General features: G+C 43.3%; 1 protein-coding gene and 2 long non-coding RNA genes across 3 annotated transcripts in view; 1 reads left to right on the top strand and 2 right to left on the bottom strand.

Moving 5' to 3' along the window:
* Nucleotides 1-60908: 60908 nt before the first annotated feature.
* LOC107325011 lies at nt 60909-67026 on the bottom strand. Its single transcript, XR_001559604.2, has 4 exons — nt 65552-67026; nt 64796-64956; nt 64584-64704; nt 60909-62662 (listed from the first exon to the last, which is right to left on the bottom strand). It is a non-coding gene; the product is annotated as an uncharacterized LOC107325011 (long non-coding RNA).
* A 699-nt stretch (nt 67027-67725) lies between these two features.
* Nucleotides 67726-101898, top strand: PTCHD1 (patched domain containing 1). Its single transcript, XM_015885468.2, has 3 exons — nt 67726-68168; nt 78324-78984; nt 94635-101898. The coding sequence occupies exons 1-3, from the start codon at nt 67740-67742 to the stop codon at nt 96287-96289; spliced, it is 2745 nt and encodes a 914-aa protein (XP_015740954.1). The 5' UTR covers nt 67726-67739; the 3' UTR covers nt 96290-101898.
* A 40316-nt stretch (nt 101899-142214) lies between these two features.
* The window catches only part of LOC116652441, a 23465-nt gene continuing 21500 nt past the window's right edge, over nt 142215-144179 (bottom strand). The window contains exon 3 of the long non-coding RNA XR_004305441.1: nt 142215-142379. This is a non-coding gene — a long non-coding RNA (uncharacterized LOC116652441). The remainder of the gene's footprint in view (nt 142380-144179) is intronic.

The raw sequence follows: 144179 nt of genomic DNA on the forward strand, positions 1-144179 counted from the left end.
TCAGCCGTATTATTTAAGAAAAAAATGCTTATTGTTTTCTGAAAGAGTCATTAATTTCCCTGAAAATATTGTTTTCTACATGAGATATTCCCTCCTGTGATTCAGTAACACAGAAATAAATGCTCTGTAATTGTCCAGAGACAAACTGCCTTCTAGAAACAAACTTCCCACAACATTTCATTCAAGCAGTTGAGAGTTTAATATTAAACCAATTAAAAGCAATATACAGTTACATGAATAGGATATTAATTTCCTCCCAGAAGTGAAAATGAGTGGGTGCTTTGATTCACACAGAGAAGGCAACTCCATCAACCAGCAGCATAATCTACATTGGCTGCAGTAATAAATGAGGGATTCACAGTGCACAGCCAGACCATTGCGCTGGGTAGTTATTAATGTTCCAGACAAAGCCTCATCCACCCTGCTACAGCCCCAGGTTATACTGGGAAAATAAAGAAAGGTGATCCTCTTAAAAATAAATACATTATTTAATTATTAAAAAAATAAAATAAAATAAAAAAAAAAAACAACATTTTCCCACTTGTAGCTTATGAAATCGGTACGAATGTGAACATTACCGTGCCAGAATCCCTGCTATCTACATTGTCATTCCAAATCAGTTCTGGGTACAAGAGGCACTTCCACTGAACTGTTCTATTTGAAATACTATTTCCTATTGCAATCAAAGTGAAAATGAACGTTTCATTCACTTATGTAAAGTTTTTTGATCAAGGATTAGTCACAGGAAAGTCAGACATTGGCTAATCTGTCCATGCACAAGGATGGCATGTGATGCTACCAATACAGGCCCATAAATCAATTCAGCTGAAGTCAACTGAAAAGGTCCCTGCAGCCTGAAGCAGGACTGGGTCATCTATGGATGTGACCTAGAAAGACAGCAGACATTTCCTGTGCACCTTTGATGTGGTACCGCAGCCAAGAAGAGAAAGATAGAACAATCATTGGTTCATCACCTCCAGCAGATACAGAAATGAATAATTCCACACATCAAGAACTAACTGCACTTCAATTAGTGTGAGAAACATGTTTACAACAGATAGTAATAGAAAATACAGGGTAGCAAGGTGAAGAAGCAGTAGTGTTCATCAGAATCTCTGCCAGAGTTTCATAATTTCAATTAGTTTTTAAATGGTGTACATTCAAGGAAGCCTATTTAGAGTGCTGTATATCAACTGAACATGACACCCACAGAAGGGCTTTATTTTGAAGCTGCAAACATCTGGCCCTTATAATGCAATTTGCCTCATGTCACCAACAAGTAACTCTTTAGAAAATTTACGTTTCTCAAAACCACAGCAGCAGCTTTCCCAGCTGTTTCCAGATCTCCATACATGAAAGTCATCAAGAGCTCAAGAGTCTCCATTATCAACTTGTAAGGCTCCAACTTTCTCTAGGATCATACACTGCACCCAAGCAAGATCAGATCAGATGAGGACTTAGTGAGCTTTGTCAAAGGGAGAGAGGGAAATTCCACCAAGTCAAAGCTCCCTGAACACTCGCTAAACTTTTTCAGCCTTCCATCATGTCCTGCGGACCACTAGAATTCACCAGAAAACTCTGTTTTGCCAACCTTAATGGTCTACTACTTTTTCCCTCATGAATTAAGGACTGAACTCAATTTTTTCCATCAGCATCATCCTCCAGATGAAAACATACCACAGGAAGGTTAAAGGAGGGGCAAACATGCTTTCATTTTGGGTGGAAAAACTAAAGAACCTCTCTTTTGGTTTCTGGGCTATCAACTATTTCTTTCAATACCCAGGCAAGCAAAAAGATCATTTATAATGCTCATAAGGCCAGCTAAACAACTCATAATACACATATGAGTTTTCAGATTGTCTGCCAGCAACACCCTTTTTCAATTTTCAAAATGTATACCACAATGACTGCAGCGTAAAGTAGCTGCAATAGCCTGGGTGGAAAATTCTTATCTTTAGTTCTTCAGCGAAGTATACCTTGGGAGGTTTGAGCATCTTCAAATAAAAGCATTTTGGTTTACAGAATAATCAAATGATTATTTGATTTCTGTGATCATGATTGTAATTCATGGCTTTCCTTGCAGGCCCTACTGTGGATCTGAGAAACAAAATCTATCATCATTTGCAGTGCTTGCTCTCTCTCTCTATATATATATATTTCCTTTTTTTTTTAACTTCCGTGGATGCTGTTGCCAACAAACCACTTGTCAAAACCATTTGCATAAACAAGACAGGGAGTAAGCGTAAGTACAATCAAAGAGAAGTTCCTTTAAAATATGAATGAACGTTCACCCTGCTCCTTCACAGTTTCCAGACTCCTGGATAGTTTTAGCTCTGTTGAAAGCACTACACTGAAAGCAGCTTGCTGGCTAAAGGTGGATATTGATTCAGAGTAGTGCTCTTTCACATAATCTTGTTCTGTTAGCTTGTGAAATCATTCATCGTGATGGGGGAGGAAAGGACAGAAAATCCAAAATGGATATAAGCACTCTTAAAGAACATATCAGTAGAGATTTAAGCCCCACACTCCACCCCAAGATTTCTGGCTTCATTTTTCCTATAAGTTTCCACTCCACACAGCAAATAAAATAAAATGCCAATGTCTAACCATCTCAATGCAGATGCCCTGGGAAGTGCCAAGCACTTTTTAGCTCCCTTCACCATCCTGCAATCTTTCACTTTGCCCTGTGCCTGACTGACATTGAAAATACACCCAGCATAATTTCCCACAACAAAACTAGAAAGACAGGGTCTTGCTCAACTATCTTAGCTAATGAAAAGTTATTCATTTGATTGCAGGATGGTAATTGTTCTAGCCCTGCAGTAAATGCCATTGAAATTATTTTTACAGAACTCTTCTAATAACTAGCTATTCTTATAGAGCAATTGCTTTTAAATCTCATGAGACTAATGTGTAATACATGACTGTTCCAGTTCAGAGCTCTCAGCGCTCAGAGGACATATATCAGGTTTCAACTTGTTAATTTGTTATGGTAATCAATACCTTATTCTTTTCAACCGCAGAAACAAACTCATTTGCTCTTTTCAGTTTGATACCGGATTACAAATGATTTACATCCAGAAATACTACAAATGTCACATCACACTTCACAGCATCAGCTAGGGATTTATAACTTGCTTTTCAATGGGTTTTGAGCAGAATTTGTCTGCAAATTGCCAGATGACTGAGGTGGAGCACCAGCAGTATTTGATGATTTGGGACTAATGCTCAATGATGATCCCCATCGGTAATGACATATTCATACAAATTCACAGAAAGAAAAAAAAAAAAAAAAAAAAGAAGAAGTAGTTGATATTAAATAAGTCAGTCATTTACTTCTTGCCAGCTAGCATTCATGTGCACTACAAGTAGAACAAACAGCTGTTGGGAGCTTAGCAGGCACGTTACATCTATCATCACCTTTCACTTGTAGAGAAATGTAAGTAAATCTGATAAACAAGCCTGCTAAATAGATTTCTGTCAGCTATAAACAGGCATTTCAGTGTGTAATTTCCTGAAAGATATCCTGGGTGTTACCATAGGTTATAAAATAATATGTAACCTGAAGTTTAATCCGGAATTCAAAATAGTATCGGGAAATTCCAGCATTCTTCTCTATCTAGTTTTAATTTCACTTGACATCTCTCATGTTCTCCTTAGGCCACCATACAAATGCTTTGCATCTTTGAAGAGCACTCTTAAGACAGACGTGATGGTCCATGAATATAGATTTGTTTACAGGATTGGATTTTTGATGGTATTTCAGATATATTAATTTTTTAATATTTTAAAAGGTTACTATGACATTTCTTCCCTTAATTCTTTCCACACATTTCTCTCTCATTCCTTGGAATCTTAATTCCTTTTTGTGATTCCTCTTTGATACATTTTCAATTGCTTATTTCCTCAGCACCACAGGTTTCTTTTAAAATGTTTATTACCAGGTGCCATGGTCACACTTCAATATTTCATCTAGGTGACACTAAACTGAAGTGGCTTAGTTTATAGGCCATGAAATTTTGATGAGTCTTAGTTAATTCTGCATGAAGATCAAGAAGCCAGGGCAGCAAAAGTCATTCATGGAAAGTGCTTTCTCTGTGGAAGAACGCTTGTAAGATGAACTTGTTCCTTGATTGAAACTCTTCCTAATTACATTAACCATATTCCCCCTCTAAGCTCCCACCATTACTAAACTTGTTATTCCATTTCCTTAGGCCCGTGCACTTTCTGTCTGATGGATCCCATATGAAAATACAGCTGTATCTAACACTAGCATATTTCAGTCTGATATCTTTAAATAGACCATAGATATCAAAACATACAAACTTTTTATTTTATTAATAGTCCAAAATAGAGTGCTTTGGAATAATATCAGTCAGTACTTGTCTAATGCAAATGGCCCTCATAAAATTCTAATTCATAAATTTCACATTGCTATTTTGTTTGTGGTAAGAATTGATGCAGAACAACCTGATACATCAAAATATGGAAAGCATTTAAGAGAGTTCTACCAGCCTACACTTGGAACATGAAAAATCTCACAGGAATAAACTTTATGTTATGCCTTCAAAGTGAAATCTGATCTACATTAGAGCATGGTAAGAAGAGCTTTGCACTGTGAGAAAAATACACCTCAGACACTCCAAACCTGATTGCCTTCTATGGTGGGACAACTACCTGGGTAGATGAGGGAAGAGCAGTGGATGTTGTCTGCCAGGACTTCAGCAAGACTTGGGACGTTGTCTCCCATGATATCCTCATAGGCATGTTCAGGAAGCACAAGCTAGACAAGTGGACAATGGGGTGGTTTGACAACTGGTTGAATGGCAAGTCTCAAGAGCTGTAATCAGTGCCACTGAGTCTAATTGGAAGATTGTAGGTAGCAGTATCACCCAGAGATCACTGCTGGATTTGTTACTGTTCGCCAATGACTTGGATAAAGGGATCGAGTGCCTGTTCAGCAAGTTGGTAATGACACAAAACTGGGAAGAGTGGCTGATATCCCGGAGTGCTGTGCTGCCATTCAGAAGGATCTCCCTCACTCAGACTGCAGAGAGGAGCAGAAAGGAATCTCTTGAGATTCAATAGAGACACATACATGGCCCTTCACCTGAGGAGGAATAACCCCATGCACTAGTACCCCTGTACTGGTTTCTGGCCTGCTGAGAAAGATCTGAGGGTCCTTTTAGGTCCTTGACCACAATCCAGCAACGAGCTCTTGGGGTCAAGGCCAATGGTATCCTGGGCTGCTGGTGCACAGTGATGGGACAAGAGGCAAAGGGTACAAACTAAGCCACAAGAAGTTCTGACTGAACATGAGGAGAAAAAACTTATTTTCACAAGAGCTGATGTAATTTAATATGTTGTTTAAAGTTTTCACAGAGCCTTTATTTCGTAGTTTTTAAATCAGAAAGTTCTCAGTAGTCCTATGAGAGAAAGAAATGTCATACAACCTAAGCAATCAGTGCTGTTTTTTAAAGTAAACAGTTCATAAACAATCTCACAAGTCAAATTTAATCATGCCAACTAATCCATGAGGAAATATAGATGCTGAGTCTGTTCTGAACGAGTTTGAGCAGTATTCACATAAGTCCACCACCCACATCCTGCTTAGTCAAATCTTTTAAGCTTTCTTCACTGCTAACAGTGGTGATATCCCTTTTTTTTTTTTTTAAGACCACTTGTGTATGGCTAAATATAGAAATGACAGCCCAGAAAAAAAAAAGATGTTTTGAATCCATGTATCAGTGGTGAGATTTGCAAATACCTCAGACTCAGACTGTATCCAGAAACAGCAAAAAATCCTACAGAAAAAGAAGGTCTCCAGCCCACATCAACAACAGAAAGAGAGATCCTCAACCCTTTTTACGTCCCTTACTGCTTCTAGAAATCTACCAGCACCAAAAAATGAATTTATGAATTTCAACCTATTGCCAAAGGTCACACAAAACCACCCCAAGGTTAGAGAAGGTGAGAAATCATAGAATCATAGAATCACAAGGTTGGAAAGGACCAACAAGATCATCTAGTCCAACCATTCTCTTTTTACCATACCTACAGAAAACCACTAAACCTTATCTCCTAGCTCCCTATCCAGACGCCTCTTGAACACTGCCAGGGATGGCGACTCCACCAGCTCCCTGGGCAGCCATTCCAGTGCCTGACCACTCTCTGAGAGAAAAGGTTCCTTCTTAAGTCCAGTCTAAACCTCATCTGATACAACTTGTGGCCAATGCGCCTACTACCAAGATCTCAGATAATTTTGCCTTGTCTAACAGCTTTCAAACCCATCTGAACAGCAAATCACATTTTCAGGACTAAAAAGTTCACTTGCTTCGTGTTGGTTTTCAAGAAGGAAGCCATGGAGTTCCTGAAGTACTGAAGTATCTACCCCTAGCACAGCCACCAGGAACACAGCATGAATTTGTGGTCCATCATACCAAATGTTGAGCGATCCAAATGAATTAGTATTGATTTCTCTATATATTTGTCCCTCGCCAAGATGTAATCACTTATTAATAAGACCAGAAGTGCTATTCAAGAAGTTTTGGTTTTTTTCTCTCTCTCTCTTCTCTCTTTTCCTATTTGTCACTCTTTTTCTAACATCTCATTATCGGGTTTAATGCTTTGAGAATAAATGTATACTAAAATTGGCTACAGAAAACACAGAGTATTTCCTACAGCAAGGAATTATATCCTTACCTTCGGACAACCTCTTTCCACCTTTTCCCAAATCATGTTTCTATTAGCCTATGTGTAAGATTATTTCTGACAGATAAATAAGATCTAATTTGCACAGAATGTTCTGCACAGCACACCAGACTGTTTTTCTACCAATAGAACTATATTCTGACCTCTCAGGAACACATTATTTTTCCAGCAACTTTCCTCATACAACATTAATTTTTTAAACTAGTTATTTATTATGGAAAAAGCTACTGCTATTGCAGAGGGCTTACAAAGTCCCATAACAGTAAGGCAAAATTCAAAGCCTGTGCAATGACATGAGCTGTCAGCTCAGCGTTTAGTGGAAACGTTAAGAGACAGAGCCAAGGGTGAATCTGAGAGCATCATCTCATCTACATGTTGATAAATCATGTCTTGAAACTTCTTACCCTAACTAGCCTGGAAGAGTGATTGTGAGTTGTAAGCAATATGCCTCTCTCACTTTGTAATGTAGCTGCTAGCATGTTGTAGATACACATCCTAGAAGAGTCAAAATTTACCAGCAGCTCTTAAAGGTGGGGTGAATGTATATTGATTAGAAAAGTTACGGTGACATGATTACTAAATTTCAAAACCAGGAATGCAGCAGTCATATTCACTGCAAGAATCCGTGTAGAGACATAGGCAAGAAAACCAGATGCAAGCTCTATCAGTAATCAGGATGTCTAGTTTAAGTTCAGGACAACATTTTTTCTTCAAGAAGATCTGGAGTTAAATCTTAACTAAGAAAACATTTATTTATTTATTTATTTATTTATTGTATAAATTTCAGTATTGCTAGGATAAAACTGTGTGTAAAGATACCGGGATCGTACATTGTTAGAAAGCATAAGACTTATCTGCAAGTTTCAAATTACACAAAAGCGTCCATAAATATGATTGGACCATTTTTGATTTAAACAAAACATATCCCTAAAATTAACATCACTGAAGAGGAATAATTGTTCCAAGTCCCATACCCCTTGCATCTGTGTCATAGCTAGTATCCAGAACAGGTTAGCAAACCAAATAGTAATCTAAACTTTTTCCAGAACCTTTACATCAAGCCTTAGACAAATGCTATAAAATAGACGTAAAGTTGCATTTCAACTGAGGAAGAAGAAAGTATGCAAAAAAAGGACAAAAATTCTTTTAATGGATATTAAGAAAACAGATTAACCTAGAAGGTGGATTGAAATAAAAAAAATAGGGTTGGATGAAGGTTAGAAGATTTTTGAAATTATTTGACCAAATGCTTGCATTCAGCAGCAGAAACAGCTTGTCATGCAGTGTCAGCGGGAGGGGACACAGGGAAGTTTCACTTGAGGTCCTATTCTGAAAGGAGTCTCAGGGACAGAAATGTCTCCTTGGCTTCCGCAAAGAAATACTACGAGACAGACAGCAAGATGTAGATGTGAGGAACGTCTGAATTGATTTATTTATTCCTACTTTCATACTGTGACCTTGTTGCTAATAAATAACCAAGAACCTAGCCCTTTACTTTGCTAATTTTTCTCTGAAAGCAGGACTTAAAGTGACACAGATGATTCTTGGAAAAAAAAAAAAAGTAAAAAAGAAAAAAAAGGGACATTTTACTTCCTCTATGGAGATAATACCCCTAAGCCAAGCAGCCATTCATACAGCTTGGAGGCAGGACAACATGGGCACTTCCAGGAGCTGGGCTGTTTCCAAACACCTTCCTTTTACAAACTGATATTAAGGAACAGCAGATTTCCCTTCAGAGTATTATCTTGAGTCTCTCTTGCAAAAAGGCAGGTGGTAATAAGACAAGACATGCTCTCAGGAAATTCCATGTAATTGTGGAGTGTATAACTCTCTCTCAATATTTTTGCAAGTGAGCAGCACCCTGTTCTTATCATATCTTAGTCCATATGTCGTGTTTTTTTCCAAATCTCTTAAACTTTATGTCAACAAGATTATTAACAATTCAGCGCCAAGCCTAAATATTTTAAGGGCTGTTTTATTCTTCAGATAAAATGGCCAGCAAAGCAATTGCTCTGCATGCCTCAGGTTAGTGAGCCCAGAAGCTCTTTGCCTTCCATCTCCCCTGCTCTGAATAGAACTTCAAGAGCCTTTATTCCTACCACTGCTTTTTTATCCCTGTATAAGCAGCCCTAGCAAGGTTTACAACTTGATAGGATCAGATGGCTCCAGGCCCTCTCCTCTATATGCTGCAGCAATAAAGCTGCGTGCTTTGTACTCTACAACAGTTCAGGAGAATTTAGTGAACAGACTGTACCTGAGTTACTAATAACATATTCATGAGATACCGAGAGAGAGCCTTAAAAACTGTCAAAATCAAAGCAAAACAAAACAGAAAATCTCACAGACAGGTACATTAAATGCAGCAAAAATCCACCCTGCTAAACACTGAGCGTCTGACTTCACTTCTCCAGAACTTCAGGATAATCAGTGTTCTGTACACTCAGGTTCTTAAAGACTTGCCTGCTCCCTGTTAAGGTGGGAAATTAAGTCTGAGACGCAGCAGGAATTTGTTGCATGAGGACAAAGACTGTCTGTGCAGGACATGAAGATCTCTCTCATTTGCCTTGATGTGCAAGTGGGAATGCAAACACTAAGGCCCTTGCCAGCCTCATCAAATCAGCCTCTGATTGCAAGGTGCAATGCCGCAAGCATCATCTTTTCCTTCCCTGTATAAACACAGAGTGACAGATACATTTAGAATAGAAGGGGGAAAAGCCTACTGCAATTTAGAAACTGAACAGCTCAAACAATCCCACCTTTGGGGAGAGAGGATGAGAGCCGGAACAAAGTCACAAGCGTAAATAAACAGAGCTTACTTTAACATAAGTCCAGAAAGCACTCAGTTGTTACTTTATAAAAGCAGGAAATAGGAAGGGATGGGATAATTTTCCATTGACAAAAAAGATCTTCTCTTCTAAAGTTTTAGATGATTAACATTAATTGAAATTTTGAAAAGTCTATTTGAGCTCACATGAGGGTTTTTTGTGGTATTTTTTTTTCTTCTATGGGATCATAGAAGTGTTTGAGTTGGGGGGGACCCTTACAGGTCATCTAGTCCAACTCCTCTGATAGAAGGCTGTAATAGTTTAAGAATATTAACTACACAGAACATCTAATGGCTGTGTTATAAAATTCAGAATGGTGGGGATCTCTGTTCAATATCAAGACTTAAACTTACAGTTTTCACCACTGAAAGACAACCATGAGGTTTAAATAAGAATACCAATATAGTATTAAGTGTTTCTAAGTAGAGAGAAGAATTATTTTTCAAAAAATCATTAACGGTTGTTAAATGAACTGTTAAATTGACTAATAAAATTACAAAACTTACCGTAACTTTGAGATTTCTGATTTCAATGCTTTTTTCCATGGCTAAACCAATTCTTTATACTTTGCCTCATCCATCTGGGCCCCTGCTGGGAAATGTCATTAATGTTTCAGACCCCACTGAGCAGCAATAGTGCTACTTGCTGAATGGAAATAATTGGAAGAGGGACAGGTATTTCTAAAAGTGTTTTCAGAATTCCTTAGAGACATATGTACAAATCTGGCCAAATACTGCAGCAGGAGGGGGAATGGTGCTGCTGCTGCTTTGCTTATGGAAGGCTTGTTTCATTACTTTGTTCTGTTTTCTACCAGGCTTCCAAGGCTTAGTCAAAGGCCACAGATACAGGATTTGAATCCCAAAAGACATTCAACTCCCTGGAGAAGGAAAGCAATTGTCTAAGAAAACCATTCATTATTTATTCAGCAGCTGCACCTTTCCAGGGGAATATCCTTGATTCCACCAATGTGCCTTGGCTATCTGGTCTAACAGTCTCCTGGCCAATGTGTGTGAAAGTCAGAACTCAATATCCTTTGCCTGAGAGACAGCAACTTGGAAGGATAACATGCAACCATCAGAGGAGCAGGTACAGCCATCTGTTTGCCACTCTACCTTGATCACAGAGCCTCATTTCACCAAAGCAAGTGAACATCAACTGTTTCCAGGTAGGCTACAGTGAGATTTTAGAGTATTTAGGGTATTTTAGAGTAACTGCACCTACAAACAATCTTCCCCTGTGGCAGAAGTGGGACCATAAAATGGTTTAAGTTGGAAGGGACTCTTACAAATCATTAACTCCCCTGCAATGATCAGGGACACCTACAGCTACATCAGGTTGCTCAGAGCCCCATACAGCCTGAACTTGAATGTTTGCAGGGACAAGGCATCCACCACCTCTCTGGGAAACCTGTGCCAGTGCCTCATCATCCTTACTGTAAAAAACTTCTCCATTATATGCATTCTAAATCTCCCCTCTTTCCACCTGAACCATTTCCCCTTGTCCTATCACCACAGACCCTGAAAAAGAACCTGTCCACTTCCTTCTTATAGCCCCCCACACCCCACAGATACTGAAAGACTGCTCTCAGGTCTCCCCACATCCCTCTCTTCTCCAGGCTGAACATCCCCAGCTCTTTCAGCCCATCCTCCCAGGGACTGCATCTCTGTGTACAAAAGTGGTAAATTAGTTTAGAGGTAAGAAGTAAGCTCATAAAGCCAGTAGCACTTATATTGTTTATCACATGATATCCTGCTGACACATCAGCACCCCAAAGGTACTGGAGACTTGTTGAAAAGCAAAGAACAAATGGAAGTGTGCCCTATGGAGAGGGGAATATTTTCCAACAGGCATCTATTTGGATAATCAGCACTTGTCATTCTTATAGGGCTCTGGGAAAAAAAATAATAATAAAATAAAAAATAAAATAAAAAGAAGGAAATAAAACAGGAAAATGCAAGTTTGAAAGTCACAGGGCTTTCCAGGAGCTGAAGGAAGGCCCTGCATACAGTACAGTTTCCTTTGGTCCCTGCTTCTGAGAACAATCAGCACACCCAGTGGAGGTCACCAGTACATCAGAGTAGACCCTCTTCAGCAGGAGCCCATTTCTGACAGGCAGATGCAGCAGTAGAAGCAAAGAGACATCCTCAGCCCCAGTTCTCTCTCCCTTGTTTATCTTAGGCTATATTCTTGTTATGAGGCTGTACAAGAACATCCTCAGTCTGTTTGGCATTACCATCTGCAAGTGAATTGCAAAGTATGTGCACACATACACATACCTGCGTGCCAACCATGAAGTACAACAAAGCACAAAGAACTTACTATTAAATGATGTTGACTAAAAGGGTGGGAAAGCCTGCCCTCAGCATACAGGGACACGGAGGAGTGAGGGAACAGTGCTGTGCAACTCTCTCATGACAGCAGCAGAGAGAGGCTTGCAGAGGACACCCCAGGAGCTTACTGGCATTTTGCACTGCAGGTGGCTTTCAAATGACTCCCATGGTGGAACAGCAACACAGAGCTGTGAAGCCCACAAGCACAGTTTGTTCTGCTTCACAGAAGTTCCCTGTATAAACAGAGTTCTTTCTTTCACACATTGTCTTATTCTTTTCAAATACCATCACAGTGCAATGCAGAGGAGACTGAGTTCTGGATATTTACTTTTACCAAAACTGCTCTAATTTCTCCTGAGGTATTTCCACTGCAAACATCCCAGCTGAGTGTAGCAGCAACATCTGAAACATAAGATACCAGATATATGAAGGAGTTCAACACTTAACCTACTTGGAGGAGGTGGAGAGGGGTTCACATTTTTCATCATATTCCTGAGGGAAGTCAAAAGTTTTCCAGGTCTTATGGAGCAATGCTGCTCCCATCTTCCAGGAGCCAGAACTGAGTGCGTTCCCTATAGCCTTGAGGTACGGGGCTGTGCTCCAGCCAGAGGTCTTCTTCTCCTTGAAAACCATGGCTAGGCACATCACGTGGCATGAAGACAGAGAATGAGAGTAACTCCCAAGACCTCCATCTCTTCTTTTCCTGACAGAGGCTGGAAATGTCACTGCTCCTCCCCAGCAGGTGACTTGATCTGCTCAAGATCTGCAGAGGCAAACAGCTGGAAGGATGTAAGAGAGGAAAATATCTTCAACTGGACAATGGAGATGAACAGATGCTGGATCTTTCAAACTTAACTGGGGGGTCTTGCAGATGTCATTTGTCCAAAGTAGTAATGTATACAGCCCTTGGAAAACACAAACCTACAGAGATGCTTGCATTTGGATCTAATCTAGAGTTGGCGTTACCATGACTGATTCTATCCATTTCTCTCCTCCTCCACTTCATTCTTGTGAACATAACTCATTTTGGCAACAATTGTAGAATGGTTTGGATTGGAAGGGACCTTTAAGGCCATCTAGTTCCAACCCCCCTGCTACAGACAGGGACACCTCCCTCTAGACCAGGTTGCTCACAGCCCCATCCAGTCTGTCCCTGAACACCTCCAGGGAGGGGGCATCCACAACCTCACTAGGCAACCTGTTCCAGCATCTCACCACCCTTACAATAAAGAATTTCTTCCAAATATCTAGTCTAAAACTACCCTTTTTAAAGCCATTTTCCCTTATAAAAAGACCCTCCCCAGCTTTCCTTTAGATCCCCCTTCCGGTACTGGAAGGCTGCAATGAGGTCCCCCTGCAGCCTTCTCTTCTCCAGGCTGAAGAGCTCCAGCTCTCTCAGCCTGTCCTTGTAAAGGAGGTGCTCCAGCCCTCTGATCATCTTCATGGCCCTCCTCTGGACCCACTCCAACAGCTCCATGTATTTCTTGTTCTGGGAGCCCCAGAACTGGACGCAGTACTCCAGGTGGAGTCTCACTATAGCAGAGAAGTCATGCTTTCTTATTCTCAGCAAAGCTCACTGAAATTTTTTTAATGAATTTTCCATTCACACATTCTGCTGGAGGTAGTCTCACAGAAACCATACATCTACAGACCAAAATACAACATGACATGATAGGCTCCTGGGGATACACTTAAAGTGAACGGCTATATCCCACAGCTGGACTACGGTATTTGTTGTCTCCACCACCCTCGTCAGCCTGAAGCTTACTTTACAACCTGCATGTGTGAGCTATCCTCACTTCAACTGGACACACAAGTCAGGACACATTTCTTGGGAGCAAACAGAATGACTGCATTTCCACAACAAATGGTTTGGGGGCTCTCATCACATCACTGTAACTTCTGCATTTTAAAAGGATTATCCTGCTGTTACAGCAGCTTTAGTAACAGCGCAGAGATAAATAAAACATATATAGTCGCATATTTTGAGGGGCCGCGCTGGAAAACTCAAAGAAAACTTGGCTCAAAATAGGTGTGGATTATCTCCACTTATCTGCTGTCTTCTTTGGCTACATTTTAAAGAAAATTGAGAAAAACAAAAAACCCTCTATCAAACTGTAGAATACCGTAGGGTTTTCCTAAGGCTTTGAACTGCAGCTTCTAACAGGAGGACAAGGAGTAAAGCTGCAACAAAGTTCTAAATTGAAACATCTTCTGGTAATGAAAAGATGGCATTCTTTAAAAATTGATGCTACATGAAATATATTCGCTTTGATTCATAATCACACGTGGCAATTTTAAATGGAACACTGTGATTTCAAATTTTAATTGAAGAGTTTATGATATGTTTTTGGTCTCATATGGCTACCCCTGTGATAAATTATCCCTAGACAAAAACACAGAGAGAATTAGAATATTTCCACCTTTACAATGCAATAATCAAGAAGATCAGGACATGTTACTTCTCTACCACTGCTGGCAGGTCACAAAACAGTGACAATTACCATAACAAAATACAAGTGAAAACATGCACCAGGAAAAACACATCTCTGGGCTTTGAAATGAAAATTTCAGAATCTCCACCCATCCAACAACTTTTGAAAAGGTGACCTTTTGAAAATTCTGGAGTTTGTTCCGAAGCCAAGAGAAACTGAATTTCATGGTTAAGGTTGGGAGCAAGGAGCATTCCCTGAAAGCAGTAGCTTCCTCTTCATTGCCAGCTGAAGAGAGATGGGCCTCAGAGAGCACAAGGTTTCATAGGCCAAGAGGAGAAAGGCAAATTTTAATCCAATTACTCCTCTGTCATATGTGAAATTCAAAGACTTTTAGGCAGGCTTCAGACACTGTCAAAGCACAAAGGCAGGGGAATCCATGTTCTATTTTTCAGTGACATGCTTTGCATTTGTCCTGTAAAACAAGGTTGAAGCAGCTTCACAGCTTCTAAGAGGCACTGCCCCCACAGGCATGAGAGACATTCTCAGTCAATAGTTTGACCCTGGCAAGGATGTTAGTGAAGCAGCATATTTTATTCACAGTTGCAATGACGGATGCACACTCCTATGGTAAGAGAAAAAACGCATGCCTTGCCTTATAAATCCTTTCTCCCAACACATGTTATCAGCTGTCTTACTCGCTGGTTGAGCATCCCAGGCTCACAATCTTCTCAATGCAGTTACTAAGGAATATTTCCATATTAGGTCTGTTACCAACCTGTTGTTTTTAAGTATATCTTGTATTTCTTTATGGAGGTAGGAGGGCAATATTTTGTAAGGTTATTGCATTTGTTCTAGAGATTAAGGTTATCACATTTGTTTTGTCTTGTGCTAGAGATTATCACTATCATGCTGTCCTGTGCTAAGCCTACCCTGCAGATTTGCCTTATCTTGGATTAGTCAGAATACTCCAGTTTCTGCTTTTAAGCAAAATATTTGCCCTATCTTGTGCTAGTTTCTGCCTCAGCAACTTATTGTGAAAAGCAACCTATGCAGCCATTTTGTAAGAAGGTTATAAGTTTAGTAAGGGCCTATACTTTGATATTAGAAGCTTCTACTGTAAAAACACAATCAAACTCTCACATGGGGAAGCCAAAAACCTGATTTCCTATGGGTAACAGCATCCCAAAGAGCAGAAATAAGAGGAGATGAAGATAGTGATTTTTTTGTCCCAAGAGGAACTGAATCTCAGGGCATCCAAGAGCATGCAAAGCATCAGAAACACATTTGAATAATGCTTCTGAAATAAGAAGAATAGGAAGACAAAAAGCAAGAGTGCCAGCCCTGAGAAAGCACCAGGAAAGCAGGCCTTGCCTGTCCTAGATGCTGAGAGGGAGCAGCTCAGGCACTGGCATGGGTTACCCAGAGTGGTGGTGTCTGCCCTGTCCCTGGAGACACTCAAGGTCAGGATAGATGGAGCTCTGAGCACCTGCTGGATCTGAAGGTGTCCCTGTTCATTGCAGGGGAGTTGGACTTAATGACTCATAAGGGTTCTAACTCAAACAATTTTATGATTTTATGGCAGATACCATCTGATCTGCATGGACTAATGGCTAACAAAATAGGAAAAAAATCTAAAACACTGAAAACACAAAAGAAATGAAAACTGAGTATGGCTCAGTATTGTTTTGTTTTGGATCAGACCACACACTATTTTTGCACCATAGACTTTATGCATTTTCTTAGTGATTAATATTTAAAAGGATTGTTTGGCACTGGACATTCAGTACATGTCTTGCAAGGACTTGGCACAAAGGAGAAGTAAAGAATCAGAGATGTGCCAAAGCCTTGTCAAGGAAAAACTTACGCTCAATACTAATCAAGCTCAGCTCTGTGCCAGTCCTCCCACTCAGCATTTCATAGGAGAGCTAAGCCTTTCAGCATGAGACTGCCCATACTGCTTCAGAGACAACCAACACCTTTCACAGTCAGTTGACAAAAATGAAAGTTGGGGAGGCTGAAAACAGCAGGAAAAATATATGTAACTCACCTTCTGCTCTGCAGCAAGGATTCCTGCTGGGTGCTGAGTCCAGTTTTCATTGCTAGGGGAACTTCCAAGAGTAAAAGACTTAATTTTCAAGTCCAAGGCACTGAGAGATGAATTTCAGCATGCCCCTGCCCAGCTCATTTCGGTCTCAAGTGCTGACACCTTTGCAGCTTGATGGCAGCCACCATCCTGCTCGGCACAACTTCAGGCTGGCAGCTGCAGCAGGGACACCAGGCTCATTAATGTTGTCCCTGTACTGGTGACAGATGCAACTGTAATGCAAAGCTGTCCCCTAGCAGGGCAACTCACACATGCAGTGTAGTGACCGGCTCTGTGCACTGGGGCACCCCTGGGACAGAGACCACATGGGGTCTCAGGGACTCACAGACAAGCTTAGTCTGGTTACCAGGGGAAGGTGGCATGCTTAAGCTGTTTTCTCCTTCCCTTCTTAGAAGAACACCTGCAGATGGAAAGCATTTGGGTCCTTTTAGAGACAGTTTCTTCCAGCCATGCCATACTTAACAACCCTTCAGGCAGAGCTGCTGGAGCATGTGCTCTGCCAGGCTCTGGCTCTTCTGGCCTCAGCAGCATGCTTGGCTGCCCCAAACTCACATGTGCACCCACCTCCACTCCTGCCATTCTTCCTCACCTGCTCACCCAGGAGGGAAACCCATTTTGCAGCATCCCTCCTCCCAAGGAGCAGCATGTTCATCACCTCCTGTTAACAGAGAAGATATCTAACAGACACATACTGTTAAAACACTTCCTCTTCTCTCCCCACTTCTCTCCCAGGATCAGAGGATGACCTGCTCAAGAAAGCCCTGCAGAGCCTCATGCCCTGGCTTCATGGCGTGGAGATGCAGAGGTTAATTAGCTTGCCAGGGGGCTAAGGGAGTCCTTGTTGGAGCTACTGGTGCTGTTTGCACTCCTGTTATTTACCTGCATGGCAACAACCATTTTCTGGATGACTTGCGCCCAGGAATTAAAACATGGAGGGCTATTCACACCACCTAATTCTTGCACCTAAATTACAAGACTAGTCTCCTGAGGTGCCAAATTAAGTGCTTTGAGTCATCTCTGGAGTAATATCTCTATCTCCACTGACTGCAAAGAGACCCTAGGGATACAAGTCTCTGAATACAGGTGATAATAGCTTGCTGCTGTGTACGCCCCATTTCCTGTACAGTTTATTTAGCCTGCTTTCATTTAAGCTTAAAAATAGGATGCGTCAAAAATCTTCTGAGGATCAAAACCAATTTATCCCTGCGCCACTGCATGTGCACAGAGTTCCACTGCTGTCAGGAGCATGGCCTGAAAATATTTTTCAGGGTCTTAAAATGTTTGTTAACACCATATGCATTGTACACACAGAGGATACACACAGGGTTAAACACCTATAGGGCTGGAATTGTATCTGACTGGGAATCTGAACCAAACTCACTTGTAAAATTCTGCCACTATATTTATATTTATATGTATCACTGCACTGAGGTTGAGCATAGCAAAAAAAAAACAGAAAACAGCAGCATAGTTCTCCCAGAAGAAGACATGTTCTCCTACCTGCCACAGCACTTCCAGTGATGCGCACATCACTGTTAATATTAAAGATGCTGCATGCACAGCAAATGCTAAAATAAAAAATGGGCTGCACTGGCTCCTGTGCCACTAAAAGAATGGCAGAAAAGGCAAGCACAATTTGTGTCATTCTGGCAAACATCATTAAAAACAGAAATTTAAACTCCCAATTTCCAATTGCGAATATTACAAGGGAAAATAGGTACAGTCACTTTTTATTCTGTTGCAATCCCTTTTTTCCCTTTTCTTTTTCCTTCTCTCTCTAGTTCACATTTAGAAGTGCTCTAAAAAAGTAACACTTCCACATCATTTCTACAATGCTCATTTTCTACCAGGGAAAGTCACTGTTGTGTTCACCAAACATGACTGTCACAGCACTAGTCATCAGCTGAAAGTCAATCAATTATCTTTCCAAACTGACTGGCACAGGTTCCTTGTCCCCACATTGAGTCAATGAGCATTTTTGCAGCCAATATGCAGCAAAGGAATGTGGGGTAAAAGGGTCTCATGCTGCTGTCTGCCAGCAGTCGCACTCCCTAACTACTGGCTTCAGAGGGAAACAACTCAGAAACAAAATAAATCTGATCCCAAATGTCAGCTTGAAAAATATTAATGTTGGGGGAAAAAAACTCTTTTTCCCTCCCTGTCTCCTCCCCCTTAACCAGAGTTCGTGTACATACTCGTACACCAGAGCAACCCTTGCTGCTTCTGTTGAAGCCTGTACTAGGGACACAACATAAATTTTTCAGAGAACATTTCAGGTTCTCTTAAACCCAGAACTTCAAGGGTGAGGCCAGATCTCTGAGCTCTGGTGACACTGTTTTTCTTTCCTCTTTTGCTGGGTAGAGGGACCACAACCAGGACCCTTTACAGAAAGGTAGTGCTGGACCCCAGCTTGCAGTACTGTAGAACACTGCCTCTCCTGCTCCGGCAAGGACGGATGCAACACCATATTCAGAATTATTTCCTTCTCCATTTCTAGACGAACAGGCCAGCTGATTAGAAAAATGGTCCTCTGTTGGTGGAAGCATCAAGTGCAAGCAATGACCTTGAAGAGAAATTTTTGTTCTAAGGTAAAGACAGAACAATACAGAACTAAACAACTTTTCATCACAACTTTAATTTCAGAGTAACTTTCAGCCTTATGATCTGAGCAATAACTTACATCAAATTCCAATTCTCTCTCCCCCTTCCACCTTACATAAAAATCTTTACAAATTATTATTGTTGTTATTATTAATCACACTTTCTCCACTGGAACTGCAGCACCAAGGATTAATGAGGATGTATCCAAGCATTAATGCAGATAAATGGGATCAACCTTCCTCTGCTTTGAGTGCTTGCCTCCTTATGGCCCACTCTGGAACAAACAGGTCAAATAACAGACTTCTGTGTATTCCTACAGCACTAACCTAAAAGCCAACCTGAGCAAATATGCAGAAAGACTCTAGAGACTTTACACTATTCAGAGTAGGTGAGACAGAAACAGGAGAGGGGAAGCAGTGGGGCATGTGAGTAGGGTGTGATACCCTGAAGAAGGGAAAGGCATAGCAGTTTGTAGAGTGGGATGATTTAGGAGTTAACTGTAAGACACTTGAGGGAGGAGACAAAGAAGGCACTGACAGGGACAGTATGAAACAGAGACAATAAGAAGGACAGGAGGAGAATAGCCCATGAGTTGACGCAACTTCACAGAGGGAGCCAATGCACCTGCATAGGGCAGAAGCATCCCTCTACTGTACAAAGTCTGTACTGTTGGCTCTTCTCATTACCCTGGCTCAAGAGTCTTCAGCACTGTGTTCAACAGCAGTGCCCCATAGGGTCACTGCTGCTCCATGTACCATCTGGCCAGGAAAGTGCAGTACCATGTGTGGGACAATGTGTACCTTCCCTAGGATGCTTGATCCTTTGCTCCTAGATGCCAGGGCCACAAGAGGCCATTGGAGCTGCCAAGCTCATTTTTTGTTCAACATAAAAGCCATAGAGCATCATCCATTTGCTGCTGGAGAGCACCAGCTAACCCTTCTTTGATGGCCATTCAAAAAGTCTCTCAGATGGACTATGAAGATATCAAGGGATGGTGAATCCAGCCTTCCTTTTGGCCATTGATTCCCCTAGCTAATCCTCTTTATGGGGAGGGGGAGAAATAGCCTTTACATCTGAGCTCTTTAAAATAAGTCTGTCATCCTTCAAAATATCAAATTGAATTCCTGCAAACCAGACATTCAGTACAGTTTTGTGACAAAAGGTCTTGGGAAAAAAAAAAGGAAGAAGAAGAAGAAGAAGAAGTAAATCTGCCCATTTAGTAGACACACTCAAGCAACAACAACCAGTATAAGAAAAGGAGTGCTTATTTTGTTTTAAAAGATCATAAATCAAATCTGTCCTTAAAAATAAATGTCATCCAACAAAGCTTTTAAGAGTTTGGGCCAGCAGGATTTTCAAGGAAATAATTGCATGAAAAACAAAAACCTGCCTTACTGCTTGAACATGGCAGCAACGAAAATGCAAGCAAGAGTAACTACCAAAAGAAAAAAAAAAGAAAAAAAAAATTTTTTTACTGTTATCTGCATAACAAAGATATTTTGGAGTATGAAAAGTCAATGAAGTTGTAAAAAACATTAATATCATCATTGCAAATATTGTAAGAATAGCCACACACCTATTGACTGCTAAGACTTCTTGGATTTGCTTTCAACAGCCTTAGATTACAACAAGAACTATTCACCAATTGGTAAAAAAACAGATAGCAGTTTGGCATAGCACAGTCATTCCTCATTAACTTGTTTTCATCCACATCCAATCAAAACTGTTCTCCTACTGAAGCATTTGCTTTGCATGAGTTTAACTCTAGAATTCCCTTCTAGACATCAGGCTTGTAGTCTTCTTGACTGTCGTTAACAGTAATGCATAAATAAAATAAAGCATTACATGGCAAGAATCTATCCTGTCAGAAAAATTCCTTCTCTTCCTAGTATTGGGGGTTGAAACAGTTATTAACATTAAGCCATCAGTCAAACACCACAACCTGTAAGGGAGATGGGAGACTAGATATGAGCTGCTAACCAGAGTATGCTGAATTTGTGGCTGTGGAAAAGAAGTGCACTGTGTGTTTTTCACACGTATTTCATTGGAGGGTGTTTATAAAAAGTATTTATGACAGACAGAACCTAATTCTTACCTCCCTAAAGGGTAACGGCTATCCTGAAGAGAAAAAGAGATGTTTTCAGATTAATCACAAAGTAAATAACTATATTTTTGGCCAAGCAAAAGATAAGGATTTGCAAGAATTTGAATCATATTTGAAATTATCTTTGACTTCAAATGAAGATATCTCTAGGAAAAAAAAAAATAAAAGAAAGAAAGAAAGAAAGAAAGAAAGAAAGAAAGAAAGAAAGAAAGAAAGAAAGAAAGAAAGAAAGAAAGAAAGAAAGAAAGAANAAAAAAAAAAAAAAATGCTGTGTATTATCTTCCACCTAGAACTGAAACTGAAGTTGGCTTCTTTTACAGGAAAGGTCTCTTCCACAATACAATAAATTGTATGAATCCATTAGCAGAAATGTCAAGCTCAGCTGATAATTGTCAACTGGCTTTGCAAAAACACTGGCCATTCCACATTAAGTTTATGTAAGCGACCTAACTAGCGAAGTCCATTCTGAGATATTCGATGATTATTTGCTTAATGTAGCAGCATGCTTGCAATACAAAACTGGCTTCACAAAATGGACCATGACTTTCAGGCTCTGCAGCTTCATACTAGGCAGAGCAGTCCTCATCAGTATAGGCAAAACTGTATTATGTCTCCTCTTGGAAGAAGGACAGACCAGAGGTTTACTGATACAAAGAAAAGTCTAGGAGGTTGGCCAGCAAGCATCCCAAAGCTATGGACTTTCTGGAATGTGGAGCGGCCTGTACAAATAATCCATTTTCTAGACCAAGACCAGGGGTTTGGTAGTAAGGCTGGACAAGAAGAAAATGGCTCAGACTCTTCTTCATTTCTGACACCAAATTATCTGTGTCTGCAAGATAGTTTCAAAGTACCTGACATATGTTCCTGGCTCTGCTGAACACCATGGTGAATCTTCCAATCATCGCAGCAATTGCTGGGTTTTTTGCTTCTTCAGCTTAGAAAAACACACAGCAAGTGCCTAGGAAGGTTGTGCTAAACAACGGTGGCTGGCTGGTGAAAGAGGAGTGGGCAAAGAGTGCTGTTTTGGTTTTCTCCAACCCATTCTGCTTTTTTCTTAATACCTAAATTTATGCAAGAAACCCAGAGAAATGTATCAAACAACTCAGAGGAAGGGATGATTTTAAAATGAAATGGCATTTAGATAAAATGTTCCCAGCTTTGCTGGAAGAAAAAAAAAAAAAAAAAAAAAAAAAAAAAAAAAAAAAAAAAAAAAAAAAAAAAAAAAAAAAAAAAAAAAAAAAAAAAAANAAAAAGAAAAAGAAAAACAAAAAGAAAAAGGAAAAGAAAAAGAAAAACAAAAAGGAAAAGAAAAAGAAAAAGAAAAAGAAAAAAGAAACAGAAATCTGCTCTAATTCTGCATGATTCTAACACTGAAGTTACCCTAAGCAGTACACAGATATCCAGATGGATTTTGAGGATTTGCACGTAGGGGCGACGCTATTTCTGGAACACTCTTGGCAAATGCAAGGAGAGAGAAACCTAAAGGCTTAATCTGTTCCCCCTGGAAACCAGAGCGCTGCCCTGATGAGGAAGGACTGGGCTGCTTGTTATATAACAGCATGTATAATGGATGAGACTTTCAGGGGGTGGGTGTTCAGGTGCCAAGAACTGATGCACACAGAACCATTAGTCACTTCTGAAAAGTCTTTGGCAGGATCCCTAACTATATGGAACCAATCCACTGCTATACAGCTCGGAAGCAGGATGCTACAGACTTAATGGTCTGTTCTTGAGCAGATATACGGTTTGTTGCTGTTGAGTTACTGAGTTTGTTGATGGCTTCTTGGAGCAGAGCGGGACTGAATGAAAAAGAGAAGGTGATTCATAGAAAAATGGCTTAGTTGACCAAAATACACCTCCTCTTCTCTACGCTGCTGTCTGCCACTGTCAATTCCTTTAACAGGCAGCTTGGAAAGGTGTTCCCTTCATTCTTTTTCTATTACCTCAAAACAGCAAGAGCGTGCGCCTCTCTTCACAATGACCAGTGAAGGTCTGGAACCTTTTAGGAACAATAGGGTAAGAAGAGGGGATGAAAAATAAGTCCTGTCCCAGTTCTCCTGGAGCAATTCAAGGCGAGAGCTATTGTGGACACATCACACCAGAAGAGAAGAGGTCACAGCACTGAGCCATTAACTCATTTGTCCTCATCAGAAGTAGACACTGGTCACCAGGATAAAATGGATGTGGAATGAAAAGTTTGAAACTGGCATAGCTAACACTTCCCCCTCGGTCAGTGTCAGTCTCATCACTCTTGTCAAGTCAGCCACTTTCTAGTTGTAGTAAATACCACCACTCTTCCTTTAAATAATTATCAGAAAAGATTAAAAAGGGAATTGTCTGTTGTTTCTTCTTGCATCTCACTTTTAGAGCCATCCATGAGGCTTAGCCCCAAGACAAGAAAAAAAAAACATTCAAACATAACACGCAAGAGAAGAAAAGAGGCATAGAAGAACAGCTTCTTCAGTGACTCAGTATTTCAGCGCCATTAAACAAGACACCATCCTGGTGTATAGGCCAGAGGTATTGAGGCAATAGCATCTTTTCAGGCACCGAGACACCAACAAATGTTATGACAGACACCTCACTGAGACAAGAGGAGGCACTGGAGACACATTGGTAGGAATGCCTAAAGCAGACTGACCAGCTCCAAGCCAAAGACCTGAAGCAGGGATTTACCTGCTATGTAGAACTAAGAAGGGGGTGCACCAGGTGAGCAGAAAGCTGCCTTTGACAGTAGTGAGGTGTTTGCTTGATCCCTTCAACAACACTTCTTTTACAGTCAGCATTTTCAGCGTAAAAATATGTCCTCTTGAAATGACTCCATGGTGCCTTCATCAAGCTCTGAGGTGTCCAGCAGCAGGCGTATATTCAGCAACCCAAGCATCTGTACTCTGTGTCTCAGACCCATAAATCTTCTGTGGCAGATTCTCAGATTTCTCTTTTTTGAAGCGTTTGAACCTGTGCTGAGCTCTCAGAAGAAAGGGAAGTTTGACATGCCACAGAGAGAAGACTGAGGAGAGGGTGCAGAGGCATGTCCTGGACAAACTGATAAACAAGGATATCGTAACACCTTGTTGCTCATCCACCATGGACTTTGCAGTGCCGTTTAGACACCTGCTTCTCTGAGCACAAAAGCTACTTTCTAGATAAGTAGACCAAAACTACAGTTCAGCACCTCTCTACATACATCTGAACATACGTAGATAAAGACATTTCATCACAACACATACAGTGTGCTTTCTGTATGGCCCAACTTGCAGTCAACACAAAGATCAATTCAGCCAAACTCTTACAAAAAGACCAGCCGGTTCATTTGGCTCACACTTACCCTGTTTAAAAGAAATCTAAGGGGATTTGAAGACAGCCATGTGCACTGACACTGAGACGCAACGTTAACAAACTACAAGAGGGCTCTGGCCCACTGTCCCCAGGGTCTCTACTGCTGCACACCCTGGTGAATTCAGTGACAACATGATCAGCCCCAGGTTCTCAAACAATGCAGGTCATGCCCTGCTGTCAGACTTTACGTCTCTCTCACAGCATTTGACAGGCACGTCATTTCTCCGCAAGGCTCAGATACAACCTCAGGAACTGACAAGGGAATGAAAGCCATTTGCCTTCAGTACCAAATTGCAAATCAGGAGAACACAACAGTAGTGTTCACCTCTTGCCCAGGCAGCTAGTGATATTTTGCAACTTGAAAACTTTATCACAAGGCTTTTTACACCTGCCCAGGAAAAGAAAGTAAGAGCTTTGTTGTGGCAGGTGGAATCTGATGCACTCTGTCACAGTGACTTTATAACCTCTGCTATATGAAAACAATTCTACACCCACAGCCCACTCAACACGCCAAGAGAAATCAGGCCAATATCTCTCAGTTTCAAAAGTTTTCTGGAGCTCACTGGTAAAGCAAGTAACAGGTCAGACAGCAACAGCTGCTTCTGCTCACAGACTGCTTATTTCTGTGCACTTTTCTAGCCACCCTAAAGCACACAGGTTTGTCACCTGAAGTTCATCGATTTGTGCAAATTACTTGCCAGATGAAAGCTCACTAGGGCATGAATTGCACAATTAGTTACATGAAGCTGAGGGCAGCATGGTAACTACGTGTCTAGCTACTCCCAGGAGACAAAGAATTACTAAGATCCTTCCATAACATGCCCACCCATGAGCTCCAAAATTACACCAGCAATGCTGCTCAACAGTGTGCATTTTCTGAATGATCTATGTGTACTCTGCACCACAGACCCATGGGGAGCTTGCAGTTGTGCTCCTTGGAGCTGCTGAGCTCAGGCAGCAAAGGCATTCCCAATGCAGCCTGGCACTGCCATACAGAGCCCAAGTAAGCACATGGTGGCTGGAGCCTTCACAAGGTCAGACCAGTGGGGGCAAAGCCTAAGTGCACAGGATCTACATCAAGATCCACATAGTCATGTGCCCCTATGATTGCCACTGAGCTTCTGATATGTGTTAGTCGAAGGATCTTACATGAAATGGCCTTACAGATCTTTTCAACCAAATTCATGGTCACCAAACCTCAGGGAGGCTATCGTTTCCACCTAAACACCAGTCATACCAAACCAAAGGTAATTGGCCTCTTCATGTTGATGGTATATACTGCATGCAGACAATCAACTACCAGACAAGCCTAGGAGTGAAAATACTCCCATTTTCCCCAATTACTCATAAATCTAGCCATCCCTCTGTACCATAATACATTTTTGGAGAGCAAATTAAGAACTTCATCAATATTTTTCCACTGTCCAGAAAAGCTTTAGGAAGGTTTCCCCTACCTGTTATCAAAGAATACAGTGAAGAAAATGTCTGTGTGAACCCTCCAAAGCCAGTTCTGTCTTCTGAGTCCCAACCCCTGCTCTGGGGCCAGGCTTCTGGTGCTCAGGCTGCTGCAGGCACCTGGCTCCTAGCCCTTAGGGTGGGAATCTGGGAACACTGAAGAATAGCATACAGAGCTACTGCATGTACCCAGAAGTCACCTTGCTGGAGATAATAACCCAGGAAAGACCCTCAGAAGTGACTGGAGCCATGAAAAATATATATATATATATTTTCATATATATATATATATATGAAAAGCTCTTCTTGCAATGAAAGGCATCTTTATACCTGCAGCTGATCTAAGAGAGGGTTAAAAGGTGGCTTGATCACAATTTACAAGGGGCTCCACAGAGACACAGATGGATCTCATGCCTTTTTTCTACCAGCTGTTAAAGACCCAGCACTGGGAAGCTGAAACTAGACAGAGTCAGGTTAGAAATGAGGTGTGATTTTTTAATTGTGCAGATAATTAATTACTGAAACAGCTTACTCAGGGATATGAAGTATTCTTTACCACTTGCAGCCTTTAAATACATAATGGAATTTTTTGTAAATGAAGACATGCTAGGTCCCAAACAAGAGTTAGAGGCCTGGTGCAGGATTGATGGCCAAGCCCTTTTGCTTTGCCTCTATTGCAGAACACAAACTTAATATCCATAGTGCGTTATCCAGGTTAAAAAAGTCTCTGGAGGACATTCAGACTGTCTGAACTTACACGTCTAGACTCCCTCATGGTCAAAGAAGGCTGTGAGTCTTCTCCAAATGCAGTTTACAGCAGGGTCCATACTAATGCACTCTGAATAGCCACTTTGCACAGCTTTTTCTTAGGCTATTTGTAACCAAGCATGTCTAGACACCAGGAAACTGCAGACGAGTTCATAACTAGCAAAATGGCAAGCCACCCATATGTCACATTTGCAGGAACACATGCTATGCTCTCTTGCATCCAGAAGAAGCGCAGCCTACCCTTCCCTGCCCTCCTTGGAGGAGAATAGCAAGCTAACATTGAATCATAGAATCATAGAATCGCTGAGATTGGAAGAGATCTTACAAATCAAGTCCAACCACAACCTAACTATATAACCCTAACGACCCTTTGCTAATCATGTCCCTGAGCACCACATCCAAAAGGTTTTTAAACACATCCAGGGATGGTGACTCAACCACCTCCGTGGGGAGCCTATTCCAGTGCTTAACAACCCTTTCGGTAAATAAGTTTTTCCTGATATCCAACCTAAACTTACCCTGGTGCAACTTGATGCCACTTCCCCTCTTCCTATCACCTGTCACCAGTGGGAAGAGACCAACCCTGCTCTTGCTGTGCAAACCTTTCAGATACTGGAGGAGAGCAATAAGGTCTTCCCTCAGCCTCCTTTCCCCCTCAGTCTTTCCTCACAGGGCATATTCTCCAAGCCCTTCACAAGCCTCGTTGTCCTTCTTTGGACCTGTGCCAGTACCTCAATGTCCTTTCTGTACTGAGCTGCCCAAAACTGACCAGAATACTTGAGGTGAGGCCTCACCAGCATCAAGTAGAGGGGCAGGATGACTTCCCTAATCCTGCTCACCACACCATTCTTGATACAAGCCAGCATGTCACTGGCCTTCTTGGCCAACTGTGCACACTGCTGGCTCATATTCAGCCAACTGTCCATCAGTACTCAAAGGTCCCTTTCTACCAGGCAGCTTTCCAGCCAGTCTTTCCCAAGTCTGTAGGATTGTCTGGGGTTGTTGTGACCAAAATGCAGGACCCAACACTTGGCCCTATTGAAACTCATACAGTTTGCCTTTGCCAAACAATCTAGTCTATCCAGGTCCTTCTGTAGTGCCCTTCTTTTGTCACACAGATCAACACTCCCTCCCAACTTGGTGTTGTCTGCAAACTTACTGAGGATGCACTCAATCCCCTCATCAAGATTGTTAATAAAGATGTTAAATAGAAGCAGCTCCACTACCACATCCTGGGGTACAACATGGCAACATCACTCCTACCTGCTCCACCTGCAAGCTCACACTGGTTTACATGCTGTTGGGCTGTCACCAGGCAAGTCTCACCAAACCCACACTCTACTACTCAACCAGCTTTAGGCTGGGTTCCCCTCACTGTGGGAAAGAGTATCCACTTTACTGGCCTCAGTTGTATACTTAAACAAGAAATTACCACTTTCTAGTTGCTTCTGCTGCAGAGGAGTCGTAGAATCATAGACTAGTTTCAGTTGGAAGAGATCTTAAGGACCATTCAGATCTTATCCCCATGCCATAGACAGGGTTGACTCCCCTAGATCCAACCTGACCTTGAGCATCTTCCAGGGATAGGGCATCCACAGGCTGTCCAGAGAGTTTGTGGATGCCCCATCCGTGGAGATGTTCAAGACCAGATCAGATGGGGCCCTGGGCAGCTTGGTCTAGGACCAGATCGGAAGTTGTTTGCCCTGCCTGTTGCATGTGGGGCTGGAACTCGATGATGCTTGGGGTCCCTTCCAATTCAAGCCATTCTATGATTCTGTGATCCACAGCTTCTCTGGGCAACACATTCCAGTGTCTGCACAAAATTCACAAAGAGGATTATTTCATTCAGAGGCAGAGTTTACTAGAAATATTTGGTGAAATAGCAAGAACCAACTGCATCCCAGTTAAGCTTAGAAGGGAGAGTTCTTCCAGGTGACACTGCGGAATGTAGCCTCACATCTTCAGTGCCTTCCCCAAACCCTCCATTACTGCTTTGAGAAACAGCAATTCTGTACAGATCTTCACAGCTATTTTCACTTTTCTGTGCTTAACACTTGTTGCCAATTTCTGTTTGAAATGCAATGAATGAACCATCATCATTATGGACACATTTACAAAATACAAAACCAAAAACATAAATCCTTCTCCAAGCAAAACCCAACAGATTTAAAAATTTTTACTAAACCAGAAAGTAATTGAGGTTCATTACCACATCTCCATGAAATCTTTGTTAGCAAATCTCATCCTGAAGAGCCAATGCTTCTTAGCAGAAAGACAAAGCACTTTAGGTAACAAATCTGCAATGCGCAGTTCTACAACAAAGGCCACTGTGACTGACAGCAGGCTAATCATCTTGCTTGTACATAAAGGTTACTGCACACTCATTTGTATAATTACACATGAAGTGTTGAAAAATTAGGTGCCTGGCAATTAAAAGAATTACAGGAAAAATTTTCACTTTATTCAACCAAATCTAACACCAAGAAGAATACAGGTTCATTTGATGATATGAACCTTCACTGTTTCCCCTCTGTAGTTCTGGAAAATTGTTTCACTAGGTTATAAGCTATTTGTTTCATTGGACTTTCCCAAATATTTGTGATTTCTGCTTGATACTTGTAACATCAGCCATTGCCATGAATGTTTAGGATTGATACACCCAGCACATCATCTTGTCGTAACTGATAAGATATATATATATATATATACATATATATATATATACACACATACACCCATATACATATGTGTGCATGTATACATACATGTGCATTTCAGACACTGACATGCTACAAGATAGAAGTGCTTCCAGTAACATTTTGACAGAGATGGTGACCTTTTCCATTCCTGAATGCTATTACATTTTGACTGCTGTTGAGTGGCAGAGCTTAGATGTTACCACATGGAACAAGCAGACGTCTTTTATGTGCTGCTCCTCTGCAGTGCCTGTCTGTGAATCCAGGTAATTCTATGGATCTCGATAATTGCTCTGAAGTCAATTGCGCAAGTAAGCAGCTATGGCCATTGGGAGGACTTAGGAAAATGCAGACTAACCTCACAAAATCAAGTAAATTTGTGATGACTCACTGTCTGACACATTAGCTGTACCCATCACAAGACCAGGCTGGAAGGAGGACTTTCCTACCTCTCCATTAAGCACATATATGAGTTAGCATCACAGAGCGATGTAGTTTGATATAGGAAGTGCCTTTAGAAGAATACTCAGGAAAATACATACAATGCAACATTTGCTGACACTTTCTAATCCACTTGGCAGCATGATGCTCAAGGAGCACAGAAACGGACAACTTTCAACCATGCCCTTTAAGCAGTTTGCCTGTAGAGACAGTGCATGACTCACAAAGCAGGGCATTCTCAGCTGAGACAGCAGCTTCTGAGTCAGCTGCAAATGTCTGCTGATAAAGGTGATAGAAAGGTCAATGCAGACCAAACTTCAAGTGAAGGAGAAGCTGGTATCAGGCTGTGCTCACCACCTTGGGCAGCACACTTTGTCTGGAGGTGCTGCAAGACGTCCTCCTGGTGCTGCCACTAATCACTGACATGGTGTGTGCATTTTGGACTGCTTTATTAGGCTTTGTGGATGCATCCTTCCAAAAACAAGCTTCTCTGGAAAAATAAAATGACACACAGGGCACTACCACAATTAAACTCTCCAACAGTAATTTACTTAACTGCTATCTGCAGTAGCACTGAAAAGAAGATCCCAGAAAAATCTTCACTACTACTCTTCATATTTGGGTTGTTCCTGTCATTGCAAAAAGCTACTTTTGCTCAGCTTGGCCTATTACTTTCCTAGGTTTACTTGCAGAGATCAAGGGTGCTATAGACAATCAGGGCAGATGCTCCAGAGCTTTCAGATGTCAGCAGTCCCCAGCTGATTGCAGTATAGTCCTTGAGTCATCTTGCAGAGATTTAGGAAGATGGGAGTTCCCTGAAGCATAGGATATTGTCATCACCCAGCACGATCAGACACTGTGCTGAGAGGTTTTTATTTTTTTCTCCAACAAATGGGACTTTGTGACTCTGAGAGGACGCAGAGGCTCACAGCCTTCTGTGAAACTGATGGGTGGGCAGATCTGCCCATCTGGTCTTGGCTCCCCTTCAGTCAGGCATCCTGAGCTCCATAAATTGATGTCCTCGTGCAGATGACAAAGGCACTCTGGTCATCCCATCCATCAGGAGTCCTCCCCTGGGTCTGGAAGGTTCCTCCCCATCTCAGGGCAAGGGAGTCTCCAGATCTCAAACTGAGAGACACTCATAACCCATTCTATTGCAGATAACAAAGCCAGAGTAAGAGTGGGAGAAAGGAGGAGGTTTTGCTGCTCAGAGATCAGACTTCTGAACACCACAGGGGGCAAGCACAGCCGGAAAGGAGAAACCTGACTGTTTCTGATTCATTGGGTTTTCTGATCCTTAACAGTATTTGATGATACATAAAGCTATTTCACAGTTCCTCAGTGCCATTACTCATGTGTTTGCAACCCACAACCATGGGGAATAATACATTTTGCTTGCCCATGCATCAGGATAGCTCATGAAAGCAAAGTGAATTCGATTCTCGAGCACTCCATCCAGAAGGCACAGCTTTAACTGTCTGTCACCCCCCTTCCAACACACACTGCAACAGAGGGCTTCTTTCTACAAAGCAACATCAGCACATCAAGTGAAGTGAATAAAAGCAAGGGGGAATGCCTCTGGCTCTGTGTGGTTTTTAAAATACTGGTTTTACTTCAGAGCCTGGAGAAAGCACAGTGCCAGGGAGAGTCTGGGGGGAGCAGAACCAAGGCATTACCTTGGAGGGGGCTTAGCACTCCCTCTCTCTCTTGCTATTTTCACTGACGTTAGCTAAGCTAGGTCAAGTCACACATTTCAGTGGGTTCTCTCTGCAGTTTATCAGTTGTTTCAATGGGATGAGAATCCAGAAGGTACTACTGCAAACTGTAACACTATGCATGTTTTGAGCCTGTGCCTTACGTGTAAGAAGTGCAGCAGAAGAAAATTTACTGCATCAGAAATTAGGTCTTGTATCTTCTTGATTGTGCATCTGAGTCTTTTTCTATGGCCATGCAGTAAAAATTGGAAGTTTTGTTCTCACACACCTCTTAAGTAGCATTGAGGGTTCACCCCGGTATCCAACACTGCATTCTGGTTTATCTCAGCAGGCAGCTCAGCATCACACAGTGTTTGCTCACTCCCCACAGTAGGATGGGGGGGAGAGTGTAGGTTGAGATAAAAGCAGTTTAATAGAACAGAATAATAGTATTTATAAAAGATGTAAAAAACAGGTGATGCACAATTCAAATGCTCACTGATCAGTGCCTAGCTAGTCCTCAAGTAGCAGCAGTCCTCTCCACCTGCCCCCCCTCCCCCCGTTTCATTGCTCAGCATGACACCATATGGTACAGGATACCCCTTTGGTCATTTGGGTTCAGCTGTCCTGGTTCTGTCCCCTCCTGGCTCTTTGTGCACCCCCAGGCCCTCACTGGCAGGGAAACACAAGAAGATGAAAAAGACCTTGGCTCTGTGTAAGCACTGTTCAGCAATAACTAGAACATTGATGTGTTATCATTCTTCTCTTTCTCTGGGGGTTGGAATTTGATGATCTTTGGGGTCCCTTCCAACCCAGGCCAGTCTATGATTATTCACCTCGTAAATCCCAAACATATCTTACTCCTAAGACCCCCAGATGGTTCTTTCTGTCCAACCAAGCCTTCAAATTCCACCCCCCACCACCCTTCCAGGAAAGGTCTTTTAGGTACACACAAGGTTTAGAGAATTATTTGTCCCCACACATTCTTTTCCTTTTTTCCTCCTCTGAATTCCTGTAATTTTCCCCTGAACTCCATCCCACAAATCTCATCTATGCTTGAGATTCTGAAAATCCCATTTTTCCCATGAAAAATCCCATTGTTCAATACATAACATCAACAGAAGAGAACAGTGATTCCCACTCTGCTTCAAATGCTTTTCTTTACTCTTTCCCACAGCCAGTTAAACTTCGAATCTTGGGGATCTTTCTGTCAATATCTCTGCTGCAGGGAATCTGTACAAGAGAATACTCAAAGGTGCTAATACAATCAGAAAAGTACTGTGCAAGCTCTGGGCCTCAGAGACAGTGCTCAGTATTTGCATTGCCGTTTCAAGAAGATTTTTCAAATCATAGACCTTGAAATATACTATTTGCAAATAAAACTGTTTTCTGCCATCCTGGGAATAGGGGTCAAGAGAAAAGCTAATGGCGGCCTTGCAAATTATACACACAAAATAAACATCCCTCACATGCAAAGCTGTTCTCAAGAGATCATTTCATTAACAGATGCACAGTCTGAATTTCTCGGTCCTGATTTCCAGACAGGAACCCAAACAGCCACCATGAGTCATGCAGGCTTCTCAAACTTCTGTTGTCATCAGCGAATCTCAGCAGCCTGAGAGGGGTATTTGGAGGACTCCACACACTGCTTCTGACATACCACTTTACCTCACACATTTCACCTTGTTTCTCCTTCAAAGGCCAGAACAGTGAGACCATTCAGTCTAACAACACTGTGGCTTCTTTCCGTTACAGCAGGAGGAAGGAGGGCTGAGTAGGAACTCCTGGTGTCATTTAAGGGGAAGCATCTGGGATCCTAGTCTGAAAGCACCATATGAAGTAACCAGCAACTTCATCTAAGCTCTAATGCCACACCAGCTGAGAGCCACTACTCTGGCATGACAGGTATGAGAGCTGCTCCAAAAGTAATGCCTCCTATTTTATTATGCTGGCCCACAACATATGAGGCAGATGTCCGTGCTATGGCAGTAGAGGTTGAACCTTCCCACCAATATCCTATTACATTTTGTTGCTATGTGACAAGTGGCAGCAGAGGGGCACTCTGACACAGTGCCATCTGACATGGAAGTGCATATGAAAAGTAGATGTGTCACTGAATTCACTCGTGGAGAAAATGGCACCCACTGACATCCACTGACACTTGCTGAATGTTTATGGACAACACCACAGTATTTATGGACATTAACACAGAGAGGGTAGTGTGTTACAGCAACAGTAGGTCACTCCTGCTGGTACAAGTTTTTACACGTGTGTTGTACAGGGTCGTATTCATCACTGGCAAAAGTGCATAGCTCATGGTGCTGGCTGTGTCGAAAAAATAGTGGAAGGCTTAAAATGGTTCTGACATGGAAGGTGATTACAAGGAACACCTTAAGAAAAGCTGCTCAGTAAAAGAGAAAGCTTCCTCAATTGAAATCAAACCCACAGTTACTTCAGAGACCAAAATAGCTGTTAAGCCCAAACTTTATCACCAGGCTTTACTCTCTGACCACCCTACTAACATCCTTTCCTTTAATTCAGTAAAAGAGATAGCAAAAATAAAATTAAAGTTAAGCTATTGTAATGAGGGCCTGGAAAAGACCATAGTTTCATTGTGCCACAAGCGCTAATGGCCCATTTTGTAGAAATGGGCACATTGCCCCATGGAGCAATAAGCTCAGTGGCTTTCTAGTCATTACTGCAACTCAGCTCCTCAGCAAAATAGCAATGATCCATAGATACATCCTCCATACAGGCATGAAAATTAGACTGTGGAGCTTTTAGTCCCCCTTTCTCACTCTCTAGTTCACAGAAGCCACACAAGCAAAGTGTACAGAGATCTGATTCCTCCTTCAAGATGCTTTACACCACTCACTTCTACCAAGGCAGTCCTAAATCACCCTTCTGAGAGGGCAGGTATCAAGCCTATAATTTTCCTATCATCCAGCAGGGTTTGCTGACCTTCCTCAGATTAGCTCCTCCAGGGTTCATCTGAACAACAGGGGCAGCAATTTAGACAGGCAAAGGCCTCTGACTCACAGCTACCTGCCACTGGCATGGTGGTGATGCAGAACAGGATGAGGAGGAGAAGAGGAATGGGGTCCATTCCAGGATGTAATGCCTTACTGTCCCTCTGCCCATGTGCTCTTAAAGTTGTAACATTAATGTACCTATCCTGAAAACACATATATTCAAGTGCCAAACCAGGCACTACAAGGACTTTCTTTTCAACAGCTCTGAATCCCACACCAGTCTTCCATGGCAGGCCAGTGTTTACCACTCGACTTGTCATTACAGGTGGCGGCAGTAAATCACAGTAAGCAGTCAGAAAAGTAAGAGCTGAAGGAAGAAAAGGCAAATAAGGTAGCAATATGGGGACAGTATGTTTTCACTCATGAGAAATGTCTGGCTGCAAATCTCCCAAGTAGCTTTAAGTAAGAGATGCTTGGTATCTTCACCTTGGGAGCGTACTCAACACAATCCTGCAGCCTTTGTTAGTATATATTATTCCAGTGACTTCCCATCATTTCTTGGAAGACAGAATCAGGCCCACAAGCTGCATCTGTCAGTGCTCAAGCTTCATTACATAGAATAGGATCCAAAGAGGCATCTCAATTAATCACACTCATGTATTAGTAAGTAATTCATTAATTCAATAAATTGCTCCAGGCCATAGCATAATCAGTCATGTCATAGATTATAACACAATCACAAACCAAAGTGTTAAACATGGGCCTATCCTTGCTGATCCATCATCTGTAGTTATCGTTCATGGCAGAACAGGTATACTTCATATACTTTAAGACAGGTGGCATGGAAAATTAATCATCTTAATTGTGCAGATTTCCTCTATCAGATCTGCTGATTGAGTAATATAAAATCTAAGCTGCATAAAATTCAGGAGCAGGCCAACTCAAGGAAATAAACATTGTCAAGATCTGCTCACTGATAGCCAGTAAATGCTCCTCTTGATAAATGGGGAGTTACATGCACAGTAACAAGTAATTCCTCATCTCCTAACCCTCAGGCACTGGATGGAAAGGTGCTGCAGGGACTGAGAGCAGCCACAGCCACAGCTGAGCAAAGTTCTACTGCACTGCCAACAGGATATCCCACTTACCTTCATCGCCCTCATTTCTATTGTCTGTTCCCACATAGGTGATTCTAATCAATAGGTTTCACTCATTTAGCCCAACCCTCATAGTGATGACTTCATGACAAAGAGGAAGCTCTACATCAAGGAGCATGAAGAATAGAGCTGAAAGGGACCTTAGCCCCCAGTGTCCAATTAACCACATCTAACTTGGTGTTAACAGGTGCCCATCTATTTTCTTCTTATAGATCTCCAATAGTATCATCCTCAGGAAATGTATTCTAGTCCTTTATTTCGGCTATGCTTAGAAACTTTTTCTTGTTGTCTTCCTACAAGTTAAGTTCATTACTATTTGTCACGTCTATTGCTCACTTTGAAATACAGGCTGCTCCCTTGCTTTCCATACCAGCCTTCTCTGTGTTTGAAGCTTGCTGCCCGCTTCCCAATAGTTTCTCTTCTATGCTCATGATTCAAACTGTGGGATATTTTTAGCTGCATTTCCCTTTCCTAAACAGGAAAAAAATAATTGGATAGAACAAGACTTCCTATAGATTTAAACTGGTGTCATCAAGTTGGTTAAGACAGGCAATTAACTTTTAAATTAAGTTAAAACTAGAAGGAAAAGGGAGAGGGGAAAAGAGAAAGCTTTAAAAAAATTGCTGAACACAACAGAAAAAAAAAAAAAGAAAAAAAAGAACTCATTCCTATTGATAGACCATTTCATTTTATGCTATTTTTAATCGAGGAGATGAAATTTAAGCTACAATGCAAGCAAGAATATATTTGCTGATTTCTCCTTTTTCTGCAAGTGAATTAAGTTATGAGTTACATAGCATAGTCACAAAAGGACATAAGAAGATACATTTGTGAGCAGAAATTGAAAGAGCCATATGAAAATTGCAAAATTAACTGTTCAGACAGAAAACAAGGGGGGGGCTCATTTTCTCCACAAAAAGTTTTCTCACCATTTGATCATTTGTACTTAGCTGAATAGCACTTAGTTGCCCAAAATCGCAGGTTGTACTTACGGGCCATGTTATTACCTGCAAGGATGTGTGTTACTGTTCTCCTTTGCTTAGTTTTAAGAGCACAAGTGCCATCCAGTCAGAAATAAGAGACATAAATGAACAACTGATCCATTGTGATGGGGCTCACAAGGTACATTCATAGTGCAAATCAGTTTGCGTCATCTATCCATTACGAGGTGCACAGTTCTTTACATAACTAAAGCCATTACATTTACAGATTAAATAATCACACCTCTGGTGTGCCAGGTCCCACATGGTTAGGATTAATGTTTAATCGCATAGTTTACAGCTACAACAATTGGCCTTGCTCTCAGAAGTGTGTCTGCGTGCTCCACCTGCTCATAAATCAATTCCAGGCCTTTTGTGGTCCTTCATAACAAGAGATGCTTTAAGTTGTCAGAAGCAGCACGGGAGTACCGAAGTCCTAATCCTGGGAAGTGCTGCATACTGCCCATGAGCTGTAGAGAAACTCCTGCTGCTGCTGAAAGCTTTCAGCAAGATGGGAGACTTAGCTCTCTGCAAGACTGAGTCTTTCTCAAAAAGGAAAAGGTCACAAGGACAATTATTTTGATGTGTTAGGTTGTGTATGAACTCAATAGATATTAGATGCTTTCCTGCCCCTGCATCACTGTTTTCTTCAAACTGAGAGCCAGTACACTAAGGGTAAGATTCATCACAAGAATGTGTCTACAATTCTAGTCTAAACTCAGCAGGTTTTGTCCCTGTGTAGTCAACTGAGATAGATGGGCATACTCTAGAGGGCAACACATTCTGCCCTGAAACAGATGATGGAAATACATGAAATAACTCCTGCTTTAGGATGCACACCTAGCTTTGCCATGGTTTAGATTTAGTAATGAAAAATTTCTGTGAAAATGAAAATTCAATTATTTACCAGGCAAAGACCAGGATCTATCGGAAGCACGCTCAGTGCTCTAACCACATATGTTAGACTGATTCTAATGTTAGGGATGTCAAATAGTCACATAATGGTGTAGTTAGTCCTTGAGATGCCACTGCTTAGATCACAGATATACCTTCTGGTTATGGTACACTGTTTCAGTACTAACCAGGTAAACACAAGCTCACAGACTTAGGAAAAAAGGTGCATCTCAACTTTGCCAACACTAGTATGACTCAGGTCTTCTTCACACTTCAGATATTAAGTGATGAAGGCCTTCTGATCTTCCAGTACAAATAAGAAGCTTTGCTTTTTCATGCAGCTGATCAAGATCCAAGAAGGACTGTTTTCTGGTTGTTCCTCAAAATCAGTGCAAGGTCACAAATAACAGTGCACAACAGCCTAACAGAAAGACCTGTTGAAACAGCACCAGCCAGTCGTTCATTCCTTTGGGGAATAAGCCCAAGCAGCTTGTCAGTGATGTGCAATATTGCTAGATTTCTGCCCATCTTCTGATTTGCCCATCAGGTTGAAAGAGTCAAATCCCACCTCTTTCCCCTGAGATGTGTCCGTGACATGATTTTCCATAACACCCACACACTCTCCACCACTACAAAACACTATGGCTGTTCCTATAGTGGAAGCACAGATCTTCTTGTATTCTCCATTGTTCTTGGTGCTGCACAGCCCGCACTGTCTGCCACATCCAAACCCCATCCAAATCACTGCACACCAGTGCACCTGTACCTTGAAAAAAGCACAGAATGAACCGCTCTTGTAAATTCCATCATCACTGAAATGGTGACAAAAAACTCAGGACTTAACAGAAATTCTGCAGTCTGAAAAAAGCCGGTCTGCAGAAAGGCTAATAACTTGAATTATAAAAAAAACAAATGTGATTTTGAGATTCAGAATGGATAACAAATAGTATTCAAGACAAATGCATGCTAAATGGTCTCAGTATGATTATGTACAGTAAAAAATATTGACAATATTCACACCTACTAAAAATAAAGAGATAAATTGTTCCCACAGTGATTCTAGAGCATTGTTTTTATGCATTTATATTACACCCAAATAATCTATTAAGTCTAAATTCAACAAGAGAAAAAGAAAGTTTGGAATAATCAGATGTTGCAAACATCTGTATTATAATGTGGAGCTTGAAAAAAAGAAATCAGAATTGTTTACAGCATCTTCATAAAGATCTTCCTTGGATCTAATGCTATTTGATGTCAATGGGAAGGCTCCTCTAACTAGTCTTTTGGAGGCTCAAAAAGACTTTGCAGTCTTCAGAATCAAAGGGAAAGTCTTGCCTTTGGACAGAAGCAGCTTGGCACAACACAAAAGCTGTGTAATAAAATCAAAAGCAAGATAACCTTTTCTGAACAGCAGGAATTTTCTTCTAAGTTTTGTAGTCTTAGACTGATGAGGTGGAGTCTGCAGCCAGAAGCACCATTCTGGGCTGGATGTGGATGAGCAAAAGCCAGGAGCTGCAGATCTGGAGTCTCCTGAGCCTGGAAGATCATAGAATCACAGAATGGTTTGGGTTTCAAAGGACCCCAGAGCCCACCCAGTTCCAGCCCCCTGCTGTGGGCAGAGCTGCTGTCCACTGGCACATGTTGCTCAGGATCCCATCTAACCTGGCCTTCACAACATCTTTGGGCAACCTCTTCTAGTGTGTTACCACACAGCATCAGGAGTCTGCATCCACCTCAGCTTCCCTAGGAAAAAAAACACTAATGGCTTTTCTCATAAAAACACTATTGCTTATGTACTTCAGGTACACACAGCTGGAAAGGGGCCACCATTGGCTCTGTGGATGTGTGTTGTCAGCCCAACTTTTGCTGCAAAAACTGGGTGTTTTGTCTCTAAATGAAACAAAACTATGAACCATTCAGAGCTGCATGAAACGGCACTTCTCACAAATGGTCCACCAGAGCTAAACTGATGGGTTTTGTACAGCCCTAACTAAAAGCTACAGTTGTGTCACTGAAATAGCAGGTATCCATAATCACAAATTTCTCACCAATCCAGATAGTTTCCTCTCAAATAAACTGTTTCTAAATAATTAAAAGGACGAAATAATAATAATAAAAAAAACTTTCCTAGCGTAATTAGAGTTGCTCAAACTAATGGCCCAAGGAATTCCCAAATACTCTGATGCCCTCTTAATTGCAGCTGAGCAGCTATAATGGTAAAAACCAGTTCCAGCTAACTAAAGGCTGGAGGGTAGACAAGCTGTAAGATTCATTCCTTCTAGAAAACCTGCCAAGGCCAAGCAGTGAGGGTGACAGCTGCATTCAGCACCATTTCCCCAATCTGCAATAAAGTTGACAAATTAAACGACGTTTTAAACAAGAAATCTTGCTTGAATATTTGTGCAAAAATATGCCACAATTTACTTCTGGAAATGAATATCTTGCTAAGACTTAGAAAATAGCTATGCCAAGGGATAAAAAGCCCAAATAATTTAAAAGCAAAGAGCTGACTTCCCTGTATGCACCCATTTTCTCATTAAATATGAAGGACAAAGACCAGTTCTTCCTGGAGTACAAACACATTCCTAACTTGAAGTAGATGGTTTCAGTGGGATACCTTCTAAGTTAGGAATACATTTAAGCAACCAGGTAAGACCAGGGCTGATTTTTCAAATAATTTCAGCACACAAGCAGCTGTAAAAAGGATCTGAGAAATAGAAGTTCAAAGAAAACCCTAAAGTTTCCAGATTTGGGGGCTAAAAATTGATCATCCCCCAAATTAAAGCTTTCAAAAGGTCTCGGAAGCCAGCTTTGTAATGCAGCAATTAAAAGGGTTGTCTCAGGCATTTCATAAAATGTGGCCATAAGGACGCCAAACGAATGCCATATCTTTGTATAATATTTGGCCAGTAGGTGAACAAATATCCTTTCCATGATATTCACATGTTCTTATGTTTAAACTACATTCACAAATAAGACCTGTGACCACCTGCCACCCTAAGAGCTAAACACTGCACATGGCAAGGTAGGCAGGTAATGTTTCAGGGCTTTCTATTTTATAGAATCATAGAATCACAGAATCATTAATGTCAGAAAAGACTTCTAAGATTATCTAGTCAGATTACAGAGAATCAGACAAGGTTTTCTCAGGCTTGCACAGCAAAAAGGCAGGAGGCAATGGGCACAAGCTACAGCAGATAAACCAGTGGAGAACACATCTCAGTGAGGGTGGTCATGGAAGCAGTGCACAGGAAGGCTGTGGGATTTCCAGCCTTGGAAATACCCAAATTCATACAGACAAGGCCATTAGCAACCCGGTCTTATATTCAATTTGTCTCAATTCAAGTAAAGGGGTGAGAACAATCTCCAAAAGACCCTTTCAACTACAGAATTCTTTAATTGTAGAATTCTCTCTATGCAAGGATTTAAATGGAAATAAATCTTTAGCGGATGTCATCAAAGCATTTTCTGGTGGTATTTGCATATGGATGTTCTTATTTGCATATACAGAAATTCTTGGGTTTTAAGCAGTAAGCAGGTTCTAAAATTTCCTTTTCCAATCTTAATTGTGTTCTCTATCATCAAAATGAGAAATAATAGCTGGGAAAAAAAATCATTTACTTTTATTGATGCTGAGATACAGAATGGTATTTTCTCTTAAAATAAGAATATCTTTTCCTCCAAAATCGCTGTTTGAACATATGTTTGTATATGAATATCTCTCTGCAATTAAAGGAGGGAAAAATACAAAAGCAAGCATTATGCAGGACAATTCAAAAAAAAAATTAAAAATAAATCTTTTTCACAGCCAGATTATATAATATCCCAGTAACTAAGCGTCTTGTATCTAGACCCAAAGATGCTCAGCAAGCACAGTGGTACTTTTCTCTTTAAACACAAAGAAAACACATTTCACATTTTGGATTTAACCAATACATTTGGAGTTGGTTTGTTTTTTTCCTGTTTCCTATGCACTCTCTGTCCAAAGTGAGAAGTATTTCTAGGTGGCTCAGACAGTAAACTCTACAAAACTGAGTTTGTTTTGAAGGCATAAAAAAGTAAGAAAGGCAGCCATGCCTTTGGTGAGAGGCCATCTGTGCTAACATCCTGCCTTCAACAACAGCCAGAAGCAGACACCCATAGTAATGGAGGGGCATTTAAGCTACTTACCTTTGATATTTCTCCAGCCTCCACCAATGTGCAGCTCAGGGATTTCTGAGCCAGAGGTGTTTCCACACAGGCAGAAAGCTCCACAGGTTTTACTTCTACTACCTTCTCCCAGAGGTCCTTCCTAGGGGTCCACATCAGCCTTCAGCATAACCCCACATCCCCACCCCTGAGTGCTACTGGCCAGCTCAGTGCACCAGTTTCATGCACAAAATTTGGACTGTCAGTTTCCAGCATTCATCACTTTTTATGAAGTTTCTGTTCTTATGTTATTGTCCCTCAACCAAAGCAATGTCTTTCTGCAGTTCTGCACAACCAGGTCTCACCCTGAAAAACACAGCATCATCTGTACAATTTTTTCAGTAGTCTACATTCACTGACTTTTAAGGAGTATTATTCATAAACAAAATTATAGATTCATATAAATTCACATTCATATTCATAATTGAGTTCATCAGTTCGTGTGCTGAATTGCATAGGTCTCAGCAAAAAACATTCTCCATCTTTAGTAGTAACTTCCCTGCACTGGAAGAATGAGGTATTTCTATGCTCTGTTCCCTATCTTTTAACTTTTATAAGGTCTTCCTTCTTAACCCATGGCTGCCTAGTTTCCTAAAGGGACCTTTGCTGAAATCAAAAGACTTGGAAGCTCATGTGGATCATATCAATCCAATCTCCTGCAGCTACATGCTGAGAAGACCAATGGGCGGCATCACTCTGGACACAGTAATTTCCTCAGTGCGTAATATTCATTCTTCCTTCCACTGATGTTACTCTGCATGGCATAGTTGTCTTTCTTTTATCATATTTTCCCCGGTCCCCTTAGAAGTCAGCATTCTGTTGACTCCCTCACAGGCAATAAAAACAATGGGGTTTTCCAAGAGAAGCCCTGTCCCACAACCCCAGGAGGGATGCTCCTTCCTGGTGTTCCCCAGGACACTGGAATGAGCAGTGAAATAAATGAAATGGTTTTTTTTACAGGCGCTGCTTTCTCTCACAGTGAGCATGTTTCAGCTGGCACAAAGTGACATGCAGCATCATGGTAACATGTGCATACATTCACCTGTAGCAAGAGCTCAGCTGCAGAGCGTGGACTAGCTGCCCACGGACCAGTATAATCCTGATCTGTCTTCCTTCGTGGTGGGGAAAAAATGGCTTCACTGTTTTGGAGACTGAAAGTTTTTGTGCTGCAATATGAAAATTTAAGTAGATCCATTATGTATCCCTATGGAGTTAGAGAGGATGCACTTCCTTGCCTCTGGAATAATTTTGGACTCAAAAAATGTATCTTGCTCTAATCCATCTTTCTGGCAACAAGACCGGCCCTTTATCATTACCCTAATGCTGTCAATTACTTTCAGTTAAAGCCAGCTCCTTCTCATTAACATCAAGAAAACATAAACTCTTCTTTTTCTCCTGAATTCCCCTTGCAGAGGCAGGTTTTTCCTACAACAGAGTGTGTGCCTGAACCCAGTCTATGGGAATTGCTGTATCTGGGCTGTCACCACCCAGCTGCCTAACCACTTCTGCTGCCCAAGAGCAGAATGGATGAAGAAAAGGAGTTTCATCCCTGTTTGCTCAAGGTAGGGATTAGGGATTGTGAAGTTTGTTTTTTATTTCCCCATTGTAAACCAATAGGCATTATAATCCTATCAGCATTTGTATTCTCCCACTGGCTCATGCTTCCTTTAGCATCCTATATCTCCCATAGACAACAACTGAAACTCACCATCCCACAGATGAGGCACCATTCCTGAGGTGGTCCCCCATACCCCTACAACTCACCCCATCCTGCTGCCTCTGTGTATGTCACCCTCACCTCCCACAGCAGCCATGCCAGAGCTTATGTATACAGGGTGACAGAGGAGCCCTGATGTTGGCTGGGTGGGAGGTTTCTTTACTGGGGTTAAGGGGAAACTCAAGATTCATCCTTTCTGATTTTTACTGCCAATCACAAAGGGGGAAAGTAGGGCTAAGAGAAACGATTTTGCAAAGCATTTAAGCTGCCCACCCACAGCATGCATGCAGTATGCGTATTCAGGTCAGCATACTATTTCCTATGAGTCACGTTCAGCTGTGCCATAGCTGCGTATTTTAGTCAGTGATCTTCTCTGGAGTCTGTGCTGAGAGGAGGCTGACGGCGTCCAAATTGGTTCTGCTGTACTGGAATTTGCTCTTTTTGAGTACTGTGACTCAGTATAATCCCACAGAATCAAGGCCTTTATGCACACCATTCCCTCTGAGCTAATTAAACAGTTAAAACCCCTGCCTATGATATGGAATAGCAGCGCCAGCTTGACAGCAGTAATAAGACAACACTGAGATGGGTGACACAGCTCAGATTCAGCTGCACCACCATCAGCTGACTGAGCATTTTGCTGAGGGAAAATGCCAAGGCTTCCCTTCCTAATGCCAGTTCTCCTGCCAGCTTTAAGTAAGTTCTTCTTCAGGCAGCAGTATGACCACCATTACTGACTGCCCATGGACACAGGGCCATGCAAGACCTCTCCCAGGGCATGTTGCCTGGATGGAGCATGGAGGCTGCTCATGGAGCTATGTGCCAACACCACCAGCACCTCACATTCCACTGCTCAGAGGAAGCCACAGCCTGGGGGCCACCACTACCCATGTTGTCCCATCAACAAGGGCTACTACTCCAAAAATACTTGGTCAAACCCCACGCTAACAACCCCACAAGCACTATGGAGCATACTTTGTAGCTGCTCATCAGAATTTTCGCAATCTTTAAGACTTGTCCAGCCCTCTGAAAGCCCACAGCTATGGACTTCAGAGCTCCTGGTACATGCCAAAATTTCTTCCATCCTAAGCAAAGGAAGAGAAGGGGCAGGGAGAGCAGAACAAAGCAGAGAGGAAGACATGTCTGTTTACAAGATGGCAGTTTTGTTTTCCTTGTGACTGAACCAAGTTGGAAGGGACCCGTAAGGGTCATAGAGTCCAACTCAATTGCCGATGGCAGCCACTGCAGGAGGTCCATGACTGCTGCAGACATGGGCAGAAGCTGCAAAACGATGCTGTGCTCCCAGCAAATGCTGCATCAGAGGCACAGCCTGAGAGTGAGTTTGCATTAAATGAGTAGGCTCATCGCATGGGATTACAATTAACGTTGGAAGGAGATCCAAGAATTTGTAAAAGTTTAAAACGATGCCTGTCATGTGATATTCTCTTCAACTTAAATTTTATAAAAAGAGTGGAGCATATGGTTAATAAATGACAGCAGAATTAATCCCCTAGCTGTCAGCACAGCCGCTCTGAAATGGCGACTTACAACTAATTGCATTTCCTTTTAAAGCCTTGTTGCAATCAGTTAGTCTCTGCCCTGGCTCACACTGATAGGAATCAAGGCTGTGATGCGAGATTACATATATACAACACTGTGGGGGTATTTACATCTACTAACTCAGCGACTCAAAAGAGGCTAATCTCCTCACCTTGTCCATGGGAAGATGTATGCTCCCTCAGAGCACTTTAACTGTGGCATGCTGGATGGCCCAATGAAGGAGACTCCTCAGCGGGTAGATGGAGCTCCTTAATGAGCCATTTGTGTCAGGATAGACCCTGCTGGATGGAGCCAGTACCTCCATACCCACACACAGCAGCCATGAAGAATAACAAACAATCAGCACTTTGCAGCCTTTCTGTGTCTGAGAACGGGCATACAGAAATTTCTGTCCTTAATGCAGCCTTATTCACAACAGCACTGTTCAGATCTGTTCCCTGTTGATCTCCACTCCTCAACCCAGTGATTTACAGCAGTTGTCACCACAAACCAGTCACACCATACCATAGCAATGAGAGCTGGATAGGAGACTTCACAGACCTGGTTTGGGGTTTTTCAAGGAACCTCTAGTGCCTCCCAGTCGAGAAGATTATACTAGGAGGAGCTACAGCAGAGTACAAGCACACATCTTTGAAGGGTGTTTTTAATAACATCACATTTCCAGAGACTTTATGTCACCGAGGCAGTCCAACAACCTAAGACAAACTTCTCTGATTCTTCTCGCCTTTTTCTTCTGGATGAATGGAATTATTTTTCTGGCTTCTTTATGTGCTGAGGCCTGCAAGATGTATGTGCTGAAGTTTTACTAGCTCTGTTTCCTCAAGCACTCAAAAGTAAAAGACCATATCCTTTCACATTACTTGCTTGAGTTAATATTGAAATACAGTAGGGGAATTTTGACCCAGGAAACATTTCCCACTTTAAGATAGGCCTTTAAGATGTGCTAGGCCTGAAATTTCAGACTAGTGAAAACCAATCCTCAAAATCAAATTGATGAAAAGAGAATAGCATCAAACCAAAAAGCAATTATTTATCACAATCAATCTTTGAATAAGACATATCAATGAAAAACCCAATGACTCAGCTTTGCATTCATTCCAGTCCTCAGGGCGGACCTGTCCCAGTCCGTACTTGTGCATACTCAGATTATCCCTCTGAAATGTGTTTTTCTTCCAGTGAAACCTACAAAGCCCATAGCAAATTTCCCACCACACCTCTCACCTGAGCACAGCCTACATGATGGAGTCACGCAAATGATTCATACTGAAAAATCTCATGATTTTTGACACACATCATTTTTATGAACCCCCCCATACACGGCTGGTTGGTGCTTTTAATAACATATTAAGATATTCTCCCATCAGTCATCAACTAAATTACTCTTTTTATTATTATTAAAAGATAGCTCCACCATTCAGCACTAATTAGAGAAGAGGATTGATTGAAAAAGTCAGTGTTTCATTGATTCCTAGTTTTTGCCAGGCTAAGGCAACTTCTGCCATTATTTTTACATAACCTAGCCCTTAGAGATAGAAGCAACATCCTGCAGAGAGCAGAAAAGACTTGCTTAGGAATATATCTATAAACTTGACAAGAATCAGCACCCAGAGACTTCTCCAACTCTCGTCTGCAGTCTTTAAACTTTTCAGCTGAACTATAGTTGAAAATGAGTTTCTGCAGTGCTGGATCTTAACCAGAGAAGAGTAGGTACTGCAGATTTTCAATCAAGAATCCTCAAAAAAAAAAAAAAAAAGAAGCAATAACAGAAAAACCTCCATTCTTATTTGATAAAAGAACTTGTAGAAACTCTCTGTGTGAGTGGGGTGGGGAGTGTGGTTGTTTGTTCTTTTCTTCCTGGCATTGGGAGTGCAAGTGAGAGCTTCCAATGGGCTGTTTCGCAAATAGGGACCAAATTCCTTTTAGAGGTGGTTTCAGGTGCATCCTGGGAACACTGTCTAGGGAGGAGTCACTCACTGCAACTCACCCCACATTAACCCAAGTGAGTGCAAAAAGAATGAGCCAAGGGGTCCAGACTAGATGTGGATATCCAGGCACCTTCCTGTTCCCTCTAAAGTGAGAAAGCTGAAGTTGAAAGTCTGGACACCTAGACAGAAACTACACAGCAGCAGTATCTTTGCAGCAGATTGAAGTAACTCCTTGTAAGCATCACTGTGTTTTTCTGGGGACTTTTACAGTATGTGTTAGAAATGGGCCCAAGATACAAGACGTCAGGATCTAGACATAACATTAGCTTGAGAAGATGAAGTTAGGCATAATAAATCCCAGAGCTAGTGCAAAGGCTGAAGCACGAAGGAGTGACTTCCCTGTGAAATGGTTCCTGCCAAACATAAAAGCAATCAGATGAGTTGTACCAGCTATAGAAATATTCACCTGGTCTTCTGAAGTGGAGGTAGACTGAAGGAGCAAGAAGAAAACAAATTTGGGTTGGTAAAAAGGTGAATTTATACATACTTCTTGCATTACTCCATAATAACTAGGGAATTGAAGGGGTAGCCAGATTAGACCCATCGCATCCATCAGCTGCACCCAGTCCTACAGCACCCTGGAAAAAAAAACATTCAGAGGTCTTCTCTATTGTGTCAGTGTGTCTTGTCCTAGCAAGGGAAAGCCCTGCATGCTTCTAGTAGTTTTACTCCAAGTTGTAGCCCAAGAATGAGTGTACTGTGGCTTGTTTGTTCAGTAGCACAGAAGGAAAATCTCTCCTTCAGTCAGAAAGCAGGTAACTGGGCTTAGGGGTAGGACTAGAGACATCCTAAGTATATGGTGAAAAGAATAAATATGAGGACCAGAATGTTTTGGCTGAAACTAGCAGGAGGTTGATCAGAATTAAAAGGAGCAGGTGCACTGTCCTCTCTGTGCATTCGCTGCTAATAACAGCAGAAGCTCATTTTCCAACGGACCTGGCATAACATCACCACAAAATTCAACTACTAATAGAGGTAATTTGCATCTGCATTGATGGGAAAATACCTCAGCACAGAGGATTTAATTGATCTTGAGAAATAGTAGGAGAATTAATTCCATCGAGGTCAAGAAGAGCATCTTCTCAAGCCTCACATTTCTCCACTTCCACTGGCCCTACCTCCTCTAGGAGTCTCCTTCCTACCTCAGACCAAACCACTGACTCTCACTGGTGCAGGTCACCAGAGGAGAGCAGAGGGACAGAGGCACAGGAGTCCCACAGAAGACTTCAGAGTTCACATGTCCCTTAGGAGAAGCTCTGGTAAGGAGGACAACAAAGCTCTAGTCAGTTCTCTGTCTTCAGAAGCATTTTAACATGCTGAGACACAGTTTGCCATCAACTATCATTGCTCCCACTGATTTCAGCTTACTACACACAAGTCACTAACAGATCATGTGCCATTTCTCTCGCAACCTCAGAATCCATCTCCTGAGGCAGGTGGGACTCCCCTGAGCTCTTTCTCAAGGAATCCCAGCACATCAGCTTTACCCCTCTGCAAGGATCCTGACAAAAGTTCTTTTGTAAAAAACATTGGCCCCGATAACTGCAAATGAATGACAAATTCACCAGATAAATGAGCTGGATATTATTTTATTGTAATTTAAACAATCATTTTTGAAGTTTGTAAGATTTTATAGAACCTGTAATCAGAGCCAAGAGATGTCACTGAATAATACATGACACGCTATAAATTAAGGAAAGAATGATTATACGTAATAAAAAGAAGAAATTTCTTCTAGCAAGGAGGATAGGAACCACATTATTACTGAGCAGAGAGTGATAAAAATCACCACCTTATGAATAAAGCAATGGAAAAAGGAAATGCTGTAGAGAGTGTGTAAATGAGCAAGGAGGGCTTGGCCAGAGCTTGGTAAGTCAAGCTATGGTTTTATAACGCTTCTACGGAGAACAGTGAACTGGTGCTTACAAATAATTTATTCACCAGTGATGTAAAAACTATTGATGAATACATTTTGTTTTTCTAATTGTTTTGCCCACTGCACCTTCTTGGCTGGTGAAAATAGGCATAATGCATTCAGAACATGGAGAATTAACTGGTGAGGGAGCACCATCTTCTGTGCCAGTACTCTTAACCTGGGATGCTGGCACAGTGCATCAAAACTCCATCACTAGAGAAGACCATTATGCCGTGCTTCTGCTGGCAAAGCCACCTCTAGCAGCAACCTCAGTATGAGATAAAAGTGTATTTGGTGGAAATTCAGGACTCTGCTATCTCCTAGATCGAACAGTCATGCAATAAAATAATTTGCCTGTGTTCAACCACTGAATAGTCAGTCTCCCAGCCATAACAGTACCAGGTGCTATAAGAAGGTGAGCAAGAGAACCCACTAGTAATAACCTTCAGAAGTTCCTACCTTGTAAGGAGAACTGCACCACTTTATCAGAGGCTCCCTTCTGAGCTTGCACACCCAAAGAAAGCAGGAGAGACTCTAACTCATACCCCCTAAGCCAGATGTGGTAATGGTTGAATAGAAGCTCACAAAGAGTTGAAGCACTTCTCACCCAGCTCAAAGGAAGAAGATGAAAAACATAATGGCATGCCATGCCCCTGGGGATGGGACAGCAGCCCAGCTGTGATTTCTGCCTCTAAATCTCACCTGCAGAATAAAAAAACTAGGTGATGTTTGTACTCCAGCCAGAAATGCTAACATGAATGGCACAGTCTGATTTGGCAGCACAGAGAGGTGCTTTCCACAAGCATGAATGTCTACTCAAAGTGCAAAGCAGTGGAGAGACAGACCCACACCATACCACCTCATTTTCTGGGCTTGGGAGCATGCACTTGAAACTAGGCAGAAATAAGTTCACAACAAAGACAAATAAACCATGGAGCTCCCAGAATAGATGTAAAGATAAAAGTGTGCTTTCAGCTTCAGAAATAGCAAACTACAGGAATCACTCTCACATCAATTTAATTATCCTCTTCTATCTGTGCACTCTTATGACCCTCCCATCCCATAATAAGTCAACCAATCCCAAGTATTTCAGCATAGAAACAACACTCCTTCAATTGCTTTCTTTCTACTTGACCAGCAGGAGAAAAGACGGATTAGTTTGCTGCTTGGGATGGAAGAAAAAGGCAAAAAGGCTGCAGTGCTTACTGGAGAAAAGCTAAATCAGCAGCCTGAGCCTGGCACTGAGCTGTGTTCCCTGGGTGGAAAAGCAAATTCTCCAAATCCCAGAATACACACTGCAATAATGAGAATGAGGGGGAGGTGGGGTTTTTTATCTTCCTTTCCTTTCCTTTCCTTTCCTTTCCTTTCCTTTCCTTTCCTTTCCTTTCCTTTCCTTTCCTTTCCTTTCCTTTCCTTTCCTTCCCCTCTCCCCCTTCCGCCTTCCGTTCCTTCCCTTCCCATCCCTTCCCTTCTCCATCCCTTCCCTTCTCCATCCCTTCCCTTCTCCATCCCTTCCCCCCCTCCCCTCCCACCCTTCCATTCCCATGCCCTTCCCTTCCCTTCCTCTTGCCCTTCCCTTCCCTTCCCTTCCTTCCCTCCCTTCTCCCCTTCCTCTGTCGCACTTCCTTCCCTTCCCTTCCCTTCCCTTCCCTTCCCTTCCCTTCTTTTCTATCTTTTCTTTTTTAAGTGCTATCTTCAAAAGAAAGGAAAATGCCCTGTTAATCAGGAAAGAAATGATGTTACCACACCTATTTAGCATGCAGGATTGATTTGTAAATGAAGTGATACATGGGCTTGTGGATCATATCTCGTGTCATTCTGTGTATAATACTTATATCTTTGAACCTTTCTTTATAAAATAGCAGTTCCCTCAACCTCTACTGCTATCTTCCCCAGTGGATGCATATTCACTTTTCCTTCCTTCTTACCTGTTCACAATGTAACTTGTCCAACAGGCTATCTGCAAAGTGCTGCTGAAGTATTCTGTCAATAGCAAAATTGCCTTTTACAGCCACACCTTGCTTAATGCATTCAAGCCTCCATTCTTGCTGTGCCTCCCCTTGGCACCTGCATGGTTGAGCCGTTTTCAGGGCTGCTTTAGTATGAATCTTGAAGCAGCCACTGCAAAATACTCCCTGCTCACACAGAGGTAAGGCAACTTAGGAGAGTTCGAGAGCTGCAAGGAGAGAAACCTGATGAGGTTCCACAAGGGCAAGGGTAGAGTCCTACACATGGGGATAAACAGCCATGAGGCATTGGTACAAGTTAGGGGCTGACTTGCCAGAAAGTAGCTCTGCAGAGAAGGACCAGGGTGCCCCAGTGGGCAACAAGCTGTCCATGAGCCACCAGTGGGCCCTTGCAGACAAGAAGGCCAATGGTATCTTGGGGTGCATTAAAAAGACCATGGCCAGCAGCTCTAGGGAGGTGATCCTCCCCCTCTATTCTGCTCTGTCTTTTCTGAGTAGCCTTATTTACAGATATACCTTATTTACCTTGTTTGAAAGACTTGGTATCATATACTGTTCCTAAGAGACCCATGAGCCATTCCTTCAAATTTCACCTCTTTTTAAATACCCATGATTTTGATAACGCTTTCCAGGTTTTCTTCAGTTTCTACTTGCTAAATATTTTGGATCAATTTTTCTCCATAAAACCAAGTAAACTGAACCAGCTACAAACTGATTTAAACAGGGGAATTAACCTTCTAAATACAGCTCTGCACTTAGTTGGTTTCTTCCAGCAGGCATTTCAAAATACCCTATATGAGCGTATTGAATGATTGATAAATTAAGCCTAATAACACTCCTGGGAGGTAGTACAGTTAGATAAACAGAAACACAGAGGTTAATTGTCCAGGGTCAGTTAGCAAGTGGTTTGCAGAACCAGGGCAAGCACCTAAGGGGTCCTAACTGCACTTCCTGCAATTTCCTCTCTGAAATATGTCAAGCCTGATTTGCAATTGTCTTCATCTTTGAGTAATTATTTACTGCAGTGAAAGGCAAGTGTAAAATGGGAGTGAAATTGGTGTCAAATCAAAATAGCACAGGTACGAAAGGATGAACAAGAGAAAAAGCAATGCAGAATCCCTATAGTTCTTGTCCATCATGACCAACTTGTCCCTGGTTCATTAACTCTCTTGTTTGCCTACCAACTTAAATGATAAATTGAATAGCGCTTTGTTGACAAAAGGGTTGGTTAGTTATCGTTTTGTTGATGGATGGCTCTGCAGTGAATGAAATCATTATAGGTGTACTCTGTCATACCACCTTTTTCCTTTGCTTTTTTTTCAGCAACATTAGGTAGGTAGAGTTAGAAATCCAATTTTTTAATCATATCTGCTGACTGAATTCTGAGTCCTATATTTAACAGCATTTTCATCTAGCTCTAATCTTCTCTCTCCCAAGCATGAAATCAAAACAAAAAGGACAGTCCTCTCTTTTCTTTTTTTTTTAATTTTATTTTTATTTTATTTTATTTTTTAATAAAGGAGACAGCAAAAGAAAGCAGGCATTTTCAAGAATCACAAAGACAGCAAAGTCACTGCAAGTCACTTTTAAATTAACATCAACACTAGCTTGGCCTGGAGGACACATAATTAAGAACATATGTTTATAAGTGCTAAGACACCAAGCTTAAGGTTTTTACAACAATACCTTGACTGAAGAGACACAGTCCACAACACTGTCCACCCAAAGAGGTTTAGCATTTAGCCTCTTTCACTCCCATGGGCTGACAAACACACTGCTGTTCTCCTAGCAGATAGCGGAGCTGAGCTACAAAAAACAAAGTCACTCATGGGATGGCCTTACAAGAACCCAAAGTCATCCAGGTGTTAGCTGTGCAAACCAGAGAGCAGCACTTCCTCCATGTTGCAGCTGCCCAGTTCAAGCTCCCCAGCTACACCTTCAAACACCATGTGTTTACCACCTCTGTGACATGGGCCTCTTCTGTACCAATTTAAACATCCTTAGTTTTTCTCTACAAAGGAAGCTCAGCTACAGTTCTGGAAAGGTTCTTGACTAACAATGTGCTCACTCAGAAGTCACCTCCAGCAGCCATCCTGCCCTGGGATATCTGCTTGTTTGTGGCTCTGCAGTTGGTGCCTCATCCCAAGCTCTTGAATTCTCCTCCACACGCCTTAATATTCCCTGCTGACCCTTTGCTGCTGTGCAGAGATGCACTCTGTGTTTAGGAGCATGTGGAAAAATGCAACAGAAAAAGGATGTGAGCCCTTCAGCCTGGACAAGATACAATGCTATGACAGAAGCCTGCAAACTTCTAATGTCATTTTTAATCTTTAACCTTTCAAACCATCATCAGGACCGCACCACAAGTAGGTTTTAATCTATCACCACCTAAATCCATATATCTTTGTCGCAGGTGTTATATTTGCTGTAGGAAGTGTCTTATGATCCCTTGCTACTACAGCATTACACAGCTGAGATATGCTGCTGAATGTACCCATCTAACATCACAAAATACCAACATATCAAGCAATTTCCATCTCACCACCAACTGCATGTGTACACAAGCTAAGCAGTACACATGCCCCTTCATTAGTGACACCAGTTTGCAGAAGTCACTATTAGGCAATGATCCCAGTGAATAAAGACCAGAGCTCACAAAACAGTGCACTCATCTCATGGGAGGTGAACATGAGCAGACACAAGGGGTCAAGAAACCTTTGCTGGCACTGGCAGCAAAAGCTGGCAGATGAGGAATATGATGAGCTCCAAAGGTTCATAGCCATACAGTTGGATGTTATGTGATGTACGTTCTCTGCTGGAGATAAGTTTGGCCAAGTGCAAGGTGTTGCACTTGGGTCAGGGCAATCTTACATACAAGTGCAGACTGAGAGATTAATTGCTTGAGAGCAGCCCTGCCAAGAAGGACTCAGAGATCCTGATGGACAAAAGGATGGACATGAGCAAGAAAAGGCAAACAGTATCCCAGGCTGCATCAAAAGAATGTGAGAGAGGTGATTATTCCCCTCTACTCTGCCCTCATGAGGCCTCACCTGGAGTACTGTGTCCAGGCCTGGGGCCCCCAGCACAAGAATTACAGAGAGCTGTTGGAGCAGGTCCAAAGGAGTGCAACAAGGATTTTCACAGGGCTGGAGCACCTCTCCTATGAAGAAAGGTTAAGGGTTTGGGGATTGTTTAGTTTGGAGAACAGAAGGCTCCAGGGAGACCTCGTTGTGATCTTCCAGTACTTGAAAGGAGCTCACAAGCAGCAAGGGGACCAACTTTTTACACAGGTAGATAGTGACAGGATAAAGGATAGTGGATTTAAACTAAAAGAGAGGAAATTTAAGTTAGATGTTAGGAAGAAATTCTTTACTCAGAGGGCAGTGAGGCGCTGGCACAGCTGCCCAGAGAAGCTGTGGTGCCCCATCCCTGGAGGCACTCAAGGCCAGGTTGAATGGGGCCCTGGGCAGCATGAGCTGATGTAGGGCAGGGCAATGGGGTTGGAATTAGTTGATCTTTGAGGTTTCTTCCAATACAAGGCATTCTATGATTCTATGCAGGGAAACAGGGAGAGGTACGGCCACAGAAGCATGAAAGTATCCAGGGCCATCCCAAAGGAGCTAAATGTGTTGAGAACGAGCCATGGACAGGTCTTCATACCAGAAAAAAACATGGAGCAAAACAACATTTCTTCCCTCTTTAGTGGGGAAAAAAATAAAAATAAAAATCTTAAAAGTGGAAAAGTGAAGCACAAACCACGATTCCAGGATTCCTCCTCAAGGCTTTCCTGCAGGGTGGTGGGAGCTTGGTTCTATGAAACCATGCAGTAGGAAAGGGAGGTGATAATCCCCTGGTGACATTTCACTTAACACTTTTCTGGTACGCAATCATTCATGCGTGCTATGAGAATAAGCATAATGGAAGCAGGCTCTATCTCCAAGAAGTCTATTAATATATTTGTAGCACATGAAGGCCGTTATAATGAGCTTAGCCTGAGTTTTGATGAAAGTACTGTAAAGCTCACCCAGCCTTTGTTACATTAAGCATTTTTGCTTCAGAGATGGTGTTGTCTGGCAAACTAAAAGTTGCAAGACTTAAAAGAAGAGGAAGCCCAAGCCTGACTCAGGCACTAAATGCACAGAACTACAACAGGCTTCAGGTCAGCCCAACTCCCCTTTAGGCAGAACAGCCACAACTTAAGAAAGTACATGTACGGATTCTGACACAAAGTCTGAAACAATGCATGCTTATGCTGGGAAAACAAGGGAAGTCTGAAGAGTACTAGTTGCTAATTCACAACAGAAGACTGGGAGCAGAAAAGCTGGGGAATAGACTTTCATCCCCTACTTTTTTGAGCAGCTTCTTTCCTCCTTGTTTATCCCCTGACAATTTACATGCTCATTCCCATTGTACACATAGGCTTCTTTGTACAGCTAACACTACATTTTTTCATAAGCTGTTTCTCTTCACAGTTGGTAAAAGCAGTGCTTAAACTAAAACAGGGAAAATTCACATTTGATGTTAGAAAGAAATTCCTTCCTCAGAGAGCAGGAGGTGCTGGCACAGCTGCCCAGAGAAGCTGTGGTGCCCCATCCCTGGAGGTGCTCAAGGCCAGGTTGGATGGGCCCTGAGCAGCTGAGCTGGTGGGGGGCAGCCCTGCCCACAGCAGGGGTTGAGGCTGGGTTGGCTTTGAGGTCCCTTTCTACTTGTGTCATTCTATGATGATGATTCTATGACTATTATTGCAGCCCAACATACTACCACATCCTCACATATTTTTGAAAGCTGTTGTGGACTAAAATGCGTGCTATGTGAAAGAATGGGGGGGAAAAAGGCCAAACTGGGGCTGAAAGGGCTGCAATATTGATAAGAAACTGTATCTGCAAATGCTATTTTTAGTTACAATCTTAGAAACAATAGCAATCATGGATACCACCTTTGTGCCTCAGCTACATTTTGGCAGCTGTATCCCTTGTTCTTGTGGCTTTACCACTGCCGCTCAAGTAACAGATTCATCCAGGCAGATTACCATTTAAATTAGCTGCAGAGCTACAACTCCTTTTGCCACGTGTTACCATACAGGAGCTAATTAGCCCCACTGAGACCCAGGCTTCAACAGCTTAAGTGCATCTGTGAACCCAGGCTGTCCACTGGGAGACACTCACTTGGCCAGCACAGGGCCACAACTCCCAGCTCCTTGCACCCACCCCAATTCTCCCAAAGCAGAGGCCAAGTGGGGAAAGGGGAGAATCAAGATTGTCCTGAGTCCTTGCTATGCTCTTCTTAAAAGACCTGGCTTCCTGCTATACACAGCATTTTGTTTATTACTGAGAATATGAAATCATGCTGTGCACCATCTTTTATACAAGTAATGTCAAGATATGGTTCAGCTATGGCTCCTAGAGCACTAGGAATGAGTTCATTAAGCTTTCTGGTTGTACCTCATGAGATCACTTTGCCTGCTGAGGATTTCTGGAACCTGTTGCCCTTCTGTACTTCACTTCTCAGACCACAGCCTTGCCACAAAATCCTCTCCCCAGCACTTAAGCCTATGGGTCTGCCCATGGCCTGCCTGCTCCAGCCATCCCTGGTTTCAAGTGAGAACATCTCTGTGGTTAGCTCTAATAGGCACACACTGTCTCTATGGCAATGAGAGACGGGAAGTGCCTGAGAAAGATGCTGCAGAAGTACTGTGTCTGGCACCAGGAGGAGACAGCAGAATGTGCAGAAGCCTGGAGGGAAATGTTCCCTGCAGGCTTAGAAAGTGATGTGGCTGTAGGATGACATAAGTGACCCAGAGGAGGATAAGCAACGTGTTTCTGTTTTCTTAAGTCAAGCTCTTCTTCCAACCAATGTTTTCATTACCTTTTATTTATAACAGATTAAATTTTAACTAGGTAGTACTATAAAAAAGTGTTTATTACATTATCACTCAGCTCTGTCTTCATCAGGCTTCTGTAAACTAGGAAACATCCTTTCCAGCTTTCTAGTGCAGTGTGCTGTGTATTTTGTTGTAGTGCTGGAAAGGGTGTTATGAAATAACAAGTGCTGCATAAGAGTACTTTAAGGTGCTCTCTGTATTTATGTCAGGCTTTTCCCATTCTAGAAGAACTGCAATTAAAAGGCACTGTATTAGCATAAAAACATATTTACCTCAAAACACTCCTGTTTTTCTGTTTTATGATCAATGACTCCGAAGAGCAAAGCAAAAAAAAAGGTAAAACCTTCTCATTCACTCTTCATTGTTTCATTTCTAACGCTTCCTTCAGACAAGAACAATGACACAGCCTTGTCAGGCTTTGCCTCTCTATATGGCTGTCAGTTCTCAGGCACCAGTACAATCTTGCCTCATCTACAGGAGCAAGAGAGGCTAAGTTTAAACACATACGTTTGAATGTGGGGGGAGGATACAATGTATTACTAGATGAAGTGCAATAAAGTCTCCAAGCTTTTGCTGCTGATAGAGTCTAAACTACTGGTTGCGATGAAGATAATAGGACAGGGATTATTAGTCATATTTCCACTATTCACATTCACAATTTTAATCCTGCATGTACTTATTTGCTTTAAAAAAAAAAAAAAAAGAAGAAGAAGAAGACAAGGACCACCTTTCTATTTAAAATAAGCTATTGACAAAAGCTCACCTCTAAAATATCAGGGGGCAGATTCATGGCGTAGCGTTCACTTGCACCAAGGAAAGTAATAAGCAATGCAGTGCATTTGCTGGCCTGATCACCTGCACTGCATCCCTGCTGCTTCTCAGCCACCTATGCTCTACAAAAGAAGTATATAATCCCAAAGTCACTGGAGAAATCAATTTGTAAGTAATGTATTCAAGTTCCATATGTCTGTGTAAACAAAAGATGGGGACTTAGCTATAAATCTGCATATGGCACACACAACTTCTTCTGGAACGGCTCCCTCAGAACACACACTGCTGCCCTACTGCTGAGGTTTTCAAAGCCCACAGCTTTTCTAAAAAGGAAAATGTCTGCACCTCACACATTCCAACTTTGTGTGGGTGTCTAACCGACTTGGTTACCAAAGAAACTAGTTCGTGTTCTCCACCAGTTAAAACTAATATTGCTATTAGAACAAATAATACGAGGGGAAGAGGAAAGGAAAGGAGGGGGAAAGGAGAAGGGGAAAAAAAAAAAAAAAAAGCCATGACTGCACTGCAGATTTGTACCAACCAATTAATGGCCAGAGAGAAATGCCACAGCCTTTGCCACAGAGCTGTCGGGTCCCTGCCCGGAGCAGAGCAGCCTTTGCTCTCTATGTATGCGCTCACTTCCAACCCAAGCCCACACCGCTGCGTTCACGCACCGCCGCCCTGCCTACATGCCGTTCTTTCTGCAGGAGTCAGGGAAAGTTGCAGACATCTCCTACTGTTGCCAAGACACTCTGACACTTGCTCAGAGACATTCGCCTGCTGCTGCTGCTCAGAGATGCTTCGACTTCCCACACCTCGCTGCCGAGCCGCCTCAGCCCTCCGTCCGGCTGCTCCGCTCCTCATCTCCGCTCCACAGCTCTGGGAGCCCTCCACGACTTGACCGGGACGCTCCACAGTCCCACCCCGGGTCCCGAGCTCATCCTTCAGCCACCAAATGGCGCCGCGGCCCCTCGGCATGGCCCTGCCCCTACCCCGGCCGGCCCCGGCCCCGGCCCGCGGGAGCGCTGCCCAACACCGCCGCCCCGTGGCCGCCGCCGCCCGGCACTGCCCGGTGCTGCCTACTGGGCCTCCTCGGGGGGTGAAGAGCCCAGCTTTCTTTACGAGAACTAAACGAGTTTGTTTGTTTGCTTGCCTTTTTCCCTGAGTTATCCTCTGCTGCATCTCCAGTGATTGTAAGATTACCTTTTTTCTCACTTTTAAAAGCTTGATTTTGCCAAACTGTGGCTATTTCTCACCCCCCCTCTCAGGCTGCAGCCGCTTTCACCCCTGCCCAGGTTGTGCTAAGCCGCTGCTACGCATCAGTGACACAGCAATGAGTGTTACCTTCATTTTCTCTTTCACACAGAGACTCTCCCAGCCCTGTCAAGAAGACAGCTAACAAATACCAGGAGCTGAGGCTGTGCTCAGCCTCCTTCTGCAACTCTGATGGGCTGACGCTCAGACTTTGTGATCTTCCCAACCTTAATGATTCTATGATTCTCTACCCCAGTCAAACACTTTCCTCCTGTGCTTTCACCCAGATGGAATCGTGCTTTCCAGCTGCCACATGTCAGAGTCCCCAGGCAGTCAGGCACAGCAGGAAAAGGCAAGGACAGAATCTGATTTTTAATCTAATAATCTAACACAACTGCGTAACTCACAAATGTTTCCTCTTCTTTCCCTGATGGCTTCTGCTTTGCTCTGTCAAAGCTTCCTTCCAGCATCCATAGCAAGACAGGGAGCCTGGCCTCTGGGGAACAGGCTCATTCCATATGCAACTCACTTTCCCTAATTTCCATTGATCCTGGATATCTAATAAGGGGTTGAGCCTAAAAAAAAAAAAAGCAAATGTGTAACCATGCAAGTACAATGTGTGCACATACCGAGGCCGAATTAAGGTCATATTGACTTCTTGAGTTAGGTGTCTCTGAACGCTTCAGTGCTTCATTCTGCAACTTGAATGTTTTCAAACATGTATCTGTACATAAATTCTGCGAGGGGGATGTTGGTAAAGCACATGGTCTCCCATCCCCACTGTGAATCCCCATGTTTCAGATGGGCCACAGCAGATCTGAATTCCTAATACACAGCTAAGAGGGGAACTTTCCAAGGAATTCCAGTGAATCACTCCCTTTGCAGGGATTGCTGCTCCTCTTCTCTGGCAGTAGTGGAGAGGGAACACAAAGAAGATGATGCACAATGCTAGTTACAAAGGTATCTCTGTTCATTTCCCAGTCTTGTAAGCAATGTGTACTCCAAGCCTAAGATTCACTCTTGGTATTATATTCTACCTGGTCCCATCCTCCCACTGCACCATTATTCCCCAGCAGCCTCTTACATTTTCTGCATTTCCATTCATCTCTGTTCCTCGCCATTTCAGTCAGACTAATTCACCTCCCATGATATCAGTGGAGGATGTACAAAATGTATATAGGTAAACAATCTAAACAATCTCCACGGACTTAGCAGAATTGCCAGGGACCAGAGCAGCCCCTGGCTTCCAAAAAAAGCTATTGCAAAGCCCCACATCGAGGATGCTAAACGCAGTGTGGTTTTAGCAGCCATCTCCTAGGAACCATCTGCTAAGCATGTACAAATAGTGACTTTTGAGATTATTATGAGTTAGTGAATTTGGGGAGAATTTTACAGGAACAGCAAGAGGAGGCTCTAAGTACTACCGTGATATAAATATTACAGAATAATGAAATCATGATTTTAGTCTTAGGAACAAAATTCATCTCCCATGAACCAGAATGTACATGTGCAGCAGCCTTGAGGGGAAAAAAAAATACTCTTAATGATTTCCTCAAAACTTAACATTAAATTTCATTGAAATATAAAGCAGTCTTTCCTCGTATGATATTCCCATGCAGTCAAAATAAAGTGTGTGTTTCCAGGTGCAAAGCCAAACTCAATTAGTCTTCTACACAAACCAGAGCACACCCTGAATTCTGATCAGAGGCAAGCTGATGATTCATACTGCCATGGTCTGCACGTTCGTGTTTGCTAGGAAAGCCAGTGTACGGATTGATAAGAGGTTTTGATCTAAAAATAGGCCCGCATGCCATTTTAAACATTTGCTTTAGAAAATTAGGTTTTGACATTCAGTTTTAATTGTGTGTCATCTACCGCTGATGGCACTTACCCAGGTAGAACACCAACTCCTTGATTAAAATGTAAAATAACATGTTACATTCGCAGTAATAATACAATCCTGCATTCATGAGTGGAAAGTGCTGTTTGGAATGCAGCTTTCATAGAAAGCACGACCGAAAAAAAAACCCTCTGAAGATCAAATGGATGCTGTACAGTAGGAGAATCCCCTGCATCTGTTATTACCTCAAGGAGCATCAGGAACAATCAGAACATCAAGCCACTCCAGTGAAGGCGTGCAAGAGAAACAGGAAGCTGTTTTCTCACTTTGCATACACACCTGCTTAAATCTCTAGTACTTCTGAACTGAAAATGTGCTCTATAAGTGCCCTCCATCAATGCTCTGTGCATTTCACCTGTTCATCAAATGCACACCTGTGACTTACTTTCAGCATTGTGTGTTTCTTGTTTTGTCATGGAAGCTTTTTATTACTTAAAAAGAACACCAGACAGGCTAATGCCTTACCCTAACACAGCCCTCAGAAACCTTTAGCCACCGCCCTGCACACTCTCTGCTTGGCAATGCAGGGTAAGTAAGTAAGTAAGTAACAGGGCATTTTCAAGTGCTGTTTAAGTGCTCTAGTGATCACATTTAACATAAGGGATGTACCAATAGCCAATCTCCTGCTTTTAATATCTCCCGTTTTGCTTGTTCAGTTTGCTCCTTAAAATTCCTAATTGATCTTCTATTTTCTCCTGAAGGCAGGCAGACACAGACTTCTTCCTAAGTACTTACAGCAATGCAGGAGAAAGATATGCTTGTGACAGACAGAAAGGACAGCAGCAGCTCAAGATGTGACAGAGAAACAGTGCAGAAGTACAGCCAAACTCTTGTCAGGCACTTACCTGGTGAAATTGCCTGGTGTGTGCTGAGAAAGGAGGCTGGGGCATGGCTATGACAGTGGTTATATGGGATCTGTGTTTTCCTCAGAAGCTGAAAATGGGCTGAGTACAGAGTAACTAAAACTCACTTCCCTTTTACTTTTCATAGGATCACTTGGCACATTTCAGCACTTAAACACAACTGATAAAGCATAACAAAGGGAATGTTATGAATGATTTTATGAATAAAGTTTCTCTGGTCTGAATACTACACAGGTCAACAGTCCCATCGTATTTCCTACATGCCAATAAATTGCTGATTCTGCTTTCTCCACTCCCAGTGAGAAGCAACTTTTCTCATCCCCATCTTAGAGAAACAAAGGTAAGGGGTGAAGTGGCAAAACCTGCTTCCTGGAGCTTTCAGCCCTTGGTCTGTACTTCTACCAGTGCTTGTGGTTTGTCCTGTCTATGATGTAGAAAATCTGTGATAGTTTAGAACGTAGCCAACCTGATACCAGTTCACACACACACTCTGAAAAGCTGAGGGGAAAAAAAAAAAAATAGAAGAGATTTTTTTTAATGTCCTTTACTGAAGGTCTCTTACTTTATAGCCAACTACACTGTCAATATGACTCAATATGCAATCTAGATGCAGGTGGACAAACGTGACAGAGCAGCATGAAGAAAATTCTGAGTCAGACTGTGCTGTCCCAGAGCTGCACATCTGTAATTCATATTTAGATAATTCTCTTTACTCACAGCTTTAGAGACACAAAGCCGAGGCAAAGGCTACAAAGGGCATCAAAGTCAGAATGCAAAGCATTAACAGGTGAGAGATAGACTGACCGGTGCTGCCTCTACAGCTTGGCTGCTGTGCCAGGGACTACCAACAAGCCTGTGATTTCTGCTCTTGTAGGTGAGCTAGGGAGCTGTCTTCCATCTCAGTAATAAATGTCTCTGCATTCACAAGTCGCAGACTATTTTACTTTATCAGATATGTGTGTGGAACACCTAACCTACTCTTGAGTCACAGAAAATAGCACTGGTGGACTGAGACATCACAGGAACACCTCATCCATCCTTCTGCCCCAAAGTGGGATTAGCTATGCTCGGGTCACAGCTTTCCAATTCATTCCGCTGCCTTTAATATCCTCCAGTAATGGAAAGTCTGCACAGTCCTCAAGTGACCCAAGTACCCTGCAAAAGATATGGCCATCAGAAAGTTTTGCTGGCGTATGACTTACATGTCCTTTATTCACTTATGCCTGTGTGTAAATATTTATTTACATGTGTACTCAGGTACATGTATACAAGTAAACATGCACTTCCACACATGCCATCTATATGTGGTGTATATACACAGCTGCATACACATATATGCATGTACATAGGTGTGTATATGTATACATTTACTCCTGAATTAGAAATGAAATGCTACCCTATTTCAGTATCTCCATGTGTGTTTTCTTTTGCTTTTACTTGCAACCTACTTGTTTTGCCCAGTTTTACATGACGATGCATCAACAGAAAAGAAACATTCACACTTATTCTCAGAGTTACGCTCTGCCAAAATTCCAGTGTTTCCAGACATATTTACTCCTAGTTAACATTTTGTTTTCTACTAAAACTTGCTTCTTTAAAAACCAAAGAAGCCTTTAATTTGATACACCTAATGGTGAATTCCTATTGTCCTAGAATAATTTATCCCTAAATTATATTTATTTTTCCTGTTGGTCTCCCTTGAATGCTGAATAATGTTGTTGCATTTCTGGTATTGTCAGGGTTATTCTAATGTGAACTGCCTGTTGTGCACACAGGATGGTACCCAAACATATATGCTGCTTTATTGGTCAAAAGACTATCACACTAAAGAATATATTGTTTAAGACTGTTCTCTCCTTCCTTGGACAAATTCATGTTCCTGACAAAGTAAGTGCATTTCCTATTTTTAGGAAGCTGCATCATCCAGTTATCTGCTAAAACTACATTCAATTAACATCAACCAGACTGGGACAGCGGGCAGATTTATTGTGCTGTCTCGTCCGCTTGTTTCATTTCTTAAAATGTAGTATGAAAGCTGTGAATTGACTCGTCTGCTTATATTAGCTGTTACATTTCAGTACATCAGGTCCGTTTACACTGCATTTCAAAATAAGAACTTAATCCATCTTTCTGCAAGGAAGGACTTTTTTTTAGACTATTGTTGTTTGTGGTGAAGGAAAGACCCTTTCCTAACACCAGAGGCAGTGCTGACAGAGGTGTCAGCAGTCACTGTTTTGAAACGAACAGGTGAGAGGCCAGGATTAACAGTCTGGTCAATCACAAGCATCAGAAAGCCTGGCCAAAAATATAGCCAGAGAACGACGGTCCAAAGGCTTTGGCTTAAATGAGGCTGCATCTAACAGAACATGGGAGAATCTAACCAAAAGCAGAGCTTTCCTTTTGTGCAGCCTATGCCGACATCCAAGGGAACAGACTCTTCCTTCCCCTCTACCAAGTTTTCATGCAAGCAAATGAAAAGCACAGTCTCCCTGTGACATTACAGTTTTTCAGTCAGCTCATGCTAATGGCTCAACCAGGGATCTCCCATTTTTGCATCATCACTGCCAGCAGCCAGCTAATGGAGCATCTCAGAGACAGACCACAGAGCTGCAGTTCAGCCACACGGGGCGCTTCCCTCTTTTTATTACACTCTATAAAAGATAAGTCACACACGCTTTCTCTTAGCAGTCTTCATGAATCAGCAAAGAGCTGCTGAAGAGTGACCATTAGGGCCCTTGGGAAAGACACAGGTGTCAGCTGTCAAAGTACTACTTGGTGATTTACATTCTTTTTATATGTCTCTGTATCCACTAGGCCAGTGAGGAGCACATACGCATTTGCATTTTCAGGACAGGCTGCAAAAAGCAGATGTGTTCACGCAGCACCAGAAGGGAGGATTTCTTTCCTTTTAGCTCACGTAAAAAAGATCCCCCCTGCTTCCTGTGTCTCCTCCCAAGATCTGCATTAGCAAGTCCAATTAGTGCACATACAGCCTGCCATGGGTGGCAGAACATCAGGACACCCAAGAGTGCAATGCCAAAGTGCGTGCACAGCCATAGCAATTCTTCACCATTACCTTTTTTCTCCCTTCCATTCGATGAACGCTAGGGGCTCACAGACACGGGAGGAGGAATTTCAACAAGGCTGATTGCGCCAGTCGCCTGTCTCAGGAGGTATGGAAACAGCCATCTTGAATTCTGGAAATGAAATCTGTGAGTGCAGGGGCCACCCCTTGGCCCTGGTTGATTTATTAAATATAAACTATTATTTGCACTAAGACGAACTTACTATTTCCTGTGGTGTTTCTGTAACGCCCTTTTCATCATAAGCAGATTGCCATCCCTGTGTTGTATGCATCAGTGAAGGGAACAGTACTTTTGGGTAATCTTCCCTCTGCGACAGGATCCAGCCTGGAATTAGGGAGACCTTTGACTCTGCTCCCCTGTTAACTGCAAACAGACAAAAACCACCAACCACTTCTGAGGTTCCCTCACCAATCAGCGATGGGAGATTAGCTTTGTCATTAACCTTGTCTGTGCCCTCACCAATTTAATTGGTGCTGGCCAAGGTCCCAGGCCTAAGGCCAAGAAATAGCATGCAGAGCACAGCTGGGTGATAAGATGAAAATTGCTGCTTTCCCCAGCCACCTTGGGCTGGCCTCTTGGCATTCTGATCCCTTGGCTCAAAGCAGAACAGCTCAAAACGTCATCAGCCAGACTTTCTACAGGTACCAATGAACATAATATGGGGAACTGCAGTGAAAAAGGGTTTGCACCCCTTATGAACCTAGCCGAAGCCTCCTTGGAAATCTTTTCTTTCAGCTCCTTCTCAAAAACAAAGACTTTGTTACCCATCTCCTCACTGTGGGTAACCTCGCACTCTCCAAACTCCAGCTGGAACCTGCATCATCTCACATTGCTCAGTGCTCTGCTGCAAAAATCATTCCCCAGTCACAGCGCTAAATCCAATGCGCAAACTCCTAAAATACCTCTTCTGGTTCCTCCAGCCTAACAGAACAGAACAAAATCCCGCTTCTCTGCATACCTCCTGTGGCCATCCCAGCTGCTCCGCCACCTTTCCTTTCCCAGAGGCCCTCCATGCTCATCTGAAGTCACCCATCAGGAACCCCTCCTCCAGCACTTCTCAGCTTTTTCTTCCACAGGAGCCCTTTAGGAAGGGAGAAGGGGTTAGTAGTGCCAAGTCACAGGGAGCAGCAGAGCACTGGTCTCCTTGCACAGGTCTGAAAGAAGCGTTCAGCTCTCAAGAGCAGACATAAACCCTGAGCAGATGCTTTTCTCTATGAGTCACGCCTTTCTCCATCTCCCTTTGACACTGTCCCCAAAAGCGGCTGCCCTGAGGCATTCACTTTGAAAGGACATAATCACATTGTCCTCCCCATCCTTATCCAGCTTCCCAGCACCTGCACCTCATTGGATGGTCATCTCTTCCCATTCTGCTCTCCTTAATTTAGTTTGGGAACTCTCCAGAGCGATGAGACATCCTCACCTATTCTGTAAAGTGCCATTCAAAGCTGTAGGGGAGTGGCACACAGACTTGATGGAAATCCTGCCCTCACACTCCCTGTAGAAGACAGGTGGAGCCAGGGGGTGCTCAGCAGCTACAAGGCTGCTCCCTACAGCCCAGGCTGGCCTACAAACCCCAACCTCAGCATGCTGAGGGCTGTGCTGGGCTCACATTGGCTTTGCTGACGTAGCTGTAGAGGAATGGCTGCCCGCTGAAATAATTAATAGTCCCCTTCATTCTGAGTAATGATAAAAGTCAATTAATGGAGACCAAAAGTAATACGACACTGCCAGTAGCAATGACAAGTGCTCTCTGTGAGCTGTCAGTGACAAGAAGCACAAGGCGTGCACCCACTGGGCTGGGACACAGTGAACTGGGAGATCCAGGGGACATCGGTGACCATTGCCCAGCTCCACTCAGTCAGACAGTCCCCTCACTGGCCATGCTGGAAGCTACGAAACACAGGTCTTGCCTTCAAGCACAACCTTGTTGTGAAGGAAGAAGCAGGTATGGTGGCAAGGCAGCTCTCTGTATGACAGTAAGATCTCGGGTCAGACACTGTAGAGATGCACAGGGAGGGACGACGTCAGTCAGCCCACCAATAACCGCACCACGGAGCCGCTGCTGCTCACACAGCGTAACGGGTGTAACACCCTCAGAATGAAACTTCCCCTTCGCCCACCGGCACGCAGGAGGCCAGGCAGCAGCGGGGCCCGCACATCAGCACCTAAGAGATGACAGCTAAGAGCCCGGGGCAGCTGACAAGCGCCAGGAACCCGAACAGCCTTTTGCCCCTTGTCAGAAACACACGTTTTCACCCGCTCTGGTCCTTAAGCTCAACACGTGGTTTACGGGGAGACCGTGCCCCGCGCCGGGAGGCACCGCTGGAGCCCGGAGCCGCCCAGGGGATACCCGGAGGTCCCGGGTACGGTGAACCCGGGCAAGCGCGGCCCCACCGCAGACTCCCGGCCTCCCTAATGGGCATGTGCGGAAAGCGCCGCACATGCCCACTCTGCCGCCTGAGGCCGGGGGCTGCCGGGCACCGGGGCGCGCCGTCGGGCACCCCGAGGCGGCGGAGGGCGCTCCGTCGGCGCCCGGAGGCGGCTCTGCGGCCGGAGGACCGCCGCGAAGTGCCGTGGGCACCCACCGCGGGGAGCGGCCGCCTTCCGCAGCCCGTCGGGGCCGCCCGGTCTCGCCGAGGCGGGCGGGGATGTGTCGGCGCGGCGGGCGGGGCCGGGCGGCAGCCGGGCGGGGCGGGGCGGGGCGCGGCGTCCCGAGCGCGGCCCCGGCGGGAGGCGCCGCCCGGCGTGGCCCCTCGGCGGAGGGCGCCGGCGGCGGGGGCGCCGCGGAGGGTTATCCGCGCCCGCCCCGCCCGCCGCGGCCGGGGGATTAGTCAGCACTCTGCGGGCGGCCCCGCGCCCGCGCCAACTCCGCGGCGGGGGCAGGGAGCGGCGAGCGGCGCCGGCCGCTGCCCGCGGCCAGGGGCGGCCAGGGGCGGCGGCGGTGGGGCGGCCCCCGCCGTGCCGTCCCCTCCCCGCGGTCCGCGCGGCCGCCCGGCGGCCACAGGCAGGAGCGCCTCGGCTGCCCCGCGCGCGCAGGCGGGAGGGAGGCGGCGCGCCCCGCACGGCCGCACGCAGACGCGCGGCGGCGGCCCCCGGCCCCCCGCAGCCGCGGCCGGCGGGGAGGCGGCGCCCGGCGGGGCCGCCCCATGGTCTTGCGGGGGCCGTGGGGGAGCCGCGGGGGCCCCGGAGCGGCGCTCGCCCTCCTGCGCGCCATCCGCACTAGGATGTTGCGGCAGGTCTTGCACAGGGGGCTGGGGACGTCCTTCTCCCGGCTCGGCCACTTCGTCGCCAGCCACCCGGTGTTCTTCGCTTCGGCGCCCGTGCTCATCTCCATCCTGCTGGGCGCCAGCTTCAGCCGCTACCAGGTGGAGGAGAGCGTGGAGCACCTCCTGGCCCCCACCCACAGCCTGGCCAAGATCGAGCGGAACCTGGTGGACAGCCTCTTCCCGGTGAACCGCTCCAAGCACCGGCTCTACTCCGACCTGCAGACGCCGGGGCGCTACGGCCGGGTGATCATCACCTCCTTCCGCAAGGCCAACATGCTGGACCAGCACCACACCGATCTCATCCTCAAGGTAACCGCGGCCCCCGCCGCCTCCCGCAACAGTTGGGATGCGCGCAGGGGGCACCGCACCGCCGGCCCCGCGCTCCTTCCTTGCGCTCGCGTGTTTGATCCGAGTTGGGGCTGCTCGGGAAACTCCGCGAGCGGCTGGAGGCACGGCCGAGGGCAGCACCCAGCCGTCTCCCACTGCGAGCGCGGCCGGTAGCGCTGACAGCATCTGTCTGCCCGCGGCGCCGAGCGGGACGTTCCCCGCAGCGTGTGCCGGAGCGGGGAGGACGGGAGCGAGCGTGTGTCGGGAGGGTCGAGCTCACCGGGCAGGGCTCGGATGGTGCGCAGTGCCCAGAGGTGTGGCAGGCTCAGCCCCACGTCCGCTCTATTGCCGTACAGTGTACGGGAAGCCCGGGGGCTCGGCACCGCATCCCTCCCCGATGTCGGGCTGTCAGACCGTGCGGAATCAGCGTAAATTCTGTTCGGCGGCTCTGGGGAGTGCCCCTTCCCGAGCGCAGATAGAGCGTGTGGGGACTCTGGGGTGATGCACCCCTCGCTAAGCACTGCAATAACTGTCACGGTGGGCTCACGGCTGTTTGCTTCCAACTGGAGCCGTGCACAGAGCTGTAGTGCAGTGCCCCTCCGTGTGCTCTGTTTCCCTTTTTCACTGTATTGCCCAGCAGTGATCCGAGCGCGAGCACTGAGATGTATGTCACCACCGAGCAAGAAAACTCCAGAGGCGGTTTTCATTCCTTCATTTCCTTGTGCCGTGGATTGCATCCGCATCCAGCACGCACGGTTACTCAGTCATAGGGTAATGATGGCAATGGATTTTTTTGCTCTGCACTGCTTTCTCTGGAGATGTGTGCTTCTATCGATAGCACAGTGACACACAAATAAATGCTACGCTGAAGCTCTCCGCGAGCAAACTTCTGTGTCGGATTTATCATATCAGCCAAAGAGCCATAACTTAGAAAGTTGTCAGCATTTAACGCTGCCTCATTTTTTAACAGACAGAATTTGCCAACGGAATGATTATTTCTTATTTGGTGAGATAATGAACACCGTTGCCGTTTGCCTGTTTACTCATACTGTTAATCTGACGTTGTCAGGCATCTTTGATGCATTAATTCCAACTCCATACTTATCTAATTAATCCCAGCGTGTCTCCTGCAGAACAGATCCCATCTCTTGTCTCAGCTGTGTTTCTGTCTGTGCAGCCCGAGGTGCCCAGCAGGTCAGCACAGCCACCCGGGAAGGAGAGCTCCTGGCTCCCTGTGTCACCGTTCTGGCTGCGACGCAGGGCCGTATCATTCTGTGTCAGCAGGGCTCACCTAGAGGAGGAGGCAGGGAGAGGGGCCATCAAGGTTCTCCTACACGCGTATCCATGCGTGGAGGGCAGAAGGGAGCAAAACCATCTAAAAAATTCCAGGGCAATGCCAGGCACATCCAGGGGCTGCTCGTCAGTGTCATCCCACCTGTGAGTGCTATTACACTGCTCACCTCCCCTTTCCTGGGGGAGCGTGGCCTCCCCAAGGAAGAGCTTTTCTGGGCTCCCTGACCTGCTGTCCCCTACCTCACCAGACAGGGAGTGCCCAGCACTGCTACTGCTGCCCCGCTCTCACGGAGGGGAAAGAGGAGATGTTCTGTCTGTGGCAGAGGAAGAAGTGAGCTTCTATTATCATCCCCTTAATAAAGGGATATGAAGTTTTGGGCTCTGAACAGCTGAAACTTAGTGGCACTGTCAAAAGTTAGTCACTGTAATACCCTAATTCATTCATTCATTATTGTGATAAGTTCTTTGGTGGCTTCTCTGAAGTGCTGTCGTTAGCGCAGTGCAGTTCTGAAGGGCACGCTGTCAGCCCAAGATGCTTCAGGTGCCACAGCTGCACAGCATCCTGCTGGCTGGCTGAAGGAAGGGACCAGCCCCATGCCCAGACCCCAGGCAGGAGCTGCTTGGTGCGAGACTATGCTGCTCATTAGCAAGGAAACATGTGGCTTCCTTTTTATAGTAGTTTTGATTAAATTGAGTAAATCTCCATCCGTAATTCCCATAACTCTCCCCATAAATCCCTGAACTGTTTTTGTGCCTGCCATCCGTCATGTTTCCAGGTGGTCTGGTCATCTGTAGAAGAGAGCAAGGAGAGAAACCTAAACCTGTTCTGATTCTCTGGCCTTGAACAAATGATCCAACTAAAGCCTCTGGAGAGTCTTGGTGGGCAAGAGATGATCGTGAAGCTGAGAGATACTGGAGGGAAACGATGAAATTGTGCTCTACAGCTGGGCACAAGGCACTAGCTGTCAGTGTGCAGGGCCTCTTTCTTCTTCAAGATTTCACTCTGTCAAATGAAAGAAAGATTGAAGCACTGACACCCAACTGAAGCAGATCTACTCTTACCCCTGTTTTTCCAAGAAACGTTGGCAGAAACAAAAATAATGTGGATATTTGATGTGCACCATCCTGCAGAAGTTCAAGAGATCGTATAATTTCTGTACAACTCATCTAAGCCTAGAATCTAGCCTCAAAAGAGTGTAAGAGCAGCCCCGTACCAGGTCATTGCTGTATTTCTACCTGCATCTAGAAACTTGGCATGTTCAGGGCACGCAGGCTCGCAGGAAATGCAGACCTGACCAGGTGTTTTGAACCCTTGAAAGTACATCCTGACTAAGCCAGGATTTGAGACACCCATCATTTTGAGCCTCCTTATTCCTCCATAGTTACAGTGAGTTAACTGCATTATTCTACAATCTAATTTATTTTTCTTATGAAAGCTTCCCTTTTTTTTCTTTTCAGAAGAATATCCTGTCTTCCACTTATTATTGTTCATTACATTAACACAGAACTATTATTATTTTTTTTTGCCAATAACTGTACTTAAGATGCACAGATGAAAAGGGAATGAAATGTGACATTCCGTACTGAAAAGGATTGTATTTACAGTTTGCCTGTATGAAAATCTGTAGATGATGGTTTATTTCTTAAAGAAACCTATCCTGACTGCAGAGTTTCAGACTCTGGTTATGCATTGCCTCTTTCCTATGAACTGGCTGTCAGTGGATGTAGTTAACTGGTTAAATACTTATTGGCACACAGAGGCAAATACTGAAATTCGATGTATAAGGACACATTTATTTAAGTGCTGCATAACTTGTGATTGTTGCAAAACAAGACAGTTGAACTCTAAATTTTCGCAGACCTCATGCTTGTTTGGGTTTCTTTTCTTCCCTCTACCCCTTAAATTACTGTGTCTGTGCCCATATGTACCTGCACACTCTGTCCACAGCCAGCCCGGATTTCCTCATTTATTTTCTACATGCGAGGAAACTCGTGGAGGAAACAGCTATGTTTATGTTCCCATGTTTGTGTTATCTCTAATTACTTTGCTGTACCAACATGGCATGCTGGAGCTATTGTTTCGGTGCTGGCTGTAGCAGAACTGAGGGCTGGGTCTGGTGCAGCTCTGACTAGCGTAAGAACCCGACCCTGCATTTCAAAACTTCTCTACTTCTGAATGCCTGGATGCAGACAGCCAGCTGCAGATTTAGCAGTGGATAAGTAGTCTCCACCTTCTCTGCATAGCTCCTGCGCTGACGGCGCTTCTAAAGGAATTGTCAGCAGAACAAATAATGAATTCTGCTACAAAAATTAAAGGATGAAGTCATGTCTTCAGAGCAAGGCTGTAAGATGAGGGGAAGAGTCCTAATACAAGAAAAACAAGGGTGTGAAAGCAGCAGAAGTGCAAGCCTGTTGTCATAGCAGCACAATGCTGCAGGGCTAAAACGTATCTTATGCGAAAACAGATGAGAATTAAGATACACAGGTGAGATCTGGGCGCAGCCAGGGAAGAAGGACAGCCAGCGGCATGCTGCAGAGGGGCAGCCCCCAGACATGTGGTCAATGCACCACATCCTGCCTCCTGTGGCGCAGTGCTTGAGAGAACAGAACCTCTCAAGGGGAGGTCACGCTCCAGAGCAGGACCTGGAGGTCAGGGACTGCCACACAGTGTGGCCACCGAGCCCTGGCTACTGGAGTCCAGGTGATACAGCAGGAGTGCAGTTGACTAGCATGGCCACACAGAGGCTTCCTGACTAAGTGATGTGAAAAATGGCCTTGACATTGGAGTGTACAGGAGAACCCCTTCACTCCTGCTCAGGGAGAGGATGAGGAGCAGATACATTGATTAACACGACAGACTGTAAACTTGCAGTTCTAGAGGTTTTGCAGTGAAGTAAGAGCCATGTGCCATACCTCAACTGGAGGAGCCCTTAGTGAGGGTGGCCACTGCATCATGTGCCCCGCAAGAGATGCTGTAAGGACAGAGAGACCTGATGTTTGTGAAGGACGCTGGACAAGCTGATGTGTGATCAGCAGCAAAAGTGAAGTCTTCCTCTCCATGCCAATCATGAGAAGTGGGTTTCAGAGCCCTTGGCCGGGCTCTTCCTAAGGGACTTGTGCTGCCAATGTGTCACATCCTCCAGTTGCAGTCTGAGGAATACAGCCCAAACCAGACTGTATTCCTCTTGGTGAAACAAATCCAGGTGGACTTGCTCTGCTGCTGGTCAGAATTAAGATCACATTCGTTAGGAAAGTTTCTCCGCATCAGAGTAGAAATACCTTAGCTCACAATTATCTGTGGCTACCACGAGGACAGTGAGAAATGTGTACATGGCCATGTATCTGCCAACATACATGTTTGAGCAGCAGTAGTTACCCCTCAGTTGATGCCTTGCGCTTTGAACAATTGTAGATTTTATTTACATGAAGATTGTTGAGGGAAGATACAGTCCACAGTATTTTGGGCAGCTGGAAAATTAGTTGTAAAAATGCTTTGCTTCCATAATTATTATCTTAGCATCTTTACAGGAAAATCTGATTGTAGGTCTGCTGGAAAATGCGTCCAGCTACAGTTTGTAATGTGTTCTTCAAGCCGTTGGGATCAGACAGCCTATTCCCTTGGCAGATCACGCAGCCCCCATTCTTGGTTGGGAGGTTGCTGCCACCAGCAGCCTATGGATTCCTGAATTAACTGCAGAAGGCTATGAATTTATTGACAGGTATCACTAGACTCAGTTGTCCAGGATGGGCCCAAGGCCTAGCCTTTCTTAGAAGCTCCTTGCCTTCCCTGTCCACATCTCCTTCTGGTTAAAATACCTTTCTAGTAGTTTAATTCTGCCCTTGTCTACAGAGCCGGCAGTGTTTTCTTTTGTGAATTAAGCTGAGAGTTCTGTCAGTCTTTTCTCTCATGTAAACCTTCCACTTTTTCACTGAGGCAGTCTCTCAAAGTGAATAAAAAAGCACTCTGCAAAGATAGGACATGACAAAGATTACTGAGATCATAGAGAAAGCGATGAAATTTATGGCAGTCCAAGAAAAGTCTTCACTCTTCATTTTCCTTGGCACAGGTAACCCATAAAAATTACCTAAAGAGTGAGCTGGCTTTGCGTGAGGGTGAAGCCTGCATTGAAAACCACTGTTTCAAACTAGAAAGCAGTTCTGAGCTCAAATCAGAGCTGGGATTTTAAGCAGTAATACATAATGAGTTCACTCATTACTTTATTTCTGAGCTGTCTAAGGCCTTCCTCCACACTGTGTGATCAAACATTTCTTTTTGCACTGAAAACTGAGGTTCCTGAAAAAAAAAACACTTCGGGTGCCAGTGGTGCTCTAAGAAACCACAGATTTGGTAAAAACAACACTAAAAAAATAATGAGTTGGCAACACTGAAAAAAGTGAAGCTCATATTTAGTTTAAACCATCAGACAAAGAATGAAAGAATCAAATATTAGCAAAGACAGTATAATATGGCATGGCAAAGATCCTACTCCCATGTGTAAAACATGACTCTACGTGCCAGCTCATTTGCAGCAGGGGAAGACATACGTATATCTCACTAGTTTTATCTAGTTGGCCGTTCATCGACAATATGTCAAGTAACAAAGCGTGTTCAGGTCCTTATGATGAGTAATGTCACCTATAAAACACTGCACAGCACTGCTCTGCAGAAAAGCCAGACACGTTCTCACAGGCTGTATGACAGGCACAGGCTAGCTGTGTGCACCCTTCAAACTGCAGCTGGTGGCTCACCCAGCTCCCAGGGTCAGGCTGTCCTTCCATACGTGAGAAATGGGATGAGAAATAGAGTAGAATAGCACTGGCACAGCTGCCCAGAGAAGCTGTGGTGCCCCATCCCTAAAGGTGCTCCAGGCCAGGTTGGATGGGCCCTGGGCAGCCTGAGCTGGTGGGGGGGCAGCCCTGCCCATGGCAAGGGTTGGAGCTGGGTGGCTTTAGAGTCCCTTCCAACCTAAGTCATTCTGTGAGTCTATGAAATGAGAGCTTGATGATACTGACACATTTATGGGCCTCACCTGCAACCTCCATGCAGCCTGCATGGAGGTCTGTGTTGGACCCACTGATGGTCCCTGACTCCCTGTACTGCGCAGATGAAGAGCTGGGCCCTCGTGGGCTTTCACTGGGCTAGCAAATGGTGAAACATGGCCTTAGAGGGTTTCCAGGATCAGAGCATTTTGCAGGTAAATCGGCAGTTTCTGAGCCCTCCCTACTGTGACAGGATCTGTGTGCCTTGTAGGAAGGTTCCTATAAGTCTGAGCGAGCCACCAAACCCTGGCAGCAGACACTTGCTTCTTCATTACAAAAAGGACTTCTGTGCAACATGGTGGAGCTAGAGGTCTTCCTCTAGCCACCTTCATGTGGCTCCTTGGATCTTCTGCATGGACTGAGGAGAAAAAGCAGCATCCTGGCACCCCACCAGGCCCTCAAGCCTCACCTGCTGCTGCTTGAAGGGGGGGATTTGTCTCTCTGTTGAAGCCACCTTTACTCTGTTTGAAGTGAACATATCAGCCGGCATGGGGCTTAAAGGCCAGGACCAAGGTGTTACCAAGTACAAATGGCTGGAGGAAGACAAAAGACTGTTCCATAAATCTCTGCCACATTGTGGAACACACAGAAACACCATTTTCAGAAGGGAGCGGGGAATGGCAAGGAATGGGCTCTGTCAAAACATGGAGAGGGAAGGGTGTAAGTTGCTGTTCCACTGAGAGATTCAGACTGGATATAAGGATAAAGTTTTTCACGATAAGGGTAGTGAAGCACTGGCACAGGTTGGCCAGAGAGATGGTGTATGTCCTGACCCTGGAGACACTCAAGGTGAGGCTGAACTGGGGCTCTGAGCTCCCTGAACTGGCTGTAGGTGTCCCAGTTCATTGCCGGGAACTTGGACTAGATGACCTTTAAATCTCCCTTCCAATTCAAACCATTCTATGATTATATGAGTCTGTGTTTGTATGACTGAGCACTTTCAGCCAAAAGCAGCGTATGCTGCCGTGGCCAGCAAACTCCAGCACTGCTGCACAGCCCTCGTGCTGCAGCACTCCAGCAGCATTCCCAGGAGGAGAGCTGCCTCCCAGGTCACTTGCACTGCTTGCTAACCAAATGGGCTGAGAGCGATGAGCAAGCAGTTCGTGTCTCCCTTCAAGAAGAGCTATTCAGGCAGCCTTTGATATTCTTTTAGCTCTCCATCTCTACTAATAGGATCAGCAAGGATAAGAAAACAGTTGGGTAAATGAGAATCTGGTAGATTTATTTAGGATATAGTTCCCTGCTGTTCAGAACTGAGCATGATGACGTTGTCCGCATTAGGGCAATCCATATCTACTTCTGCTGGCAGACCCAGGCTCCTGGCTGCCCTGTTGCTGTGTCCGGATGGGAGCAGCGTGGGGCCCTGAGCCCAAATCCATCATGCCCAAGTAGCAACAAGTATTCAGCCTTCCGCTGAAGATGTTACGGCTGCTGTGACAGCTGAGGTTATTTTATGACCTAGATATTAAAAGAAAGTGGTTCAGATACATACAGAAGCAAATGCAGCAAGGAGGAAGGGTAGATAAATAGCAGCGCACGCAGTTTGATAAAACTTGTGTGACAGTTTCCCTTCCTCTGTTTTGTGTCACTTGATGGATCCTTTCTGAAGTAGTTGTACTGTTAATCCAATACGAGCAGTAAATTCCTTTTGTTGCTCCTAGTTGTCCTCAGCTGCACTTCTCTATATGACATCTGGCTTTACAACCGTTGTCAGTGAAATACATACAGCAACTGCCATTGTAAACAAATTAAAATCAGACGTCTGTCTTTGATTCAGTAAGCCAGGGCATTTTCCCCAACCATACCTTCAAATTCAGTGCCTTAAAACAGCTCTTGAAGAATTCTGCAAAAGCAAGCTGTAACGGTGGGGAAGAATTTTCAATGCAGGCTCACTTCTCTGGCACTTTCATGCAAATCTCTTAATTTATTATGGTTTTAGAAGAGAAGGTTGTACGAGAACCCCTAATCTGTCACACAGGGATCTACTTGTTCTCCCACCAAGATGGAAAATTCCTTTCTCACTGTGGTAGGGTCCTGTGTACTCCCAATGCCATGAAAAGGTTCATTAGTTCAGTTCATTTCTCAACTCTGTCTTTCTAATGTCAGTACTGAACTGTTCTTCTGGAGAAAATAAAAACTGCTCAAGTGTGGAAAAAAACACACCTCCAGGCTGCTGGAGAAATGCTGAGATTATAAGAACTTTGTATTTTTTACATATATGACATCATATCAACCTGAGAAATGGAGGTGGCTTGATTAAAATTATACTCCATCACAGACAATGTGATGTAACTGTAAAATAATCAGATTGATAGTATCATCCAGATGGCATTGGTTTTATTTTTCTGCAAATAGATCCGAAATAGCACAGGGATGTCTCTACAACCATTTAAGTTCTACAGGATTTTAGCCCTGAGTATTAGACATGTCATCTGTTGTCACCAGATGAGTATATGAGCTGTGCTGCTGTGCTGTGCACTATCTTCTGCTTTATAATCAGCGTTTCTCTTCAGAAGGAACTAGTTCCGTTAGATGTCACTTAATCCCAGCCTGGATTAGGTGGGTGCAGCAGCCTACTGTCCTCTTTGGGAAACTGTATGCAGGTACTGAAAACAAAGAATTGTGTCCCCGTAGCCCATCCTTTTAGTCTTACTCAAAATCAGAGGGCAGAAAGTGGCCTTTCCCACTCTAGAGACAAGATGGAGGTGGGCTTCAGGCCCACTGCCAGCCTCAGGCGGTGCCGGCACTTAGCAGCAGAAACAGTGCCATGTGGGGGTCCCAGCACTGAGATTCAGGTGTCCCCATGCCCACTGCAGGAGAGCAGAGGACACTCAGCCACTGGGGCTCAGGGCTGGGGGAGGGGGGTGAGGGAGGTGGTCCTGGCCTTATTAGCACCCTTGTGGGAGGTCTTGGTGTCCTTTGCAGTGCGTGCATCTCACCAGGAGTTGCACGGTGACAGCAATGATTCAGGACTCTGAATTTCATAAGGAGAACACCCCCAAATCAGCTTGCACTCTGCTAAGACTAAGACATTAGCAAGCTCAGCACTCTACTTCTGAAAAATACTGCAACTTGTTAGCACTCTTCCCTTCATGTCTTTTAGATGTCTTGTTTCTTCTGCATTGATTAAAATGGATTCAGAAGGGGTTGTGTGGTTTTTCTGTACTTTTCAGAAGAGAGTAATCTTTCTGCCCTTTTGATGCCCCAAAATAACTGAATGTGCTTTGGATCAGAGCTCACGGAAAAAAATCAGCAGGATGCAAAGCAACTTGAAAAGGTGGGCTGCACTAAAAGCTGCCTGAAAGCAAACTATAAGCAGGGATAGCCCACGAGTTCTAAAATGAAGGCTTCCTCTGATAAACAGGGAGGAGAACACTAGTGACTGTTCTATGACTTCTTGCACTCGGGTAGGTGGAGGGATTGATGGGGTTGAGGGGGAGACAAAAAGCAGATGGTTTAACCAGTGCCAGCTCCAGGTTTGCTGATAGTCCCAGCCCTCCTCTGCGGGCTGCACCACAGCTTCCTACTGCAGCCAGGGGGTCACCAGTGTGACAGCATCCCCCTGTGCCAGCCAGGCCATCCCACCTGCCCGCGATACCAGCAAGGGACGCAGGAGAGTGACGCTGCTATTTTAATGCATGCTTCTTTTTTGCGCTGTGTGCCGTGAGTACTGCAGCCACCAGAACGCTCGCTGCCGTTATCTGGAATAGGAGAGGGACGGAGGCCGCGAGCCGCTGTTGCTCTGGCTGCTGCTGAGCGGGATGAACTGATGAATAACGTCTGTGATTTCTCTTTCCCTTGTAGTTGCACTCTGCTGTGACCAGGATCCAAGTGCAAAGACCTGGTTTCAATTACACGTTTGCCCATATATGTATCCTGAACAATGACAAGACATGCATAGTGGACGACATAGTGCATGTGCTGGAGGAATTAAAGGCTGCTCGTTCTTCTAATCGAACTAATTTTGCAATCACTTATCCGATTACTCACTTAAAGGATGGCAGGGAAGTGTATAACGGGCATCAGCTTGGTGGGGTTACTGTGCACAGCAAAGACCGGGTGAAGTCTGCAGAAGCCATTCAGCTCACCTACTACTTGCAGGCAATCAACTCCTTGAATGACATGGTGGCAGAAAAGTGGGAATCCATTTTTTGTGACACTGTTGAACTTTTCCAGAAATCCAACAGGAAAGTCAAAATGTATCCTTTCACTTCTTCTTCGCTGAAGGAGGATTTCCAGAAGACGAGCAGGGTGTCAGAACGCTACCTGATCACAAGCTTGGTCCTTGTGGTCACCTTGGCCATTCTCTGCTGCTCCATGCAGGATTGTGTCCGCAGCAAACCCTGGCTTGGCCTGCTGGGATTGCTGACCGTGACCCTTGCCACCCTGACTGCAGCCGGGATCATCAATCTCACTGGTGGGAAATACAATTCCACCTTCCTGGGGATCCCCTTCGTCATGTTAGGTAACTATCTCCTACTCTCTCTTTTGTGTGTTTGTGCCTCCCTGACGCCTTTCCCAGCCGGCGGAGAAGCAGCACTGCATGACTCCCAGTATCTGCTCCCTGTAACACTGCCCCGTGCCAAATCCGCACCGCCTCATTTCCTAAACAGCTTGTGCCGTGCCCGGACGTTGCGATTATTTCTGGGTTTCTGCTGTATGGCGCAGTGCCCACGTGGTGGTGAGGACCAAGTACGTGCTGCTGCCATGCGCGGTGCAAGGAGCCCTGCTGCTGCTGCTCTGCGTTTCAGTGGCCAGCGTTAGGAGACCTGCGCGTGGCTCTCTTGCTGGACTGGCAGTATTGGCTGCCCTGACAAATAAAGGGTGGATGGAGAGCTTGCTCCTTGGCAAAGCAGAGTGATGCAGGGCAGGAGCTCCCTGTGCATTGTGCTGCAGCCCCTCACTGTGCTGTGTGATCTTTTCTGGAGGATGGGAAGGAGGGCAAGAGGAGGACAGGCAGCTCCCAAGCTGCAATCTCATGCCCTCATGTCAGTGCTGGTAGTTCAGGACGCTTGCCATCCAACCAGACGGGCAGGGGGGTTTCCCAAGGGGCAGAAGGATCTTTGGGGAGCTCACAGCCTCTGTGTTTGTTTTTGGTTCATGAACAGCATGAAAAGCTCCACGCGCCGTAGGTGTTTAATGTGCCCTCGTTCCCAGCATTGTTCATTTGTGGAGAATAATACATGCATTGATTTGATCACAGCTTCCTCAGCTGAAAATCAGTGCTCAGGAATACTTCAGATTTCAAGAGTAAGAGTGCCTTCACTGACTTAGTTGCATCGTGTAGTGATACGTTGCATTTCAGCACAGCTGTTTTTATACCAGGCACCAGGTTCCTATGCCATGCCCGTGCGGTATTGTTGCACTATAATTAAAGACTATGCTTCAGTGCCTCACACTACCAGCTAATGTGTAGAATGTATTTGGTGACAAAGAGTTCAGCTGCACTGCATTGTCTGCAGTGTGTCACACTTGTTTTCAGGTGACACCTGTGTAAATTAAACTGCCTCATAAACAAGAGGAGAAGCAGCACAAGGAGTCAGAGTCGAAGGCTTTCTGACTGGGGTCTTTGTATTCTTTTGTGGGTTTTTATGTTTATGCACAATCTCTTCCTCAAAGTAAGTCGTTTGTGTGAGCTACAAAAGAGTAGCTGTAGCAGGAAAACAGTCTGAAGTGCAGCCTTAGAAAGGAAAGTGCCTGGAGAAGGTTACTTTGAAATATGAAATATTACCTCTTTTTGGGGAGCAAAGCTGCTGCTTTCTGGGGCAGCCTTTCAAATCATGAGTTTACTGATAGTGGCTACGATGAGATTTGGAATCCTTAAATACACAGATCATTATGAAAAATGGCACACTTCTACTGCTCCTACCAAACTGTTTCGTTGTTTTTCTTTTGGTTTTTCATGTTGCTTCTGGTTGTGCTTAGTGAGTTTCAGATGCACAGCTCAGCTCTCGCTGTGAGCAAGCCAGGGCAGAGCAGTGTGTTCATGGGAATCTCACACGCTTCCCTGGATGCACTGAGGTCTCCCAATGGGTGGAGCATCAACAGGTGAACAGAAGGCACTAACAGCATTTAGGAGTTTTTAATGAGAACTGGAAAGGCATGACTTTTCTTTCTGTTTTTTTCTTTCTTTCTGCTGCAGTAAAACAACACGATTCATCATGCATTTCAAAATATGTTTCATTCCTATACGTCACTTTGATTGCAGAGGATAGTTAAGCTCAAGGTAGTTGAAGTCTGGAGACACAAACCACTTTCCATTATAGCTGGCTGAACTACTTCCACTTAATTTCAGTGACCATCAGATTAGATCATAGATTAACTGACCTTTAGGAAGCTAAAGGATTTCTGGCTAACAGTGTAGTCCCACAGCTATTACTCATAATCTCATGGCTAAAAGCAAAAATTAGATAGCAAAAACGCTTACACTGGACACATTTCAGGCAAGGCCCCTCTGCTAGTATAAATCATTAATGAAGTTTCCCTGGTTTGTAGCAGCTGAGGATTTTTAACTTTCCATCAGCACTGTGAATTGAGGAGGCTCCCCAGACATGGTCTGACCTCTGCTGCAGGACAACATGATGTCTTCCCCAGCTCTGTCTCCTTGGAGCGCTTCCTGCTGTTGCTCACTGTGCTACCTCTGCAGCATTGGCATCATGTCTAACCCGAATTCCCCTTTTGCAGCTCAGCTGCCCTTATTCATCCACAGCATCTGGAAAACAATGTATTTTCTTTTTCTTGGCATATTTGGGAACACTTTCAGTTGTGCAGTCCTCTTCTGTTCCATCCCATTTCTCTCGGGTGGTTCTTCCTGGCCTTGCAGCAAACTCATTGCTCTTGGCTGCTCCACATCTTCTGTGGAGTGCAGTGCCTGGAGCTGGGCGCAGGATTCGGGCTGAGGCTTTCAGCATCAAGCAGAGTGGGAGGATTATTTCACACATCTCACATATGGCACTCCTGTTCATATATCCCCACATGACATTCATTTTTTGCAGCAGTCTGAAGTGGTTGGCGTTCGGTTTGTGGCACGCGGTAATTCACCAACCATCCATGCTGTTTTCTACCGTGTTTGCACAAACGATTGTTCCAACATGAGGTTTACCCTCGTCCTTGCTGAATGATCGATTTATGTCATGCCACTGCTCCTGTTTACTAAGTTCCCCCTGATGCCATTGCTGCTATTCCAAAATATGTTCACTGAAGCTGGTTGGCAATGTTTTGCAGTTAAACATTCTCATATTTTCAGGAATTCCTTTTGGAATAGCTCAAGTCGTATGCCCAGTCATAAGTTTGTGCTAATCATTTAGACAATATGACTGCAGAACCCTCAGTTCGGTGCGCTCTGTAATGCTCATTTTTACCCGTCATGTTTCCCTTAGTGTCCCTCAGCACCAGCCATTTCCAAGAACAAGCGATCTGCAGGGAAGGGTGCCAGCCTCTGTGTGTGTTCGTCCTTAGCTCCTGCACCACTGGGACAATTACAAGCACTGAAATTAGCACAGCTAAGCAAGCTGTACTCCCAAGCTCAGACACTGTGAGCAGACAGGGACATCTTTTGCTTTCCCCACCTGTTAAATACAACATACTACTTCAAATCTCCTGTGCTTTGGATGTAATCACCTTCAGTGCACTGTCTCCTAATTTATTTTCCTCTTTAATTAAGGCGGGTTACAATAGCACAGCTCATGAAAGAAACCTCCTGAGTTGCGGTAACACAGTCACCAATGCATGGCTATACCCAAGGCCCGATGCCTGTACCGGATTCCTGCTGCAAGGAGGCCAGCAAGCTGCACTCTGCCTTCAGCCTCCCTCTTCTCCAGGGAAGGCTCATCAGGTCCAGTGGAGGTCTTCTCATCAGCTTGGCAGGCTCCCACCATTCATCTGGCTGTATTTAGAGTTAGCGTATGCCTTGCCAGTTCCATGAAGCTGTCACCACCCGCACTTAGCACAGTCATGTAAGGGCAGAGGTACTCACGTGCCTGGTTCACATGGAGTACTTGTCCACTTTTGACCCTAAGAATTATATACCAAAAAAAATCAATTCTTCCTAATTCAGACAAATTTAAAGTAGTTGAGTTGTTGTGCCAGCTGAGAACCAGAAACAAAATTCTGATTTCCTGCTGCCCGTTCCACTGAAATCTACAGATGTTTGGTCTGGCACGGATGCTAATGCATTCATTGCAGGTTTCCCTTACGCATTAAATGTTGTTTAATAACTGCCAATCTTATAAAAATACCGGTTTCCTCAAAAAAGAAAAAAAAAAAGTGCCACAAAACAAGGCACTGAACAAGCAGCAGTGATGGCTGAGTGAGATTCTGGCCTGAGTTTCTCACCTCCTGCAGGTGCAGCACAACACTAGACATGGGGACTCAGAAGCAAACTATAACTGTGCATTGCTCTCTGTCCTTAAGGGGATGCCCACAGGAGAGGGATGCAGCTTTTCCCAGCCCCCGGCTGGGCAGCAGGGCTCAGTTCCGTAGAGTGGTTGGTGGTGCCAGGCGCTGCCAAAAACAGGAAAGACACAGGGCTGGCTCCACACGCTTATATTTAGCCTCAGGACTGAGGTAAAACTGGCATGGGAAACACAGCTAGCAGTTAGGAGAGCAGCTTGAGTTTGAAGCTTGCTGTAAACTGAAGGGGAACAAGCCTGGTGCCAAAGCTAGCGCAACAGGGATGGGCTTCTGCTCTTACTGTATCCCTCACTCTGTGCTCCTGTGTCATGGTGCCCACGGCAGCACTTGCAGTGTGGTCACAGCTTCTGGATGCTGGGTTGTAGGGAGCACAGGGGCAGGACTGTGAGCTGGGAGCTCTGCACCAGGGCCGTGGGGATGCTGGAGGCTGGACAGCAAAGGTCAAAGGGAGAGAAGGATCAGAGCAGCCAGTATGCAGCCCCTGGGGAACGCGAGTGTTGCAGACCTGGGCCAGCAGGGCTCAGGGTCTCTATCAGCTTGCAAGGTACCAGCCTCACTAGGGAATTGTGACATATGCCAGATTTGTAAGCCTTAAAACCATTCATTATCTCCCCTATCAAGCACCCATGCGTTTGCTATATTCACTAAAACCAAAGTGTCAGTTTTGGTTACATATAAAGATTTACAGAGAGAAAGAAACATCTCCCAAAGTGCCCTTCAGTCCACACGTAAAGGTAACAGACACACAGATGTTTGACTTTGTATAACATTTTTCCACCATTTTCTCTGCTGTTAGCTAATAAAAATGTGAAGCGTACTGAGCCTCTCTTGTCTTTATTACCCACACTGTGCTCTCTCACTTCTCTTGCCAACCTGACCCTCCATCCCTGCCTGCTGGAGGAAATGTGCTGTTCTCAGCTGGGACATCACCCTCTGCTGACATCAGACATGACCTTCATCCCATTTTCCTCTCCCTCATCTCAGTTGCATTTTGGGGCAGCCCCCTGAGGCAGATCTTGCCCATCTTCTCGTTCCAGGTGCAGCACTCTTCCCTTATCCCAGCACTGCTCTTAGGGTGTTTTGTTCTTCCCCAGTTTCCTTTGTCATTTTCTCCTCAGCCATAGCTGTACCCACTGCTCCAGCCCTTTTCTCAGTGTTCCTCAGTAGCATCCTTAGCTCCCAAACAGTTTCCCACCGTACCCTGCAGTAAGATTGCTGCTGCTTCAGTTTTCCCAGTGATTTCCACTGTTCATCCCTTGCATATTTTGCTCTGCCAAAGGCTCCAGGAACACCCTGGAAGCACACTGTTGTTGTTTTTTTTGTCACTCCATCTGCTCAGCCTTCCCAATTCAATCCTGCTCTGCTCAGTTACGTTCCTAATCAGTTGTTGTATTTTTTTGTTCCTTGCCTATCTGAGCAGCCAGGCATCTTCTGCAGTCCCTCAGCCATCTCCTGGAGGGGAGGGCCCCCAGTGCAGCCCTTCTCCCTTGGCCTACTACATTAATCTCACCTAAGCCATGGCTTTCAACCTACAGGCAGGCAGAAGATCCACCTCCTTCACCTGCTAGCCCCTCTCACTCATCCTGACAGATCTATTGCCTTAGATCCATTGAGGAACCTGAACACCAACAAGCCGCTGAGGCATGGAAAGGAAACAGGTTTAAAATACACACAGTGGCAGTGTTTTAGACACTGTCATGCCAACTCTTTCTTGAGCAGTGCAAGAAATGCGTGTAAAGCCTGTCAGATGTGATGGCAGCATGGCCAGTATGTACCCATGTTCCCTTTACACCACCACAGATACCACTGAAGCCTTCAAATGTTTATGGGCTCCTTGGCTTCAGAAGCATATCAGTGACTCAGGAAATACAGTGCTTTATTGAGAAGAGGAGCTTTGAAGAGGAGCTATGGTGCCCCATCCCTGGAGGTGCTCAAGGCCAGGTTGGATGGGGCCCTGGGCAGCCTGAGCTGGTGGGGGGCAGCCCTGCCCACAGCAGGGGTTGGAGCTGGGTGGGCTTTGAGGTTCCTTCCAACCTAAGCCCTTCCATGATTCTCTGATACTTTGCTTTTTACTAGACTCATGCTCCATGGAGACCTGGGGAAAGTCATCAGGAGTTGATGCAACTTTTCATTTTAGGTCCCTGTCATATTTAGTGCCTTTCATAAATGGCATTTCCCAAACAGGAGGTGGCTGCCAGGTGCATATGGCAGGGGGCTGTGGTTTTCAGGCAGTGAGACCTCTGCATTTTGGAGGAGGACACTGGTGGAGATGGATTATGTTAAGTTACTGGAATAAGTATACGTGAGTTGTTTTGGTTTCAGCTTTCTCACCAGAAAAGGCAGCTTGAAGTGTGGTGAACTAATCCATATTCCACTGGGCCATGATCCACAAGGAGAAACCTCTTAGAAGCAAATGATATTCTGGCTTGTGGGCTTAAAAATTCAAAAGAGATGTGAAAGTTGATTTTGCCCCAGATACACTCACTGTACCTTGCTCTGCCATCACTAACTGTCAGGCACAGTGTGTCACTTAGCTATTCTGCTGCGTGGTAAGTGTTAACCTTTCTCAGATGATTGCAGGTAGCTTTCATTTACCTTTAACTAATTGGCTTTTTTACACAATGTGCATAAAATCTGTCGAAAGCTTACTTCAGAAGGAAAATCCGTTTGCAGTTATCTAAGCATGTCAGATACAAGACAAGCCCAGTGATACTTATCTGTATATCTGACAATCCCTTTGACCAGCAAGGCTTGAGTTCCATGCATTGCGGTGAAGCTTGTTGGCCACCCCTGTCATTTCTTTGCCACCCTGGTGCTAGATTTCCCCATCCTAAGTGGCCACTCTACTCTCCCTATGCTCCTCCCAGCCAGCCTAAGCACTTCTGGCTTGCTTCATTTCCATCAGGTTAGCTCTGCAGAGGGTTCAGACAGGGGGTAGACGATCGTGCCGCACAGATGCAAATATTCTAACAGCTAAAATCATCCTCAACTCCTTCCGTGGCGCTGAGTGAAATATGACTTTTAACTTTTGCCAGGTCTTCTCCAAAAACAGAGGAAAGTAAGTCACACATCTAAACAGACTTGACAGTCTGCTATTTTAACACCAAAACAAGCCTTTAAACCATTCTTAAGTGGAATGAAATATTCCCTGTATAACTAAAAGTAAATTTTGAACCATTATTTGTTTTTCTTATCTTTCTCAAAATAAAAAAGCCGATCAGGTTTTCTCTCAAATGTATTCCTGTTTTTAAAATGTGCTTATCTAACATTGTTGCTACCACTGTAACAACAAAAACTCAAATATTACACTCCTTCAGTCCCAAAAACAATGTTCCAAATAAAACACAGCACTTTCCCAAATGCCAAATCAGTCTTTGTAACTCGTACTGAAATAACTGGCACAATTCAAGATTAACCACACAGTTGCTGGGTTACTCATATATCATCATATGAGTGCAGCTCTGAAAGTAGCGCCTCCTACTTTGTGGTGTCAGCCCATGATGTCAGAAGCAGGTGATGGTGGTATGGCAGTAGCGGTCGAACCATCCCAGCAATATATTCCATTACATTTCGTTCCACGCAACAGATGAATTCCTCCATGAAGAAAAAAAATGGCACCTACTGACATTCACTGACACTTACTGAATGCTTCTGGAGACTTAACAGCGGATGTGAGCGCAGTGAGGGATGGATGTGCATTTCAACAGTAGTGACAGTGACAGTGAATCACATCCACTGGTGCTGATTATTCTGAGAGCAGCATGCAGGCTCTTGTTCATTGCTAGTGAAAATGCAGAGCTGTTGAAAAACAGTCTTTTGTAGATGAGGTTTTGCTCTATCAAATAGTGTTATTTTGCTCTTTGTTGCTGTTGTAGCTCCCATGTAAATAAATAAAAGACATTACTTTTGGAGCAACCTATGTAATAAGTGGTTTGATTTGAGAGAGTTGAGTTGAATTTGTTTTGGTTTAAAACATATTTTGAAAGTGCACTATTAAATGAGAAGATGGCTTTTTATAATGTACAGCTTTCATATCCACCGCAAATTAGAAGTGACAAATGATGTTACTGTCATTGCTAATTAGCGGTCACAGTAAGATGAGGACTGTGAGTACTGAGGCATTGTTTAGTTCTAGTTATTTAAAATACTTCTGCTTTTTGCTTCTCTTCTCCCAGCTGATAGAAAAAAATACAGGAATAACTGCATCTGTCTCATGTGTGTGTGAGTGATTTCAAAGCAAAGGAATTGTGTCTAGAATGACTTTAGTTTCAATGGTATCATATAGATCATACTATTAAAATTAGCTTGTGCTTTGCATTGGCTTCTGAGACATCTGCCCACTGTTGATTGTTTGCTGTGAGGAAAGATGGTGTTGGGGAGTTTATAACTGGGACACATCCTGTACCCCAGCATCACTGGTCCTGAGTATTTACAGCAAGACAGAAAGCGTGAGGGTTCTCCTTTCCATCAGCATATCCTCTGTGCAAATGTGCGCTCAGAATGATTCGGAAAGGGTGAACCCTGACCAAGACAGACAAAAGCAGAGAGTGCTAATCCTGTGCTGCATTCTCAAAAATTATCTTTAGAAACAGAGGGAAGATAGATGAGATATTAAATCAGACATTCAGAAAGCTGAGATCAGAACTATGCCAGGCAGCGGATCTGTGTGGGTGTTAGGAGCAAGCGAGCCCCTTTTGCACTGTGCTTGGAGGCTCTGCGCAAGACCCGAACAAGACAGAAACCTTGTGCTGGACTGCAAGACACACACTGCTTTCCTGCCTACGCACTGAGCAATCTGAGCGCAGGCTGAACAGCCCAGAGAGTCTTTCTGCAAGATCTAAACCTAAAAATAACGCTGTGGTCTCCTAGCATAAAGCACAGAGCACCAGCTGATGATTTCTTCTCTGCGTGCAGCAGCTCGTGCTGCGTGGTGTGCAGGGACGCTTGCTCCGCATTGCTGCGCTCCTGTGGGCACAGCCACCCACAGCTGTGAAACACAGCAGATACTTACAGCTTAGTATTAAACATCTCTCTTAGTTTCCTGCCAAGTAAATAGAGCACAAAGCACAATGACAGTCTCTCAGGAGACCGTGGTAGGTTTTTTGTCTGGTGTGAATCCACCAAGGTGTTCATGTGTTGTGGTCCTGGCAGCAAGCTGAGGACCACAGGGGCTTACACAGGCCTTTCTGTCTGGGATGGATCTAAAGGAGCCTGGGGAGATCAACCCCAGCAACTGAGAGGGAATACCTGTATGCAGATGTAAAGCAGCCCCAGAGCCTGACCTGCTGCTATTGTGCCTTAGTGCCCAGCAGACCGACATAAATAATCTCAGGAAGTATGCTTCTCTTTGGGGGAAAATCCCAATAAAGTCGTTAACATCTGCAGGCATAGTGAACCTCATTAATATATATGTAAAATGTACTGTTATCCAGTTATGATGCAGGGTAAGGAAGGCATTGTGATCTGTACAGCATATATATATACCAATACCACCTATCTTGTTTTTCTCTTGTGCATTTTCCTTAATCCAGTTACCATTCCTGCAGATACATTTACTTGACCTTTGAGCCTGTGGTTGGAGTTGTGAAGAAATGTCAGGCAATGCTTGTGTGCCTGGCACTTCACTCATGTTGGACAGAAGAACACATTCAAGATGGTAGCTGCCTAAAGTCAGTGATCTACAGGCATTACTCAGCACTCAAGTGAATTGCCAGAAACAGCCAGATAAGCATAGAACCAGCAAGTTAGACTTGTAGGGCATTGGAAGGAGGGCTGTAAAGATGGTGATGGGTCCTGAGGACAAGATGTATGAGAAGCAGCTGAGGCCCCTGTGTTTGCTCAGCACAGAGCAGAGGAGCTGATGGAGGCCTGATGGCGGCTGCAGCTCCTCACAGGGAGCGGAGGGGCAGCGCTGAGCTCTGCTCTGTGTGACAGCGACAGGGCCCGAGGGAACGGCATGGAGCTGTGCCACGGGAGGGGCAGCTGGGGGTCAGGGAAAGGGGCTGCACCACAGGGCGGTGGGCATGGAACGGGATGCACAGGGCTGTGGGCACGGCCCTGAGTGCTGGAGCTCAAGGAGCATTGGGACACCGCTCTCAGACATAGGGTTTGGTTTGGGTGGTGCTGTGTGGAGCCAGGGGTTGGACTCTGTGATCCTTGTGGGTTCCTTCCAGCTCAGGATATTCTGTGACTCTGTGATGCTTTTTTGCTCAGCAGAACTGCTTGGGACAGGAAAGTCTGCATGCTTTGGGATATCCAACTGTGCAATGTCTGCCATCCACACCACAAAGCTGCAGTGTTACAGCACAATTTATGGTCCACCAACTTCATCTAGAATGCTCCTTATGTGTTGCAAGAGTGTACTGATGGCGATTTAGCTGTTCAGGTCAATCCACACCACTAAATTGTGATAAACCTGGGGAGCCCTGTCGTTAGAACCAAGTTAGACTTGGTTCTAATTCTGTTTGCATGCAAAAGGATCTGGATTTGCTCTATTATGTCATTATTTTAGTGTAAATAAGGGTCTGAAGCTGGATGTTTGCTTCAGCTGGATGCAAATTCTCTTGCTCTGTCTGCTTATTCAGCGGCACTGTGAAGCTGAGGTGTGTTCTGTATTAATACCACGCCTGCTGGGAGCAGGTCACCTGTATCCTCAGCAACTGGTCAGTTACAACTCCTGTGGCAAAGGGAAACAGGATTAGTGTTTTCACTTGGCTTTTCATAAGACGAGTGCTGATGAGCTCACTGATCTATCTGGAAAAAGTAAGTCAGCAGAGGGAAATTGTCTCAGTCTCTTTGTTGACATTACTGTGGAAAGCAATCACATAGCTGAGCGATGTACATTGTTATTTTTAATACTGTCAGCTAGGAAAATTCATTGCACCTTCATTATATCATATGTTATTACAGATATCGTTTTGGAAAGGGCAATTCCTGCAATATGATGCTGATCTCCCACACACTTATTTTGCACAAGTGCAGTTCCTGAGAGCTTGCCTGTGCTGGCAGCAAGATGGGATGTGAATTTATAGCATCCTAGCTATTCTATGTTAATTCACCCAGTGTTTGTCTCCGTGGATGATATTTCACTCCACTTTGAATGTGAATTAAGTTGTTCTTCCAGATTTCCACAAAGAACACTGGTGCAAGATAGGCAGTGCTCTGTAAGTTTGCACACTTCCTCACTGCACACTAAATTCCTCTTGCAGACAATCATTCACGTTCACTGGGATGATTTCTGACTTGCATTAACCTAAGTGAAACTGCATTGCTATAGCTGAACCGATAGTGTTGCAAGAGTAGAGTCATTACAATACAGGCAAAAGCCTTAAATCAAAATCCCGACGTAAGCCTAGTGACATCCATGCTTCCACGTCAGGCTTTGCTGGTCCAGTTCACAAGGACACCTCTACGCATCATGCCATGACTCATTCCCATTTTCAGCCCATCGTTCATGCCACTGGTGTCAGGAAAACAACTTGGATTAAAAAGTAACTCTCCAAAAATGTAGTGAATGCTTCTAATCCCAGTCATCCCATTAGTCTGGTGCAGAGAGCAGCTCTAGGAGCAGGAGCCTTGGTAAGAGCAGGCAAGCAGCAGGCTCAGGTAGGAGAGGAGGAGCATGACAAGGGATGAGATGGACCTCTCTCCCCAGCTTTGCTGCCAGAGCCGCCTGCTGCCTTGGGAGCTCTTTGTGCTTGTACTGGGGCTTTGTGAGCTGGAATGCTGGCGGTCAGTGGGCATCATCCATGCTAGTGCAACATTCACCATGGCTGAGGCAGAGATCAGTGGGCATTAAGCTTTGTGTGCAGCTGCCCTAAAGTGAGATGAATGAAATTAATTGCCCGTAAGACGCTGCCTTCCAAAGGAAGTGCAAAGAATGCAACTTCACGGCCTTAAGGGAGATTTTATTCAGAGTGCTTTTACTTGAGTATAAAACACAGGCACACAACCCTGATCATGAAGGAGGCTAATGAAACTTTTTATGGCATTTTCAGACTAATCATAAAAGCACTCCATTTAAACTAGGAATCACTTTTTATTACTGATATTGTTATTAGTTTATAAAATTACAAAATAGCCCATGCTAAATTTAAGGTCCTCCAAAATAGTAGATAACTGTGGCTATGCTTTGTGGTCTTCCTTGTCGACAAGTCATAATTTCTGTCCTTAGTTGTCCAAGACGTGTGGTAGGGGCATCTGCTACAATGCAAAGTAGTAGAAAAAGACAGCAAGAACCAAAAGGTTTTGATCCCTATTTCCTCCAATACCTTTCTCATATTCCTATAACATTTTCCTTTGCCCATTCAGAATCTGTTTTCCATAAAGTAATCCAGTCCTTCCTTGTACTCTGTGTTCTCAGCACATAGTTGTACAGCCTGACTGTAGGGCACGACCAGTGAATCATAATAGCAAATGTCAACAGCAAAAGATCTCCAGTAGCCCATTAGCTGTTTGAGTTCATATTTGTTATTTACTGAGTGACGGTGAATAATGAACAAATTGCTGCAAATCATTACAGATTTGTGGCTAAGTCGCTAGTAAAAAGGGAAAATCGGTTAAAGTAATTACATAATTTATTTGCAATGGAAAAATTGCCTTGTTCTCATTAATATTATATAAGTTAGACATAGCACTAGCAAGAGAATAAAATCAGTTAGGGATGAAAAAAAAAAAAAAGAAAAAGAAAAGAAACTAAAATCAGAGGAGAGTGAAAGAAATTCTCACAAAATGCTTCTGTGAGCCAATCATCAGCTCTAATCTGTGTTACTGAGACCTGATCAAGCATCAGACAGTGCTGGCGATAGTCACTGCAGGTTTTGCCTGTAGTCAGTAGTTAGACGAGCACATTAAGTTAGCTACATCCCATTATAGCTCAGCCGTCCTAATTTGTGTATGAGTTCAGGTTTCATCTTTTACTCGTAGCATGTGGGGTCGGGACAGTATGCCAGACTGCTAGCCATCCAGGCAGGCCTTCCTAGAGGTTAATCAGAATTCTATAGCTGTTGTACAAATGGGCACAGGAGTCCGAGAGTGTACAGTCGAAGGAAAATGACAATTCCCAGCACACAGATTGAGTAGTGAGGGGCCGAGCCTAAAATAGAATGGTATCTAACTATTTTTCCATTGGCTTTGCAAAGCACATGAGGGGATGCCTCTTCATGTGTTTGCTTGAACTGTCCTCCAAATCAATTGCCATTTTAGGATAGTCTCAAGGACCGCGCAGAAGTGAGTGATGTCCTGAAAGTGTTTTTATGTTTCCTCTTTAAAGAAAATACAGGGCATCAGGAGTTAGTCTTATCAGACATTATGCAAAATCTTATGACAGATAAAAAGTCCTGCTCAGCTTCATATCTAATTAGCTCTAATATTTTTTTTCATTGCAAAGTCAAAGGCTGTCCGAATTAATGTAGCTATCTGAATATTTTTAGTCAGGAGCCTATTAATGCTGAAATGTTGTTTTGCAAAAACGTGCTATAACTAAAGCTCATGATGGAAGTAATTTGTAATATTCAATGACCTCATTTTATACTGTTTTGCTCACTGGAAGCTAATGCATACGATGCCATGTGAAATTTTCAGAGAAGCCTGTCTGCAGGACTTATGGGAGCCATAAATGGATTAAACCTCTCACTCCCTGCTTTGGCAAGTGATCAGTTACATTTAAATAAAGGTCAGTCTGTCTTTACAAAGAACACACTGGAAGCAAGCTTAATAGCTTTCCCTACTGAGCCTAGAACATAACTATTTGAAGCATAATTAACAGCGGGGTGCCAGTCACTGATTGTGCTTTTTGCTTTATTTTACGTCTGGGGAGTTCCAGTATTTCCCATTAGTTTTAAGAGAGGGCACGGTGCTAGTTATCAAATTGACAGTCTTGACCTGGCATCTGAAAGCAGCTGTAAAACATTGCTTAGGGCAATTAAGATGAAGGCCAAATGCCATACCAAGACCAGGACTGTAATATTGCTGCAAATTGGACAGTCGTGTTCCATGCCATGATTCCAAACAACACTGTAGGTATGGTATCTGCTAGATGTGAGAGTGTGGACTTGCTTACTCTCATACCAGGTGTTAGTGATAAGGAAGTAAACCAGATGTCCTATTTCCTCCTTTTTAAAGGTACTGACCAGAAAAGGTCAATTCACTTTGTAAAGTGAATTAAATATTTAGCCCAGTTAAGTGTAAACACAGTATGTCCTGGATCCGGAGAGTATCCCATTTGTTTTGGGTTTCTTGACTGATATTTGTAGCCTTTGTGTCAAAAGTGATAACTGTCTACATGTGAAGAGAATATGGCCAACAGAACTATTTTGGTAGCCTGCAGACAAGTCCAAAGTTCTAATGGAGATCTGTGAATTACCCTGACCTGCTGGACTGGAGCACCAACTTGAGCAGTCTAGTGACTGCACTTCTTTGTCGTCGGTGTCTAATTCTGCTCTGATCATTTCATCTAATGCTACCAGAAAATGGGTAAGAACAAAGTGCTGGGTACTGGCTTGTGAGAATTTCTGGAGACAGGACAAGAGCAGACTGGAAAGGTAAAGAAAGGACAGGGAAGAAAAGAAAAGAAAAAATAAAATAAAATAAAATAAAATAACAAGGAGGAAAAAATGGTGAATAGGGTAAGATTCAGTGGAAAGGATCTGTTATAATATGGCATGAGTATTAAAGTCTTACACTTCAGTTAATGCTGTATTTGTTCCATTCACCTGTATGTAAAACCAGCTTTCTTCGCATCTACTCTCATCTGATTCCTGCTTGATGATGACTGCACTCCTAACTCGGGTCTACTATGAGTGAGTAGAGGTCAGTAGCCCCAGACTACATCTTTGTTATCAGTCATAGGAACCAGAAGAGAAGGATGGTCAACCAGAGATTAAAATAAAACCATCCACTTATCTCAGTTTCTCTGCACTTTGGAGTTACCCACAGGATTTTAGTTCTGCTGGTTGTTATTTCTTTTCATGAACACTATGTCCATTTTAAGAGTTAATTAATTAATTACAAAATGTAGGAATTGCCAGGGGAAAAAGAGCTGCATTTGGTTTCACAAATCCTTAGACATGCTAACGTAAGAAAACTAATGCCTTAAGCAGTTTCATGTCAGTTCTACATTTCTTCCTCTCTAAAAGTTATTTGTGCTTTTCTTTTTTTGTTCCATTTCTAGGATTTCTTTTTCCTGATGGAAAATCTGTATAGGAAGCGGAGAATTCAGTGACTGATTTACTTGACAATATGCAGCTTATATGAAGGTTTCGTTTTTTGCAGTCATTCTACAAAGCAGCCAACTAATGCTCTGCTTCCAGCACTGGCACTTCAAGGTCATATTCCTTTGTTTCCACCACAGGTCAGATTCCATCACCAAGAAAAACTAATTTCAAAGCATCTTCTATCACAGGCACTCCAAAATATTGAAATGGAACAGCCAGCTAGAGAAAATACTTTTTTCTTTAACCCATCAACCATGCATCAGCGAAGCAGAACTCTCCTCCAGCTCTGGCAGTAAGGTTTGCTAGTCAGGTAGCAAACATGCTTCAGTGGCTTAGAGCTTCGTAATATTTTCTCTCTTCTGCAGGATACTTACCTCAAGAATTGTTAACATCCACATGCCTCTCCTTGGAGCCTTTTAGTATGTCCATGTTACCTTTTTCCACGTGTTTATTTGGGTACTTTAAATACTTGCTTTGTTCTCTATTGTAGGTCATGGGTTATATGGGACTTTTGAAATGTTGTCCTCCTGGAGAAAAACTAGAGAAGACCAACATGTTAAAGAGAGGACTGCAGCCGTATTTGCAGACTCCATGCTCTCGTTTTCCCTCACCACTGCCATGTACCTGGTCACTTTTGGAATAGGTGCCAGTCCCTTCACTAACATTGAAGCAGCCAGGATTTTCTGCTGCAATTCCTGTATTGCAATTTTCTTCAACTACCTCTATGTACTCTCCTTTTATGGTTCCAGCCTGGTGTTTACTGGCTACATAGAAAACAACTACCAGCATAGTATCTTCTGTAGAAAGGTACCAAAGCCAGAGGTATTGCAAGAGAAGCCTGCATGGTATAGGTTTCTTCTGACAGCCAGATTCAGTGAGGACACAACGGATTCAGAGGAAACGAACACTTACGAGAGTCATCTTTTGGTGTGGTTCCTTAAACGCTATTATTGTGACTGGATAACAAACACTTACGTCAAGCCTTTTGTAGTTCTCTTTTACCTTGTTTATATTTCCTTTGCCTTAATGGGCTACCTGCAGGTCAGCGAAGGGTCAGACCTGAGCAACATCGTAGCGACCGCCACACGGACCATTGAGTATACAACTGCCCAGCAGAAGTATTTCAGTAACTATAGCCCGGTGATTGGGTTCTACATCTACGAGTCGATAGAGTACTGGAACACCAGTGTCCAGGAGGACGTGCTGGAGTATACCAAGGGCTTTGTGAGGATATCTTGGTTTGAGAGCTACTTAAATTACCTTAGGAAACTCAACATATCTACTGGATTGCCCAAGAAAAATTTCACTGATATGTTGAGGAACTCCTTCTTGAAAGCTCCTCAGTTTGCCCATTTTTCAGAGGATATCATCTTTTCCAAGAAATACAACAATGAAGTTGATGTCGTGGCCTCCAGAATGTTCCTGGTGGCCAAGACAATGGAAACTAAGAGGGAAGAACTTTATGACCTCCTGGAAACCCTGAGGAAGCTTTCGCTCACCTCCAAGGTGAAATTCATCGTTTTCAATCCATCGTTTGTGTACATGGATCGTTATGCCTCTTCAGTGGGAGCCCCCTTACAAAACTCCTGCATCAGTGCTTTATTTCTGCTCTTCTTCTCTGCATTCCTGGTGGCAGACTCTCTGATCAATGTATGGCTCACTCTAACTGTTGCCTCGGTTGAGTTTGGAGTTATAGGTTTTATGACCTTGTGGAAAGTGGAACTAGATTGTATTTCTGTGTTGTGCTTGATTTACGGAATTAATTATACAATTGACAACTGTGCTCCACTGTTATCAACCTTTGTCCTGGGCAAAGAGTTCACAAGAACTAAATGGGTGAAAAATGCCCTGGAAGTGCATGGGGTAGCTATTTTGCAGAGCTACCTCTGCTATATTGTTGGTCTGATTCCTCTTGCAGCTGTGCCTTCAAATCTGACCCGTACACTGTTCAGGTGCTTGTTTTTAATAGCATTAGTCACCTTCTTTCACTGCTTTGCCATTTTACCTGTGATATTGACTTTTCTGCCACCGTCCAAGAAGAAGAGGAAAGAGAAGAAGAATCCTGAAAACCGTGAGGAAATAGAGTGTGTTGAAATGGTGGATATGGATAGCACTCGAGTGGTTGACCAAATTACAACAGTCTAACTTGTTTGTTTGTTGCTTTTTTACAATAGGTCTTACTGAGGAAAAAAATAATAATAAACCAGTACTGAGTCAGTATCTGGGGAGAGAAAGGGGTTTGGAGGTTTCTCCTCCCCCCCTCTAAGCTAAATCCAGGAATATTCAAAACGATGGGAGAGATTTCAAAAGAAAATAAAAGAGCCAGGGGATTGCACCTTGATCAGCTCCTATAAGAGGTATTACGAGAGAAAAGTGCAAAGAGGGGATGAATTTCAGACACATGAAGTAAAATCCAGTGAGAGAGGTTGGGTTCGTAAGCAGCCTTCTGCAATGCCTGCGCTGCAGATACTGCAATTATTGTTGCTAAAGCCCATCAGATTGAAAGGTCAGCTGTCAAGGATGAAGTAGCACTAAGTATTCGCTGGATGTAAAGGCTTTACAAACTTTCTGCAAAGCAATAACTCAAGTCAGTGAGTCCACTCTTATAGGTCTCAGCCATCATGTTTAATTTTTCTTTGCTCCCCTAATCTAAACATTTATGCAAGACTGTATAACAGATAGCAAACTGTACTGGGAAAGAAGGCAGTACACGGCAACCAAACACTTTCCAAACACTTATATGCTATAAATCACTTTATCTTTTTTTTTTTTTTTCTAAAAATATCCTTATTTTAAAATGTAAATCATCCTGCGTAACATTTTTAATCATGGTTTTATAGCTGTTTCTTTTTCTTATAAAAGCAAAACAACAAAAAAAAAGAACAAAAAAAAGAAGAAAAAAGAAAAAAAGAACAGAAAATCCCAGTGACTCTGTCACTGCAGAAACCATATCATTCTATTTTATAAATGTCTCGCTACTAGCTAAACACGTAACCTGCTTTACCAACTGTAACCTTGTTAGCACTCTACTAACACGTGCAAGTGGATCTAGCAGCAGACAGAAGACGGTGTACTGGATATTTCAGCACCCAAATCCATGATGCAAACCTCATGTACTAAGACGTCGTCAAGAAAGTGAATGTTAGGGCTCTTTTGGTGAGAGCCTATTTCAGGCCATTCACTAGTAATGCACACTAAGAGGATTAGTGGGTAGTTTTATGTAATGCGTAATTTAATCCCTCCATCTTCCTGGAGTACCAGTAAAGCAATAGACCTGACAGCTATGGGCTCTTCCAAGAGACAGCAGACCCTGAGAGTTGTACATAGCGAATTGAAGTTTAATTGTAGCAAGTTGAACAACATCCCCAGAGAGCCCATATCAAAGTGGCCTATTGGAAGCATTGCATCCGAGAGAAAAAAAATTTAAAAAAAAAAAAAAAAAAAGAAGAAGAAAAAAAAACCTTAAAAAGATTATGTTACTGAGTCTTTTTGGAGCTGTGAGTTCTAAATTCCTTTAGCATCTCTGATGCAGAGTAATACATAAAACAAAGCATTTTTTCCCACCCTGCACCCCTCCACCCCTCAGAACTACATAATTATTACTCAACGGTTTGTTACTGGGTTGGGATACATGAGCCAATTCTCTGGGTTTTGCTGGGAGTGCTCCAGCTATAAATGGCCTGCAAAAAAACCGTCTGCAGGAAGCTGGCATGCGTGTCAGGCAATCTCATGACTGTACAGACCCGAGAATACTGGACAAGTTTTCAGCAGCTAGCATGGTTCTTGCCAGTGCCTGGAGGTTGTTGGGTCCTGCAGGAACCCTGGGGCTCAGCTGCAGGGCACCAGCATTGCAGACTTAGCACAGATCTGGCCGCAGCCTGGAGGTGCTGCTTTGTGTGAAGCAGCTCTACAGCGTCAAGTCCCAGCCACCCCCGCAGCCCTGTGCGAAATGCACTAAGGCCACCTTGTGAATGTTAAATTTCAAGTGAACAGATACTTCTAGAGCTTCCTCCCTCGCAGATGAGCAGATATTTTGCCCTCCCTGAAGCAAGCTGTTGCGTTCTGAGTAGCAAAACAAGTTGGCAGTGCAGCTGGCAGCATTTGCCTTCCCCTGCATAACTCCTCTCTGACCAGAAGGAAAGGAAACGGTGTCCAGGAATGCACAGGCTCTTTGCTTGAACGAGCACCATTTGCTGCAGTAGCAGATGGGAAGCAGTAACAACTTCAGCCTTGGCAGAAGTCAGACAGGCAGACAACTCAGAGACTGTCAAATGAATGTGAGGTGAGGGGAAGGTCTTTTTCCCCTCCTTAGACTCAGGTGTGGGGCTATGTTTTCCACACAGAAATCATTCCTCCCATGTACTTCCACTGTAAAATTTCTGTGGCCGTCATTATGTCATTTCAATTACAATTTCCCTATGTTCTGACTGTTCATCAGACAACTGCAGTGGCTTTTAAAATTCAGATGGCATTAACTCAGTTGAGAGCTACAGAGGAATTGCAAACCATTTCTGACAGCAGCCATCTACTGGCTTGTGGGACTCCTGGAAATAAGAGACATGTGAAAGAGTTAGTTTGTACATGGTAGAGAGGAATACATGGCAAACACCCATTTGACACCTCTGCTACCCCTCGTGCTATCACTTGCAAACACGGGATGCAAGGATGGCTTCCATAAGCCTCTCACATCTAATTGAAATACATAGATAGGAGAGTCTTTAAAGAGATATCCAATGACAAGCTTACACTTTCACAGTTATCATTAAATCTCAGCATGCGAGGCATTCAGAGTTTTTCAAGGAAAGTGACAAAACCCGTGATAAAATTGCCTTTCTGTCTTCAGATCTGTTGGGGAAAATATATGGAGGCAGTGCTATGGCAAAGTACCACAGTACATGCTTGGGCGTCCACAGAGTGACAGTCAGGAAGACCACATCTTTGCCCCGAGAGAGAGCTAACGATAATGAAATTGTTTCTGAGGGATATTTGCCCAATCCACTCTAAAAGTCAGTTTAAAGTCAGATTCCTCCCCCACCAGGTCTTCTCAGCACCATGTTACCCACCAGTTATTTGTGCTGGCTGCCCACAAGTGGGATGGGGAAGAGGATCCATGTCCCTCTCAGCACAGAGAAGTCCATGTCAGGTGAGAAGCAGTTTCTGAATCCTCACTGCCCCCTGGAATCCCAAAACAGAGACAAAAACAACTTCTGTATCTGTCTCACCATGTTTCACCTCAAGCTGACCTTCCATTCCCCACTTGTAGGCTTGGTGATCTAAAGTCATGAAAGTGCTTAGGGTGTTCTTGGCCAAAGTCTATGAGATTCTCGCCTGAATCCTGATGTTTCTGAGAGACACCAAATAGTCCTTCTCTACAGGAAGCCCAAATACCTCAACATGAACCCGAAACAGCACGTTCTCAAGGTCTCAGACTATGCTAACCCAGTTTGACTTTCCTTCCCGTAGGCTTTTTCCTCTGGAGCAATTATCTCCACCAAAGTCAATTGGTGTTTGCCACATCCATTGATATAGGTGCAGGTATTGTGCTCTGTTCTCGGTCCAAAGCACTCCAAATGGCAAACTGTGTGTCAGCTTTTACCCTCACTGGTGAGCCTCCATTTGGAAGACTACCTAGGTTTAAGCAGTTTTTGTCACCCTCCTAAGAAGCTTTCTACCCCAGGTATCACTGTGGTTTTGTTTACAATAGAGATGACCCAATTTTTGTATAAATTCAGTGAGTAACGGTATTTATAATACACTGCCAGGCACTGGCTAAAATTTAACAGCAACCATTTTGAGCACAGCAAAAGAGGATATATAGGACTGTGGCTCACTGAGAGCGTTTATCTTCTACAAACATTAACATTTCCGTACAGTAAGGTATGGTGTACAAGTATATTTTTACTACAGGGTAAACATGGGGGAAAAGAAGCAACTTAAGTGCATATGTCCACTGAGACCACTCCAATTTTCTTCTGAGATATTTTCTAATGTTGGCTTAGTACAAGCCCATTTTCAACTTACAAGTTCCCTAACTGGAATAAAAAAACTGAAGAGAGAAAGGTTGGTATAGCTGGAATAATTTCACCATAAAAATTAAGTGATGAAGCCAGAATTTTCTGCCCAAAGCTTTAAGTGAAATTGTTCCACTTAGATTAAAATTGGAGCTGTGAAGGCTGAGAAAAACCTGCCTAGCAAAGAAAAGGAACTTCTTTTCCAAAGGCAAGCAAATGCATTTAGCTTGGACAACTGCATGAACCCGGAGGGAAAACAACACCAGAGTGGCTTGAGGTTGCACTGTGCCATGTGAGGATTCGTATCTGCTCTCAGAAGCTTTCTGAGCCAGCACTGCATTCAGGTAACATGTGTACTGTAAATTGAAAGGTGTACTTTTAAAGGCTTTTCTCTGGGCTAGCTGTCCGCCAGCAAGCCACCAAATCCCACCGCAGCCAACACCTCCTTTATTTTTATTAACCGAAGAAACAAGAGAGAGCAGCAGCACAAGTGAGAAAATTCAGGAGGGGGAGAAAGAAATAGTGATTTCTCTCTTAAACAGGGAGTATGTCAGAAAGAGCTCTTTAGCATGTGATTTTGATTTCAACTTTGAAAAGCAAATGAGTGGTTTTTTTCCCTGCTGCTTAGCTTTGGAAATAGAGCATTCTTAGAGATCTGGGAAAAGGGAGCAGGGTGGAGGAGCTGCCTTTAGGTTTGCTGTGCAGCTGGGGCTACTGCAATTACCCAGGCAGGGACAGGAGCTGTGGGCAGGATGGGAGCACAGGAAGGAAAGAGGACACGCATGGGGTCAGAGCCAGAGTATGGGCACTGAGTGCATGTCACAGCCCTGCCCTGCACTGCACACAGTGTGCATGCAGCCCAGAGCTTGTGTGCAGAGCAAGCTCCTGGAGTGCTTGACACCTCTACAGCACTTGTCTGTTCTCTGTATCTAGAAGACCCTGAACAGAAAGGGTTACCCAGAGCCTTTTTCTCCCCTGCAAACTTGGATATTAAAACCCCAACTCGTACGAACCAAGTTGTACAATTTGAGCCACATACATAGGGGCAAAGTATATCTTCTTGCATCTCCAGTGAGAAGGAGATGCGTGTAGGCAGCATTCTCCTCTCACAGCTCACCATCACCACAGGGCACCTTGGAGCCCCAGGGCAGACACAGAGGAAACCTTACTCCCTTTCCGCCTATCCCCAGTCTTCTTAGAGAACTAGGAGATTTAGTTCCAAATTTTGGCAGAGATGGGCATCTGTGAATCTCATCCTCTGCCAGGAAAACTCAAGAGAAAAATCTGGGGGTTCTTCTTTTTTAAGATATGGCAAAGGCTTGGACCCAGGAGGGGATCTGGAGTGTGTTCCTGCCCAGTATGCACAGATTGGGGCATGGGGGTGTTGTTTCTGCAGAGGTGGCTCCTAGGCAGCTCCTTGCCTGGGGGATAGCAGCTCAGCATCTCCTGGGGGCAGCCACTGGTATTCTGCAGGTCATCACTATTTCAGTTCTTGGTGGGGGGGGGAGAAAAATAAAGAAAAAAAAAAGGAAAGTCAGTCAGTATAAATAATTCTAGGTTATTTAAGCTCCAAGAAGTCTTAATCTGTGTGTCACATAAATGGCTTGCAAGATGTCAGGGGTTTTCATTTGGGCTTTTTTAACCTATTTTTACTATTTTTGTATTAATTTAGGGAAGAAAAAAAAAATTGTATAATGAATCTCAATGTACAGCATAAGCCTAAAATAAAATGGCTGTCTCTCTCTTTGCTTCCTGTGCTCCCCAAGTGCTGCAGAAGCCCATGCCATTGCCCTGCCAGCACAGCAATTTGCCTGTCCTCTCCAAGCAGCCAGGCAGCATCCTCTCCAGCTGCCACCAGAGAGGGATGCTGGAGCAGTTTGGGGCACCTGCTCTCTGCTCACACAAGAATTAGTCTTATCACAAGTTGGCGGTGGTGGGACTTCTCACCACCTCAGCATCCACAAAGCTAGGAAACCCCATCATTACTGCAGCTCATCTCTCTCTGTGCAGTTGCTGTCCCAAGATCTTCCCATCCCTGCAATCCATCACCCTTCCCTATTTCATCTTCCAGGTCTTCCCCAGCAGACCTACTCAGGTCAACTGCTGCGCTGGAGCAGCACAGCACTGTGCCAAGTGACAAGGGTGACAGGCACAGCTACTCTGTTGCAGCTGGTTGCAGTAATGAGATAAGAATCAGTTCCCTCTCAAGGGTGAGGGAGCCAGACGTAGGCCTGGATCAATGCAGACAGCAGCAAGACTGGGAGCGGGCTGCAGGCAGTCATAGCACTTGCCAAGTGCTATGGCACATGCCACTTTGGTTTGATGGAGAGTTTTGTGCACTTCTCAAAGGTGGCTTCTATCCCCCATTCCTGACCTAGCCATAGAATCAGAACGGCTTGGGTTGGGAGGGACCTCAAGGATGATCAGGTTCCAACCCCCCTGCTGCAGGCAGGGCTGCCAACCACTACAGCAAGTACTGGATCAGATTGCCCAGGGCCCCACCCAATCTTGAACACCTCCAGGGTCGGGGCATCCACAACCTCTCTGGGCAGCCTGTTCCAGCACCTCATTACTCTCTCTGTAAAAAAACTCTTCCCTCTGACTTAATCTAGATCTCCCCTCTTTTACTTTAAAACCATTCCCCCTAGTCCTGTCACTATCTACCCATGTAAAAGTTGAGTTCCCTCATGTTAATAAACTCCCTTTAACTACTGGAAGGCTGCAATGAGGTCGCTCTGCAGCCTACTTTTTTCCAGGCTAAACAAGCCCAGATCCTTCAGCCTGTCTCCATATGATGGATGCTCCAGCCCTAAGTCCCTGTCGCCTGTTCATTCTCATGTCACCAGAACACTGTAATTCCAAACTGCCACATTTCATTATTTGTACAACTACATTGCACACACATACTATGAAAGATTAGGGACTCCAAACAGTGCAGCATGCTCACTTTTACACCATTCCCTTTCAATATCACTTAAGGTTAGGTGTATAGGTTAAACAAAATACAGAATTTGTTAAGGGGAACTGGTTTTGATATACTGGTTTCTTTTTACTGGCACAAAGCAACTGAAATATATGCTAAGCACTAATCTAGAAAGAGCTGAACATGAAGTCGGTCAGGCCATCACTGGTTAAAGACCCTAGTAGCTGGATGGCCAGAGGGTGTAGAATGTTCTATTCTGATTCTCCTGAATAAAGCCTGTCTGGGGAGCAGACATACTTCTGAGCTAGACTGACACTTGTGTTCCTAGAAATTACCACGCTGAGCGGGTGAAGTTTGCTGGAAACAAAATGTTGAATGTATATAAACAAAGTGATGCCAGAAAACACAATGTGCATTAAAAAAAATGTGCCTTCACATACATTTCATAATTAGCAATCTGTTCACTGATTCTGCGAGGAAAAACGATTTTGTCTTTGTTAGCAAAAATCAGGAAATGATATGTCCCACTAATAGATATATAGTGCAGACACCCCCATACCAATTACGTATTTTATATACACACAACTCAAGATGCCTCTGTGAAAGGGAAAAAAAAAAAGGAGGAAAATACAACCCGAAAACATAGTCAAAAGCTGGTAGGAAGAGCGGCCCAGCTGTCCTGGAATTAGGAATGTGTCAGCATGGTTGGAGCAAGAGAGAAGGTGTGGAGAAGCATAGGAACAAGGAAGGGAGCCGCAGAAATGTTGAGAAAGGTATTACTTTGGGTATTACTGTTCCAGGCAGATGGGAGAGAAATGGCACAAAAACTTCTGAGCTGTAAAGAGAGGGAAGGTCTGAAGGAGAAGGAGGAGAGAGCAAAATTATATGAGGGCATGAAAGATTTGCAGCTGTAATTTATAGCAGGTCTGCCTAACAATAGATAGGGTCTGTTCACATAAGGAAAATGAAAATTCACCGCTGCCTAATTATATGAATTCAAATATAGATTCAGTACCTCATTGCTTCAGAATAAAAGGTGGATATCATTCGTAATGGAGGCTGGAGCCCAGAGCTGGAGACTTTCGTGTGATATATACACAGTATCATACAGAAAAAGAGATCATTCAGATGCACTCTGGCTCATAACTTACTGCAAATAACAAATGGTCCCTCCATCTCTTTGAGCAGAATTCTTACTCAGAGAAAAGCAGCTGACTTTTAATGTATCTGAAACAGACATACCTCCCTGATAAAATACTCATCTGTCTGAGGGATTTTTTTTTCTTCTGACAATGCAATCGATTTTCTTTCTGGACAAAATGAGCCCTTATGTACATCACCTGCCGTAGGAGGTGGGAAATACCCGCTCTCCTAAGGTGATCGCCAAGTCAGGAACATCTGCAATTGAATTTCTCTCTTGTCTTTCCTCGCAGCATGCGATGGCAAGCTGCCCTGGGTTTGCCTATTCTCAGCCCTGTGTAAATCACCGCACTGCACCAAAGGACTATCGGGAGGTATGATTTCAGGATATTCCCCTTGGTCAGCCCCTCTGATGGGAATCACTTCTGCCCATTCCCCATTTCTTACTGGAAGGGTTGCTACAGAAGCTATGGCAGGAAAGCAAAAAACATTTTGCTGCGCTGACTTCTCTCTGATATATGGGAGTGATGTGACGTATATTATTCGATCTGGAAAGGAGAAACATTCAAAGCCCATTGTCAGAACACCATAGTATATTTAATGTCCCCATCTGTGTGGATGTTATCCAGCAGATTTATAATATGGACATTGCAGAAGTGGGGAGAGTAAAGAGAGAGGCAGAGAGAGAAAAATATCTCTCAGACGACTCATTTGGCGCTCTCCAAATCTCTCTATCAAAGGAACGGTTATTGCCTCACAGTCAGGGATGACACCAAGCCTGAAGAATCTCATTTACAAGGGAAGGTTAAAAGAACTGGGCTTAGAAATGGGAAGTTTGGAGTTGACGTATGTGTCTTCAGAATAACAGAAAGGATTGCTAACATCTGCGAGTTCCTTTTTCCAGCATGTGCTTCAAAAGCCAGCATCTCAGAATACAAAATATTTGAGGTGAGAAGCAAATAATAAATTTATGGAGAAGGTTTCAGAGGTAGAACTGACAAATATGTATTGGAAGCAGGAGACAAAAATTGGACTCAGATCAGAGATACCTAAATTTACTGAAGAGAACCCCATAAAAACCTGTATGGAAAAGCTCTCAGATGTACTCACAGGGCTGAAGAACTAGCTCTTCAGGTGGTCTGTTCCGGCACCACGCTGAACACAAGGTAAGTTTTAAATTACTGACACCTACAACAACAAAGCTTTAAACTCTGGAGCCTGGGCAAGAAAGAATATTTTTAAATGACAAGAAAGAAATGCAGTATCAAACTCTTGGTGTACATCAGCATCTCTCCATGGACTTTGTAGGTCTAATATCAGTGGGTTGAAGCATGGCCGGTCATTCTCCAGGTGACTGTTTCCCTCTTCCCCTACCAGCCAAAGGCTGAGTTTCACATTGCCAGTCCTCTTCCGAAGGCAGACAGGCCCTCTGACACTGCCCAGGTGCCTGAGTGCCTGGGGCACGGAGCCAAGGCTGGTCCAGCACAGCCTTAACGAGGAGTACCCCATGCCTGAGCCACTGCTGGGCATAGCCTTATTACTCCTTCATCAGAGAGACATGCATTCATATTTCTACTGCTCTTTAAAGGCTTATAAGACAAATTGGCTTCTGTGGTACTCTGTAGATGTGCTAAAGACATGGACGTGCTATGGATGCTATCCAGGACTACTTACACTTGTGCATTTCCAGTGCTTGCTAACCTTTGGCTTCATGCTATGCAGCCCATATGAGATTCATAACAGCAGGTTTGACTGAGATAACTGCTTTTGTTTAGATCAAACCAGTCTTTGTATATGTGGATTGTTTCATTCGTCCCAGAATGTTTTTCACCCCTGCCATCTCTGTCCTCTGTTAGCGCATTAGGAAATAAAGGTGGCAACAGCAGGAAAAAGAACAGGTAAAAGTACACATAGAAGTCTCATTATTTTTCCTAAGTGGCAGCTGATTTGTAAGGCTCCATTACCAGTAATTTTGTGAGGTTCCATTTCCACTAATTTTCAAAAGATTCTTCATACTCTGTTACTATGCCAGGAAACCTCTGGGTTTTAAGTACACTGATATGGCAGAGTATAACAGCTAGCTCCTAAACACGTTGCCCAGCAGGTAAAAATAAAACATCAGAAACAAGCGGAAAGGAGGACAGAACTGCCGTTCCTCAGATTTTCAGCATAAAATATGAGCATTTCTTTAATAAAAAAACTTCACATTTTTGCCTTTGTTCTGATGAGAAAACCCTACTGAATAACCAACTTACAGAATCATAGAATCACAGAACAGTTTGGGTTGGAGGGACCTCAAAGCCCACCCAGCCCCAACCCCTGCTGTGGGCAGGGCTGCCCCCCACCAGCCCAGGGCCCCATCCAATCTGGCCTTGAGTGCATCCAGGGATGGGGCACAACAGCTTCTCTGGGCAGCTGTGCCAGCGCCTCACTGCTCTCTGAGGAAAGGATTTCTTCCAAACATAAAGCCTGAATCTCCCATCCTTTAGTTTAAAGCCAATCTGTCACAATCAGACCACATTAAAAAAAAAAAAAAAAAAAAACTTGAGGCATATAAAATCATTTACAAATGTAAAATCATTTACATTTATTCAAATTAGGCAGTATTGCTGACCAGCCTGCAGGGGCTATAGTGAATGAGAGGCTTCTGTGCAGGAGGAGAATGGTGGAAGCTAAACTGAGAAAAAAAATTGCCTTTTCTGAGCATATTACAAAGTCTCAGACCCAGCTAACAGCAGTGCATCCAGCACCAGGGCAGTGGAGTGTCTGTGTTCCGATACAATCCTTCTGTGAAGCAAAAAAATTGGTAAATTGTTCCCCAGTAAGGAAGACACCCATTAAGCTTATTTCAAAATGCTGCTGAAGGAAGGGAAGGTCTTGAGGTCTGACTCCTTCAGCAGGGGAAAATGGGGCAGATGAGCTGCAAATGAGCAGCATTGATCAGAAAGGCAATAAGAACTGCAAACAGCAGCAAACCTGGTAGGCGTGAGGAAAAGCAGGCTTGAATGCAGGCTGCTAATGTTACAAAAAATACCCTGATCCAGGAAAAAGTAGTCAGGGAAAGATCACCAAAGCCTGAGTCCTCTCTACAGATCTTAACTCCTTGTTACACCTCGCTCAACAGTTCTGTCATGCTTACACACCATTGCAATCTATAACTGTTTCTTTAGACATACTTCCCATTAATATGCATTAAATCAGCTAACATACAAATAAAGTGTACTTAGGTGGCCAATCAGAGATAGCAAATTCCAGGGTCATCCTTCACAGCTACTGCTTTTACTAAAACATACAGGAAATAAATATATTCCACAAAATAGCAGGAAAGTCTACACAAAATTCAAGTTGACCTGAATACAACAATTCGCTTCAAATTGGTCAAAGAGAAGTTAAAAATTATCTCCAACTAATATTTTTTAGAGCTTAAAATGCAAAGGGGAAGTATTTCCATTCATACCTTCCAAAGAGAATTAGAGAGAATGAATGTGGAAAACGTCATGGAGTGCAAGCAAGCAAATAGTGACCTGAGTGTGTCTGTAAAGCCTTGGCAGTTGACCTTCATTGGGTGAAGATGGTAAGTGGTTTGGAGAACCAGCACTTCATGAAATGGTTGAGTATATTATTTTCACCCCTATCAAAATATGAACCAGCTCTTCAGGTAAAAATGGATCATACAAGTCCATTTGCCTGCTCTCAGTGAGCATGAAAAAAATCTTGTTCCTAACTGAACCCACATTCTCTGCTGGCTTACTTTGATTACAGATATACTCCTATTAGCCGCTAAGAGGAAGGAAATCCAAAATAAGAATGCTCCAAAGCTTTAATTCTCTTTCTTTTCTCAAGAACCGATCCCAACCCTCCCATTAGCTTCTTCTTTTGCTGTGCCAGACCTCTCTGGTGAAATTCCCCCATTGCAGCCAATTGGCTCAAGCGCTCCTCTAACGCACTCTTGCAATTGTAAGCACTCAGGGGTTCCACTAAAAGGGTGGCTGGATGCAGCTTCAGGACTAAGCATATCCTGAGTTATAGAATTATGCACCAACAGCTTAAAAGGACACAACGACAAGGTGAACTATTGTGACACACACTGTGTAACGTCATACAATCAAATGCAATGTTTAGTAAACATGAACCTCTTTGTCATTTTGTATTTATTTATACAGGTTTAAAAAAAATAACATAAAAAATAAAATAAATAAAGCACATATTTAAAAATATCCCTTTCTCCCTTGTGTCTGTGTGGAGTTATGCAACTTCTCAGTGAGGCCAACGGGCGGGCAGTGGCTCAGCACTTGAGGGACTGGGCAATGAGCAGCCCAGTCGTGAGTATGAGTATGTCATACCTCGGCTGAGTAACACTGCAGAGAGCTGCGAGCTTCCTGAGGGAATGGAAGCAAAAAGAGGAGTTAGTTAGCTAGGAAGTGCCTCACTGGGAGAACCACATTTCTGTGGACATAGGGCCCTGAACTAGATCACTGCTCAGAAGACTGTGTTTTTTCAGCAGCATGGTTACAGCTCACTGTGCCGCTAATGAAGCTCTGGGGAGCTTCTAATGCCTGGGCCTTCTCCTCGGCCGCAAAGCTCGTGGGGCAAGGAATGAAAGGAGCCCAGCATCACTAGTAGAGTAAGCTGTAGAACCGCACAAATGACGGGTGCGCCAGAGGTTTCAGGAGGCACCTGGCTCTGCTGAATGCCAGACCAACATCGGCCCTGTACAGCACATCCCTCCAGCTGCAGCCAAGAGGAGGTCACACAGGGCCAGAGCTCTTCTCCTGGGCAAAAGCTCCTGTGCTAACTCCTCCACGCCTGGATGGAGAACAGGCAGTTTTCCAACATGCCCTAAAAAGCAGGCAAGTGACCTGCAGCTCAGTAGAAAGCCAGGCTCCTGCTAGTTCACACAAGGATCCATGGACTGTCCCGCGGTGCCTCTGTGAGATGCTGAAGGCACTGCCCCGCAGACTCCCAGCAGGACGGTCTCCCTCCCTCTCCTCAGGAAGTGACAGCACACATTTCCAGACAGTTCTGCACTTCTTTGGGAGGTTTTCCTGGCACTTTGCCCTCCTGCGCTGCCACCCTCCCTCTCTCCCATCCTCATTTACGTTCATTCTCATTTCTCTCACACATACACGCAATATTCCAATAAAAAAAGAGGTGATCTCAGCCCATTCCCCTCCAACTTAAGTCAATGCAGCCTTCATTGGCAAAGGAAAGTAATCCGTAATACTGGCAAAGTGAACATCTTTCTTCTTTTCTCACTAAGCCACAAAGATAAGCGATCTAAAGACTGATACCCAAAATACTGCAGGGGGAGCAAGGGGCAAACTAGCTATTAATTTCTGCAAACACTACGTCACAAGTCTAATGTAAGTACAACGAGTGCTACAATTACATCATTTGTAGAGACGCCATATCGTTATTTTCAATGCTCAGTGAATCACAGTATTTTGAGGTAGGAGCTTCAGTCTGTGCTCTGAACACAAAGCAATCACAGTGCCAAATGGCACTACAATACAAAATATTACACTAAATTTGAACCTCACCCCTGTACCTTCTTGCTACGCACTTGCACTGCGTGTGTGCGTTTGCACATATTTTGTGCACTCAGCGTTTTACTTAGCAGACACATGGAAGGGAGATCTCACATGAGCTGAAAAGGATATAGAAGAATAACAGGTATCAAGTGTTTGCCACACTATCTGAAGGTGGAGTAAGACAAAATCAGCTTAATTTGCAGCAAATATAATTTAATTTCCACATCTTAATTCCAAGAATAGGTACATAGTAAAAATATGCTGCCTAGGCTGCCTGTGGAAACATTCTTACTAGGGTTTCAAGAACAAGTTACACCAAAAAATCGATTGAAACATCTTGGATAAAGATTCAGCCTCTTTTCTACAAACACAAATGTAAAATCCAGTATTTTCAAACTTGAGTATGGCATAATGATTTAGGTTGCCCCTGGCTATGTCCCTTTAAATTGGCGCAGCTTGGATATTCTGAAACAGAGGCACTCAGAATGGTTTTTCATATTACTTAATGTAAAAGCTGGGTTCTTGGCCTGTCGAGGCTGAGATGTGTTTAAAAAAAAAAAAAAAAAGGGAGATTTATGTATCTGTATTTAATACTTTTAAGTATGGCAATTTAAAAATTTGTAGCAATTCAGCCACAAGTAAGAGTAGGAAGCATGATGCCTTCTAGTGTTTTCTGACGCACTTGAATATACAGCTATGAAATCCAGGCTCTTTGGTTCACAGGAAATCTCTGCTGTAAAACATTCTATAAAGTAGTCCATGAAGTAGAGAATAACAGCAGAAGAAGGAAGCAAATTCATTCACTGGAGAGACAATTACTGGAAGTTGAGAAGAAGAGAAATACCACTGTAAAGATTTTCTCCATTTCATTCTTGTAAATCAATCTTTGGGTGTTTAATGAGTTCCTATCAGCCTATGCAAATAATTCACAATAATTTATCAGATGTTTCTTATTCTGTTTGTGGGACATCTGAAGGCAAATTGGTTTCAAAATGTTCTCAGCACAGCTTACAGTGAGTGTGTTTCCATTGCAGTCCCTTTGCTCCACAGTTGTCTGTTGGTTCCAGCAGCCTGAAGCAAACACCCCAACAGATTCCTTCCATTCTCCAAGCAGAGATTCTTTCAGGCCACAGGAGGTCCTTCTTTCAGTCGGCCTCTGCAGGATCTTCCTCTCGCTAACCTCCTAATCTGATCCTCTGAACAGGATGCTTGCATCTGGATTAAGATGAACAGCAGGAACTGCCACTGGTGCCAAACCCTCCTTGGGCTCCCAATTTCTGAATTAATTGACTGGAGGGAAGCAGTATTTAACAGAGGAGCAGAAGCAGCACTCTTTTATGCACTCCATCTCTCCCCTTTATGCCCCCCATCTTCCATATTTATGGCCAACTTGTTCTACTTCACTGTTATCTATCTGCTTACACTTTGTTTGCATTCAAGCACAAAGATTCTGACCTTAGTCTCATGTCTCATCTTAATAGTCCCTGCCAGAAGGAAACTATCACCATACCAGCAGCTACTCCCATTTGGAATCAGAGTATGGTGGTGTACAGCACATGGACTAACAATGAGAACTCTCCTCCTGCTCATGGGAACAACACCTCAGACTTCCACTATTCCAAATCGTTGGGGGAAAAAAAGTCATTTGAAGCTGTAAAGAACGTTCTAGTTCTCCAATGGAAATGTTCATCTTCTTTACCTCAAGATAGGCCATCTAAAACTGCTATTTGTTGCTGACTTTTAATGTGAAAGTGAGAGAGCTTACATGGTGAAAAGAAAAAGGGAGGGGAAGAAGAGGACAGAGCAAATGAAAGAATAGAAAACACACAAGGAGAGAAGGAAGATTAAAAGAGCAGAGGAAAAGCAGAAGTAAAGAAATAAGAGGGATGGGGGTGGAAAAAGTAGAAACATACTTTTGTGATGTTTGCAATAACAAGGAAAAAAAAAAAAAAGAACAAAAGAAAGATATCGGCAAAATGCAGTGATAATGCTAGACCTTAAAACAACTCTAGAAAAACAGTAAGCGGTCTCAAAATCCCAATAATTGAATTTGTTTTGCCTTGAAAAGCCAACGACAGTTTTGCTTCAATGTTTAGCCATATAAAATCAAACTCCAGGTCTCTGACTGCATGTACTTCTCAGTGAGGTCAATGAGAATCAATAGCAATGACAGCATTCAAGTCTATGCTGTTTTCATTGCAGAAAATGTAAGCACAGTACTCTTTCTGAATCTGCACTTCTGTCTCTTTGCAGCCTCCATCACACTCTTAATATATGCCTATCCCAAAACCACTTTCGTTAGCTTTCCTCTATTGATGGCATCTAACTGAACAGAAGCCAGAAAGGGAGAGTGCATATCTTGTCTGTTCTTAATAAAGAATCATTAGAAGATAGATCAACAGCACCCCTGCTTCCTGCAGCACTTAGTCTATTTGCCTCAAGTCAGCTACTCTGTACTTTATCCCTATTCTTGCATAATTGAATACTATATTTTACCTTTCTTTTTTTTATATGCAAGAACTACTCGTATCTGAAAAGTGTTGCAAGCTCATTCATATTTCATGAACTCATACTGGGCCTAATGCAAACTAGCCAGGAAGTGGTACAGGAAAAAACAAATAAATGAATAAACTGACACCTCCGCATTGCCCATCAATAGTTCTGCTTTTGTTCCTTCTGTCCATGGCTCCCCATTTCTGGCTCACTTCCCGCACCTCCTCTGCTATGGAAACTGAAAAATTTATGAGTAGCCAAAACTTACTCAATCATTTCAGTCTCTTCAGACTTACTGCACAAAGCGTGTGTTGGAGTAATCAGATTTTCACACTGAGACTTCTCTTGAACTGTTGAAGTTTCCAGTCTCTCTGCATGATGGGTCTGGTATGACAACCTGCAAACAAGGGTCAGGTGAGGTAGCAATAGAGTCACACAAGAGTATGAGAGATGCCCCACTGGTGGCACCAGTTCAAAGATCTCCTGACAGTTAAAACAAAAACTCAGCGTCACTGCATTTGTGCTGTTAGCCTATGAGGTCCATGACCATCTGGAGGGGCTGGCAGGAGACCAGAGGGTTTCTGGAGGCTGTAGATTTGCCTATTTCCTATTGACCTCACAGGCAGTAGTAACCTTATTTCCCACAATCTCTCAGTCTACACCATCTCTCTGTGATGGGCTTCCTATACTAAGTAGGCACAGCACCAAATGTCAGCCCTGGCTCCTTCAAGTAACCCTGACGTGTGCCTTCCAGAGGAGGGAGTCAGGCTGCCCTTGTGCTGCCCCATCCAAATGACATGGCTGCCCTGAAGCCAGAGGGGAACCCCACTTCCTCTCAACTTACGGTTTCCATCAGATCAGCTCAGGTTCTCCATGCTGACAAGAGGATGGGCAGAAGTATGACAGACATTGCTACAGGCAGTGGTTCATTAGCCCTGGCTGTGCAATGGCACACAAGGAGTTCAGCACATCATGTACTATGGATCACCATGAGTGGGATACACCATCATTTAAAAGCACACCCTAAAATGCAATTGGGTGTCTGGGTCTTCAAGCCTATTTTGTCAGTGCAAATGTCAAATTATTCTTTCTTTTAACATAGTCTAGTTACTAGAGACAAGAAAATCCACAGGGAGACATCAGGCTTGTAGGTTTCTTTACATGTCTCACCGGGGATGGGAAGACAGATAATATACAATCATGTTAATTAACCAGAGAGAGTGACTTACTGTCTCCTGTACTGTGTGCTTTGAATTCTGACCATGATTGAACAAGGGAACAAACTCAGATATGTACTTGAGTTGTCCATGCAGTCAAACATATCCCTCTCTAGGCCCTAAAGCAAGAGGAAGATTGGCCTCCCTTTACAAAATGAAGGTCTCCAAGCACTAAATAGCAAAAGAAAGAAAACTTAATGTTTCCCTTTAGAAGTCTTTTAGCAAAAGAATGTGTCAATATGATGTACAGCAGTTAGGGCAAGAAGACAAATTTGATAGAATAAAAGCAGTGAATAAAGACTACTTTTAAGGACACTGTCCCAAAACATTTTTTGTTATGATGCAGAGTCATATATTTGATTTGTAGTACAGAGCCTTTCCAGAAATACTATATGACTTGTATTATGCTGGGTAGTAAATCAGTCATCCATCAGGAAGCAGAGCAAGCAGGTTTCTTCTTTAGATGAGGATACAGTTCACCAAAGCTATGGGGTCAGCTAAAAAGAATAAGCAATATTCCTTGAATTTTTTCAGTCACTGAGGCTGAGAGAAAAGCTTTCCTGAATTTTTCTCATTTTCAAGTGTGCTTGTGAAGCCTGCTGGTGCTCCTGATCTCACCACAGAAAACAAAACAGATTAATTATGAGGAATCGCTGTGGTCCTATAGTTGCCGAGTGGCACTTTGCATGAAATACCTTTAAGAGATGCTAGCACCAGATTTGCTTAGGCTGAAAATTAGGTACTATTTATCATGCTGCATCTGTGAAGTTATTTGTGTGACAGTGAACCCCTGGAAAACTTGCTGCATGTCTACTCTCGGTTTCTTTCCATTTTTGCCTTAATGACCACTTGTAATGTTGATCTCTGTCTCGAGTGTGTTCCTCCAGGATCTTGCACCAGACCTTTGTGGCTTCTGCTTGCCTTTCTCATTCAAGTTACACTCAGCAAAATTACCAAGGTCAATAACGTGAGCCATATTTCCCCATTAGCTGACGGAGAATTAATCTGCTGGGGTTTTGTTCATGAAACATACAGTTTCTGTTCCTGGTCTTCTCCACATGATTACACACATAGCTATGATGATAACCTGGCTCTCTGACGTGCTGCTTTCTCCTCATGTACACCTGCCAGATGGTGCTGAACATCAGCTCTGAGGACGAGAGCTAAGCAATAGTGCCTGCTTGTTGTCAGACTGGATCAGGAGCACACAGACTGTGCTCCCAAGTATTCATTCTTTGTCTGGAGTTTCTCGGATATTTCGGTGCCAGCCATACATCACAAATTTAAGAGCTGAGGTGACAATTCCAAATATGAAAATCATTGCAGAGTAAATGAAGCAAATGATCATTTTTGACAAATACACATGAGTGTTGCACTCCAAAATCTGGCTTGAATGTCTCTAAATAATTAAATTTATCTACCTCAGTAACTGCATTTGAACTGCAAATTAACTCACAAGCTCAGCCCTGCCGCATACATGTGCACCTACTGCTACCTGGAGCTCTCCATGGCTGCCATCCTGTGGTGTGCCAGCACCTGTGGCAAGCACACTTTAGAGCTGAGCATTCCTGGGCAAGGATACCAGGCATTGCTGCACAGGAGCAGCTCAGCACCACTGCGTGGTGTTCCGTCATCCTCCTTCTTTGTGCTTCTCTTCTGGAGTTCCCTTCTGGAACTCAGCACTGCTGGAAGATTTCTCTCTGTGTTGCTTCTGTCTTTGTTCAGTGCTTCACCACTCACCTTATCATTCAAATCCAGACATACAGTCAGAATTACCCACTTCTCTGCATACTCCCCAGCAATTTCCCCAAAACAATGACCTCGTTCCTATGAGATGAGACTTCCTTGTGTCCATTTTGCAAATAGAGAGCTGAGGTACGCATGTATTAATGCCAACAAGGTCAACACATTTGAAACATTTAGAGAATGACTTTCTTTCTCGGGGAACCTGGTACCTGGTTGTATTATATTTCTCTGGAGAAAGGCAGAGCTCTCCTGGTCTGTGCTGGAAGCTCCAAATGTTCTTCGTCTCATTTCAAGTTAGACCGATGGGCTTAGATAAGAAATTGAAGAACACAGGCATCACCTGTGAAAAATGTCAGTGAAGTGATGTGATTTAAATATCTGTGGGATTCAGGCAGCATCAGGAAAAAATCAAGTTCTCCAGGGCAGTATTTAACAGCTCATCCCAGGAGGCTGAGCTTGCTCCATTTTACTCTACTTTCCCAGTTCCTGAAGCAAAAATATAAGGAGGTCCTAGAGACAGCATCCTTTCTCACTACAGCCCTGACACATCCCTCAGGCCGTGTACCAGTGGCCTTCTGAACCATTTGCAAGTCTGCTTCAGCTCTCTGCTTTCCTTCTGCTCCATCCTTTGCACTAGCCCTGTGCATGCAGAAAGGAGCAAGAAGTCTTGCAGGGGTATTTTTGCAGGGAAAGCAAGAGGCAACTCTGACACCAGCCCAACTCTTCCCTCAGCTTTCCAGTCCTGCTGCAAAGCTCTTCACGTGCTGAAAAGTTTGGAACTTTTACAGCCAGATAAGGCAATCATCTCTTTCTTGCAACGAGCCAAACTGCATTAGAGAACAAAAAAATGTGGGCCTGAGATAACCAGATAACTACAGCTGACAGTAGATGAATGGAAGCACTGGTTAGTGCAGCATCCTCAGGTGGAAGGCCAGTCCTCCACCAGGTGAGACTGCAGGGGTAAATTCCTCCTATACCCACCCCATTCTGCAACCAAAAGTAAAGCCCACAGCTCTTCAGCAGCACCTCCCATTTACCCTTTCCACTTACGGATTGTGCCATCTCCAAAATCTTTTCCTCTCTCTGCAAAACAGCAAATCATATCACCCTCACCCCACCTGGTTCAGATCATTGTGTCTGTCTGTACTGCAGTCAATACAATCAGCACCTGCTCTGCCAACCTCATACTTGCTATACATGTCCAAAAGCCATTATGGCTGAATGGCCAACAGTTCTTACTGAGATCTTGCTGGCCCATCTAAAGATTTAGGTGCATTCAAAAGTATGGGGCAGCTATAGGATGCCAAGCACCTTCTGCCACAGTTCCTGATGTCAGATAGCTATGGGGAGAGGAGGAGGCTTATGTGGGCATGCTCTGTGGGGGTGTGCTCTGTGTAATTTTAGAAGAATTTCACTCAAATCTGTCAAATTTCTCAGTTGAAGAAAGGATTTTATACCGATTCCAAGCACCTTCATTGCTGCAGCTGGGAGCAAAGTGCTGAGTAGCTGCACTGCCTGGTCACAGGCCCAGCCCACCAGCCCTCTGGGCTGTAGTATCATCACCAGCACACAAACAAACTCAACTCTCTGCAGCAAGTCTAGATCCCAGGGTAGATCCTAGATCATGTTTACCCCAACTCTTGCCCCAAGCTTGGCAGGGCTTCTGATGTGTCCCACCACTGCAATAGCCAAACTCATGTGTGGCAATGGCTGCAGCAGCACCCACCAGCTCCAGAGATGATGCTTTGGCTGCACCACGTGCACCTGCAGCTCCAGGTGGTATCCAGACACACAAGAGAAGCCTTGGGTAAGATTCAGTCTGGGAAGATGTCGGTTCCCAAAATCATACATAAGAAGTCAAGGAAGTTGATGTATCAATAAGGAGTTCCCTCTGCTTAAATATGTGCTATGTGCCGAAGTATGTATTTCAAAGATATATACACACACATGTAAGACATTGGAGAGTTGGACCAGATGACCTTTAAAGGTCCCTTCCAACTCAAATAATTTTACATTTCTATTAATATTTTCTTTATTGAAGAAACCATTGAAAAAAATTGGCTTATCTTCTTCTGCTATAGTAACATAGGTACAACAGCAGCAGTTATTTCACTACTTGTTGAAACACTGACGTTTTGTGCAAGTGAGGACTTTCTGGAAATAATAATTTTCTTTTTGAAATAACACTACATGTATAATTTTTTGTTTAGGCATCCCGAAGGTTAATAGAATTGAGAGCCAGATGCCTTGAGACAAATTAGCTATTAGCTAAAGTATAATGCTTCACAGTTTGACTTATGGAAGACTCTGATGGCATTGACGGCTTTGGGCTTCCTATGCTACTTACTCCCATGGAAGTTCTGTTACTATTACATCCTTGCCTCCACAGAGTATCTATCTTTAAGCAAAGAGTTTATCTAAATAAGAGCCATGAGTGATTTCAGATGGCTCTGCACTGAAAAGACCCATCTGATTCTACACTTGCTTGGTCATTCTCCAATGCATTCTTCATCTACAGGCTTCACAATATTCACACATAAAACAGGGACGTTTTTATAAATGTTTGAAAAATGACAGCATTTTGAAGCTGTTTGGTATGGCTTACAAACCCATTTGTGTTGGTAAAGATCCCCCTGATTGGACCAAATGTTCATCTAAGCAACCACACATTTGTTAACAGAAAACTTGAGAAAAGACAGATTGTGAAAAAGTTTTGTGCTGGATTTTTCTTAATTAAAAATCACTCTTATCATCCCCTATTTTTCTTGCTTAGTTATTATTCATGTAAGGGTCCTTCTCATCTGGGCTTTGGTTAAGGAACATTCATGCTCCAGCCTACTTCCAAATGAATCAGTGAGATGAATGTCTAACCGATGCAGTCAATCACAGAGGGCCTGCTGCCATGCCATAGTTAAATCTAACATACAAAATGCAGTTTCATCTTTTACTGTTCACCATATATTCTCTTTTCGAAACTTGACATTTATGAGGTGTTTCAAGAAAAAACAGTAATTTAGACTCTAAGTGCTGAGTAATTAATAGTTTGACCAAAAAACTTTGTGTTTTGAGCTTTGTTATTTCTTGAAGCCCATCTACACTGACTGTGACAAAACTGAGTAAGAGAAAATGTTCAGACGCTGAGAGTTTGGTTGTTTCTGTGTGACTGTACTTATTTTACTCAGTAACACTCGCCTTTAAAATTCAGACTTCCAGTAGTCGATAAACAGAAAATAAAGTTTCTGAGAGTTTCCTTCCATAGAATGTGAGAAACATTTAAACCAGAGCAAAATCCAATGAGATCTGTTCACATAAGAGCCTCACTGAGGCTCTCTGCCTCCAAAGACAAGGAGACAAATATAAACCATACTGGGCTTTTTATAATATCATAAACATATTTTCTGGGTGTTCACTGCTGGTGCAGGGATCTTCTGTTCAGCACTTCTCCACTATGCGTGAGTTACAGCCTTGCAACCTTTGTCTGACAGGGGAGCACTCTGTATAAGTCTACCTTTGAAGGTAATGAAAGGAGGGACAAATCTTAACTGTGTGTTTCATAAAATGGTTGGAATACCTTTCTGTGAGTGCCCCCAGTACAGGAAGTAGTTGCCCCAGCACAATGACAGTGTAAAAGAACAAGTATGCAGACCAACAGGTTGATTTCAAAAGCTCAAAAGTACACGGAGTATGAATGAAAAAATATGTAGATTAGTTGTGTGATGTCACAGTGTTCATTTTGCTTCTAATTAAACTGTCTATTCAAGGAAAAAGAGAGAAGGGTTCTAAATCAACATGAATACCAGAAAACAGTTTATATTCTATACCTTCATATTTATCATGTTGATGGGTAGAAAGAAATCAGCCCTGTCAAATTGTGCCATTGAGGAGAAAGATCTGAGAGCCAAATGAAAAAATTCAGAAGGCACAGATTTTTATCCAGAGAGAAAGGAAAACAGTTGAATGAAATTAGGGGGGAAAAATGTTATAGAAAAAGAGGATTTTATTTCCACCAGAATCTCCACCTCTTTTATTTAGCAGTCAGGGAAACAAAAGCCTGTCATTCAACATCATCACAAATTACAGCCCAACCTGTAAATACAAACTGAGCACTTGATCCAATGCTGAGGTGTTTCTATTTTCTCTTTAATACTGTTTCATGCATTCATGTGCTAATAGAGGTTAAACTCAATGATCCTTCAAGCTACCCTCTGTTTTATCTGCCAAAGCTACAAAAGCCAAAGAAAAATTGATGCTTTTACACTGCGGAAGGAGAAAGACTCCAAACATTGCTATGAAGTAGGATATTTCTTCTCATGTATCGTTTCAGCAGCAGTTGTTTACAACAAAAATATTTAGTCAGAACTGTATTTTTATGAGAAATACTCATGTGTTACTAATGTTCTGCCGGCATCAGACTGATTCCCCTGAATCTTTCATTTTCTCCTGGTGAATCACATTGCTCATAAAGCAAATTGCCTTGTCCTGACTCCAATTTCCACATTGTTTTTGAGTGTGGCTTCAGGTGGAGGACATGCAGCAGCTTATCCTTGAGAAAATTCAGCTTTGTCGTGCTAGCACAGTCTTCATCCTAAACTGACACACACACAATCATCCCTACGCAATGAACAACACAAAAATATGGGAGGAATCCATCCATAAACACTTCCACTCAAGGACTGACTGCCTTTTCATCTCTGAGTCCAGAAACAGACTCAGATGTGAAATTAAATACAAGAGAGACCACTTAACCACAGGCAAGAGGCAAACCAAAGTTTCATTCAAACTTACTGCTTATGCCCTCTGAATTCTCAGCTTTACCTTCAGCCTTCCTAAAAGACCAATTAATCCTCCCTCATACCACAAATAAAACAGCCCTTTTTTAAACCTCTCAGCAGTCTTAAATACTGACCCTGTAAAAGAAGCTGACAAGGTCAGCTTTTCAGATTTCCACACCTTCCTAAAGGTTTGGAGGAAGGTCAGGAACATAAGTGGCTGAGAAAAGAGATTCGGAATTGGAATAGAAGTGCTATAAGGAAAAGATTTAATGAAAATCTCCATAACTCACAAAAATTCCCAGATTACCCAGTGGAGAGGGAACCAATGAACAACCTGGAGAGAGCAACTGGGTTTAGCAAAGGTGCTTCCTCTATTTCAGCAAATAATCTTCAGATGAGATAAACAAAGAATCATAGAATCATAGAATGGTTTGGGTTGGAAGGGACCTTTAAGATCACCTAGTTCCAACCCCCCTGCTATAGGCAGGGACACCTCCCTCTAGACCATGTTGCTCACAGCCCCATCCATCCTGGCCTTGAATGCTACCAGGGAAGGGTCATCCACAACCTTGTTGGGCAGCCTGTTCCAGCATCTCATCACCCTCACAGTAAAGAATTTCTTCCTAATATCTAGTCTATATCTACTCTCTTACAGTTTAAAACAATTTCCTCTTGTCCTGTTGCTTCCCGCCCTTATAAAAAGTCTCTCCCCAGTTTTCCTATAGGCCTCAAAATCTTGATGCATCCACTGATTGGGCTAGAGAAAGAGATCTAATTACAGAAAAAGCAACATATTCCTTTGGACAGTGGCAGCAAGGAGTCTATGGGGAAGTAAAAAAGCAAGCATATGCATAGCAAAGGAATTACAATAAAAGCCTGTGTGTTATTATAATGTTTCATAATCAAACAGGATGAGACACCACAAATTAAAGGCCAAATTCTGCTTTGGAAGTGCAAGATAGTCTTGCGTTTATAGCAGCAATGATGCAAGAAACAAATTTTGACCACGACCTTCTATTTCTTTTGTGTCCCTTGTGCCAGAAGCTGGATTTACAAAGGTCTTTTATGAGCTTCAATTGCGTATGGGCCCATTGACATAAACACAGGGACCTGCAGAAAATCATCCCAGGATGTCTGGAGAGGCTTTTTAAATTTTTAATAACAAATGAATCACAGTGGAAGGAGTATAGAGAAACAGAGCTGCTACCATTGCTACCAGTGCTGGTATTTTTAAGAAAGCAGACTTAAGCTTGTCGACCCTAAGTATCGTAAGCTCCTTCCTTCTGTCATTTGCATGCATACACTTACTCAGACAAATCATCCACAAAATTAAAACAGTGGATTTAATTTTAAAAAAAAAGAAAAAAAAATGGAAAAAAAGCAATAAAGATTTTTAGAAAAATCCACCATGGTACAGTAAAATTATTTCATTATTTTCCCATCTTTTCAATTTAATCTGAAAAATGGACATTGCGCTGCACCCTTCTCTCCATATCTTCCCTATGCATTCAAATTACATTAGGAACAACAGGCTTTTTTAACAACTATAATCAAGCCAAATTTGAGTTTCTCCAACATAATTATTCTGAACTACTTCCTTCTCTTTTCACATGCATGTATTGACTTGAATTGCTTTTTGCATTTGAATTGGAGAGAGTGACATTGAAATAGAGCAAAATATTTAATTTTCTTAGATCAACAGTTCTTTACACTTTCCAAATATGGTCTTATAATCTGGGGGGAACAATGTGAGTTGTCCTTCCTATCAGAGACGAGTCTGGTAATTTCCCTGTGCAGCAGGCAAATAACTGCCTGTTTACTCTAGAAAACAGCTCAGCTGTTGAAATATTGAGTTATGTTCTCTGAATGAAGTATTTTGTTGCATCGCATTGTTGGCTTTTTTGCTGAAATGTCTTCCTTGAATGCATTTTGACATAAATTGGTAAAATGTAGGTCATCTAAATGTCTACAGTTGCCTGCATCATCCTCGCTTTATTCAGTGTAGACTACGAACCTTGAGAGTCTGCATTTGACAGCACAGCCATTATCCAAGTCACTTGCAGAACAAACACTGCAGCCACAGCAAGAACGTGAACTCATGCTTTGGAGGGTTTTTGCATTCCCTAATTATTGTTCTTTGGCTTGAGGTGGTGCTTGCAGCTCCTAGCAGCAAATTGGTCCCTTGCAGATATCAGGTGACGTGTAAATGAAAACTGGAAAGGAAGATAAGCAAAATGGCTTGTTGATGGGTATATTTTCATAGTTGTCATTTATACACACATGCTTTCTCTTCCATTTTCAGGTTAAGTGTTTTAATTTTGACAGAGCTCATGCTCAGCTTCAGTGCCATTCGAGATATTTAGGGTCCGATCTGAATCCTATCCAAGTATGTGTACAGAAAGACTGATTTCATGTCTCTGAGGATGGCACCAGGATAGAGAAGGCTCCTACACTCCTGCTGTAGCAAAAGCCAAGGCCTGGTGTCATGGCGCTGCAGTCGATCTCTACATGCATCCCCATAGTACAGCACAGGCTGCTGTAGGGCCCAGCAACACCACTTCAACAACAAACCCACCATGCTTCAGCACTGGTGCTTTCCTTCTCTGTTCCCCCTCTTTTCTCCCTGTTTCTGGCACCAGCACCAACCATTTTCATTCCTGACATCACACTGTAATTTAAGAAAGCTCTTGTTCTACAATTTAAAAAACTATTTTTATGACTGCATCTATTCAGATAAATCTTCCTCAAGTCTTTGTACCAGAGCTATTGAAGCAAGCAGGAGTCTCAAAATGACTCTGAAAAGTGCTTATTAAAATTGTTATATCTAAAAAAAGGCTTGCTAGGAAATCTTTACACAGGCTTCGATTCCAGGAAACAGCCACGATCTTCTCTCCAAATGTGATGATCAGATGAACACAAAAAAAAAAAGAGAAAAGAAAAAGTAAAACCAGGAAAACATCACCCTGAAAGCAGAGTTAACAAAAAAGAAACTCCAGGGGCCGCATAACATTATCTAGGACCCACGTTCTTAGTAGGAAAGTCACAAGGCCTGTCTTCGGGGGCAGCGGATGGAGGTACAGGCCTGTGAGGGAGCAGCAGGGTGAATGAGTGAGAGCTACTGAGTGAGAGCTGCTGGTGAGTTCCTCTCCTCCAAAGAGAGTTACAAAGCCACAGGATGTCCCCACAATTGAGAATTTGCATTCCCATTTCTGAGCTAGATGAAAGACTTGCAAAAGCATATGTATCCAGATAGCTCCTTAATGACTCTGCCTCCCGGGGGGATTTTTGTGCATCACTTATTCGGGAGAAAGACAGCAATAGGTTGTACCATGTACACTTACCAGTAATAATTGCTTTTTAAGCAGCTGTTTTCTTCTGCAAAGAGCTTAACAGGCACCCACTATCAATCTTCACAATGAGGGAAGGTTACAGATCTTCCAGAGATGCAGATAGGGAGCTGTGGGATACCAGCCGAAGCCATTTCCATAGCCTAGGGCAGCGTCTAAATCGCAATTAGAAAATGCATATGGAGAGAAACAGTTGGTACAGAGGACCTAATGCCCACATTATTCAGAAAATGGGGAAGATTTTCTTCAGACTGCTCCTGCCTGGGCTGATGGGCTGAATGCCCATGGGCAGTTGGGAGTGCTTGTCTCCATGTCCTCCAAGAGGAGCTGAGTTCATTTAGCTCTGAGACCGCTCTGCAATGCAAATCAACAATGTCCATGCAGAGAGCTGGAAGAACTGTTTCGGGATGCAACCCTGATTTGAACAAAACCACTCCTGAAATGCACACTTTTCCTCCCATCTAGCATCCTGCTCCTCAATACCTTCAAGAACACTGAAATAAGTCACGCACAAAGGCACAACTCAAGGAGAAGAAAGGCTGTGCAGTCATTTCTCTTTTGATCTGGCTCGTACACTTTTCATGTTGCTCTGATAATAAAGAGAGGGAAAGTCTGAGGCAGAGCTATTCAGCTAAACCGCACTTCACTGCCTTGTTTTGAAGAAAGAAATTTTCTACCTTAACTGTCAAGCTGTTTTAAGACAGAAAATTCCCTATCCTTGGTATTTTTTTACATTTTCCTCTGCATTAATGAGACATTTTTCATTCTCTCGCTGAGAATTCAGCAGTTTGCTGAAGTTAACTGTTCTACTTCTCATTTCCTTAACACCTATTTCTGCATAGCAGAGGATGAGCTGCTTTTTGTTCGGCTGCAGCTTTCTGGTATCTGCTGCCGCTGCATTGCTGAGCACCTTTCACAGCAATACTGAACTCTTCCTAGCACACTGATTTTGCTACAACAGAATTAGAGCTTCCAAAGCACACTTCCCATGGCTGTGCAGATGAGAGCAAGAAGGAGCCCGAGGCAGGAGCCACAGCAAGGTGGGAAGAGCTGCAGTGCTTCTTCATGAAGTCGGTTGTGGGGGCAGGTGCTTCCAGTCCTTCACTGTGCACCTTTCTGAAACTGGGAATTATGTAAGTGAATAAATACATAAATACTTCAATTTTCCCAGTCCCAATCCACACAGCAACACCATTTCTTGTGGCAATAGGGAAAGTAAATGACAGCTTTCAACCAAAGTGATTCTGTTGAAACAAGTACATTTGGTTTTTTTTTCCCACTTTTCCACCCTTCCACACGCCCTGACAGGTGAAGTGAGGTCAGACAGCCCTTGGCACAAGCATCTCCACCTGCAGCAAAAATACCTTTGGTCAACATTTTCTAGTGACAAGCTGCTGAATGATCCTCTGCTTGGCTGCTAAACCCAGATATACCATATTTCTAAATATTTCCCATTTTCAAGGATAGTAAACTGGCTATTTAGTGACGTGCATGATAGCACCATAGTAGAAATATAGTACTTGTCCTTCATTTAGTTCCTGTAAAGTTCTTGTGTTACTGCTTATTGTAATCATTTACTGAGTAATTTTAATTATGCCCACAAAACAGAACAAAGGGGAAATGAATTTAAACTAAAGGAGAAGAGATTAGATGTCAGGGGAAGTTTTTCACTGAGAGGGCAGTGAGGTGCTGGCACAGCTGCCCAGAGAAGCTGTGGTGCCCCATCCCTGGAGGTGCTCAAGGCCAGGTAGGATGGGGCCCTGGGCAGCTGGAGCTGGTGGGAGACAGCCCTGCCCATGGCTGGGGCTTAGAACTGAGTGAGCTTTGAGGTCCCTTACAATCTGAGACATTCTATGATAAAAGGAGCATAAATTGGCATCAAATCTAGGACAATGCAATCAGTGTTGTTAATTCCTGGCCTGGTATTGTAATCCAGTATTCATTTAAGAGATTCCTATCCTAGTAAATTGTAACATTTCTTCATATAAATGGCTGTTTTTCTTGGATGCAAAATACCATCAAATGTCTTTTTAGCACTAAAATTATCCAAAGCATACTATGCTGGTATGTACACATGCATAACAGAACAAACAAGATACATATTATAGACCTATGAGATTTAGTAGATAAATACTGTCTTTTTTAGAGGAAATCTATGCACAAAAGTACACAGCCTCTCCATATACATGCATTCCTTCAGCAGAGCAAACACCTATAAGAATTATTCAGAGCTGTACTTGAAGTTGGTTACAAAACAATAAGCAGAGGAGGTTCGGTGGGGCAGGAGGGAGCAGCTCCCTGCTGGAAGCAGGGTTGGAATGCTACTGGGAGACCCGGCTCCTGCACTCTCTCCCTCCCTCCCTCACCCTCTCATCGGTCTTTTACTTCTCACGACACTGCAGAGCTTTCCAAATGAAGAAGCTGTTTCCATGACACCAAACCCTTAATTTGAAGCATACATATAAACAGCCTAGGATTGCGATCACAATGCACCATTCCATATTTGTTTTTTTCTTTTTAGGCTCTGCTTTGGACGCAGCTAGAAAAACCCTATGAAACCCAAGATAAAGATGCTGTGTTGTCACTGGTGAGCGGTTTCACCATTGCTGTTCTATAAACACCTTGATTTTGTTCTCTGTTAAATTTCTTGTCATATTCAATAAGCTGAAAGAGGGGACCGGCCGGTTAATCAGCTGCTTTGTGCTTGTGCTTTGCCCAAGCCAGATCAGTCTCTCCAGTGATTGTTTTTTGGTGCAGTCTCAGCTCACTGCATCCTTTTTCCCAGTTATTTACTTTTTCTCAAAAGATTTTTTTCTGGTCACTCTCTTCCTTTCTCCATAAAAGCTGTTTTATAGTCTTCTATCATGGCAAACAGACAGTAACAAAAGTACAAATGCAAATATTCTCCTTCTCTATTTATCCCCAAGATAAATATGTATCTAAAAGATAAATAAAGTCTTCCTCACACATAAAAGCTGTAAGAAAGTATATGCCATATTAAGGAAAATGTAATTCTGAGCTGAGTAATGAACAGCACTGTCATCAATGGAACTTACGACAAAAATCCATTTTATTTTTAATTTCATAATTGTGCCTACTTAATCACACAGTTTCACTTTCTTAAAGGCAGATCTTAGTAAAAATATCTTCTGCTTGATACATTCTGATTGTTTGACTTCCAATGGAAGTGGAAGGCAAATTGCAGGGAGGAAGACTCTGTGTGTGCCTGCAGCATCCCCTCACCCAGCTACTGACATGAATGAACAGTATTGGCAGCAGCGCTATGCCAGAGCAGCTAAGTACCGTTCACATCCTCGGCTTCATTAACAAGCCTGAGACACCTACAGGATCTCCACCCACACACACGCTAAGTCAGCGCCTGATTTTCAGTCACTCAGCACCAGTGGGGCAGCTATATGCGGGATGTGATGCCCTCCACTCCCTTTTCCCATGGGAAGATGAGCAGGGCGGCCCACATCCACCCACCACAGGGTAAGGAGTGTGCTGCAGCCACAGCTGATGTGGCAGTCCAGAGTGTGCATGGGGAACACAGGGAAAACTACAGGGTGGCACGTTTCCATCCAGCCCTTATTTGTATGCTCGCTGCTGAGCAGCAGCTCATACCTTTGGGCCGTGTCTTTCACTGTCCTGGAAGCCACAAAGCAACAAAGAAACAAAAACACTGGGAGTTGCATTTTAATGTGGAGGCCTGGAAACTCCTTCCTGAAATCGGTGAGAGACAGTGCTAAATAAATCAAGTGATTTAATGCAAGAACCAAACCGGAACTGGCCCTTTTCCTGTCCCCAAACTATCCAGAAATTCCCGTGTGCAAAGCCTGTGTGGCTTTATGGAATGAGGCAACCATAGATAGATTTTCAAGCTGAGTAACATATATCAGTAAGGGGTGCAGGGAGATTTCAGAATTGAAGCAATAAATTATTTTGTGATGTGATGACAGCAGACAAGATCCTCCCATCCTAGCGCTGCTGTGGTGAGCCTGGCACTCACCACCGAGGGGCATCTCTCTAATTTGCTAATCAATTTCCTGACACAGCACCCTCTTCCCTCTCCATGTGGTATCCCTTCATTCCTCAGAACAGCTTGGAAGGGCAGAGAGGGTCTGCAGATGGCAGCAGTGGGCAGGCAGCCCCATCTCCGCATCCCTTCACACGGTCAGACAGATATAATCTACTGAGTCTTCATCGGCATCCATCCTTTCAAGCAGATTTATGCCAAGATGATGTCCAGCTCATGACAGCAGAGCCACTGACCCAGCAAACATCAGTTTCTAAGCCTAGACAGCTTTGGGACATAATAACAAGTATTTTGGGGGCATCACTACCCTACTGTTGGATTATTTATCCCCCACTTTGCAGAAAAAATAGAAGAAAAGGAAGGAGGCTACACTAGTTAAAGAACAGTCTCCATATATAATCTGGGCTGTGATCAAGGAATGAGAAGAGGCGCTGGGAAGATGTAGGAAAGAGGTGGGGTAACTAAGGAGGGACAGAGTTACTTGCTGGATCACACAGATAGGATGACACCTGAGAAAAGTAATTTGAACTGCAAAGAAGGTCTTTTCAATTGTGGTTAAGGATTTACACCATTAAGATGCTGCCATTCCCTGTGTTGTTCTGAAAACTACTCATGTATCTCTATAGTCTAGTTGAATTATATTTTTTCCTTTTAATACACTTGCTTATTAAGTCACACCATCACACCAGTATATTAGTATTAATGTCTATCTCTCCATGTGCTTACCATAGCCATCGCTCCTCTTACTTTTTCTCCCCTATCTGCAAGTCTTTTTAATTCTGTCCTTTGTGTGAGCCTCGTAGGCCAGGGATCAAACCTACTTCTATTTTTGGAAGCCACCTACAGGGAATAAATTATGGTAATTAAGTCCAGCAGAATTAGATTGTAGTGACTGCCAGACATGGAATAGTCATTGTCAGATATCCTCAGAACAAGGCATCTGGTTTTTGCCCTCAAAAAAGACAGAAACAAGGAAGATGCACCAGGCCAGTGTCACGGAAGCGCGTATTTCTAATCTCTAGGAAAGCACCTGGTGATCTGCCTACAGCCAGGGAATCACAGAGAAAGCACCTGTCCTTTGGGCCTTATGGCAGAAAGCACGCAATAACCTCAGTGAGTGCTGAATTTAAAGCTTCATTCTACCAGAATTTCCATTTGAAGCTACACTTATTCCCTTGCTCAGGACTTTGAGAGGGTAAAAGGGCGGAAAAAAGCTTTGAACACAACTTTCATTTTACACATTTCTGATATTTAAAGTGTTCCGGAATGATTAATGATCTACATTTGGCCTCAGACAAGCAGTGGCTTATCTAATATTCTGTTTATGAAAAATATGAAAAGATGGAAATGCTATTTCCCATACATTTCAAGTGAAATCTTCCATTTATGTAATGGAAAAAATGGTCGATTGTCCTAACACAGAAGTAAGTTTGTGGCATAAGCCTCCCAGAGGAAGAAAAATAGCTTCCCATCTGAAGATGCTCGGTTTAGCAGTTTTAAGGTGATGGATGCTGAAGCTGAGGTAGTCACACATTTGTTCAGCTTAGACGCTTCAGGCTGCAGTGGCGTGATGTTCTAGAGGTAAGGCAATTTAAGGAGACAAGGTGCAGACTGAATTGCCCTACCTTGCTGATGCTTTAAGTACTTCAAGCACATCTCCTGTACTGATGCCTCTAAATACATCTACAAGTTTCAACATGGCCTGTGAAAGGAAATAAATAGGAGATAGTTTTTTCTGGAGCAACCCATATTCCTGAGTAAAAAATATCAGCATAAACTGCAGCTTCATAGACTATCTGCAGTGGTTCCCCATTGTCCCAGATGGGTGCTGCTAAGTGAAGGATCGGGTGTCCCTGGAAGGGCTTTTCTAACTAGTAACAAACCACTTGGCCAGCATGAGAGCAAACTGGAACACTCCAAATATTTTTGTGCACACTGAGGCATGATCAATAGAGCATCAGGAGACCAGAAAAGAACAGATATTTGGGGTACGTGCCAGATCTCGTTATGATCAGCCCCTCTGAGTCAGTCTCACAGATTTCCATGACAGTTAAGATAAAAAGAGAGGATTTCAGGCAACCCCTAACTGCTAAAATCAGGAGCCAAAGCCCCATAGCCTCCAACAGGTCTGGATCTTTCCCCATGAGCCAATGACTGATTGCAGACCTTAAACATCTCCTCAACCACATACAGTAGTTCTGAGCAAGGAAGCAATTCAGGACATAAACCTCAGTAACTAGTTTCTTGCATCAGCTCCTTCAAGGAGAAACACTGAAAAGGAAGCTATCATAGAACATACCAAATTGGATGGGACCCATGAGGATTGAGTCCAACCAAGAGCTGCAAACAAATTTGCCCATCTTCCTATACTTTCCTATACCTTCTCAGACTGACCCTAAGGAAGAGAGAGATTTTGGACTGGTGGCATTTAGTGTACTGATGTATGGCATTAATGTACTGAAATTTTGTACTGATGGATTTAATGAGAACTCTACTGGTTACTGACTTCGGAATCACTTGGTTTGTTCTATCTTAATCCATCATTTGGCTCCACACTGCCCCAGTTAAAATGCATATGGTGGATACAAATGATGTATTTAAACAACCAATGTGTCTTACTATAACACAATAATGTGCACTTCTTAGGGGACGAGCATCAAGATACATATAATATAACTGATAAGTAAGCAGCACAGGCCCTGCATGGTGTACATAAAGGCACTTTGGAAATGGGAATCCCTGAGATTCCATCGTGTGGAACCTACAGCCCCTCTACCACACGAAAACAGTGGGAAAAGCTCTTTTCCCCAGGAAACTGGTATGGTGTCATGCATGTATAGGGAGCTTCTCAGAGGCAGCTACCTATTAGAGAACAGCACAGAGTACATTTTCATACTATGAAAACGTACTTCTTTTTGATTTTTTTTAAGTTACCTTGGGGCTATTTATATCCATCTTTTCTATGCACATTTTAATAGCTAAGCAGCAAACTGCTAGATAAAGAGATTTATAATTGAAACGCTGACAGACTTCTGACTACAACCAACATCCCAAACTGCAGCAGCCTGTGCAGAAGTTTCCACACCCACAGAATTAGGCTTGAGAAAAGAAGACTGAGAGGGAACCTGATCCAGGTCTACAAATATCTGAGGTGTGGGGGGCAAAGTGTTGAGGCCAGACTCTTCTCAGCAGTGTGTGGAGACAGGACAAGGGGAAATGGCCAGAAACTGGAGCACAGGAAGTTCCTCACAGATGTGTGCAAGAACCTCTTTATGGTGAAGGTGACAGAGCACTGGAACTGGCTGCCCAGGGGGGTTGTGGAGTCTCCTTCTCTGGACATATTCAACACCTGCCTGGACGCCTACCTGTGTGACATGGTGTAGGGAACCTGCTTTGGACTTAGTGCTCTCTGGAGGTCCCTTCCAACCCCTGTGATTCTGTGAATTTCAGTTCCAGCACAGTTCTTGGGGCTGGTGCATTCCAATTGTCAGAGTAAATGTACCAATTATCTGGTACTGAAGGATAAACCTGGACAAATTACACAAGCATTTTAATTAATGCACTTCTTGACAAAAGATCCAGAAGAGAATATTGAAGTAACATCCCTTAAAAAAACAAAACAAAAAAAAAAAAAAATGTGTTGAGACCACTCAGAATTATTTCCCAGTCATATAAAAGGTAATTGGATTAAGTGAAGGGGAAACAAATTCAATGTGATAAAGGTAATAGATATTTATTGCTACAAAGGATTAGCTGACATTACAATCAAGCATGAATTTGATGCTAGATACAATAATTTGATAAAGAGAGCTTGCCTTTCCATTTCATATTATATCAACTTTTCTTATTATGATGTACCTTAACAGGGAAAAATTTTACATTATGGATTTGCTGGCCTGTGGGATAACCTTGAAATTGTGCCATTGAATTCCTACATCTTTTTTTAGATCCCCAAGATGGGACCAAAATAAAGTTGAAAGTATGCGGAAGATTAAAGTGAGGAGGAATGCTGGTAAATACAGAGTGTGACCTTTCCTTTGTGCGGAGAAAGCCCTGCCACCTCCACTCATTGGGAGTCAAGGCACAAATGAAAGCTCCCGAGTGGGAGAGGAAAAGCGCACTCAAGCGCATAGCAAAACTTACCCCACTGGGAGCATTCCTTATTGAATTAGAAATAATTATTTTAAGCTATCTCCCTATGCATATTCTGTATATGTAAATACTGGTGACATACTCATTTCACATCTATACTAATTTCTTGCCAAGGGTTGTGATGAAGCACATTACATTTTCCATTGTAAATAATGACTCATGTGCTATCTATATTAAACTAAGCAGAGAGGGGAGGCACAATAGATACAAACACAGAACAAATTTGTGGGGTTTATAATTTCTATCTTCTTTTAACTATTCTGTTTACTCTCCTTTGAGAAAAGAAAAGACATAAGCAGCAGTTTTGCCTGAGTAAGTAATGGCATAAACAAAGAGTTGTGAATCTATATTTTATCTCCAAAACAAACTTGCTGACGTCCACAGCACTACGAAGCAATTGGATTCATCTTAAATTGCCAAATTCTTCAGTGGTGGGACTGTGTCTGTAGGACAGTGGGGTTGTTAATACAATAGCAGTAACAAACTGTACACATAGTCCCAAGGATATGATTCTTTTTCAACCAAAAAAAAAAACCAACCCGACACACAGAACAAGTATATGACACCATCAGACACACTCATTCCAATTTGTTCTACCTCAGTACTGACATTTTTCCCCATTAGCTATCACATCAGTGAGATTTTAATATAATTATTTCAGAACATTGCTAAGCTCCTGTCTGCACTTGGAAATTTACCAAAATAGCTACAGTTATTCCGAGATGGTTTATTTCAATATAAATCCCAAAGTGGGCACTCTTATTCCAAAATAAGAGTTCTCAATTCCAATTTAATGTAATCTAGTTCTAAAATATCCTCCTGGGAGCTTATGCTGGAATAGCTATTCTGGTACATTTCCAAATGTAGGCAAACCCAAGATCCGGGATTGGAGGCTGCAGTTTGCTGAAGAGAAAACTCTATTTCCACTTAAATTAAAAAAAAAAAAAAAAAATTCAAATCAAATAAGCTTCAGAAATCCATCCATTTGAGAAATATAAGCCCTTATACAAAAAGGATATGGATTCTAATTTAATAACGGCAGTTGCTTAACTCGGCACATGTTCATATCAATTAATGTCTCCCATCACAAATCCTCTTCAAAAAAGTCACTCAAACCTCACCACCCCCTGTTTTCATCTAAACATCTGCTCTCAAAGCAAAAACAGACAAGCAAACAATAAGAGAGTTGGAAACTATACCAAGAAAATCATCTACCCTGAGCAGATTTTTGATCCCAAGAGAAGAGAAATGCCAAAATCTCTACTAGCTCAGCCAGGGGCTTCACATCCGCTGTTGATTTTACACAAAAGGGATTCAAATGCTGAGCTGTTAGGCAGTATACAAAGCCTACGATATGCAAACTTTGTGAAAAGTAGAAAGGAGCCAGTGCTCCTACCTGAAGGGCAAGAAGGGATAGTATCTGCTGCTTTTGGAAAGTAACTATAGGTTTTTAAGTCTAAACTTTTTAAAGCCTGTATATTAGCAGACAACATTTGCGCCAGCTTAATTTCTTATACAAGACATTAAGCTGAATATTTGGTTCTATTCCTGTAAGATTTCCACAGTATTGTACTGCAGGCATTTAAATAAGCAAATACATACATAAAATAATCATCAGCATCATAATGAAATCAACAGAGCTCTCTCATTCACTAAATGAAAATATTTGGTCCAAAACAGTTATTTCAATGGATATGTCTTATGGTTGCTAAGAGCCATGGCCTGTCCCTTACATTCTGTGAAGACCGGCAGCTTTTGTTTCACTTTATATTCCTCAAACAAGAGAAATTCAGACTTTCACATTTATAGAGACCTTTTTGCAGCCTGACAATGCACAACACATGCACAGCAGCGTTAACTAATGCTTCACTGGCAGCCCACAGAGCCAGCACTTGTCAGATCTATGGTCCCCTTTGAAATCTGTCCTGGGTATCACTACCACATGGATCTCCTGTGCTGGTGCATGTTCTCTGCCCTGGGATGTCCCAAACCCTACCCTAACCCTGCATCTCCACAAGGACCATCCATGAGCCTTCTCAGCAGCATGGCTTCACATTGGGTCAAGCACCATGGGCAGCCAAGACTCTGGGGAGAGGGAAGGAATCTCATTTGCACAATATCCCCTTGGAGATTCAAACATGTGGAAAGGCAAGGAGTACGTATATAGTATATAAAAAATAGCTTTGCGTCACTAGGATCAGTGACAGTGGTAGAAGAAGAGCTTTCACCAGGTATGCAGAAGAAACATGTCTTGGTCTCTGCTCCTCTGTTCCACAGGCAACATTCATCCCCTCTTCAGCTTCAGAGAAAGAGCAATGGCCATTCTGTCCCTCATGATCCTGAGCTGTGTCTCACAGCCAGAAGAGAGACTGCTGCACGTCCCAAGCTGCACAAGCGGGTCCCGATTGACATGGAGAACCAAAGGGCAAGAAATAGCAATAACAGCTCCCACGGCAGCTCACGGTGCGCTTCTCTCCTTCATGCCTCGGTAGCATCGCTGCCACCTGAAGCGGTACGAGACACAAGGCGTTGCAAAGTGAGCAAATAGCCCCATCTAGCGTTCCCGGATTCTAAAGAGCAATTTTCCCTAATGGTCAGCGAGGAGGACGAACGAGAGACTGGAAATATCCGCTGCCCACCAGACAGGCATTGGGCAAGTTCTCGGCCAGGCCACCAATTATCATAAGGTTTCTTCAACTGCGGTCGGAGCTTTCTCTTGTTATTCCATCGTGCGTGGTCGGTAACTGCCTTCTTGGCTTGGCTTTGCTAACCTGACCATAGGGAATTGGCAAACTAGTTAGAGAGGAGAAATCAAAGGGGTTTTCACATGGCCTTTGCCACCTCTTTTGCATATAATGCCCAATGGTCTCCTCAGCTCTTCTAGAAAAGCTCTCTGGCTACAGGACGTTGTTATTTGAGGGTGAAATGCATTAGCCTCTGTTTGTTCCAGATTTAATTCATCTATTTAAATAATTTAATACAGCATCCATCAGCATGAAAGCTAGGCAAATTGAATCCAAAGGATTTGAAGACACATAGATTTAATAAACTACTTTCAAATCCTGGCTCTCAAATTATCGCTGTCTCTGGATTAATTCTACCTTAATTAGACCAAATAATTTTCTCAAACTGATTAAATTAACAAAATAAGGATGAAATAAACATAAAGCACAAGCAATTGGAATATAAATAGCCAGAAAGTACAAACCATAATACTGAGCCTCAAATCACACACCAAAACTCAATCCATGTAATCATTAGAGTTCCACAAAATCCCTGAAGGGGTACCCCAAAATACAAGAATGATGGGGCACCACATGAAACTTCCAGATGGAGCTTTGAAACAGATAGAAATGAGGACTTCCTCCCAGGATGATTGTTCATTTTCCAGACTCATTGCCACAAAATGCTGCACTCATTAAAAACATGAGTAGAATTTGACAAGTTAACAGAAGAAAAGTCCAGAGAGTTATCAGACACAAAGATCAGTACATTTTTAAGCCATAAACTACTTCAGGGTGGGACAGCATACCGAGGAAATGTCTCTCAGTACTTTCTCTGCTGTTACACCCTTTCCCTAATTATCAGTTGCTCCTGTCAGAGACAGGATACTGAGCTTGACAGGCCTTTGGTCAAGCATAATGGGGCTATCTTTATATCTGACAAGTCATTTATTGAATATTCTTTAAGTTGTTGACTCTGGCTTTGGAGCCTTATTGCAGAAGGTGACTAAAGAGCATCCAAGCTAAACTCAGCTCATGGAACGCAGGATATCAACTAGTCTCACAGGCTTATCTAGCCTACAAGAGTTGCTCTTGTTGCAACTACAGTTAACTATCAGATCCATTAAGCATTATTATTGCAAATGCTATGTCAACAGCTTGTGCTGACAGCTAATTACAACAAAAATGGACAACAAGACTCTAGGAAAGGCTGTAGGCAAGTAGATTCATCAGCAACACGGGTTTATAGGATATATATATATATATATAGGATAATATATATTATAGGATATATATATATATAATCTTCTAAAAAGACACCAATATTTTGGGGACTGGATCCAAATGTTTTACCATATCTGTCCCAACCAAATAGCTGGAAACCACTATCAATATAGCCTTGTTTTTTTTCTGGATAGTTCTTTGAAAGAAATAGTAAGGAGAGCACCCTGTGCATGTCCCAGTTGGAAGCAGTGAATAAGAGCATAGAATTGTAGAATCAAAGAATATCCTGGCTTCACACAAGACCTCTCAAAAATGAAACCATATTTCTGAGAGCATTGTCCAGCATGGAGAGATCTGAGTCAGAAAGGTGTTTGCCCAAACCAGGCCTTGGAAATAAGAGGCAGAGCAGGCCACCACCCCAGAAGACGATGCAGCCTCAGTGCTGAATTCAAAGAGATATTATGGAAATATCTCTTTTATATATATATATATATTTTTTTTTTTTTTATTATTATTTTTATTTTTTTTTAATACCCTTCCAGTAAGTGGTGCAGACCCAAACCCCACCACCTAACGGGCATCGCCACCTGTAGGCTGATCTATTCTGTTTTGATGGCAGTGGCAAGATTTCAGAGCAGTAAAACATCCAGGCAGGTTGGTTTGAAGCCAGCAAGCCTAAATAGCACTAACAGGAGAGCTGATGTTACTCTAAGAGCTCGCCCTGGTTTTGCAGCCTGTGCTGAGCTTCTTGTTGGCACACACCTCGCTGGCTGCACCTGAGCTTGCTGAAAGTGCGGACTTACAGTGTGACATCCTGTGAGAGAGATGCAACCAGTTAACCTATTTTGGACAAAAAGAAAAAGGTGTTCAGTCCTGAAGTTCTTCTGAGAAAAAGCAATCCATGCAGTGCTCCTCCAAACCACAAAATGACCTGAGAACAAATGCAGCCATAGATAATCAGTATTACCACAGCCCTGGTCTTCTGCCAGAGTCGGGTACCTACACTGACTGTATTTTGTAGAAAAGCCCATACTTCATTTTCAGCCACTAGAAAAATTTGCAGGTAATAGGAAAAAGATAGATCAATAGAGCCTCTGGGCCTCATTCAGCTCTCACTGTCACCCACAGAAAGAGCCCCAGCAACTGCCAGTAGAGCTGGAATGACCCTTCTGCCCATTTTAACACACCAGGGGCCCCCAAAGGCCAGGTGAGCAGCTGCCCCAGAAGGTGTCATGCAGAAGGATGGATGGGAAGGGTGGTGGCTCCTCATCGCTCTGCTTCATTTCACAGTGGCAGCAAAATCAGCTCTTTCTCCTGAGTTCTCCCTGTTCTCTAGAAAGAATATTTGAATAAATACTAGAATCCAAACCTTCAGCCTCTCCTGGGAGAAATCACTAAAATCAGTCATCTTTATCATTTTTCTCACTAGGACTATTAAATCTCTTGTTTTCCATATTACAGCTTTGGACCACTGTAAAAATATTACACACAGTAAATCTGCATTTCTGCATGTTCACAACCAGAAGGAGGTATCAGCACTCCTCTGTTTCCATACAACTGCACTTTGCCCAGCATTTAGAGAAATGTTTTGAACCTGGACCAGGAAAGGAATTCAGCCTGCAAAACAAGCTGTCAGTTTGTCTTCTGAAAATCAACTGATGTAATACAGCACAGGCTCATCTTCAACTTGGTCACCTTTTTTTTCTGAGAACAGACATTTTCCTCAAATAAGCTTATTTTATGTAAACTCTTTTGTTTCCACCTTCAACGTGGCTCTGCTTCCAGATTTTCTCCTCTTCTCTGTGCTCACTATATGAGAAAGAGCCTTTGGAGGACACATCCAATCACTTGAAGGACTAAGCATCCATTTTCAGAGGGAAGATCTCCAAAGAATAAGAACAGTAGAGCACGCTGATTAGGGTAAATAAGAGTCATAAATAAAAATGAGAATAAAAAAAATAGACAGAACAAGTACACCTGAGCAACCTGCCCAAATTTCATTAAGGCTATTTAATGTGTTCCTCTTGCTCAACTCCGTATATCCATCACATTGTATTTGCATCTCAGCTGCAGGATATGGAAATAATCTGCAAGACACAATTTGAAGGGGGGAAAAAAGGTTATTGTTTCTTTTCAAATGTCGGTGCCCAGGAGAGAATTAATACCAGGATCTTTGAACATGTCTTTTTTCATTGGCATAGGAAAGCATAATCTTTCACCCTGCTCTTTTTAAACAGTTCTGCCATTAGAAATGAAGAAACGGGCTGTGCCAGCCCCTGTCTCACAGCATGCCAGGAGCACGCACAACCGAATCACAAGAAGTATGAGGTGGTTCTGCCTCTTGATATTCTCCACCCACGTTCAGTTCTTTGATTTAAAAACCGATGCAATAGAATGTGCCAACTGTGTTTCCACAAGCAACAGGTGGCTTCTGCAGTAACTCTTCATGGTTAATAAGGTCTTGAGCAGCACATCAAGAGGGGATGAAGGTTGCTCCCAGGGGCAACCTGGAAATTTGACATGCTTCCATTTACACCAAAATAAGAAGAAAACCCCAGGGATGCCAAAGAAAATATACATATGTAAAAGGAAAACAGAAAGTGTCTGCAACAAGCATTGTCTCTTCTGCAGCAAAAAAAAAAAAAAAAGAAAAAATAAAGCTGCAGAGAATTTCAGCTCTGGAGAGTGATGCTCCCTGTTATCCTCATTTCCACAAGGTAAGGTGGTGCTGCTGCAAAGTATCCCATGAAGGGCATGAAGGGCAGTCACAGATGGGCTACATAGAATGAAGTGCATGCACCCACTCTATTTTCCAGGCACCTAAACATCCACCCCCTTCTTCATATCCTTTTTGTGAGGATCAATCGTGCCTATAGCAATTGTGTTTCATTAGTTAACACTGAATCTGCCTTTCTCAACAGGAAAAAAAACATTCATTTTAAAAATGATGATGGAAAAAGCACCACTCCACTTCAGGACATTTAAATCTTTCCTATTCAGATGCAAATCACTGACATTAACATTTATATAGTGCTCAGATCATATTTAATTATTCAACCAATAAAAAATGTTGTATTTTCTATACTGAGTCCTCCACTTCTCTTTTGGAGAGTATTCTACCAAGAGCAGGTATGGCTATTAGGAACATGCTTGCATTAAATGTCTAGTACAAAACATAAACATCCCGAATCCTGTTATCCTGTTCATGTATATTCGTGTTTTCAAAGCAGAACTACATAAAAACCCTCATTAAAACACAAAACACTGAATATTTGCTTACTGCCTTTGCATCACTACAGCTCTCAAATGATGCAATATTTTCTGTTAGTGTTTTTCAATTGAATCTTTATTAGCAGCACTATTGTTCTCCTGACACTGTAATTTTGATAAGACCTGCCCACAGAAGTTTTGGTTTTGGCTTTGTAACTTTCAGTGCTCAGCTAGAAACTGTAGGGCTCTGACTGCCACCAATACATAGAAATTGACCCTGGGGTTCTTCTGTTCCTGGGGTTACAGCACATACAACTGCACAGTGAAGGTTAGGGTCTCCTAAAGAAAATGTGCAAAGTGAGTGAAAACTCCTGTTGTTGGGGGAGTGATTCTATGATTCTACGTTCCCCTACTTTTTAAAACAAGGTATGTAATATCATTTTGTCATCACCAGTAACAAGGACTTTCCCATAGAACAGGGGAACTTGGAGAGCACTTTTAGAGTCATGTAAAAATATCCTCCATCTGTAGTACCAGCCAGAGCTTCACCGTTGCTGCTGCAGGAAAGAGAAAAATCCGCCACCTCTGGATGACTTGCAACAAAAGTTAATTAAAGCTGTAATTCCAAACGGACAAGTTTTTACCTGGACTACAGATCTGGAGCCTGCTGTTAAATTAATATTTAACAGGAATCTCAGGACATTAAACTCTGCTACACACTGCAGGCACTGTAACATCCTATTCATTATGCTTTTAAATAGTAAATAAAAAACTCCAAGTACCAGCTAAGGTTAAGTTGTATGGTCATGCATCTACTTGTAATGGGGCATTTTGAAACACGGTTGAATACAAAATACCATATTTATGTCAGACGTGAGCAGGGCTCACAACATGTGTGCGCTGCCTTCCATCCCACTGTAGTTGCTTTTCAGCTGGGTGAACTTGAAGCTACTTGAATGCTACTTGAAGCTGCGTGCTACTGAGGCAGAACCACCTCCTTCACCTAAACAGTGTATTTGTCTTGGGTACCATGACAGTGTTTTGAAGTTTAAATTACAGACAAATCCAGAAGGATTAGCAGCCGGAGAGCAGAAGATGAGCTGAGAAAGTTGCTCCTCCAGCCAGATCAATGTAGCAAATGAGTCCTGGGGAATGGAAGTTGAGGGTGCACCACAGTTCAAAAGAAATGCATATCACTGTCTCCTAAAATGAGGCTTCTGAAAGGACTGCCTGTACCAGTTATAATAAATTGATTTCACAGTCTATCTTTCACCATAGCACAATCATTTGTAGATGGCGTTATTTAAATTAAGAGCATTTTCTCTCAGTTTGGATTAAGCCAAATCATTGCAGACTTTTAAAAACTCAGTATAGACCACTTCTGAAGTAAAATCACAGTGTTGACAGCACACCATTAGCTGATTTCATCAAGCCTTGAAAAAGCAACTTCTCAGCAAGACATACAAAGTAACGAGCAAGGTTGTTGTTTCTTGAGAAGAGATTTATTATTACTACTATTATTTCCAAAATTCATTTCTAAAGCATTGTAGGGCTTCATTTTAGCATGGCTGGCTTTTTGCCTGAGTGCTGCAAAGCAATTTGTCTGAACACCAAGGAGTTTTTTTGTCAGTAAAAGATATTGAGAACTTACACCCTCTGAAGCTTGGACTATTAGACGGCCATTGAGGATCTACGAAGTCCCAGGCACAGTTTTCTTTTAATTAATGTACAGATTTGTTTGAGCAATTATTATGTAGCTTTTTAAAATCTTCAGAGATAACCATTTATTTTATTTTTTTCTATAGGAAAAAGAAACTCTTGAAAGGTGATGCCAGCAAATGGTGTTGGCTGTTGAGTACCAGAAGAGGTTTAGACTAGACATAAGAGGGAACTTTTTCTCTTAGGGAGTGTTCAGGCACTGGAATGGCTGCCCAGGGAGGTGGTGGAGTCACTGTCCCTGGCAGCGTCCAAGAGGCGTCTGGATGAGGAGCTATGAGATCTGGTTTAGTGGCTTGTGGTAGCAACAGTAATGGGAGGATGGTTGGACTAGATGATCTTGCAGGTCCTTTCCAACCTTGTGATTCTATGATCCTATGATTCTACCATCCATCAGATGTTAAGAACATTCAGAATTAGCACTGAAGTGTTTGGTCAGACTGAAACAAATTAACAAAGTGAAAGAGTGAGAATATATGAGTTAAATTGCTTACTGGGAATATCTATTGGAGTTTTTGTTCACTGAAGCAGGGTTTTATTCAGCTCATCTGAAGCAAGATCCACTCCTGGAATAATTTTCAACATAATCATCTCCGAGGCATGTATGGGAAAGGAGGGAGAGAGAAAAAGAAACAGAGAGGAAAATAAGGAGAGGAAAAATGAGATTGGATGATGTTTTCAGACTCAACAGCATGGATGTATTTCTGTTGGGAAATCACTGTAGCTAACTTTGTTTCTTTTATTCATATACCTGGTATAAATAGCAATACCAAATGTTACATTTTGGACGTAAGAACCTTATAAAGACTACAGCTATATTACACAATTGTGAGCAATCACATTACTACTGCTCAGCTCATAGCTCACAGAGATTTAGTGAACTGTTTGCACATCCTCAGTCCAGTTTAGTGGGTTTAGTGCTGTGAAGTGGGTTGGATAATTCTGGCTCTTGCAGTCTTGAGGTACAAATTACCACTTCCACAGCTCGAACAGCCTCAACAACTTTCATTCTGGGAGCCAGCTAAGCAGTCACAGCTTCTGCACTGAAAACCTTCTGAACCACTTCAACTCAGCATTTTGCCCTTCTCTGGTTATACTATAAGAGGGATAGGCAGTACAGCTATTCCGCTACACTACATATCTTCTGCAGTAGCCTACGCCCATGGTCCAGGAAAATGTGAGCTGGAACTCTACTTGCACCATTTTGACAGTATTTCATGGTTCCGTCTCCTACTGAACAAGCAGAAATATCAGCCTTCAAGCTACAGATAAGCAAAGATTCAGTACCATCCCTCCAGCCAGCCCTCCCAGATCTCCACTACCCAGCCATACTATTTCAAAGAAATCACACTGGTGTGACTTCTCTCAGCAGCTCCAGCCTCTTAAACTGTCCCCTGAGAAGTTTTCCTCACCTAGAAAAGTTGATAACATTCTTATTTCAGTAGAGAATACATTAGTTTTCTATAAGCAACCTACTGAGCAAGCAGGGAAGAGCACAAGGAAGAATATGTATCAAGAAGATGCAGTGTTCTTCTCTGGCAGTGTGGAATGACTGGCACATCATAATGTTCAGGAATACTAAATGACTCTAGCACTTTCACTTGCTCCTTGATCAATAGACTTAACATACTGATGCATCTGGAAAACAACTATCAGCCCAGATCTACAGACTGTGAAGGTCAAGGTAAGGGCAAAGGAGAACTTTCAAAAACTACCTGAGAAATTCAGATTGAAAACAGAAAGTGTTAAAAGCAGGTTAACATTTTTTATTTTTGCTACTAAAATAAGTAAATGAAAAAAGTGATATCTCAACTAAAAAAAAAAAAAAAGATATTGTCATCAAAAACACTCACAAAGCTGCAAGTAGTAGCTGCCATTTGAGTGACTCACGTCACCTCTACTGTAGGCTGAGTTCTGTGGTCCAACTGCACATCCTGTCATGCCCGAGGACATCATTTGTCCTCACTCATGTGAAATCATCACTTCTGGGAAACCTGGTTAAAAGGGTAGAATGGAAGTGTGAGGAAAATACATGACAGCTTTCAAAAGAATTATGGCACAACACTTGCAAATCCAAATACTAGTTTTATTTCCAGTGAAAAGAAGTACAAATTCCTGCCAGAAACCATTAAGCAGCTATTTTATTACATTTTAATGATTAGAAATGTTGACTCCTCAAATTTTGGGAATTCTCCCCCCCGATTCATAGGAAACAGCAGTGCAGTGATCTCCTTACATTAAAAAAGAGAGAATGCAGTACTATACATGTTGGCTAATTTTGCTAGACTTTGAAATCTAGTAATTGTATTCTTCATAACTGATTTAGTCTTTCTCAATTCCACTTAAGTTAGCTTTCTGCTTTAATTAAGTCACAACATATTTTATGCCAGGAAAAAGTTGATCATTTTGAACTGGCATCGTTACAAAATGCCACCACAATGCACAAGAGAATTCTAAGCTCAATGGCTATAAATAAGCTTAAGAGTTAATTTTATGCTTCTATTTTCCTTAGAATATTTACAGCATATTTGCATTGCTGATATGTTTTACGCTGCTATGTTTTATAGTGTTTTGCAGACAGTACTGCAAGTCTCAGCATGCAATAATAGGAATTAAATATTTATGGCTGTGTATAACTTCAATTATCTCTGCAGTCTTCAGGATTCCTCTCAGAAGTCAGCATTTGTCAGCTCAGAGCCTGCACTGGCGCCAGCAGTGGTTGTACCAGCACCGCCTCCCGCTACAGCAAGGGCTCTCTCTAGCCCCAGCTCATCCATAATTCCAGTGCATTTCATCCCATACTCTTGACAGAAAAAAAGTCATCAAAGTAAAAAATATTGCCCTACTTTTCAAATCTAAAGAACACACTTGGCTGAACACAAGCCAGCAATGTGCCCAGGAGGCCAAGGAGGCCAATGGCATCCCAGCTTGTATCAGAAACAGTGTAGACAGCAGGAGCAGGAAAGTGATCCTACCCCTGTACTCAGCTCCGGTGAAGCCACATCTCAAGTGCTGTGTTCAGTTTTGGTCCAAAAAAAGACACTGAGGCACTGGAGCATACCCATAGATGGGCAATAAGGCTAGAAAGAAGTCTGGAGTGCAAGTCTTACAGGGAGTGGATGAGGGAACTGGGATTGTTCAGTCTGGAGAAGAGGAGGCTCAGGGGAGAACTTATTGCTCTCTACAACTGCCTGAAAGGAGGTTGTGACAAGGTGGGGGTTGGCCTCTTCTCCCAGGTAACATTGATAAGATAAGAAGGAATGGCCTCAGTTTGTACCAGGGAGGTTCAGATTGGATATTAGGAAATATTTTTTCTCAGAAAGAGAGGTGAGACATTGGAACAGGCTGCCCAGGAAGGTGGTGGAGTCACTGTCCCTGGAGGTATTCAAGAAGTGTGGAGATGTGACACTGAGGGACATGGTTAGTGGGGAAATAGTGGTGGTATGTGGATGGCTGCACTGGATGACCTTGGAGGTCTTTTCCAGCTTCAGTGATATGATAATTCTATTCTATGAACACAAAGACTGAGAGATGGAATTTTGCCTTAACTTTACTCATCTCATTCACACCTTGGAGTGGAGGTTTGATTTGGTATGTGAGAAGTGCAATTCACGCTTCTGACCAGGCCAATACTTCAGCCTTTTCTGCGCCTGACAAAAGGTCATGTAAAAGATGCAAGGAGAGGTATACTGGTGCTCTCCATGGCATTTGATTCTCACTAGAGCATGCATCTAGGGACTGACAGAGCAGCTTCCCAGGAACAGGCAGTCTTCTTCCATCTGTAGCTACTACAG

The sequence above is a fragment of the Coturnix japonica genome, chromosome 1, assembly GCF_001577835.2.
Source record: "Coturnix japonica isolate 7356 chromosome 1, Coturnix japonica 2.1, whole genome shotgun sequence".
Lineage (NCBI taxonomy): Eukaryota > Metazoa > Chordata > Aves > Galliformes > Phasianidae > Coturnix > Coturnix japonica.

Excerpts from the sequence above, each read along its gene's own strand:
- PTCHD1 (XM_015885468.2), top strand. The coding sequence starts at position 67,740 with ATGGTCTTGCGGGGGCCGTGGGGGAGCCGCGGGGGCCCCGGAGCGGCG. Across the intron at positions 68,169-78,323 it reads ACACCGATCTCATCCTCAAG|TTGCACTCTGCTGTGACCAG; the intron begins GTAACCGCGGCC and ends TTTCCCTTGTAG. Across the intron at positions 78,985-94,634 it reads GATCCCCTTCGTCATGTTAG|GTCATGGGTTATATGGGACT; the intron begins GTAACTATCTCC and ends TCTCTATTGTAG.